Here is a 130,469-nt window from a genome sequence, read left to right on the forward strand (position 1 = left end):
AATTCTTTGGGTTTTATTGTGCTTGCCTAGATTGTGCTATTGTCCACTCCTGCAAATCTTAGGGCCTCCATAAGCTCATATTGGGATCAGTTCTGTTAACTCTGTCAGGCTAGATTTAAAGTTAGTGCCTCTCTGTCCAAGGAAGATCTATACAAGTGAAAACAAGCAAACAAACGTAGTTTTAAGCTAGGCAGTAGGCAAACATTCTCAAAAATCAGCCAGACTTGTTAGTTACTCCCTCACCATTCATCTCTGCCTGTGGCAAAGCCAACACAATTCCTCATGGCAGCTCCCTTAATCTATTCCAGGTAAATTACATTGGTGAGCAGTCTTGGACTGACCCTCCAGCAGCAGCAGCAGCCTGTGATCAGAAACTTCTGCCAGAGATGCTGGCAAAAGTGACCTTCTGCCCTGGGTCTCGAGGGTCTGTCTGTTTGGGAGCCAGGAGGAATACAAAATGCCATTTCTTAGCAGTTTGTTTAACCTGAGCATATGTAGTGAGTGCTAAAATATCAGGGAAGGTGAGGAAGCTGTGATTTCAACTTTACTCAAACACCTGAAGTGCAACCCTGTGGGAGGAACTGGATGTGTTTTATTCCAGTTAGAATTGTAAGTTAGCATGTTTTTAGGTGCTCAGTTAAGGTACCTGCTAATCTGAAAATAATATATTTTAAATGTAACTGGAAAGGTACACAAGTGCAGAAAGCTTCTAGTCTAGTAAAATAGTAGAGAATAGTAGAGAAATTCTGGGGGGTTTGGTACAGGTTTTGATCTTTCAGGTGGCAGCTGTGACCATGTTTACCAGCTAATCAATCAAACTGTTTTACTCAGATGAAATTCCCTGTTTTCCTTAAGGAGTTTTCATGCATCAGTATTTATAAGCCTGCATTATTTTTCAGAGGATAAATCTTTACTGGAAGGTGCCTGACAGTTTAGAAATTGTCAGATGAAGCTTTTACAAAAAACTTACTCAGAAGTAATTGCTGGTATCATCAGGAGCTGCTCCTTCTCTAAGTCAGTTAATGAGTTGTTGCTACTTGAATCATGTGTGAAAGGAGATTTTTGCCCTGTTGGGAAGTGGAAAACAACAGAGTTGTTAAAGATCATGAGGAGAGGGACATGGTCTGTATACTTAATTTAAGCCTCTGTAAATTGTAACTCTTGTCCTTAAAAACCTTAATCCTGTGTGATTTGTAATGTTTCCAGGAAAAGGGATTTTCTTGAAATACAGAGTATCTTGCTTTTGATATTGTGAATTAAGAGGGAAACACTGAGAGTGGAGGATTTTATCCACAAAGCCAAGACAACAATGCTAGAAAATATTAGACCTGTCAGAGTATGGAAGATGCCTCCATCCTTTGCCACAGCCAAGCAAACCTGCTAACTTAAGTTCTGATTTGGGTATAATGTGATAAGTTAAATATTGGGCATTGTGGCAATGTTGCTGTCTGTTTATCTTCATACCTACAAGTTATCTCCATAGGATAGGCCATTTGCAGGCCTTAGTGTCTTCCTAACAGGAAAAAGAAGAAAGAATCATAGAATCATAGAATTGGCTGGGTTGGAAGGGACCTCAGAGATCATCGAGTCCAACCCTTTTACCACCGTTGCGGTTACCAGACCATGGCACTGAGTGCCACATCCAGTCTCTTTTTAAATATCTCCAGGGACGGAGAATCCACTACTTCCCTGGGCAGCCCATTCCAATGCTTGATCACTCTCTCTGTAAAGAAATTCTTTCTAATATCCAACCTAAACTTCCCCTGGCACAACTTAAGACCGTGCCCTCTTGTCTTGTTGAAAGTCGTCTGGCAAAAGAGACCAATCCCCCCCAAGGAAAGGCAATACCTCCCCATGCCTGTGTCTCATAAGATGTGAAGTCAGCAAGACATTTACTCCTCAGCACCTTAAATTGCATCTTCAGAAGTAGGTTATGTGAGGATTATGTCTGCAGAGAAGTAAGTTGCAGAGCAGTAACACTGTGCAGTGGAGACTCAAGATTTAAAGGAGATAAATCCCATGAGGAAAGGAGCATTCTTCAGAATTCTTCCCAAAAAGCCAGATTGAGGTTTTTCCTAAACCAACGCTTGAGGCATTGGAAGCCATCAGGATTTATCCTTAACATGTGAAGTCAGCTCTCTGAGTGCCTCCTATCAAGGGGACACTGAAGCAAGTCAAGCACAGGGCCTAGTGCATATCTGATGTATCTCATTCCAGGGATCAGAAGTTGCTGTTGAAGTCCTTAATGTGCTCAGCACTATAGTGCCTGCCATTTGGATACCCTGGGATGTGTTCCCTTCTCTCTGTGCTCTTGCTGCACTAGGGTTTCTATTGCTATTTAGGAGGCATACCAAAAATATTTGTTTTTTCCCATTTCCCCTTTGTTTTTGCTGTCAGCCATTCTTCTCAAGAGTTCTTCTCCATCACAGAGAGAAGTATGGATAAATCCAAGAGTTCTTGCAGACCTTCAGCATTAAGCAGGCCTAAATTAGGACCACAGAATTGTACTTGGAAAAGGACCTCTGAGATCACCCAAGAAACCAGAATAAAGGTGGCAGGTGGCATGGAGAATAGGTGGGCATTGCTTATCCTTTACTGCACGAAACATGGCACATTACTCTGCAATGATTGCATATTTGGTGCCAGCTTCAGATGACCAGACACAGCAGCTGGACTGGGCTGCATCAATTCTTAATGAGCCAGGAGGTGTATGCTGAGAACTTGAAGTCAGTCTGGTGATGGATCACATGCAGAACTTCTTGCTCCTGATTGTTACCTGTCAGTGTCTGTGATCATTATAGAAGTGGAAATTCTGTTACCAATGTATACAGGAGACAGAGAAGTTGTCTGTTCAAAAGTGCCTACAAGGAAGGGCTAGAAATACTTCAACACCTTTCACACACATCTGTGATGGACTCAAACCCACCCAAGCAGATATCATTAGTAGCTCACTGTTACAGTGATTTAGGTGAACAGGATGTCATCAATGTCTGATTTAATAGGTGTTTTCATTCCAAAGTTAGCCTGCATTTGGCAGCAACTATTACACAACCAAGAAGAGTCCCAAGACCAAAAAGGACATGTCAAAATAGAACCACTCTCTCTTCTAAGCTCTGTTTTGGGGCTGAAGTGTGCAGGGATTGCTTCTGCATACATATAAACCTGTCTTTTGATTTTGAAACCAGCCTAGCATTCTAAGCGAAACTAAAAGTCATCACTGGACAGCAAAAACCTCCTTTAAATATTTTTTTTTTCAGAATATATACTGAATTTACATGGTAACTGAGTTTTTCTGTATGGTGCTGTCTTGTAGAATAATTTTCCCTTGCTAAAAACCAAAACCAAAGATGACATTCTACATATCTGACCAGTTATAATTCCAGTACTTAATGTCATTCACTTTTGTTCCCAGAAAGGTGATCAGAGAATGAACTGAGTAATCAGATCACTATAAAAAAGATGAGCAAGTTGAATTATGCCTTAGGAGACCTCATCATTTTAGATGCTGCTTATGGAAAAATCCAACAATTCAAGTTTTCAGGCATATGCTGAAGTACTTGGCTGCAGTGCAGACCTACCCATTAGCACAACATCAGCCTCCCCACCTTAAATTTCTGGTTGGAGTTTGCATGCCATACACAAGCCTTAGGGCAAGAGATGTTTTAAATAAATAATGTCTTGTTGTTTGTGTATACAGTTCTCCTTAGCTGACATCTGTTTTAGTACTTACTGAGTAGCTTATAAAGCAAGAAACAAAAATACCCCCTTGACAATAAACAAGGTAAAAAACTGGTCTTGTTTGTCCCCAAACTTGCAAGACTCTGGGACTACATACCTTGATGTCTAGAGGTTAGTCAAGGGTAGCAGGTGCAGGTGTGGGGAATATACAGTGCTTCATCAGGCAAAATACCAGAATTAAATATAACCTGGGAAGTTCATCCTGATATTAAAAACTCAGCTATACTGTACTTGGAGTTTTACCCATATTTCTATTTGCAACAGAGGCCAGGCAAAACACAAGGTTAAAGAGAATTAAAGAAATACTGATTTGATTTATTTATTGTAGTGTTTAATTTCAATTTGAATAATAACACCATTCCTACATGGTCTGGTACTTTCCATACAAGGAGCTCAATGCTTCTACAAACAGTAAGTCTCAAGCATCTTGTGACAATCCTTGAAGGGAAAAAAATGTGGCAATTTTTTTTCTTTCACATTGGTTTTGCATGAAAGTCCACAAGACTTGGTTCTGCTTTGCTTCTCTGCACCAGCAGGATCAGTGGTTACAGTGGGATAGATTGGTTTGTAGTGGTGACTTTTGTGGCCACACTCTTAAGTGTGAAATATTTTGCATTTCATGAGGGGCAGCAGTAACACAGGTCTTGAACCTCTGCCTTTATAAGAAAGGGGTACTCAGGAACTGATACCAGCACAGCCTTCATCATTTCACTCTCTGCTAGTAAACCTGTCACCCCCATCTCCTTGAGGCAGTAGCTTCTTGGATATAATCAATGACTCAGTTATTTGTAGTGCATTAAGCACAATACTGGATAAATGAAGTGAAGGTAAGGGACTGAATAGTGACAAGAGGGCACGGTCTTAAGTTGTGCCAGGGGAAGTTAAGGTTAGATACTAGAATTTCTTTACGTAAAGAGTGATCCGTCATTGGAATGGGCTGTCCAGGGAAGTAGTGGATTCTCCGTCCCTGGAGATATTTAAAAAGAGACTGGATGTGGCACTCAGTGCCATGGGCTGGTAACTGCAGTGGTGGTTCCAAGGGTTGGACTCGATGATCTCTGAGGTCCTTTCCAACCCAGCCAATTCTATGATTCTATGATTTGCTGCCATGCTTCTGTGCTTTGTTAGGGTCATGTGCTCAGTCGAGTCAAATCTTTGTTAACAGCTGGGCAGCCCAGTGACAGGGCTGGAACTGAAGAACCTTGGCCCGACAGCTCTTTCACAATCTGCTCAAAACCTATGGAGAAAACCCAGGCCAGTAGCAACTGATCTGCAACTGCTTGCCCGGGCTCCTCTGAGGGGGCTTTTTTTGAAGACAGCAAGATGTAAGAATGAATCTAGGACTCTGACATGTTGGGTTCATGTTGCTTAAAAATAGCAAAATGAATTCTTAAGAGGGCTGGTAAAAAAGACTGTGCTAAAGATGAAAGAGTGCAGATTTTTAGTAGGCATATTGTAGATGCCTCTGTGTGTGTGTGTGTGTGTACATGTGTATGTACATAAAGTAAAATAGGCTACTGCTTAGTCTGGGAATCTCAATTGCTTTTACTCACAAGTTCTAGACTTTATGCTGATCAAAACTGCAGTATTCCCACCTGCATTTTGAGAAACCAGTATCTGTCAAAAGCAGCAGGCTACTTCTGGGGAGCAGGGAAAGTGCCTGATATTGTAAAGCCACATGAGCTCTGTGGGATATGCACAGAGGAGGAGAGCTGGGCACTGGAAGCTCTTCAAATGAAGGAGAATCTGTGGTTTTACCCTTCATTTAACAGAAATCACATAGCAAAATAAATACCTACCCCTCTATGTGGTAATCTCATGTCAGCCCCAAGGGAAGATTGTGAGTGTAGTTCAAGGGATGTGTAGCCCTTTTCTTTGAGAATAATCACTGCAAAGAGAAGTGCTTCCAAATACAAAGTGCTGTAAACATTTGTCACCTCTGCTGGGGACAAAGTGGCTGGAAACAGTGATTTTGTTTTACGCCTTCCCAGTAGAGGGAGCAAACTGCACACCAGGATACATATTCTTTATCCACCGTCACAGAAAGCAAATTATTAAAAATGCATCACTGACCACCTGGACTCATGCAGCCCCTTCCATCTGCTAGGAAGGCTCCTGTTAAGAGTATGCAGTTACATGTAGACACCTAAGGGGAAAACCTAACTTTGAAAAGACTTCTTTAGAGGTCTCCCATCTGTGCTGGAGCAAAGATGAATCTGTGTACACACTCAGGGCAGTGTCACGACCGCCCTCCTTGAGGTACCTGAGTGCCCCGTGGAAGAGAATCTCCTGGAGTCCCTAAGCCAGCAGTCCCAGTTGCTGCTTTTCTGGATGGTGTCACATGTGGGTGTTTCTTTGTCTTTCTGTATTTACAGTTCCTCTTCTATCATTATTTTGACCTTCGCTTTTTGTTTGCGTTGTTTTATGGTGGTTAGGAACTGTAAATTAAAGGTGAATTGCCTCATGCTTTGAAAAAAAACAAAAAAACAAAAAAACCCAAACCAACCATGTTGTTGATTTTTTTTTTACTGCTACCTCTTGCTATCACTTTAATAAGAAATAATTCCTTTTTATTTTCCAGAGCCTTACTCTTTGATATTCTGATTTTCATAGTCTGAGTGGTGCCACAATATTGCAATATCTTTTTAAAATGTATTTTTAATTGAAAAAACTGCAAGGAATGAGCAATGTGTGCTCGTGTGGGGGCGGTATTTTTAAAACAAAGCCAAGGGAACTGCTATTTGTCAGTAGCCCTTCCTATTTCAAGCAGAATGGGTGCCCTCTGCAGGTAACTATTTTCAGATGGGGTTTTTCGTTACATGCACACTTTTAATTTCAGTGTTGAGGTCTCAACCGGATCGACCAGTACTATTTTGTGTGTTTTAAAGTAGACATTGCAATCCTGGCTGCAAATCCTGTTTGCAAACCCAGGCAAGCAAATAGCACTGAGATGAGAGCACAGCAAGCAGCTGGTTTGCAGCCAAGTACAAGTTTTCCCTTAATGTGTGTGAGAGATGGGGTGGGTGGGTGTTGGAATAAATATTTTCCCTGCAGTTTGACAGTGTTTTGGTTGGGTTTCTTAAAATATTTTTTTGGATGGCAAAAGGGCAACTATTTAAGCTGTACTCTGTAGTAGCCTGCCACTTGAACTTGTACATAGTGAACAGGCAAAAGCGGGTAACAGTCTAAATACAACTGAGAAGGCATCTTGCTTACCTTAAAGAGGTCATTGTATACGCCACCTTTTATCTTTTATTCATCAGGCAGTCATGACTGAGCAGATTATGGAGCCCAAGTACCCTGAGTGGGCTGTGCAAAGAGGGAGCTGTATGGCAGAAGAGCTACGAAATTCCTCTGGCTCTGTCACGCAGAGTTCTGCTCAGTGGCGCTCTGATAGAATGGAGGGAGGGGAGAAGATCAGCGGGGGTGCTGCCGAGATCTGATGTGCATTTGATTGTCACATCAGCCTGAAAGCAGCAAGCCTGGGGGGCAGCTAATAGCTGGGAGCAAGGGAAGGAGGTAGGGACCAGCCAAGGCTTCAGCTGCCCACATCCTCTGGAGAGGATGCCAGTGGCAAACTTGCTGGCAGCAGCTAAATATAAAGGTGTGAGAGGAACCCGACTGCAACTTTAATCTGAATGTGTTTTTCTCTTTCCTCTCTCCCTTCACTGCAGTGACCATCTCTTAGCTGAGCACAATGCTTCATCTCATCCCAAAATGCTTTTCTGGCACAGCCAGCCTGAACATTACCACCATCACCAGTATCCTGCCAGTAACAGCAGCTACCTGCGGTAAGAAATGAACTGGGCTAATCTGAACTATAATAATAATGACAATAACAATAATAAGAATAATATAACACACAAGAATGCAGACTGCACAGCCTTTGCTAATTGATAAGTTGCAGCTTTCAAATAGAGTTGGTGATCATAGACCCCCTGAGAAGTTTGAGCAGTAGGGACAGACGTGGTTTTTGGGTTTTTTTCTTTTTCAAATTACATCTGCAGTCTGTAGACAAAACTCTTTAGATGACGTAATACAGGCTTACAAATACCTTGAAGTTTCACCTCTGCTTTGGTTATCAGCTGAAGCTGAGCTGACCTGCAGGATGGGGACTATGGGCTGCTTGTCATATCACCCCAGAAGCACTGGCTAAACATTTTGCATTGAAATTCTGATGTAATATATAGCTTGTTGCATCAGCACACTCCAGAGAGCTATGAACTTACTTTACCTCTCCATGACTAAAATATTATTTGTGTACAGTATTCAAATTTTTTGTATAATTGAAAATTATTATGCTTTGACAAGAGCTAAGCTCATAGATCCCAGATAATCTTGATGTTAACTGAGTTTCAATTTATATTGTGGTTCCCTGTATTAAAATTTAGCTTTATTACCTGTTGGCTTAAATACAGTGTGGGCAAACATGGTGATGTTTAATCATCTCCCTCGATACAGCTTTTGTTGTTAGTCCCATACCTAGTGCTGTAGCATAACATCACTCCTGCTTTCGTAGAACTGCTAAGTAGCATGTTTTTATTAAAAACATATTAAGCTTTAGATTAAAAAAAAAAGAAAAAAAGCAAAGGAATTGATGGTCTATTTGAGTTCCCAAGTGTGAGACTGTGAATCTGCAGTGGGGTTTTATGAAATTAATCCATTTCAATACAAAGGTCAGGGTGATTGGCAATTTAGATTGGCTAACACAAGTATGTAAACAAACACAGTGCTGTTTCTGTTGACTCAAGCAGTATACCAGAAATTAAGAATGGGAGCTGGAATTCCCTGATGCAATCCTGTGTGTTCCACACAGTTCCCAGTGCAAAAGGAACCAAACAGCAAGGGAAAGTGAGGATATCCACTTGCACCACCAGTTCCCCCTTCTTCAGTCTCCTTTCAGCCAAGAGGGAGGTGTGCCCCCTCCCAGCTCTTCTCAGGGCCCGTTTTCACCACGTCTGTCTTTCCTCATTACTTCCCTGTATTTGCTTGTTTCCCCACCCTTATCTAAAAATCTGCCATTTGAGTCTCTGAAGTTATTCTTCCCACACATTTTTGAGCACCTGGCTTTAGGTTTGGGTGGCAGCAGGCATCTGTGTTTGGTATTGAAATATAGCGTGGAGAGGGGCACTGCCAGACATTAAGGGCTTTGTCCAGTTCTGGGCCCCTCAGTTTAGGAAGGAGATTGAGGTCCTGGAGCGGGTCCAAAGGAGGGCAACCAGGCTGGTGAAGGGAATCGAGCACAGATCCTATGAGGAGAGGCTGAGGGAGCTGGGGGTGTTCAGCCTGGAGAAGAGGAGGCTCAGGGGAGACCTCATCACTCTCTACAACTCCCTGAAAGGAGGTGGGAGCCAGGGGGGGGTTGGTCTCTTTTCCCAGGCAACTCTCAGCAAGACAAGAGGACATGGTCTTAAGTTGTGCTGGGGGAGGTTTAGGTTGGATATTAGAAAGAATTTCTTTATGGAGAGAGTGATCAGACCTTGGAATGGGCTGCCCAGGGAAGTAGTGGATTCTCCATCCCTGGAGATATTTAAAGAGACTGGATGTGGCACTCAGTGCCATGGGCTGGTAACCGCAGCAGTAGTGGATCAAGGGTTGGACTTGATGATCTCTGAGGTCCCTTCCAACCCGGCCAATTCTATGATTCTATGATTCTATGTGTGTGTGCAGAAGACAGCAAGGTTGGTCCCTGAGACTGAGCAGGAAGGATACAGACTGGTTGAGGCATGAGGCTTCAGGCTGGTCATAACCATGTCTCTTGTCCTCACCTTCAGTGCTTCACCCTTAGTGAAGCAGCACACACGTCAGCCCTGCATCTGGACCTCAGGGAGGCTCATACAGAACCAGCAGCTGGCTGCAGGGGAGGAGAAAGCAGTGTCCCAGGATCCCTTCTCCCACATGCCAGTAAAACTGTACTTGGAACTCATTTATCCAGACATATTTGCAAAACCAGGCTCCCTCCTGCTGCAGGCACTGCACACACTCCCTGTTACATCAAATCTCTGGCTCCAGGTAGTGGGACTGGAATTTCTGAAGGCATTTTCATTAGCTATTTGAGAATGCAAAGCATCCCCTTTCTGTTAAAATACAAATATTATGGGGCATAGCTTTTTCTTTGGCATTATCCTTATCCCTGGCCAATTCACAAGTTTTCTGCAGAGGTGACAAGGGGTATGCAGAAAGAGAATGGCAGGGCCACAGGGAATGTCATCTCCCACAAGTTAGGCTTCTGAATTTGACCTGCTCAGAGCGCTGGAGAAGTAATTTGAGATCTCAGAATGCTTCAGACCTGTTTCAAACCATTCCACCAGGAAGACAGAAGGTTCTGAAAGCTTTTCACATAGGCAAAGCTTGGGAGGGAGTCAGGAGGAAAGTGGTATCATCCTGTAAAGTCTTCCCTGTCCTGTAGCCTCTGCTTCCAGACTTACTGATGAGCAAATACTTAAAATTTAGGCACAAATTCTGCAATCTTATCCTCAAAAAAGGCTCGTGTGCCTGACATGTGGGACTCTGCATGGGGCTTAAATTGTCTACATTGCAGAACAGGAATTTTACCAGGAAAACAGAATTTAAAAATATACTGTATGTGGATTTTCAGTGGTTCTAATTTGGGGAAACCCACTTTAGTTTTCTGTAGGATACGGACAGCATCAAAAGTGCATAATTTTTCCTAGTTTATATTGTGTTGCTGGTAAAGAATAAGAACAACTATACCTCTGTAATAGAAACCAGCATTCTAGATTTGCTCTACTTTAAAATAGCTTCAACTTGACTCTACTTGCCCTCACTATAAGGCTAATATATAAGTTAAGGAACAAAACATCCTGAAAGATAATTATGGGAATACTAAGAGAAAAATTAGGATTTAAAATTTAAAGAAGCTATGGAAGCCACTACCATTCATACTACAATATTCAGAATGTTGGTGTGGGTATTTAAAAAAAAATCACAAGGCTGGTTTAAAAATGGAAAAATAGATTTGTTTGCTTGTTTGTTTTCAAGGTTTCTCTTTGTAATCACTGTCTGCCTAAAGATATATTTAAACATTTTTGACAAAATTTGAGAAAACTGCATCCTAATTACAAAACCTAGCAATTCATTTGAGTACTTGAGCTGATTTGCACCTAAGCTCCAACTCCATATGTTGGAGCTGGCTTAACCTGGCTGGAAAGCAGTGTTTGTCTGCACTGCTGATCCTCAGCAGGTGGTGCAAGACCACTGCTGCTCAAGGAACCTGCCCCAAAGAAAGCAAACCTGTCACAGGCCAGAAATTTAAAAACAACAAAAACCACACACCACAAACCTCTGCAGAAAACTTGTAAATTGGCCGGGGATAAGAATAATGCTAAAGAGAAAGATATGCCCCATACTGTTTGTATTTTAACAGAAAAGGGATGCTTTGCATTCTGAAATAGCTAATGAACACATCTTCAGGAATGCCAGCAGTCAGCTTGCTCATCACAGAGAAGCTTTACCCAACTTTTAAAGACTGAATTGCAAGAGGAAAGGTCTCACTGTATCCACTCAAGCCTCCCGTCAGCAGAGCCTGGAATTTACGACAGAGGAAAACAGTTCTCAGTGTAAAAATAATCAGTTTGTGATCTTGTAACTCCTAGGTAGCTATGTTAATATGAGTATAGTAAGCAGATAAACCAGTTTTGCTTATGCATAAGTCAAAGTGTATCAGGCCTCTCTGGTTTTGGATGCTGTCCTCCCACTGTCAGAGTAAAAATCTCACTACTTAGTTTCCCACAAACCACCCCTTTCTCTTGTATCACTGACAGAGGTGATTATTTTAGTGTTATTTATGATACCTTGTTTCCATAAAGTCCCCTCTAGCTCTACAAATGTCTGCTTTAGGGTAAGCTTTGAGTTCTCAACTACAAATCTGATTTTTCCATGACAGGAGTTTAAACTCCCCTTGTGGACTTGTATCCTGAAAACTGGCTGCAGTATCAACTCCCCCATAAACATCTCATCAGAGTCACTGGAATTAATTAATGCCACCATTCGCTAGCAGTCTTTGGAAGTGCTAACAAATATTGCAGTCGTAATAATTAATGACTTCAGTGCAATGTTGTTATCTTGTCAGGCTTAAAAAGAGCTGTTCTGCCTGTGGTAATCTCAGTTCTCAGTAAAAGCTGTGACTTGGTAGCTGGAGCCCATGCTAGTGACTTGTGCTCTTCAGAGATTTCCTTTCTTATTAATTTCTCTTATATGCAGATGAACTGATCATCTTGTCCACAGACAGGCAAAGAATTCTTGTATGAAGAATTATATTCTTATATAAGAATATATATTTTCTTATTTATATTTTATATTATTTATGTTATTATATTATATATTATATATCATTTATAGTATATTATATTATTTATATTTTATTATTATATTATTTATAGTATATTTTATATTATTTATATTTTAGTATCATATTCATATATATTCTTATATATTCTTATATGAATTACAGCAGCAAAAATACCAGTGCCATTTTCTGGGGAAGATGACAATCTCCTCTCAACCTAAAAATTGCCTTTAAAAATCATAAATCATGGTCCACGTGCTTCCCTTTACCTCTGAGGATGCTGTGTGCACACTGTGACCAACAGTTACCATTCTGTTAATCGTTAATGAAGTCAGGGCATTCCTGACTTGTACCTTCCAAAAAACCTGTGCAATTGTACTTAAAGCAGGCAGCTATATATGATCAAACTACCCATGGCAATATCAGTGCTTTTCTGTGGTTTGCTCACTGGGGATATCATTTTAATGATCAAACTATTTAACAACCCTCTGAATGGGTAACATTTGAGCTGCTTTATGTGAAGTTGTGGGTTCTTTGAGCACCTCCCCTCCCAAACTGGACTAAGTATTTTATGACCAGGGAGGACAGGATTAAAATCTAAACCCCTGGCAGTTTCAGTTCTTCCTTGCATCCCTGCCAGGTCATTATAATCAATAAGAATTACTTTTTAAAAGCTCAACGGCCTTTCCCATCTTTTCCTTGGAGAATATAAAATATGCACTTCAAAGAGCTGAATATTGCTTTGTACCAAGTATAAATTCCTTTCTCAGGAAGACAAAATGCTCCATGAACACACCTGGATTTCACTTGGCATTTTGAAGGAGAGAAGGGAAGCCTTAATGCATGTGAAAACCCATACCAAATGCTTTTTAAGGTGCTATGTAACAAGTCAAAGGCCAGACAGAAAAAGGGGAAATATTAAGCAAGGGAAATTCTTCATAGGTGCTGCACTTCTCACCTAGCCAGGGGTGGATGGAGTTGAACCTCAGGATGACACGAGCAGCACCTCCTTGCTGTGTGTCCATTTAAGAGCAGCTTCCTTCTAGCAATCAGGTGATAGAAGGGCTCTGAGCTCCTCTGACCTCCAGGCATTTCTGAGTTGGTCCTGCCTGCAGGTGCCACATCAGCCTTCACATCTTGAACACTTTGGTTTGAAGAAGGTGGAGGCCCTGCATACAGAAGGCAGAGAGGCTGAGGGCTTCACGTTAAGTGCTTTACATCAGATACTAAACTAGACAGCAATCAGGAGTAGCTTTCTGCCTTGCTTGGTTGGTATTTGTGGTTGGTTCCATCTTATCTATGTATCTTATCTAACTTATCTAGCTATCTTATCTATTTAACTTATCTATATTATCTAACTTATCTATCTTGTGGCATTCCAGTATCTTGAAGGGGCCTACAAGGAAGCTAGTGAGGAACTCTCTAGGATCATAGAATCATAGAATTGGCTGGGTTGGAAGGGACCTCAGAGATCATCAAGTCCAACCCTTGATCCACTACTGCTGCAGCTACCAGCCCATGGCACTGAGTGCCACATCCAGTCTCTTTTTAAATATCTCCAGGGATGGAGAATCCACTACTTCCCTGGGCAGCCCATTCCAATGTCTGATCACCCTCTCCGTAAAGAAATTCTTTCTAATATCTAACCTAAACTTCCCCTGGCACAACTTAAGACCGTGCCCTCTTGTCTTGCTGAGAGTTGCCTGGGAAAAGAGACCAACCCCCACCTGGCTACACCCTCCTTTCAGGGAGTTGTAGAGAGTGATGAGGTCTCCTCTGAGCTGCCTCTTTTCCAGACTGAACACCCCCAGCTCCCTCAGCCTCTCCTCATAGGGTTTGTGCTCGAGTCCCTTCACCAGCCTGGTTGCCCTCCTTTGGACCTGCTCCAGGACCTCAATCTCCTTCCTGAACTGAGGGGCCCAGAACTGGACACAGTACTCAAGGTGTGGCCTCACCAGTGCTGAGTACAGGGGCAGAATCCCTTCCTTGGACCTGCTACCCTGATCTTGGGTAGTGACAGGACCAGGAGAAATGGATACAAACTAGAGGTAGGGAGATTCAGAAAAGACATTAGGAAGAAGTTCTTCACCATGAGGGTGGTGAGACATTGGCACAGGTTGCCCAGAGAGGTGGTGGAAGCCCCATCCCTGGAAGTTTTCAGGGCCAGGCTGGATGGAGCTCTGAGCAACCTGATCTAGTGGGAGGTGTCCCTGCCCACGGCAGGGGGGTTGGAACTGGGTGATCTTAAAGGTCCCTTCCAACCCTGACAATTCTATGATTCTATCTTCCTATGGTATAGAAGATTATTAATTGGTCCTTTAGGCTGCAACAAGTTTGGGTTCGCTAGGGCAGACTCCTCAAGTCTTTTCTGAGGAGGCAAAATTAAAAATCTTCCTTTCTATCAGCCTTTTTTTTTTTTTTTTTTTTTCTTTTTCGGAGAATAAGAAGCTGACTTACTGCAATGAAAAAAAAAATTGCCTTATGAGTACGAGAGACCCCAGCGGGCCCAAGAGGCCCAGTCTGAAGAGCTTTTTGCCGCCTTCTCTGCTCAGGGCAGGGCGGGGACAGGAGCCCCTGCTCCCTGACACGGTTCCGGCTCCCGCGACTGCAGGCGAGAGGGCCGGGACCGCTGGGGCAGTCGCCCGGGACCGCCGTCACTGCCTCGGGGGGCGGAGGCGGCACCCCCCGGACCGGCACTCCCTGGACCGGCACCGACACCGTCGGGGCCCTGACGCCACTTCCGGCTTCCGCTCCCAGCGTGCCGCGCGGAGCGGGCCGGATCTCTGCGGGGCTGACGTCGGCAGGCGCGAAGGAGCCGCCGCCGATTGGCTGGGCTTCCCCCCCTCGCCCCTCCTCCCTTTCTTCTGATTGGTCCTTCCGGCCCAGGCCGCCCAATCGGCGGCCCCAGCGGCGGGAAGGGCCCCGCCCCGGCAGCCGCCATGTTGGCGTGAGCGGCGGCGGTGCGCGCGAGCGGGGCAGGCCGGAGCGGCGCGCGGGTGCCGGGGCGGCAGCGCCGGGGGGGGGCGGGGCGGGGCGGGGCGGGGCGGGGCCTCCGGTGAGGCGAGCGGCGGCGGTGCCGGCAGCGGCTCCTTCCCCCCCACAGCGGGGCCGCAGCCTCCCCCTTGTGAATGATGCGGCGGGAGGCGCCGCTGAGCTGGGTCGGAGCTCGGGCGGTGGCAGAGGCAGCGGCGGCTCCCGGCAGCGTCCGGTCGGAGGCAGCGGGGAAGGGCGCGGAGGAGGAGGAGGAGGCGGCGGCGGTGGCGGCGGCCGCCCGGTCCACGGCTCCCCGCTGCGGCCGGGCGAGCGCAGGATGCTGAGAGTGACCCCGCGCCCTGGTCGCGCCGCGGGGAAAGGGCCCCCCCGGGGCTGAACGCGGACTCAACCCTTCCCCTCCGCACCTTTGCGCGCTTCCCTCCCTCACTCTCTTCCCGGCGCCGCCTCCCGGCGGAGCGGCGGCGGCGGCGGCTCCGGGGCTGAGCGGCTCCTCCCCGTCCGGCTCCTCCCGCGGCGGCGCGGGAGCGCGGGGGACGGCGGAAGATGGCGTGGGTGCTGAAGATGGATGAAGTGATCGAGTCGGGACTGGTGCACGACTTCGACGCCAGCCTCTCCGGCATCGGGCAGGAGCTGGGAGCTGGGGCCTACAGCATGAGGTAACGCGGGGTCAGGCTGCGGGGGCCGCCTCGCCTCCCCACCGACCCTCTGGGGCCGCTGGGCAGAGAGAGGGCGGGAAGGAGCTGGGGCTTCGCCCCTCATTCCCTCCCTCACTCCCTCCCTCCCTTCCTCCCTCCCTTCCTTCCTGCCTTCCTTCCTTCCTTTGCTTTCTGTGTTTCTCCGGCTCCCAGAGGCTCTCCCCGGTCTCTCCCGGTGGTTTCCGCCGCCTCTTTCGCGGTACCGGGCCCCGGCGGGCCTCCCACCCTGCCCTGCCCTCCACCTCATCGGGCAGATGGCCGCCTAAAAGGTCGGGCTGCGCTTAGCCCGGGATGGTTTTGCTCTTTACGTTTATTCTGCACCCTAAAAATAACATTTTCCTGTCCCCCGGCTACGTAACTGGACCCGTGTTCCAGGAGATCAGATTTTTCTGCTCGAGTAGAATTCTGTGTCACAATAAAGAATAGCTGTTTTCTCTAGTGTTTAAAAAAAAAAAAACAACAAAATTGTTTCTGGAGCAAGTAGACGTTGTGGTAGTTAACAAGTTAGTAGTACAGCTAGACTTTAGGCAGTCTGCTTATTATTTTTTTTATTGCTCTGTAGTATGTGTCTTCAGTGACATTTTCATTTTTTTGTGTTTTGGTGGTTTTTTTTGTATTTTGGGGTTTTTTGGGGTTTTTTTTAAGGTTTTACAGTAAAAGTGTTTAAGTATCGTTTGGCTGTGCTTTTCCCAAGTTAAATAAAACTATATATGTTTCAAGTAAGTACAGTTTATCTCTATTGCAGTCAGAACGTGCAGATTCCTGAGTGGTTTGCTAGTGTGAAAAAGGGAAACTGCTCTGGGGACACTGGGCGACATTTTAAGTTTTCTGACAGGATTAGTCAGTGTTTTAGGAGTCTGGAGAAGTAAAATACCAGTTCTGATGGTCTCTGCCATATGCAAGACTCATTCTCTCTCTCAGGGTTACCTGAAACTTGGAGGTCCCCATGAGCTTCAGCTGTTATATATATTTTAAGGCAGTAGTTCTCAGGTGAAATGTTGGAACTGCAGCATCTTTGTCCGAAGTTATAAACAAGGGTTTCAGCTGAATAGGAATGAGTACCCTTTTGCTAGTGTTTGTGATTATGAGCTCAGCAGGTTTATGGTGGGACATGTATTTGATGGATTTGTTACTTTGAGTTAAATTTTTTTTTCTTTAATGAAAAATAAATTTGAGAACTTGACAGTTCAGAGAACAAAGTCACTCACGAATATTTGTGACAATACTCCTGATTTTATATTTAGCTTGTCTGGAGTTTGTTTAACTTCTGTCCTGTTTCTGTCTTTGTCAAGTGACCATTTGTCCCACAAACCAGTGTGCTGGTTTTTGTGGGCAACTGGGTGGCAGTTGTCTGGGTGGCTTCTTAGCAACCAATTTTTTGTTACCTTTTCCTCCTGCAGATGCCAGTGGATAATGCATGCACTCCTGTTCAGCTGTTTGCTCCATCATGATCCAGTTCTTTTTAGGATGTCTTGAGTTTGAACTGGGATTGCTTTTTAAAGACTTCCCTTTCTTTTTATAGCCTTCATTTTCCTCCTAGTAATGTTTAGTTTTTTGAAACAAAGGATTTTAATTTTTACTGTTCTTGCACAGATAGCTGCTTCTGCTTTAACATCCATTTATGTTAGACAGTAATCACAAGTGTTTTTTTTCAATTACCTGTATTTGTCTATTAGGATATCTTGAATTACCACAAAAAGAGCTGGGGCAGTTAAAAAACCTCTTAAGAAATAATACAGCACAAGATGAGCTATACATCAGCCTCAAATTTTGTTGCATGCTTGGTTTGTCATGAAATGCAAGTGTTTTTAGAACATGCACTGAGATTATTTGTAACTTCCATCTCTGAACACATAATTAAAGGCATCAGCTAGTTGCAGTTACCATTTGCTGGATTCAGAATGATTTCAGCAAGTATGTTGTGTATTGCTTAGATACCTGCTTTAGGGAAATCACAGGGTGTTAAGTGAGGTGAGGGGTGAAAACTTAGAGAAGAAGCACAGTGTGAAGATAATAGTCTGCCACTGTTCTGAAGGTAATTACCTGTCTCTTCTTAAAAAAGAAAAAAGAAAAATAAATACTCTGTAGAGAAGAATGCTAGGAGAGCAAGCTCTGCAGTTTGTTAAGACCTGCACAGAATCATAGAATTGGCTGGGTTGGAAGGGACCTCAGAGATCATCAAGTCCAACCCTCGAACCACCATTGCGGTTGCTAGACCATGGCACTGAGTGCCACATCCAGTCTCTTTTTAAATATCTCCAGGGATGGAGAATCCACTACTTCCCTGGGCAGCCCATTCCAATGCCTGATCACCCTCTCCGTAAAGAAATTCTAATATCCAACCTAAACTTCCTCTGGCACAACTTAAGACCATGCCCTCTTGTCTTGTTGAAAGTCATCTGGGAAAAGAGACCAACCCCCACCTGGCTACACCCTCCTTTCAGGGAGTTGTAGAGAGCGATGAGGTCTCCCCTGAGCCTCCTCTTCTCCAGGCTGAACAGCCCCAGCTCCCTCAGCCTCTCCTCATAGGGTCTGTGCTCGAGTCCCTTCACCAGCCTGGTTGCCCTCCTTTGGACCTGCTCCAGGACCTCGATATCCTTCCTGAACTGAGGGGCCCAGAACTGGACACAGTACTCGAGGTGTGGCCTCACCAGGGCTGAGTACAGGGGCAGAATCACTTCCTTGGACCTGCTGGCCACGCTGTTCCTGATACAGACCAGGATGCCATTGGCCTTCTTGGCCACCTGGGCACACTGCTGGCTCATGTTCAGCTTCCTGTCAATCCAGACTCCCAGGTCCCTTTCTGCCTGGCTGCTCTCAGCCACTCTGTGCCCAGCCTGGAGCTCCCCATGGGGTTGTTGTGGCCAAAGTGCAGGACCCGGCACTTGGCCGTGTTAAACCTCATCCCATAACCCTTTTACCTGTGAAGCTCTATACAATGTAGTGGATGCTTCCTCGAGTTGATTAGCCTGAAGAGGAGTAGGTAGCATTGCTCCTGTGTTTATTCGTTTTAAGAAACCACTCATGTCAGTTGGTCAGTAGCAGCAGTTCATGTGAAAGGAAGTTAAGTGGACAAAATTTGTTCACAGGTTCACATGGCTTTAAGTAGCTTTCAGGTTTTCATTAAAATCTTGAAACCCTGATTTTCTGATTGCTCTCTTAATGTCTTTTCAAGCAATAAGAAACTACTTAAACACAAAATTCTATTTAATTGACGATGATTATTGTCAGATATGTCAAACATGCCCCACACTCTGTTTAAAAATCTGGCACCCTTAGTGGTAACAAGTTTTGAGTACTGCTGTTTACTTCAGGTGGTGATCACAGATTTAAAACTCATAGTGATTTCTTACCAACTGGTAATAATATCCATCACAACATAGGAAGAACTGTGTATTTTGGACCCCTGATTATAGCTATGACCTGTTAAAAAAGGGAAGTTATTGCATTGGAAAAGTAAGATTGAGGAATTGCTTGCCATTTCTCAAGCAGAATTCCATTGCTCATGCGATTAATTTTTTTATTAATGATTTAATTCAAATCAAGTTAAATGAACATGAATAGAAGAACAAGTACCCTAATGACTGAATTCGTATGTGTCATTTGGAAGCTTAATATTTTTTAAATGTTTGCAATTCCAGTGGTATTTGCAGTGCTAAAATTGAAGCCTGTCATTGGGAAACTTGATTATTTCAGGGGCAGATATTTTGGTATATACTTTGAGATCAAAAGCTGAAGTTTATTAAACTAAACTGAGGAAGGTGACTCTTGGTTTTGAAAGGGGAAAGTCTAGTACTAAAGACAAAAATACTTTTTGTACCATGTACAAAAAATCCATTTGAGCAATCCTCCATTTTTGGAGGCAGTTTGACTCCGCTGCATCTCCCAAACACTTGGGAATTTCTCTGGAAAACGGAGCCAGCTGCTGCCCTGGTGGAAAGGAACAGAAACCTACTGCAGTCTCTGTTGTTTCCTTATGTTCCTGGGAAAGAGCCTTGGACAGTATGGGAGTTTTGTGTATCAGCTCTCCTCCAAAGTTTGGGCTAAAAAAGTAACTATTAAGGTGGTCTGTTGGGACTTGGGTGACGATTGTCTTACAACTTAGAGCTTCCAGGTGGAGGAGAGAAAGAGGGTGTTGTCTTCTAACAACTTTTGGGTTCCTGGCAATCTTTTTTTGGCTTCTGATGAATATCATTGGGTCATGACAGTTACTGTCTTAACTGCATTTTTTTTATTTTTGCACAGTGACTATAAAGTTATCTCATTCAGGCTGTGTTATCCTTGTGGTTGCTGTTACTTTCTGACAGAAAAAAATGACTTTATGTTTCTAATGTCTCCCACTCTTTTGAGACTGCTGCTGGTAATGTTGCATTTTAATATTTTTAGAGGAGTGCTTTCTTAAGGTAAGTTGCAGTGGTGTGCTCTGTTTTTGTATTAGACTCTAGAAAAAATAATTTTCACTGACATTGGCATTGAGTTGTTTTTTTCTTCCCAGTTCAACGTGTACGTTTCAAAAGATCAAGGAGGCCAATTAAATTCTGAAGGAAAAGAAAAGACTCTTCAGGCTACATAACTATCTTTTCTGTTCCCCTGTCTCCTCTCGAGAGCAGGGCAGAAAGTTTACCCTCATTTATGTTTTATGCATAATGTTTAAGAGGAATCTGTACTGTGGTGGCTGCAAAGTGAAGCAGCTGCCTGACCTCCCAGTGTTAAAAGGAGTGGGTGGAGAACTGTGGATTTGTAATTGTGAGCTAAAAACTGTTCTTCCAGCTTTTCCTTGGCACCTTCAAGAGCTTAGGAAGACACAGATTTTGGTGGTGAGGTTTTTACTCTTTCCTTGGTTGTTTTTTGCATTTTGTGCCAGACTATACGTTTTCTCATTCATGATGTATTCCTTGGCAACTGCTTCAAGGAAAGTTGTTTCCCAGCAGCTACTTCCAGGGGTTTCCTCTGACATCAGACTTGCTTTTGTGGACATAAAGAAAGTGTTACTAAGTATCAGTTCACCCATTCCCTTGCATTTTCCTATGGCTTCTTCAGATCTCTTAAGTAGTGAAGGGTTTAGCTGTGAGGCCATAACTCTTAATTCAAATACTGCTTGAGAAACATTCTTTCTCAAGGTATTTGGCCTTGTAAACCATGCTTTAAAGTTTCAAAAGACCTGCATGTTCCTGGATGCTTTAGGACTCACCCCCAAAAGCATACAATCCAGAAGACAGATAAGGGAGATGATTGATGCAACATCACTTTGAATTTTGATGACTCGAAAAGTTCATGTAAAGACAGGAGGTTCTGCATTTATTTTGCGACCCTGTTATTTTTAGCCATGGTTTTTGTTGCTTTTTTTGATGCTTCAGAAAAAGTGTTAAAAAGAGGGTTTAAAATTTAGAAGGATTTTGTGGCTGACAAACACAAGCTTGGGAGAGGGATAACATTTTTCTTGGCTTTTTAGTGCTATGCTGAGGTAGGCAGCATAACATAGGGTAGTTTACCTTGCATCCATCACACTGGATGCTTTGGTTCAAGTGTTAATATACAGCTTCCTTCCTCTTCCAAGCCTTCCTACTTCTATATGGGAAAGTTTCATTTATGTATTTATTCTGTAGAGTAGGTAGCTAGAATTGGGTATCAGAGATGTTTACTGCCTGCTTTTGGTTTTTAGTGAAGACTTTCTGTTTTTCTGTGAAAAAAAAATTCTCCTCCCTCTAGGAAGAAAGAATACTTTCAGTTGAATGCTTTAGATAACAAGTTGTGAGGGACCAAGATAAGACTCTTTTTCCTGGAGATAATAGTTTCAAAAATGTGGTCTCAGAGTTCCTTCCACTGGGAGAGTAAACTTTGACAGATCTGCATTTTCAGGAAGTCTAACAAAAGATGCTATTTTTTCAAAACATAGTTATTTGTTTATACCTCAGCTTGCTTGTAATAGTCCAAAGTTCACTTAGATGAGACAAGTGAACCAAATTTGTACTTTACCAGATCAAAAGTAATCAGTGGCAGGAAAAGAGAAGAACCCAGTCTCTTAAAGTTCTTTGAGCCTGAAATAATTTCAACACTAGCTGTATTGAAACACTTATTTTTCTTCCATCTGGGCAACTCTGGCATTGGGTGCTTCAGTTAAAGTAAGAGATACTTTGCCATGTTAAATAACCTAAGCAAAGCTGGCAGTAAAAGTGCCTCTCGCTGATCTGTGTTGTGCCAGCACAAATCAGATTTCACCTGGTGAGCAGGAAAATGACTAAAAGAGGCTGAAGTATACATAAATGTGGAGGCTGCTGGTGATTTATTGGAGGGGGGCAGATAATCTGCACTGCCAGGCCATTGGCTCCTTATATTTGCTGAAACAACATCTGAAGTTTGAGGAAGAAAAGTGAGAACTGAGAAGGCTGACCTGCTCTCCTTTTTTGGTTTGGTTTGGTTTTTTTTAGTCTTATAATAGAATCAGTATAAAATTAGAGGTGATAAAAAGACTGTCATTTAGGATCTCTCTAGTGTTTAGGAATGTGCTCTACATAACAGCAAATACTATATGCAGTTTACCACTTGCAAGATAATCTTCTTAAAGTGTAAGTCAAGATGACTATTAGAAATACTAAATTTCTGTTTTCTGTTAATTTCCCTCTCTGAATTGTGAGTATACCTGGCGTATTTACTTCAGCCATGCTGTGTATGCAGTTAATCTTATCTTGTACAAAATGCTTGTCACTGAAATTTAGCTGGTCCTTATTTGAACTAATATAGGAATAAACAGGAGAGTTTGTCCTCAGAAAACGGGGAGGAAATGCACTCCATATTCTTGTATTCTAAAAGCTGCATGTTCCTAATGATTTCCAAGGTAAACAGACATGAGCAATTTCTTCTTGATTCCTATATCCCAGTTACTGCCAATCACAAGGAAGGAGGTGGGCCTGACTTATTATGCCTACCCTCAAGTTATGTTTGGTAGGATGGGGGTTTTTCAACAGTTAAGATTTTTATCACCTGCTTTTACCACTCTCAGCTGCATAGCTGCATGCTGTGCTGTGGACTGATAGAGATCACAACATTGCCCAGAAAAATATTTTGTAGAGGGGAGGGGATAGGGAAGGAGTAGCAGCTCACATGGCAGAAATCCTTTATGCCAGTCCTGCCCAGAAGACCTTTTGTGTTGCTGAACCATGGGTTCGTGGGCATCAAGCAGTGCTGGTATCCTCTGCTGCTGTACGACAGAGGCTGAAGGACAGACCAGTTGCTTCACAGCAGCTTCTGTATTGAAAGTCAGAGAAGATGTCTCACTTTTTTAAAGAAGAATAAATAGTTGTTTCTAAGTCAGCATTTCTTTATCACTGATGCTTTAAAATCTTCATTTGAAATACTTTATTCCTACCACATTGACTCTCTTTAATTATCTGCAGCTTTTTCTCATTTTAGATAGGAACAAGTATATTTTAATGTGAAAACCTATTCCATTCTTTATGAACGGACAAATCAAAATGTTATTTAAATAGTACTTATTTAAAGATGGTCTAGGAAGGCGTTTTAATTGCATTGGCTTCTCTTCTCCTTTGGGATGTACTAGTACCTAGACTTTCTTTTATATGAAAAACATTTTTATCTTGGAAAATAAATGAAGATTCTCACATTTGCCTTCTGCCATTTATTGGAGCATGTTTTTGGAATGGTGGCATTTAAGAATGTGCATCGTGCTCTCTTTACAACTAAATTGTAGGGTCGAGGAATTGGATGTCTTTTATTTTTCTTCTGCAATGGCAGTTACTCATTACTCATTACCACAAGTAGTAGCAAAACCAAGGTTAAAGCTGGCTAAATTTGTCTTCCATTTGTATTTGTTGAATTTCAGTGTTATGTCTTTTAATTTAACTAGTTCATTAACCACAGCAGACATTCTTAAGCCAGATCAGCTGAATTTTTAGCTTTAAATTGTGGGTGGAAAATGAAGTCTTGAAAGGTATTTTTGATGAATACACAAAAGACTTCTCTTTTTGATCTGGTGTGAAAACCAAGTGCTGCAGACCTTAGTCAAGAACTACAGCTTGTTTGGTGAGCTACCTCCCATGCCACCTTTGTTGCACTTCGACTCCTATGAGTGTGTTTTAAATATTGTTATTGTTTCCGTGTTCTCTCAGTTTTAAAGTTCCTCTTCATAAAAACACTGACTATTGCTGTATGTGCCAAAGTGTGTGATGAGCATGGGTTCCCAGAGCAGGAGTCCTGTTCTGGGACCATGCTTCTCTTGTTTGTCCTGGTGCTCCCTCTTGTGTTGGGCTGCCTTTTGCTCATACTGCCTTCTGACTGATACTAAAGCACAAAACATCTCAGTTCTTCTGAGTCATTCTTAAGAAGCAGTCCACCAGTCTATGGAATTTTCTGTCTATCTCTGGATATTGCTGTTCCTTTTGTCTCTCTAAGTAAAGTGTTTCAAGAGCATCTGCTTTTCCTAAGTGGATATTTCACATTCTTTTCCTTTGTAACTAGTTCAGTAGTTTCTTCTGCACTCTGGTTTGGGGACGTAGCATCAGAAGTAGCTAAGGTATGGTTCAGCTGGCTTTTACTGCATATTTTGGCATTATCCTGCCTTGTCCTCCTTTCATGCCTGTAGCATCTCCTGTGGTTTCTTCCTAGTGTGAAGGAACCTGTATGCGTCTTTTTTGTTATTGTTTGGTTTTTTTGTTGTTTGTTTTAATTCTAGTTGCTATTTTGGGGAGAGGCTGTACAATCTCTACAAGGAATAGACAAACTTAAGCTTTTTCACTGTTGATAAATATTTCCTCTTTCAGGTCAGTATAGCTTCTTCCAGGTAGCCAGGGAAGTTGGAGTATGATGTGGCTGGCATTTACTTTACTGTATGTGGCATGTGCCCTGAAAGAAAAGTTGGGGTGTCCTTGCTGCACTCCTATGTCTGGTACTTACACAAACCAAGTCTGCACCTTCTGTGACACAAAAATGTTCACAGAAAGTTTAACAGATCTGTAGATAAGAATGTCATAATGAACAAAAATTATGTGCTGGAAAAACTATCTCTGAACAGAATTCATGGATATTTTTGAAGTTTTTTATATGAAGGACTATTTTGTACAAGGAGAGCAAATATATTGCTAATATAGAATATTTAATCATGTAGAAAGCAGATGATGTGTTTGCTGGTCAGTGCAGCATGTAGACAGCTTGGATTGCTGTTTACTCTTCAGAAACTTTGCAGTTCCAAAGATGGTCTTACATCTGTAAGTGAAATGTATCTTGATGTATACTTTCCTTACTTATGTTTGACTATCTGCTGCTTAATCATTTTTGTGCTATTCAGTGTGCAAAAGTCTACATAGCAATAAAATTCATAGGTTAGATGTAATGGCACTAAATGAGAGATTTTCATAGTATAGGTAACTTTAGGAATATTATTTTGAAGAAGAAAGTTCATGTATTCCTCTCAGCTGCATGTATATTAGGCAAGCTTGTCTGTCTTGATAGATAAAAAGTTCAGAGTAAACTGATATTTTTTCAGTAGAGACAAGAACTAAAGATTAAATTTTCAGAGGATCACCATATGTTTATTTTTGCTTAGGTCTCAGACCTTTGTTTATGTATCCTAGCCTAAAATTTTAGTGGAAAATCCTTGGGACACTGATCACATTGCTTTCACTAATAAACTGAGCAACTGAACAATGCTGCATGTATTACTGTGGTTCTTTAAGTTACAAATAACTTTTTTTTCTTCAGCTTCAGGCATAACAGGACCAACAATCTCACTAAGATTTTTGTTTGTTATTTTCAGCGATGTTTTGGCACTGCCTATTTTCAAACAGGAAGATTCCAGCCTTCCACAAGAAAATGAGACCAAACATCCACCCTTCCAGTATGTTATGTGTGCTGCAACATCTCCAGCAGTAAAATTATATGATGAAACCCTTACATACTTGAATCAAGGTTGGTATACATATGTTGCAGGCATAACTAGTGAATGCAGCTTTTGGTGCAAACTGGAATTGTATTTCATGTTTTGATACATGTAGATACATTCAAAATAAATGAACATCAGAAATGAGGTTGGGTAACTTCCTCATTGTGCTTCTCTTTCATTTATCTTCTGTTAGTGTTACCCCTCTCCACTCCCCACTGCAAAAAAAATCAAGGCAACAGAGCTCTTAAGAGACAAACTCAAAGTATTAATAGCTTGAAGTACAAGACTAATTTTGCATTCCTGTTTAAAGTTGACTGATAATAAGTTATTTGGATGATATTTGCATAAGGTCCTACAGACACACCCAAAAAGTAATAATAAATGTTGAAATGTTAAGCCTTAAACAAAGTGTTGCACAACAGAGGACACACTGACAAATTAACTGTACATATCTACCCAAAACAGTATTATGTTTCGAACATAAACTCAAGTGCAGCTGACTTTGTAGTTACCTTTGGAGTTTGTGTGTTGTTTGTCTTCATTTATCAGAAGTGAACTACATAAATACTTCAGATGAGTGCCTATGTTTTTTCCTCCTAGCCTGTGGTTGATTTCCATGAAAATGCAGTTTTTCTTCTAACAGAGGGCACTGACTGATGGGTGAAATATTTTGAGTGTCCTCATTGCCATGTGATCCCTCAAATTTATACTGAGTATGATCTGTATGGGATGGAATACTCTTATTTGGTCAATTTTGGCCATCTGTCTTGTCCGTTCCTCCCTAAGGGAAGACTGCAGGTGTGACCTCTTCACTCCTTTTCTCCTTCTGGAGGGCAAAATGTTCCTCAGCACTCAGCAGTGTCCTTGGCTCTGCACACCAGTCTCTGGCTGTAACTATAAACACCGAGTGTTATCAGTCCCAGAAGCAGACACTGACTCAGAACCTTGCTGTTAATTTCAGCAAGTGCAGCTCCTTACAAGAGACTCAGATGAAAGCAAAAGTACAAGACAGAAAATCACCTTTATCCTGGCCCAAACCAGGACACTGGTTGAACAGCTGGAGTTCCTGAAGCTCTGCTTAGGGATGGCTGATGAGCCAACTGAGAGCTTATGGATAAGCACTAAAGAGCAGAACAATGTGGGTAACATGGTAGTGGATTTCCACTACAGGACCATCTGTACAGGATGTCCTCCACTACAGACCAGAGAGGACAAACAGATGAGAACCTTGCAAAGAGCTAGAAGTAGCCTCACATTCACAGGCCATGGTACTCAGGAGGACTTCATCTACATTCATATCTACTGGAGGGACAACACAACAGAGCATGAACAATCCAGGAGGTTCCTGGAGAGCACTGATGACAATTTGCTGACCTAAGTGATAAGAGGAGCCCATGAGGAGAAGTGTGGTGTGTTCTACAACAAGGAAGGGCTCTTTGGGCGTGTGAATGTCAAAAGCAGCCTTGGATGCCATGACCATTGGTGGAGTTCAGGATCCTGGAAAGAGAAAGTAGGACAGAAAGCAGGACCACATCACTGGGCTTCAAGAGAACAGATTGGCCTCTTCAATGATCATCTTGTTAGTCTCATGGGGTAAGGTCTTGGAGGGAAGAGGGACCCAAGAAAGCTGATTAATATTAATGAGTTGTCTCCTCCAACTTCAAGAGCTGTAGATCACAATGAGCAGGAAGTCAGGCAAAACTGGCAGGAGGAATGCATGGGCGAGCAAGGAGCTTCTGGCAAAAATGCACACACAAAAAGTAGGCATACAAAAGGTGGAAGCAGGGACAAGTAGCCTGGTAGGAATACTGAGACACTGCCCAGGCATGCAGAGATAAAGTCAGGAAAGCAGTCAGGAATTAAATCTGGAGAGGAATGTCAAAGATGCCAAGATATGCTTCATTAAGTATGCAAGTGGCAAAAGGAAGATTATGGAAAACGTTCCCATCCTGCTTAACAGGGCAGGAGCCTTTGTGGCAAAGGACATGGAAGAGGCTGAGGTACTGAATGCCTTTTTTGCCTCAGTCTTTACTAGCATCACTGGCTTTCAGGAATCCCAGACCCTAGATACAAGAGCAAAAGTCTGAAACAAGGAATATGTACCTTTGGTGGAAGAACAACAGGTCAGGAAATAACCGAAGCAAACTGGACATCCATAAATCCATGGATTCTGATGGGGTTCACCCACAAGTGCTGAGGGAGCTGGCAGATCTAGTGGGGCCACTCTTGATAGTCTTTGATCAGGGTGACTAAGAGATGTATCTGAGGACTGTAGGAGAGCAAGTGTCTCTCCTGTCATCAAAAAGGAGGACCCAGGGAACTACAGGCTGGTCAGCCTGGGTTAGGGAAGGTTATGGGAGCCATTTCCAGGGTTATGAAGGACAAAATGGTCATCAGGAGTAGTCAGCATGGATTCACCAGGGGGAGTCACACTTGACTAACTTGATAAGCTTTTTGTGATAAACGGGCTGACTTGGTATACGAGTGGAGAGTAGTGGATATTGTCTACAAAACGTCTTCAATAAGATTTTCTTTCAGTTTTCTCTGGTAAGAGCCTCATAGAGAAGCTAATGAAGTGTGAGCTGGGTATGAGATACTCAGATGCAGCTTGGACTTGGTCCTGGGAAGCTGGCTCTAGGTGGCCCTGCTTGAGCAGCAGGGTTGGACAAGATGAGTTTCAGACATCCCTTTCAACCTCAACCATTCTGTAAAAGAGTTAAGCAGTGGTCAGTTGAGGTTCTTGTGCACCTTATGTTGCCTTGCTTGTGTGGCTGCTGTCCTACAGATCTGACTGCAATCAGTGCTGTGGTGAGGTTTACCCTTCCAGAGCAGCTACATGTCCAGAAATCCAGAATGAAACTTACCTGTCCCTTTGTTTCCAAAGCTCCTCATGCTACTGTTGTGGTTCTGAGCCTGGCGTTCTTTGATTTTTACTCTCATTGGATCAGTCTTAATACTATTTTGTACTGTAAAAGGCTAGCAACATTTGTTTAAAAAGCAATAAAAGTGTACTTTCTCTGCACCTGTCTTTCAAAATAATGGTGAAAGAGAACAGTGAAATATTTGCAAAAGTTTTATTGATAGTGAGTGCTTGATTAAAAAAACACCACAACCCTCATGCAGTCTGTAAATGAAGATTGACTTACATGTGTTGCAACAAAAAAATGCTATGGAGCAGTGAAAGGAGGTAAAGAAATATGCTTCTTCACTGGGGTGTGACAGCAGAATCTTTACCTTGTAGGTAAAGCTAATAAGTGTCTTCTGACCACTATTTTGTCTGTATTTTAAAAATACATTTTTGCAAATAAACATGTGCTGCTCATCTTGGAGGAAAAAAAAATATCTGCAGTTCAATTAAATTACTTGCTTTTCCCTTTTGAAAGATAACAGTTTGTCTTATTCACTAGAAAGATAGGTTCATTTATACCTGCTTGAAATAGCTAGTTCTTTTAAAAGCTTATTTCTGAAATAATACAAAGCCTACAAGTCATAGAAAGGCAACAGGTACCTGGGCAAAACTAAACATGTGAGAGTAGTATGTATGCTGCATGAAAAGTATAAAAACTCTTTGCAAGAGTATTTTTTGGAAGATTGGTCTATGGTTCTCAGTATGTACCCTCTCATTAGTTTCAAGAATAAAGGAATTCAGCTTTGAAAACTTTCATCCAAAGAAGAACACAGAGGAAAAAGTACTTGCACTTTGTTAAAAATTAAATACTTAAAACTACAGATACTTCCGAAGTTTAAGTGACCAAAAAGTAAAAAGTCTGTTCCATCAATTCCTGGGTGGTGAAGTGAACTTTGTTGTAAAAATTTCTCAAACAGAAGTTTCAGGTAATGATTCATGTGTGCTGTGTATGAACCAAGGCTTAATGCAGGTTTAAACAGCTTTGTGCTCTGACTCTTCCAATGATACAAACTTTTTTTCTCTTTGAAGGTCAGTCCTATGAAATACGGATGTTAGATAATCGGAAAGCTGGAGATATACCAGAGATCAATGGAAAACTGGTGAAGGTGAGCTTAACACCTAACTAGACAGTGTCACTAGCAAACCTCTGCTACTTGCACATGAAAGAGTAGTTTTACCCTTTTATTCTACTGTGATTCGTGGAGGTAGGTGGCCCAGCTGATCTGACCAGTAAAGAAGATAGGCACAGTGTAACCTAATGCCTGGGTTTATTGTTTTAGGTCAGGTTTACTACAAATTTAAATAATATATATGTGTGTATTTCCCAATTCATGAATGGGTTGATTTCATGGAATTTTTGATAATCAGAAATGAGCTAATTGCTTTATATACCTTTTATGGGGTCTGCAGTCTGAACTGTTTGAAGATATGCAAATGTCTTTCTGCTGAGATAAAAGGAGGCTATGGTAACAAATTTAGATCTCTGAATTTGATATCTAGCTGAATAAATTTGGTATCTAGCTGAATAAAGTTAGGAGACAGAAATTTAATCCAGAGGCTGTACCTTTTATAGATTTATTTTTTGTTTAGTGTCAACAGATACATGTTCAGAATGACTGTTGGCTGGTAATATTAAAAGATGAGCCCTAAAATGATATGAGAAAGTGAATGTGAAGACTATGAATGCCCCAATGCATTGAGTCATCCTGTATAATGAACACTCAATTATTTTATGCAGAAGATTCCTGGTTGTCTATAGATGAGTATCTGATGTCTTCTGAGTAATTTTGTTTTCCATTTCAAGTAATTAGGAGATGTGGAAGGAGGGTAGAGGGTAATTTTGAAAGAACTGGAGGCATTATGAGCGTGTTTCTTAATAGGCCTTAGAAGATGCAGTGAGCCAAGCTGTGTTTTTTGCAACAGTGCAATATTGACACATAAGAGATAGATTGATAGAAAACAGATCTCTCATTCTACTGCTTCTTGAGCAGTTTGTTCCATAGCTGAGCTCCTGTTCCTAATTCCCTATTGGTCTCCTTATACTTTAATGTTAGCAGAAGGTATTGTGGATCTGGGGTAATGCATGAAGTAAAAGAAGGAGGTAGACTGAAGAACGTCCAATTAATCCTACACAGTATTAAAATAGCTGCTGAACTGTGTGGAGGTGAACTTTTCTTAGAAGCATCTGACAGTTTTACTAAATTAAAAAAACAAAATTACTCATGTTTTGGGGAAGAAGGAAAAATCATTAAATCCATTTTGACAGTGGTGTTGATAAGTACACTGGAACAGTGTCTGTGGGAAGCTGAGTCAACTTGGGGCTATATAATTTGTGCACTTTGGCTGCTTTCATAGTCCTGTGCCTTGGTCTTATTTGTTTGAGGGATGGTTGTTCAGGGATGATTTCAGGAAGTGTTAAGCACAACTGTAAAACTGGGATTTACGAGTTCTGTAAGTAAACCTTTTACAACCTGGCATTTTGACTTGCTGTAATAATCATGTTGACAATTTTGCCCTCTTCAGAGCTGTTGCCTATTCAGTGCTATTTCCAGTGCTGTAACACTGGGAAATTTCTGCTGTGTATTGGCAGTGAGCCATTTGGTAGGTACATAAGACAAAGCAGTCTGAAAGCTTGAAAAAGTAAATTTTATCATAGCAAGGCATTGTAATGCTGCATCAATGGATTTTTTTCATTTTGGACACCTAGTAGTGGAATATCAGTACTTCACCAGCATGAAATGCCTACTTTGTTGAAGGCAGCTGCAGGTATTTCCAAGTTCCAAACTTGCCAGTTTGCAGCGAAAAAGGAGCAGTATGTTTGTGTGTGTGCATTCACATGTGCTGTTATCTTTGAAATAAAACCAAGGAAATGCAGTGTATCTGGAGGAGGCACTTAGTTTATAAGTTCTTGAGTTTTGGTTTGTTTTTTGGTTTTGTCTTTGTTTTTTAAATAAATTTTTGCCACTGTAAATACAAGTGAGACTGTAGACTAATAGGAAAAGAGACTTTAAAAAGTTTGTCTACAATTTGTTCAGTAGCAATCAATGTACAGAATTTTTTCCTTTCTGTATAACAAGTTGCTTTGTTGGTGCATTTATGCAGCAGAACAGAAACCTTTCTTTAATAGGACTGAGAGTAGAGTCATAGCAGAACTGGTCTCATAAATAGGGATTGTTGGCTAAGTGCTTCTAGTTGAATAAATTTAATCATATTGTAGTATTTTTAGGTTAACATTTCAGCTAGAATATCTGGATTAGTTTGGAAGTTCTTTATTACTTCTTACTATTAATTGAAACCATAAGACTTGTTGTAAATATCTTTAAATACCAGGAATGGGTTTTTCTATTACTTTTATTTTCTTAAAATTGTCAAAAAAAATTAAAAAATTACAAATTTATGAAAATGGTTAAAGTATATCCATTGCTTTTCAGAAGAAAGGAAGTCTTTTTTGTTTGTTTCCTAAAATAAGTTTGTTGCCTCTGCAATATTGATATTGTGCTGCCAGTGTTGCCAGTTCACTGTGTGTAATTCACAGTGACCTTTAGAATATGCAGTTAGGTGTAATTCTCTCTTGCATTTTTACCACGTTTTTACTACGTTTTCAAATATTTCTCACTGCTCAGTTCTTTTCCTGTGTTCTGGAATATTTTGGGGTACTGATGGCTGCCATATTACTTGCTCTAAATAAGTGTTTATTAGCACTGTGGTTATTTTGGAATGTTTGCAGTGCTTGATCTTCAGGCGCTTTCTGAACATGGAGTAACTTTGTGGCTCATCAGATGCTTGTTTTCTTCTTTATTAGAGTATTATAAGAGTTGTGTTCCATGACAGAAGGTTGCAGTATACAGAACACCAGCAGCTAGAAGGCTGGAAGTGGAACCGCCCTGGGGACAGACTTCTTGACCTAGGTATAATTGTTTCTATCTATTGCCACTGTATGAAATTCAGTTTCCAAATTCAAATTAATCATTGTCACATTTATGCTAGGGCTGGTGAAAAAACTCAGAGCAGTTTTCTGTGTGCTGCTTTGTCATAGTGTGTATTTTGAATATAAATGTTACTTTCAGTTTCTTTTAAAACTGAGTGCTACAACTCTGTAACCTTAGCATTTTGTTAGTAAATGTTGCAATAATTAGGTGAACACAGACAAAAGTAACTTTCTTCAGGAGACTGTGCAGATGACACCAGCATTTTTTTTTAGTTTGGCTTGACTTTATATTTGTTTCATAAGCTGGAGGCATCGGGGAGGTGGGATCAAATAACAACCCCAGCCCCTGAGCACTTCTTATGTTGAGTCTGCTAAATTGCTTTAGATTATTCCTGAGAAACTGTTTATGGTTAAGCCATCAAAGCCCACCTTCTTTTATCCTACCGGTGTTTGCTGATGGTAATCTTATATTAAAATCTGTTTCTAGTGTTTTCTGGGAATATGATTAATTTAAAATATATACTGCTTATTTTAATGTAGATATTCCAATGTCTGTTGGAGTCATTGATATCAAGACAAATCCAAGCCAGCTCAATGCAGTTGAATTTTTGTGGGATCCAACAAAATGTACATCTGCTTTTATTCAGGTTTGAAACTTTACTTGACTGGATGTTTGTGTTTGGTGCCTTTCAGGTCACAAACAGCTGTATACTTGCACTGTGAAGCTACTTGTTTTATTATCTGGGGGAAAGACATTAGATGCCAGATTTGTGAAAAACACAGGTTCATAGCAAATGTTACTTCTAGAAAGTTTCCTACTTAGGTTTTTCAACTTGAATTGAGTTTTTAAAAACAATTTTTAAGCACAACTTTAATAAAAGCCTTTCAGAAAGCTCGTTGCAGAAAGCTAAAAATTAATAAATAAATCTATATCCCTCTAAATTGTTGTGACTACTGTTTTTTTAGTTGAGAGGTCCACTCTTTAATTGGTGAGCTTTTGCAGACACTTGGCTTGAGGACAGAAAATGAGAATGAGTGTGAATCAAAGAATTAAATCACATGTTCAGATATGTTTCTTATGTCAGTAGGCTTCCTTGTAGTAGAATTTTAATTATTTATATATTTGATAATCGGGGCAATTAAATATGCTTTCTCTGCAAACTATTTAGATGGAATTTTGCACTTATTTTGCACTGGAATTTTTACCTTACTTTTGTCTGTTGATGGCCATAGAAAATACAAAGTTAGTGTTGGAGTCATTGAGAGTGCAGGGTCCATGTTACCTGGCCTGCTTAGAATTCCATAAGGAAGTGAAAAATTGGAGCACTGTCCAGTGAGATTTATTATAACTCTGTTACACTGATTTTCTCCTTTGATATCTTTTAGGTGTATTTCTAGCTTTTAAGCCCAGTCTTCAGGGAGATGTAGCACTAGAAGCTACTACATCCTGCTTGTAGAAGTCAGCAGACTATTTTTAACAAGTTGGGCATATCTGAAGATAAGCTACTTTCACATGAGATTACAAAGCTACTTTCACATGAGATTACAAACTCTTTCAGTCAGTGACCTTGTATAGCTATGGTAATACTTCATAAAAGTAGCTCTGAAGTTTATTCTAAAGGGTTTTTACTGTATTAATGATAGAGCTAGTTGTCATCCATGTCCATTTTTCTTAAGATCTGGGAAGTTCTCATTTAATAAGAGCTGAGAATGACTTAAGCTTTTTGGAGGGATTTTAGTGACACATTCGTTTCTTTACCCTCTCCCCTGTCAGCTCCAGTGTAATGTTTTTGGCTTCAATTACTTGAGGGTATGACACAGAGTGAAAGGTTAGTTAGCAGCTTGGTCTTCAGATAGAAGGGGTAATTTGCTACTTGCCCTTTGAAAATGTGCATGATGTGGGTAACATGTTAACATCTAAAATACTTCTGAAGGTCCTTTGTGTTTGGTGTTTTTTTCTTTTCAGGTACATTGTATCAGCACTGAATTTACCCCTCGTAAACATGGAGGAGAGAAAGGAGTTCCTTTTAGGATTCAGGTTGACACTTTTAAACAGACTGAAAATGGAGAATATACAGATCATCTGCATTCAGCCAGCTGTCAAATCAAAGTTTTTAAGGTAATGGCAGAAAACAGATTCTTAATAAGTCTCTCAGAAGCTCTCGTAAAGATGGGAGACATCTTTATATTACTGCTTGACTTCTGAGATCAGATTTCAACTATAAAACCCATTTTCCTCTTGCTTTCTCGCTCATATAACTTTCCTTTTTAGCCAAAAGGAGCAGACAGGAAACAGAAAACAGACAGAGAAAAGATGGAAAAGAGAACTGCACATGAAAAAGAAAAGTATCAGCCTTCATATGACACCACAGTTCTTACAGAGGTAACAAAATAGAATTGCAACTGCTTACTGAGGAGAAAATATATAGATACATCATGTAACATGGCTACAGTCTTGGAAGGGTTGGGGAGAAATTAATTCTACACAAAAATAAGGTTTTTATGTGACAAACTTGTCCAGTGAACAGCAACATCACATTTTAAGATTTTGTGTAGTAAACTTTCATTTTGATTCTTAGACTAAAACACACTAAGACTGACCACTATTTGCCTGACTGTACTGAACCTTAGCGCCAAGTCTTGGTACAGATCTAAAACCCTCGCTGCCAAAAACCCCAAAAAACCCCAAACCAAAGCCAAATAAAGGGGGGGAATCTGGAATTTAATTATCTGCCAAATTTGGGCTTCAAAAGAGTATGATTTGGAGAATCATTGGAGAAACATTTGGAGAATCATCACAGAATTTTAGGCCAGAGCCTCAGTAGGTTTTTGCATTTTCTTTTTATTTGAACATCAGTGAGTTCTATGCATTTTTATAAAGATTTCAGAACTTTTTAAAAGGCTTTTAGATCTTTCCTCACTGTATAATGAAAAGAAATTGATCCAAATCTTTGGTGTTTGTCCAGATGAGGCTTGAGCCTATAATTGAAGATGCAGTTGAACATGAGCAGAAAAAGTCCAGCAAGCGGACTTTGCCAGCAGACTACGGTGATTCTCTGGCAAAGCGAGGCAGTGTAAGGGACTTCTGCTTACCTTTTCATTGTGCAAGATACCTTGTGCAGTGTTAGATATAGGAGAAACTTCCATGATATAAAGTATAAAAATATTTTGATGCCTCTGTCTTAATTTTATTCACGTTTTACGTATACCAATTGCTCCATGTTTGCTTTCAGCAAAGGAATCCTTCCTAAATCTAACACTTAAACTGTTGCAGGGGGACTGTGTAACTTTGAAAAGTCAAGACCTTTCCATTTATGTGACTTGAAATGAAACAGCTTTTTGCTTTCCTGTATGTGTGCAAGTAGTGGAAGAAAGAACAGCAAAATGTAGTGTTCTGCCCCATATCTGTCCTGACATTCAATACAAGTTTCCACGTCCGTCGGTATTTTTAAACTGGTGTGTAGTGGTGGAGGGTCAATTGGTAGCTACTGATTTTTCCTTTACACACTGTGCTCCAAGCAGGTTTAGTGCAGTTCAGAAGAGTTAGCACATCTTCCCTGGCACGTGTGACACGTGTACACTAACCCCGTGTTTGCCTCCTGGAATGAACTTCACATACGTGCTGTGCACTCTTCCTGTCAAGGGTTTCCACTGTAGATTCCTTAAATACATTTCTCAGATGAGAAACAACCCTCCAGTTGGCAAGTTTCAATGTCAGTTCATGATGTGGCTGTGGAAGACAGTTATTTGACTGTCCTTTAAACAGGTGTCTTGTGCTGGCAGCTCTTTCCCAGCAGTGCTTGCACAGTCACTGTCTGTCTTTGGTCCCTCAGACCTTATATAGTTTGTATTTAAGATATTTGAAAGTGGTGTGTAAGGTTTAGGTTATAAAATACTTCAGTGCCTTGGTCTTGTTGTTTGCAAACTGTGTGACTGAGAGAGAGTGAACAAGCAATATTAAATGAGATGGATTCTTCAGAGGATTTTTTTTACCCAAAACTATTGTAGGTACTACTGTAAGCACTGTAAATTTACCTTCTTGGCTGTTAGTTTTTTTGTGGTTTTTTTTCTTTTAAGATGCACCTTTAGCATTACTTAGCAATGCAGATGTTATTTTTTTGTTCCTTACTGGGCTGTGAAGTCAGAAGGTGTAGACAAGAGAAAACAGGATTTTATCACTTTTACTTACAAAGCATCTCTGAAGAATATTTTGAATCTGGTCCTTGGAGGGATTTTTTATTTTTTAATTTTCTTTTTCTTTTATAAGTACTTCATAGAATGATTATTACTTGTAGGAAGAATAATAGATAAAGGCATTTTTAAAATAAATGGCAAATCTCTTGTCCAGACTAGGACACAGTGTAGCCAAATGATACCTGAAAGTTATCCAATCTGTTTTTAACTTAACAACCTCTTGGAATGCATAAATATTCTCTGTAAGTGACTTAAATTTAATTTAACATAAGACCCTGTAGAGTCTGTGAGCCATAAAGTGGAGCTGGAGCAAAAATAACATTTACTAATGTAAGCATACAGTATGTGCTCAATTAGTTTCACCTTACACCTATCTGTACTTCATTGTAGCAGAATCAGTAGCATACAGGATATGTAATGTGGGTATCCTCACATTTTGGGAGCAACTTCTTCATTCAGAATAATCAACCCTATGTGAGCAGAATGCTTTTGCTTTTGTCAACAACAACTGTAGTTATTTAGAGTAAGAACCCTGTATTTTATAGGTTCTTTGAAAAAGCTCTCTTCCATGTATAGTACAATTCTTGTCCTGTTCTCTAAAGATGATGTTGTGTGCCCAAGTATAACAAGCCTAATTTGGAGAACAGATGTTCTGTTCTTATGTTAATTTGGTATTTTAATATCTCGTGGAGTTTTTTGCCAAAATTCAGTTTCACTGTCTTGTAAAGCATGCATATGGGCAGATGCAGGTAGGCTGGAAGTAGGACGGTAAATGACTTTAAGCAGTGGCTTAGAATAGCTTGAGTTTTTGTAATTTTCCAGACATTCAGAACATTCTGAGTTTAAATGCTACGAATCCTGTACCTGAAAAAGCATACTTCAGTAAAACCATTGGTTAGTGCTTTATAACTTCATTCATATCATACATAGAAGAATGTTAAAGGTTTGAAACCAACATCATTTTCTCCTATTCAAGAATTAATCAGTGTCCAGAAATAAAGGCATAGTTTCTCAAGTATGGTTCCATCACTAGTATTCTATCGGTGTACTAGAAACAGAGGCCAGTTAGTCTTGAGACCTTAAAAACAACTTCTTTGGAAATTTATCAGCATATAAGTCTGTTGTTTGAATATACAATGCCTTTTTTTTTTTTTAATTTTCTGTTCTGTGATAGCTTTTTACAGAGCTGGATGCTTCCTTGTGACAGAGTGACATTTTCTTTTTAAATTTGTGTCCCATGACCAGGGTCTTCTGTTTATCTTTAGCTTGCTGAATGTCCTTTGTTTAACTCACTTTTGGTCTTAAGAATACAGGAAATAACCTGATTCATCAGACTAGGAGTCTGTAGAGTCTGTCACTGGCAAGTGCAGATGCTGTGCCTCAAACAAGGCAGCAGCCTTGCCACTGCCTGTGATCCATTCCCCTTGTACACCCACCAGTATCCAGAATCAACATGCAGGACAGCAGAAAAGCACATCCCTGCTTTGTTCTTGTACTGTGATGGATTTGATGCCCAGGGATTTTTCTAATTCTGTTTCTGAACATAATGGGTTAGTGAAGGGTGGGACAGTTGGGCATGTGAGTGATACTGAAGGCATAAAGATTGGGTTAATTGTGAGGAGATACTTAGAGAACATATGCAGTTGCCTTTTTTTTTTTTTTCTTTTTTTTAAGGCTAAATGTCTTTGTTTCTTGAACCTTTCAGAATTAAGTATCTCAGTACTCAGATACTCATTTTTCCCTCCACAATATGTAAGGTAGGTGAAAGGAGAGATGAACCAGCAGGCATGTCACATTAAAATTACTACTGCTACTACTGCTAGGATTTATTTATTTATTTTACCTGACTGATACTGTCTCAGTGGTTCGTTATTGGTGACATTTTTGCTGGAGGAGGAGATGAGGTAGGAAAGTCTGTTTGTAGAAAAGAAAGGCTGCTTGCTTTGGGCTGGGATTTTCTTTGACTAAATATTACAAATGTGCGTCTTCCAGCATTGAAACTCGGAGTTTTGTTGTGAACAACTTCATCTGGATTTGAAGGATGGGAACACTAACTGCAATATATACCTTGGGAATGGCTCAAAAACTGTTCTCAGACACCAGTGTGTTATTCTCTGCCCCTGAATTCAAATATATGTTGTACAAAAGCTTTTAATAGGGGCTGAGCTTGCATCTGTGTGTCCAGGTAACCTGGAGTAAAATTTAGGGAGAAAATGCTGGAAAATTAAAGAAAATTTATTATGCTTTCAAAATATTTCAGAACAAGGTTAATTTTGTTAAGTTTTTATTTTAAAATTTTGGCTTTGGACCACATAATTAGGGAATGAAGGCCTATTTTAACTACCTGTTCTAGTACAACATTGATGTCAGTAACATCAAAATGAGCTTGAGGAGAGAAACAACAGATGGGAATATATAGACTATAGAAGGAAGAGTGGGTAACACCAGAGCACATCACAGTTGTGTGGAGGGCACTGTTTGAAGTCTAAAGGATGGCTTTGACTATGGTAATTAAAGGCAGTGTGTACACTGTAACAAAATACTGATTTAATCTGATCTTGAATGAAGAATTTTCTGATTTTTAAGCTACTGTCACGCAAGATTTATTTATTTTTTAAAACTGTTTGTGCCATGCTGGGAGAACTTGCAATCTTGCTTTGATGAGTGAAGACTGGAGCCCAGCACAGAAGTGTTGTTAAATCTTTTACAGAAGATTACAGTTGGTATTGTGCTCATTTGCTGTTTCCCCCAGAGAGTGAAATGGTCTTGCAACACAAAATTGTTGAAACGTGTTTCCATTAATAGTAGGTTGTACTTATTCCCCTTCCTTCCCCCTCTTCCCTCATCCCCTGCCTTCTCCCAAGGCTATGCTGGAACTCTGGAAATTTCCTTACAGGGTATTTAAGGTGGTGCATAGGTATATGAGAAAGCTTTGTTGTTTTAACAGGCGTGGTCTTAGCTTTCTTTATCTTGGGCAACTTGCTTGTTTTAATCCTGTCAGTTTGTCTTTGAACATACCAAAATCTGTTTGGGTATTCTTTTAATTTTTTTTTCTTTAAATACTGGATCTGCAATGGCATTTAAAACGCTATAAGCTAGTCTCATTTTGAAGGGCTTTTATCATAGTGATTTGAAAAATACCCCCAAAAATATATCACTATACCAGTCTGTCCAGAAGTCAGCTGACTCAGAATATACTTTTTGATGACTTAAATTTGTGTATCAGAAGTCCAGTTTACCAAGCAGTTTAGAGAAAGCAGTACATACATTTTAGTCCTGCAGTAAAGGAATCAAAATTTTCAATTCACAGAATTCCTACTGAAAATTCCATTTGTATTTAATTGCTGTCAGTGCAGATACATCAGACTTATCTACAAGGTGAAATCAAGCTTCATAGTTTTACTTGTTAGGGAATACCTATTGTCAAGTCTTGCATACTGCATCTTAAACAGGTACCCTTTTATCCTAAAGGAGTTTTTGCAGCAGATGACTTGGGTTGATTGGTTGGTTTATTTTAAACTGAGTAATCTGTGCAGGTCTTCTGTCAGATCCACCACTGATACCTTCACTTTATTAACAGAAGACAGTATAAATAAGGAAATAAGGGGAGGAAATAAGATAAAAGGGATTTTCATCTGGAGTTTCTGCATGTAATGCGTGGGATGGAGGGACCTTTTGTTTTGAATTACAAATCAGAATTCTCTGTGGGAGGAAAAATCCCTTGGCTTTAAACGAAAGAACTGTGCATCAAAGTAAAAAAATTATTCTAAAGAGAAACTTAAGTTTTAATTTTTTGTCTTCAGTGTTCACCATGGCCTGATACTCCTACAACATTTGTGAACAACAGTCCTACTCCTGCACCGACATTTACCTCTGCTCAACATAATTCCTACAATGTCCCAGACAGGTAGGTTTCTTTCCTCTATCATAACTAAAGGTAATATTGTAAAATCAAGCCTAATAAAAAGTGTTTTCTCAATAATTCTAGGAGCTTTCAACTTTTCTGGTCCTCCTGATGAATGAGAGTTTATTGTGACCTATGCATTTATTTTACAGTTTGAGACTTGGATTGTGTGATTCATTTGTAACATAATTACCTCTGCTTCAATAGTTTTCTTCCTCACTGTATGTTGTTGGAAGCTGTTTCTTCTTGTTCTTTGCCACCCAGCAAATACTTTACTTTTTGACTATTCTAATTTAGTTTCTGCCTTTGGAAATTAGGTTTTTTTCAGTAAGAAGAGTCTTAGTTCCCCTCATGCACAGCTGATAAAATTTGCAAGAAGAAAACCCAGCAAAAATCTTTACAAGCTTTTCAACAGAAATTAGTAAAAGCATTTTGTATTTAGGCAATAATTAAACTACTGTAATTAAACTTTGGGTGATCAAGAAATGATTTACAGTGGGATAGCCTGGTCTATACACTTTTGTCTGCCTTGTATTTTGCTAACCTCCCATGAGTACTGGTAAAACTGCTTCTCCAGTTGGTGAAGGATAAAGAGAACAGGAACCAGCTGACTTGCATATAGAACTGTGATGATCATTCTCTTGAATTTAAACTGTTTCAAATGTCACATTTCAATGCCACATTTAAATTGTCTTTCAACAGAGACATGTATTGTTTTGACATTTTCAGGTTATTTTTCATGCAATGTTGTGAATATTTTGCTTAATGAAATTCTAATAATCCTTTGTTTTTTTTCCTTTTTAATCTGTAGCAATTCTTCCTCCCCAAATCATCAAGGAGATGGAACTTCTCAAGGCTCTGGAGATGTGAGTGTTTGCTTTCTGTTACTGATCATGTCTATATTTATGTCAGAGTATTTCATATTTTATTAGTATTATTATTATACATACCTTGATATTATTAGGTTCTGAGAGAGTGTCTAACTAGGGGAGATTTTTTTAATAGGTATGTTGTTATATTTTTTTAATATCAAGATTTTCCTATCTTCTTTTTACAGCAGCTTCATCCTTCAGCCACAATCCAGGAAACTCAGCAATGGTTGCTCAAGCATAGGTTCTCTACCTATACAAGGCTTTTTTCGAATTTCTCAGGTATCTGCATTTTACTTTTTTGCTCAGAGTCTTTCTTTGAGTTGGTGAGCAAGTTTTGTGGGGGGAAAATAATTCTCTAAAAGCAACAGGGCATTTATATTTATCATAATTCACTGATTTGCTTATTAAATGTTCAGTTTGCATTGGAAAGCTTTGTTTTGTAGTTGCATTTTGCATAAATTCACCCTAACCCCCCAAAGTGAATCTAGGTTCTTTTTTTCCAAAAAGAACACTTTTAACCTTGATTATAGTCCATCAAGAAAAATTAATCAATTGGGTGAGGCAGACCAGCGGGCCGGGCCATCTCTTTTGCTCTGCTGTTTCCTAATGGCAACCAAAATGTAGTAATCTCAAATGAAATCCAAGAAATTGCCAACATCTGCCCCACGTTAGATCTTTTCTTAGGAGTTAGTTTTAATTGTAGTGTATGAAGTTTTTATCCTTCCTAACTCTGGGAGTCATAGAAACGGCAAATTCTTTTTTTGTAGTGAACTCTTTTTTCAATGCCGTGCAACTGGAGAATACTTTTACCTATGTGTGTTTGCCTGGGTTTTGTTGTTTTTTTTTTTATTTTCCATAGAATTAGTGAAATCCTGTTGGTTGCAAACAGACCTTTTTAATATCATCAGGTCCAACCATTAACCTAACACTGCCAACTCCACCACTAAACCACGTCCCTAAGCACCGGATATTTCTTTATATTTTAATTTTGGCAAAATGTCTGGTTGATCTTCCTTAAATGTGTGCCAGTGTAGTGTCCACTTTATATATGGAAGCAAGAAATGGCAATAGATGCACCATCTGGGGCTGCATTTTGCTGTTTGCTTTTTTAATCCTCCATGTAATTATGCAAAGAGTGGGATGACACAGTGCACACTGCACATAAAATTGCAGCTGAGTTTTCTCTGGTGACACATGGTGGGGAGAATCTGATGGATAACTTCTGCTGTCTGCCTCTGCCCCCTTTGTACCAGGCATCTCTCTTGGTCAAGACTAAAAGTACAGATTCTCTAATGTGGTATTACTTAAAGCTGTAAGAGTTGGAAGTTTTGTTTTTTCTGTAAATTTTACTTCATGCTGCCTGATGTTTTCTACCTAAAATTTGTACTGTTTTCTGCCACTGTATCCAAGCTTTGAGAAATAAGCTCACAATTAGTTTTTCTGAACAAGCTCTAAAGGTGTCATCCCACCCTCAGAAAGGAAGTTCTGCAATCTCATTAATGAATGAGTCAGTATTTTGCAGTACATTTATCAGCAAACCATACGGAAACTTGACAAGTTCTGGCTCAGCAATAAGTAAAACTGTGTAAGCTGCTGCTAATAGTAAAATAGTTAAAATAACTAGAATTAAGACTCCAGGTGTCCACGATATTTTGCCATGCATAGGCAGTATGATTTCCCTAAATAAAAATTGACCAGACCTTGAGATGTTGGTGAAGTCACTGGAAAAAAACTGCATCTTTTGGCACATAGCAACGTGATTTCATTGAGGCAGCCCCCCCACAGATTAACATACACAATGTGTAAGAACCACATGGCACTGGTAGCTATCTCAGCAATAAATAGGTGCTGTCATGGGTTTCCCTCCTCAGTGTGGCTATAGCATCACAGAATCATAGAATGGTTTGGGTTGGAAGGGACTTAAAGCTCATCCAGTTCCAACCCCCCTGCCATAGGCAGGAGCACTTCCCACTAGATCAGGTTGCTCAAAACCCCATCCAGCCTGGCCTTGAACACTTCCATGGAGGGGGGGCATCCACAGCTTCCCTGTCTTACCACCCATGTGCTTTCTAGCAAAGCAACCTGGTTGTGTAGGTGAGTGGGCAGTACTGCTGCAAGCTTCAGAGAACCAACAGCATCTACCAGCTCATCAGGACTGACACCCTGAGGCTCCTTAGTTAAATCAGTGATGATTTTATTTGAAATATCATGGACCTAATGGAAAAGCACAATATTTTACCATCAACCCTTGCAGTGCTAGAAATTGACTGTTTAAGCTGCTGCTGCTGTTGGATAATTTTTGACCTTTGCTGCTTGCGTTGTGGTTGCTGAGCTCTCTTGGCAAGCTTTAGGTCTGACAGTGACCCTTGGGAAAACTTTGAGAGTGATTCTTCATTTCATTATTACCTTTATATGTTTATAGAAGTCAAATACTAGCTGGCTGCTGAATTTTCTTTGAAGCAAGAAGTGCAGTGTAGCTTTTAATTGTACTTCTGCAGGTGTGGTGGGTTTTTTTATTATAGCACTTAGAAGGTGTGATGACAAATTATTTTTGCTGGCTTTTACCAGAGTATCTGAATGAAGATCTTTTTTCCTTCCTGTCCTCCCACGTATCTATTAAGGGGACTGATTTTTCACACTGTTTTGTTTTTTATGTTGACACCCATGCTACTTCAAAGAAGTAATCTTTCTTTAGATCTGCTTAGTGTGTTTTATTGAATCTTCTTTTTTTAAAGTAAATGTTCTGGGAAGCAGGTTGGGTTTTTTCACAGATCATTTATTCCCAGGATCACTTCAAAAAACAAAACAAAACAACTACTTTTGGATGGAAGTATCCCACAGCCTGGATTCAGCCCAGAGGCTGATGATTTGACCACACTGATGGAGTTACACCAGCCTTAAGCAGCATCTCAATGAATGAATGCATTATAATACATGATAGAGGATACGATGCATTAGTTAAATGCTTGGGATGATTCATTGAGCTGAGAAACCATCAAATCCCTTTGCTTTGTATTTGGCATGTGTTTAAAATATACAAACCTGGGAGGTAAAACTTTTGAGGTATTTAAGCCCTTGACTGGCCATAGAGCAGTCTTCTGGCTCTACAGAAACTGCAAGCCTTGCAGCCTTGATGCCTTTTCATAGATGTGAATATCACCAAGTAAAACTAAACCACCTCTGGAAAATCAGTTGTGTTTTCCTAATGCTAGCTAATGCCTGTTCTAAATTTTACTTGCTTGTGTTTGCAGGATTCCACTTTTATAATGGTGGATGTTTTTGTATTCCTGGGTAAATGAATGTACAAAGAAATAATCTTTGTAAAAAATCCTCCTGGTTTTTTCCAGGTGCTGATTTATTAAAGCTGACAAGAGAAGATCTGGTACAAATCTGTGGTCCAGCTGATGGAATTCGGCTATATAATGCACTGAAATCCAGGTAATATGTTCAACATGAGGCTGAGTGGGTTTTCTTCTGTCATTTGCTAGAGTCCCCGGTCCTTAGAACTTGGAGATCTGGGAAATTAGTGTCAGGACTCAATGCCTGTGAGAACTGTCTTGGGAACTGGCAGCACTGTTCTTAAAAAGAGCTTCCTGGGTTCACCTTCAGGACAGACTCCAGATGAGATCACAGAATCACAGAACGTTTGGGGTTGGAAGGGACCTCGAGAGGTCATCGAGTCCAAACTCCCTGCCAGGGGGGATCACTTAAGGTGTAGGTCACACAGAGAAGGAGACTTTACAACCTCACTGGGGAGCCTGTTCCAGTGTTCTGTCACAGTGAAAAAGCTTTTTCTAATGTTTACATGGAACCTCCTATGTTCCGACTTGCACCCATTACCCCTAGTCCATCACTGGACCCTGACACCTGCCCTTTACATATTTATGCACATTATTGAGGTCACCCATCAGTCTCCTCCAAGCCCAAGAGACCCTCAGCCTTTCCTCACAAGGGAGATGTTCCACTCCCTTAATCATCTTTGTGGCTCTGCTCTCCACCCTTCAAGCAGTTCCCTGTCCTTGAACTGACGGTCCCAGAACTGGACACAGTATTCCAGATGTGGCCTCACCAGAGCAGAGTAGAGAGGGAGGAGAACCTCTCTCTACCTACCAGCCATCTCCCTTTTCATGCACCCCAGGATGCCAGTGGCCTTCTTGGCTACCAGGACACATTGCTGGCTCATGTATGCTAGGACTTCCAGGTCCCTTTCCTCTACACTGCTAAGAGGTCACTTCCCAACCTGTACTCATACTTGGAGTAAATGGTGTTGTTCTCTCCCAGATGCAAGACTCTCCACTTGCCCTTGCTGTATTTCGTTACATTTCTCCCCACCCAACCCTCCAGCCTCTCTAGGTTTCACTGAATGGCAGCACAGCTTTCTGGTGTGTCAGCCACTCCTCCCAGTTCTGTGTCATCAGCAGGCACTGAGGAGTGCAAAGCGAGGCTGTAAGGCTGGGACCAATGCAGCTGAGCACTGCTCATGTTTTGGAAACAGATGGATTTGTTGCCAAGACACAAAACTTCTTATTTAGGGACTCCAAGAACAACCCGAGGCCTTTTGAGGTTACACATGCTGTGTGCTAGGACGGACAGCATCCCAACTGATGGATCTGGTGGGGACTGAAATGGGACTTTGGTACCACTGACCTTTTTAACAACTGGAGTTGTTAACTCAGTAGCTGCATTCAGGATTCCAACAAGCAGTGTGGTGGTGAACTTAAATCGACCGAAATTTTGTCAAAATGCAGCAGAATCTGAGAGGCCACTTACCAGCATATTAATTTTGGTTGTTGTTGTTTTTAGTCAGTGAAGGAAAACCTTTCAAGCATGCCATTAGGCACGACAAATCCAGGTGGGTGGTGTCACAATTCCTGTGTTTCCAGGGCCCAGTAACCCCTTTCTCTGTAACTGTGCTTGGCCTGCAGGTCTGTCAGGCCCCGGTTAACAATCTATGTCTGCCAGGAGCCACTGCAGAGCATACAACTGGAACGACCAGAGGCAGGGAATGGTGACAGCAGCAACGGTGCAATATACGGTACGGTGCACGGGGGGCCTCTGGGCAGATGAATTCTGTGTCTTCAGAAGACTAAAACAATATAGATGGGAAAGGAAAAATAGGGAAGAGGCTGGATTTATGCTTGTGGTGTAAAAGAGAAACCATAGGAAGTGGTACTCAGAATGACATTGATGTGGGACAAGCAAAACCTTAAAACCTCTCAACATTAAACCATGGACTTATTTTATTTTCAGTCCATTGATAAAACTGTAGTTACATGGCAGTTAAATAAGGAGCTCTCAAATGAGCTGTGCTGTGTTGTTGCAGCCAAGGGATTAACCAGGTGAATGCAGCTACGTGAAAATAAAACACGTAATTCTTTTTATGGTTTGCTGTCACTTTCTGTGCAACTGAACTAAAGCTGGCAATGTTAGGGCAAGGAAAAACAGCCAGGCTATATCTGGGCATATAATTTTAGTAATCATAGAATCATAATCATAGAATTGACTGGGTTGGAAGGGAGCTCAGAGATCATCAAGTCCAACCCTTGATCCACTACCGCTGCAGTTACCAGCCCATGGCACTGAGTGCCACATCCAGGCTCTTTTGAAATATCTCCAGGGATCCACTCCTTCCCTGGGCAGCCCATTCCAATGCCTGATCATCCTCTCCGTAAAGAAATTCTTTCTAATATCCAACCTAAACTTCCCCTGGCACAACTTAAGACCGTGCCCTCTTGTCTTGGTGAGAGTTGCCTGGCAAAAGAGACCAACCCCCCCTGGCTACACCCTCCTTTCAGGGAGTTGTAGAGAGTGATGAGGTCTCCTCTGAGCCTCCTCTTCTCCAGGCTGAACAGCCCCAGCTCCCTCAGCCTCTCCTCATAGAATCTGTGCTTAAGTCCCTTCAACAGCTTAGTTGCCCAGTAGTACTTTTCTGTGAGATAGCTGCTGTTTCAACAGGGAAACTTAATATTTAATTGTAAATTCATGATAATATTACAATTAAGAGAATGGAGCTATTTGAAATTACTCTTTTCTTCTTTTTGGCTTTGACTGAAGAGACCTCCCTCCTCAACCACCTGAAATCTGGATAGGCTGCTGCTGTAATAGTAGCTGTGTATTTTCCATGCAAGAAACAGGTGGAGGAAGGATCTGTGAACAGGACACTGTTTCTGTCAAATGTGTATTTTTGCTTTGGTATTTTCAGTCTTTTGTTTGAGACAGAAAAATGTGCAAATTGTGGAGCTTGTAAGGGCTTCTACCACTATTGAATAAAGCTATAGAGCGGTAAATTCAGCATCAAATGCAACTGCTTATTGTTCTGTTTGTTTGTGGTGTTGTATTTCCCCTCCCCAACACCCTGCAGCTTGAGTCGATCTGTAGGAAATTTAATCGAGCAGTGGAACGTGGCTTTCTGGAAAAAAAAAATAAAATCTACATCCCTATTTAAAGGAACAGTGTAGTAGGATGAGTCAGGCTATTACCTCCTTCTTTTGAGATGGTCCAGAAGTACTTCCAAGGTCACCCTTAGGTGTCTCTAAAGATCAGTTTAAGTCTGTTTGACATGACTCTTGCCTTTTTTGTGCAGTATACAAGAAAAAATGTGGAAGTTGCTTTCAGTATCAGAGGCACCAGAAGCCTCCTCCTGGTCAGAGAGGTGTGCGTGGGACTTCACCTTGAAAGACAAATCATGGCAGTTCATGCTGCTTAGTGAGGACAGGGAGAGAGTTTAAAGCTGGTGTATAAACAGCTGGTGTACTCTAGGTGGCCCTGCTCTGGCAGGGGGGGTTGGACTAGATGATCTTTCGAGGTCCCATCCAACCCCTAGGATTCTATGATTCTATGATTCTATGAAATTCAGATTTTTTCCTTACAGTTGCTTGTTGTAAGTTAGTACTGTGCTTATTTAAATGTTTTGTTGTGGTTTTTTTACTTCTAGTTTATCATGCAATCTACTTAGAAGAAATGGTAGCCTCCGAAGTCACCCGCAAGCTTGCTTTGGCATTTAATATTCCTTTGCATCAGATCAACCAGGTTTACAGACAGGGTCCCACAGGTATCCACATTCTTGTTAGTGATCAGGTAATGGAAATTTTATTTACGAATTAACTAACATAGAGGATTTTGTTACTCTTATTTCTTTATTAGAGTTTATCCTGTTTGATAATGCAACCTGGTATTTTATGACATTTATTTTTCCTTTACATTAAAATGAGCAGAATGTTCCTTTAAATGTCACTGTTCCTCCATCTGAATAAACTCAAATTAAGAGAAAGGCACCTGGTGTATATAGTTCTGAGATGCTGCAGTAATTACATAGTATGTATTTATTTTGAACATGCCCAAAGGCAGGGAGTTCTGCTGTTGAACTCAGCTTATTCAAGCATCTGTGACACATATTTAGAGCTCCAAAACCACAGCCAGTGGTAACAGGCTTCCAACTAGTTGTCAGATGATTAACAAGCAGCATTTTGACAATAATGTGTTCCAATTTAATTTGGTATATGCTTTTCACTTGCTGAGTAAAACTAGTAATGCACAATTGTTTATAAAAAGCTGTGTTTAGTATCTGATGTTTAGTTTTTGCATTGGTTATAATCGGGGGGGTTTCAAAATTTTTTTTTTTTTTTTTTTTTTGTAGATGGTTCAAAATTTCCAAGATGAGAGTTGTTTCTTATTCACCGCAATAAAAGGTACAGTGTCTTTTCTGACTGGATTTTGGTTTTGTTTGTTTGTTTTTGCTGTGCTATAGCTGAGCTGTCGACTTCACTGTATCAGCATCCTAACTTGAAACTAATCGTTGTACGTAGTATAAAATCCCTCCACATGGTTGGTAATTGTTAGAGACCTCTCTCTCGAAGCTGTCTCAAACCCTTTGGAGAGACTGCCAGCTTTACAAGAAACACCCACAAGGTGGTTTGGTTTTTTAGCACAGTTTCCATTTGGCTTTCTAGTTTTAAGGCTGAGCATCACAAAACAAAGTTAAAAACATATATACACTAAGGGTTTATATTGGTCTTGTAGAAACTAACTTAATCCTGTGATACTACCTCTTCAAATCAGATGGGTTTAATATTTAGTAGGAAGAGTTCAGAAATAACTGCAAACCAAAGAAATGGTTTAAAGGTTCCTCAAGCATTTCATCCAAGTAGGTTACTGATACTTTGCATGTTTCAAGTTCAGTATTTGATAGTAGTAATGGGCCACTTCTACACAGTAAAAACCAAGTCTATACTTTGATGTTTTGGTAGCCAGGCTACTATAGTTATGTTGCTGTTTATGAAAGACTGACATTTTTTTTTCTTTTTCAGCTGAAAATGGTGAAGGCTTCCATATAATTCTGAAGTGATGCCACACAACTGCTAGACTGATACTCCAACGCAGAATGAAGTCCTGCCTATAAAGATTATGAAGATCATCCAAAACTTTAGGATCTAGCTTCACTGTATAAGATGTTTCATATTGAAAACACAAAATGACCTTTCTAATGAGCTGTTTGATAGGTGAACTTTCTTATCACTGCCATAGCTAAGTGTCCTCATGAGAGGTATAATGCCATGACAGCTTACGTACAGGCATGGAAGGCAATGTGAGCAAAGGTGCTTGCCCTTTACTGAAATAAGGCAAATTATGGCCAGTAGATACAGTTTCTAGAAGTGAAGCACTGCTGCTTTTCTGTGACCTGTATCCAGTTGGAGATGAATGTAAACTTATTTTGGGGCATTTACCTTTCTGTGCCAGTTTGTCTGTTACTTGCTTGTACCTTATGCTGGTTTTATTTTTTTTTTGATGTTAGCAGAGCACATGTTAATCTGTGTGGAGATGAATAGTTAAGCTGATAGTGATCAGGTTGTCGGGTCCTTGAGAGTACAGCTGTCAAAACAGCTTCCCGTGTAAATTGTGTATAAGAGTGTATGTAAGAAGTGTAAATGCCAGAACTGGGCTTTTAAGAAGCCCTAGACAGATGCAATATATGCATGCAGCAAACTGCATTATCAATAGTACCTTATTGGAGGGGTTAATATAAATCCTATGGGGTACCAAGTAATTGTGTTTTGCTTTAACAAACTTAATGGAAGAGAATTGCCTATGCATCTTTTATGTTTAGTTTCCTAGGTTCTCTGCGGAGCACTGCTGCAGTTTAACTCTTTGCTTGTAAAAAGCAAAAAAATTGTAAAAATGGTGGGTTCAAGAATACTTACTAGCAGTGAGAGGTGGATTTTTTTACAACTTAGTGGAATTATGTCGATGAGGGAAGATGACCCACTGGCACCACAGGGCTGGCATAGCTTTCAGCAACATCAAATAAATCGCTTAAGAAACACTAAATATACACTATTTAAGTCTCCTTCCCAGCAGGTAAATGCTGTAGCTGCTGTTATGGACAAGTATCTTACCTTTTCTGTTGACCTTTCTTTGCCCTCCAATCCATACTGTACAGCTGTTACAGTGCCTCTTCCATATGAGAAAATATTTACTTCTTGAGAAACAGGCAATCTGGTTTTTTTCAATATTTCGGGTATTTCTTGCAAAGAGATGGGCACAGCGTTTCCTACATTGATGTTAAGTTTCAACTGGTTAGGTACTTAGAGGGGACTGTTTCAAAAGGTTGTAAGTGACAGTGTCAGAGCTGTCATTTTTGTGCCTTTGAAAAGTTCCACCCTGATCTCTGGCTTAAAAGCTTGGGAATCGTTTGCTTTTTATGCTGCAGTGTTCAATGTAAACAACTACTACAGCATGATTTAAAAAAAAAAAAAAAAAAAAAAAGAAAAAAAAGAAAAAAAAAAAAGGCAACTTTGATTTTCTTGTCCCTCTTTCCTAACTGGCTAAAGTGCTTAGCAGAAAAGCTTCTTAAAGCTGTAGCATTTTGAAACATTAAAGTCATCAAAGCTAGAGTTCCTTTCCTGTTTTTATTTTTTCTGCACTGCAAGTAAAATTTTATGTACTTAAAACATTTCTGCCTATAAGTTGTCCATCTTTGGGTATTGTTTGGTCCTAGTATTTTCTTGAGCTGACACTTGTGTCTTTTCAGCTCACACCATATCCAAATTTAAATGTTTTATAAAAGTGGAAAAATCCCTGATTGGAAAGCGTCCAAGTATCTAATTTTAAAGCATACTGAAAAGTTGTACAGTAGTTTGTCCAGCTCACTTGAAATTGGAATTAAATTATGGCACCAGCAAATTGCTTTTGTTTTTTAATAAGATGTACACATTTCAATTTAAGTATAATAAATGTTTTTCAATAATTTTGTAAATGTGCTTTTCTTTTTGTTTACTTCCCCTCCCCCCCTGCACACACCAGAGAGACTTCTGTCCAGATTAACTGCAAGGCCACCCCTGGCAGGGGTCATAGCTACAGGTAAACAAGGGAAGCAAAGCAGCTCTGTAGTTTATTCTGCAGATCTTGTGCTTCTAATGGAAAACTTAAATTTGAAATAATTGAAACGAAATCATACCTGACATCAGCTGATTGTTTATTTATGTGTCCTCTATCAGAGTAGGTTCCATTTTTGTTGTACATCTTTAATGCAACAGACTTACAAGGTTCGTTACGTTCTTAGAAAAAAATGAGCCAACAAAAGGCAACACAGCTTGACATACTGGTTCTGAAGACTTTCCAGGTACAGTTGAAAATAAAAATCTACTTTAAACTCTCCATTTACAGCAGTATCTTAATGGAACCTCAAATATGATGGTAGCAACACTTCACTACTGTGCAAACCAGCTCTGATTGGCTTCTTTTGTAGCAGTGCAGAAATCCACGTTCTGCACTCTAATCTCTAATTTGTCCTCCAAGATGAGACCTTAATGTACTGTCCCCATCATCTGTGAAGCATAAACACAACACAGCCACTGTTGTCCACAGAAGTCTCTTATGTTTGCACTCTTTCAAAACGTAGATTAAAATTTGGGGGGGGGGGGAATTGTAGTACATTACAATAGCAGCTTCTCCAACTGCTTTTAAAACCAGTATTTCTACTAATTTTCAATAAACACACAGGCCCTGAACTCTTAATACATACATACACACAATCAGTCTTGCACAAAAAAGCTTTCTGAACTGTTGAGTAGTTTATCTCAGAAGTTGCTTAATATAAAAAAAAATTTATTTCTCTAACCCTCTAGCACTGAAAAACTAAAGATGAAAGCATGGCCTTAATACATAGATTTTATTATTATTATCATCATCACCACTCAGAAACTGACAGCTCCTTAAATAACCCGAATGGAAAGAATTTGACTTTCTACATTTTTGAAAACCACAGGTTTCATTTCGTTTGGTTCACCTCCTACCTACAGCTGTATTTATTCCCCCATCTGCTTCCTGTGTCCCCGCAGTGGCTGGGACCAACAGCTGGAACTCAATTCCATGCTCCATCATCATCATCATCATTATCATCATTATCATCCCTGGAACTGCACCTCGTTTCCAGTCCTCACCTGTAGAACTGAAGCATTCACACTACACCCTCCAGAACCGCTCCGCCCCCTTCCCGTACAACCCGAGGAGGTGAAACTGAGGACACAGAGGAGTGGGGGTGTTCCAGGGAGCACCAGGGATGAGTGTGGCAGCCGATGGCAGCAGAGTGCACAAGCTCTACCACAGTGGATTTCTTGCCCTTGTTCAAGGCCGATGGCACTGGGGGTAAAACGTGCTTCGAGTGACAGGCAAGCTTTATGCTAACACAGAGCTTGACTGAACCAAGTTCAAAAACTTGGGAAGTTTTTCCTATTTATACAGTTAGCTTGAGGTACTATCTTACCTTTTGACATTACCTATTATGTCCCGTTGTGTAATTAAATACGAAGCTGAATCATGAAACAGTATAAGCTGTTTTGCTGTAAGAGCTCATGATTGCCTTGCACTGGTTTTGGTCAACATCTGCTAAAGCTGATTTGTCCTTAAACCTGATATTTACTCTGGCGTGTACATGACAGGACAGCAGGTTCTTCAGTTCCTTGGTGGGACAGACCTGAGCCCCGCTTTTACAGTAGAACTTCACACCAAGTGGTGCTTACAAATGCAAATTAACTTCTGAGTTCTGTGATCTTTCACCAAGCAGCTGCTAGGCTGAAATGGCCCCACGTTTTACACGGTACTTCAGTTCTCATGCCAACAGAAGGAAGGAGTTACTACCAGAAACCAAAGCATCACCAACTTAACCCACAGCTGCACATCACGTTAAGATTTTTACCTGGAAAAAAAAACAAAACAACCAACCAAACAAAAAAACCAAAGGCTTCTCTTGTCACAAAACTGGATGACCAAACACCAGCGTTAGGACTGTCAGGAAACCGACTCCTTCCACTGACTTGCAGTCCCCTTCTCTTCTTCAACAACAACACCAAGAACAAACTTTTCTGTGTGGTTCCACTTACTGTCAAAGAATAATACAGCATCTGCAGAGGCGCTGTCCGCTCCCTCCCACCGAGGGAGGGGGAGTTACTGGAGCAAAGTAAGCATGAACTTTCACGTGAGGTAGATGAGCCTGTGGATGAAAAGGCTGCATTATAATAGCAGAGAAATAAGCACACCTTGTAAAAACAAAAGCAGCAGTGCACCCCAGTAACTGCCAGCAAGCAGCTGGATAGCTGAAAGGAAAGCAGCTATACACTTGATACTATCCCAGTTGGCTTCTGACATGCAGCTCTGGTGTCCCATCCTGATAAGGCACATCTGGGCTCTCACCAGCTCAGGGTTCCCACTTTCCTCCCTACAAAACACCCATCCACCCAGAGAGCCCTCAGTCATGAGGCACGTGAGCTGCCTACTGAAGTGAAGACTTTTCCCTGTCTTCTCCCCCACAGTCCCTGCTTCTCTCATCTTAGAAAGCAGCATAGAATAGAATAGGGCATCTGCCCCCAGTCTCTATCAGGGATGAGATTTCAAACTGCAGAAGTGTTAGGACATGGATTTGGGAGAGGAAGCTGCAAGAGAAGTTTACCAGGAAGTCTAAATGCTGACCCCCTGCCCCACCTCAAGGTGGTCAGTCCTTGACCTAAAGGGAGAGGGAAAAGGAGGAAGAAGTTTGTGGCTGGATTCCAGGGCTTAATGACCCTACTACCCTTTAACCCTTTAATCTCCATGCAGGTGTTTTACTATTGGCTCTGTATATTAATATATATTTTAGGAGAGTTATCAAACACCACTACACAATCCTAAAAACATAGGAGCCTGTACTTGAAAAATATGCAGAGAGCAGAAGCACTTACCATTCCAACAGCAAAAGTGTCATGAGTTATAAACAAAGTTAGACAATTATTAATGGTCACCAAAGAATTATGTTCAGTCCCTAGAGGTGGGGACCTAACAGAAAAATAGTCAGGCTCTGTTTTTTCATCCTCCTCCCCTTGGCTGGGACATTCTGCAGGATTCAGACAATCTCAAGCACTATCAATGACTCAAGCAAGGCAGCATACACGTACTCTGATGCGTTTGATTCCAGCTCGTGTGACTTGCTGACAGTCATACAGCTCAATTCTCTCCAAGTTGTGGCAGTTCTCCAGGTGTTCCAGAGTCACATCAGTGATGAGAAGACAGTTATCAAGCTCCAGAACCTGCAGCCTCTCGTGACCACATGTGCTGTTGCTCAGATGGAGAATCCCGTCATCAGTGATCAGTTCACAGTGAGATAAGCTCTAAAACAGAAAGGCAGATAAGGCTGTTAAGTTACTCCATCTTCTAAACCTCAGAAGTCCTCTTCAACCTCCTTCATTCTAGTGTTCCAACAGTTAAAGAGAGCACAAGCACACAGCTGAGATCCAGAAGAATAACAAAAGCAACATCTCCTCCTAACAAAAGGGCTGCACTTGAACTTTCCTGCAAAATAAATTCCCAAAACACACGTTACTGCCAAATTGCTCAGAATTTCCATGTTCATCTACAACCAAGGGGCCCATTCCAATTGCCACACACCTCTGTTACTGAGGGTGCCAGAACCAGAAAGCAACTTTAAAGGATGGTCAAGAATCTTACAGGGGTAGATGAGCATCTACTGTCAGGAATTACTATTTCACAGCTACCATGTTTTCATGAATACCATCAGGACCAAGCCCGTGCAAGCCCACAGAGATGAGTAACTATCAGACTGGCTTGATTTGCCAATTACAAATTTCAGAAAAATGGTGAGCACTAAGCACCCCAGGCTGTATGTACAAGGGGTAATAAACACATTGCCCAGCTGCAGAAGCAGCTCTTTTCTGTGACAATCAGCATAAGAAACTAAAAAATTCTGCTTCTTCACAGCATATTTTCTTACTCCCTTGAATTTCCAGAGCATGGAAAAACTTGCAGCGTCTTGGGCAGTAGCACCACATAAAGCAGCTTCCTGGTTCCTTTAGGGAATTCGTGACTTTTGGAGAAGCAGTGCTGATGACAACAGGAAACAGATTTCCCTCAGAGAAGGCTTAAAAACCACTCTCTGTCACCAGTGAAATGAATGCTCTCAAATCTGCCTCCCTATGAACTCTGCTCCTCTCACTGTGGGCTCTGAGCTAGCTCCTTGCTTTCTGCTCAGCCCTGTGTCCTTTACTTGTACCTGAGCCTAATGATGACTGGTTCTGAAGCAGCATTTCCTTGCTGCTATCAGTATTTTTCAGACACCAATTGATGAAGAAGCACTTGCAGCAATCCAAAAGCCCTTTTTAAACTCTCCACAAGCAAACAGCAGTGTTCAAAAGTGCCTCCTGCCAATCATCTAAATAAAATGTGTAATCTTCTCCTTCTCTCAATACAACATCTCCATCTTTTATTTCAGCCTGATAAGGAAGCCTGAGGACTACCAACCATGTCTGACCCTTATTTTACCCCAGCTGGAGTCACAAGACTTTCTTGCCTTCTACCAGACACAGGAGGTCTTGTCCTGCCCTTCAGAACAACTTGCCTCTCAATTCTTATTCTCCTTTGCTGAAAAGATGAACAAATAACCAGAGAACTGGCCCCATGGGAGACAGGTCTGCAACTCCCCTCAAGTCTGCTGGGACCCACCCCAGCACCTTCCCTTCAACTGGTCCAATTTTACTCATTCACCAAAGCGTGAGCAGCTGGCAGCAACTCCAAACAACACCACGACCAGTGCAAAAGGCAACAGAAATTTAACCCTTGTCCCCAACAACAAGGTTTTGCCATATGGCACGTTTACATTCTGCAACCTATTGGCTCCTTAAGTACTGAAACTTTTCTCCTCTACCTGCTTGCTTCACGTACGTGCTTCTGAGCATTTGATTTGGCTCACAGCCTGGAAACAATCAGCAGCTGCAGGGTTAAAGAACATTTATAGCAGACGTGCTGTTTCAAGGAAGGACAGGAGGTTATGTGAAGCTGTTGGCTACAGCAGCAGTCTGCTGGCTAATTAAGAGTTTTCCGTCCCAGAAGTAAGCAGCTTATAAAATTCAGCTTTCCTGAGACACTGTGCTTGGTGCTGGAAGGACAATACAGGATGTACAGCTGAGTTCACAGGCGTTTGTAAAACAAATCTGCCAAATAATATAAACTTTATATTAAACCACATGATTTTTCTGACTTCATAAGCATGACAGAAAGTGCTAGTGATGGGAATTTTACAACGACACTTGCTCAAAATCTGCAGAACAGAGAAATACGGCCGAATTCTTTTTTGTTCATATGTACTAAAGTCAAATATGGCATGGTATACTGTGACAGGAAGAAACAGGATGATCAACTTCACTGAAAAATTCAGTTTTCATCTTATCTCTGGGAATATCATGTGTATTTCAGTTTACCTCATAATTTGAATGTGCAGTTGTTAACTGCTTTCACCAGAAATTAATTCTTAAATCCAGGGAATAATAAAGCATTTAATTACTCTGATACTGATGAAGATCTAATGGTCCTAATTGGTCTAACAGTGCTTTTGCTTTTTTTTCACTGTGTCCTGAGTCTTCAGACATCAGGAAACAAATTCCAAGATGGTTTCTGCAACTCCAAAGTGTTTGTTTAAATATACCTAAACATATGCTAAAGCACAGCAACACAAGAGTTTACACAACCACCCAACAATACAACAATGTTACATTTTTTCAGGATTAGTTCATATACAGCATCTGGCACCTTCCAGTCTGGTTTTTCTTTCCCTGTAACTCTCAGCCATCACTGTCCCCTCACAATTTTCTAGTATGCACCCTTGCTACACACAGGATATACACATCAACAAACCCCTCAATTTTTCTGGTTCCCTTAGGAAAGGAATGTGATTTTATCAGTGCCACCCTTCCCTCTCAGTGGGCTAAAACAGAGAAGCCAGCAATCAGGAGCAGGTTCAGAAAAATACTTTAAAGATAGGAGGTTTTATGATATATCTGGTGAAGCACTGGCAGAACTGGTATAAAAGGTCTCTGGAAAGTACCAGTTATGGTTGGGATTACAATATCAAAAAACATTTGTTGTAAAAGAACAAAAAGTGCCCCACATGAATGGCTTCACATATCCTGTTTGGCTTAACATTAAGAATTATGGTACAGAAATCAGGTTGGACAATTAATGAGCAAAAATAAAAAACAACAACAAAAAAAGCCTTGAGAACAAGCTCCTTTTTAAAAGCCATCTCTCCTCATGTTGCTGCCTTAGTAACACTGAGTTACTAACCCATCATAAGACAATTTAATTAACGAAGCAGCAAACCTTCCTTTAATCCCATTTTAGAACAGATTATAAAGGTACTTGTTCTTCAGGTACATTTCAAGTAGTATTATAACATCTTCACTGATGGGACAAATGGCTCCAAATACAGGAGCATCTATTGTAAGGGAAGTCTAGTAATTATGTAGTACCTTGACTGAAAGAACATCCAAGTTTATTGTCACCTGTAATGGGTTTTGATTTTCTGAAAGATTTAAGCAACCATTGACTAAAATATTGACTATTTGAAATACACTGAGCAGGCTACTCCAGGCTACTCCACAAAAGGCATCTCAGTCATCTCCAGGTTCAAAAGTCTAGGTCAAAAACCTTTCCATAATTAAGTATGTAAATGTAGTCCTTAGGGAAAACTGCCAGCATGCAAAATAGATTACAGGGTGACTACATTTATCTTCACTGGGTGGTTTTGTTTATCCATTGTTTAACTTAAAACATCACACAAACATTAGTGAACACCTAACTGTATCTATAAAGGTCTGAATAATGTAAGTTCCCTATGAAAAGTTTTAATTTATCAAAGTAATCAAATTTAAATTATGTTAACCATAAAATAGAAGCTGTCTGATTACTATGATTTGCTAACACTTTTTATGAGACAAAGCAAGTAGATATTTTAGGAATAAACTGCTTCTTTCAGAACCCTTATGAAACTTGAATACATTTTGCACAGCATCATACTACATCACAAGCTTTTTCTAGATGCAGAGTAAACTCCTTACACTGAAAGAGTTGTGTATGGGTGTGGTTTTGGAGGTATGCACTAAAATTCACAGAGTTAAAACTTACCAATGCTTGTAGCTTAGGACAGTGTATAGAAAGTTGTATCAATGTGCTGTCAGTTATCTAGAAATAAAAGAAAACAAACAACCATAAGGAACAGAATTTAAGAGAGCCAACCCTCAAACAGGATCTCTCTTTCTCTAGCAGAGAAAGTTTCTGGAAAACACCCAACCACCTCTTCAAATATTCCTACACAAAAATTGTATAGAATTTCCAAATAATTATTTTTATTTACTATCACAAACACAGCATTATTAATAAACAACAAAGCACATTTAACTGAAAGTGCTAATGTTCTTGTTGGCACTGTGTTCTTACACTGGACATTCAGTATTCCTTTTCATATTAAATCTCACCAAAACACATTCTTCCAAGTCCATCTTCTCTAGCTCGTGGCAATTCTAAATGAAAAAAGAACAAAGAGGTAAACAAAAGATGAAATAAAATGACATACAGATATAAAAATCATGCACAGGTCTAGTAATAAGGGAAAGAGGGAAAAAAGAATCCACAAGAAACACACCACCTCGTCCTCAAACCTCTACATTTTCAAGTGTCTCTCGTACCAACTGAAGTTTCTCCTCCTCACCCTGTAAGGTTTGGAACAATATCTAAATGATCATTATTTACCTGCCTCTGCTTCCATTCCTCCTCTTGGGGTGAACTTCAATTCAAATTGAGAGTATTTCCATCCTGTGCACTAAGGCTAACTAACCTGTGTACAGATGAATCCACCCTCTGTGTACATCAACCTTCACCAAGCTAATTGGAAACACACCCCTGTGAAACATCTCTCTTCACCATCCTACTTCAGAAAGAAGCCTTAAAAACAATTTGCTTTGTCAATCATGAATGCTGAAAATATTAAAATTGGACACCCTTTGAGGCTGGGAGAAAGCTGTACTTCACAGTTTATACGTGCAATTTCCCCACTATTCTGAGAGATCCCTAGCAAGCTTTTAGAAGTGCTTTCAGGACCTGGAGATATTTAAAAAGAGACTGGATGTGGCACTCAGTGCCACGGGCTGGGAACTGCAGCGGGAGTGGATCAAGGAGCGGACCTGATGATCTCTGAGGTCCCTTCCAACCCAGTTGATTCTATGATTCTATGACCAATTTCAAGAAAATGATGCAATCTTGTGACCCTGCAGCAGACCACATGGGGCAGAGCTCAGCCCAAATCCCAGCCCCTGTTTCTGACAGGCACAGGAAAAAAATGGTTTAACTTGCAGCTCCTAAAAGCAGGCATGAGGTGACTACCAAGAGCCCAAGGCTGAATAGTCAGAAAACCACTGTTTAACCACTGTGGCTAGAAAAAAAACCCCTTTCATTCACACTATATATTACCAGTGTTAGTGAATCCCATTTACAAAGTATTAATTTGGGGTTCAGATTTTCTAAAATACCAGGCATACAAGTATAACTTGAAGCATTTGTTAGCACCAATATGCTTGTTTCCATATTTACAGCATGAACCAAGGCACAAATCCCTTGAGTCTATAAAGAATAATGTGAGTATTTTTGTACCTTAAAGCCATGTTCAGAATAATCTATTCCATGGTGATTTATTTGGATTAAATATCACAAAGTGTCACTTCATATGTAAAATTTGGCTAGGATACATTACACAATTTTAGAGTTATGTTAAGTATAATAAATTCAATTTAAATGTAAAAAAAAAAAGGGAGGGGGAAAGTGAAAAAATTAATGATAGGACAAAGTAGATCAAGCTGCAGTTCTAAATATAATAAAATCATTTTTTAGCGATTTCCCCTCCTCCACTGGTTCTTCCTACTTTATTTTTCTTCTTCTCATATTCCTTCCCAGCAGGACTGTAACAATTCTCAGCTGCTCAGCCACAATGAAAACAAGGCAAGCTCTAACCTTCTATAATGACTCTTACCCGCGCTAAAAGTGTAAAACCAGCATCTGTAAGATGTGAACATCTTGCAGCTTCCAAAATCCTGGAAAAGTTTTAAATGTTAAAGAAAACATTAACATAGTGAAAAGCAAATGCATTTGAGATACATATTTGTCTTCGGCAACTTGAAACTCTCAATAGCAACACTATATATATATATTTATATGCCTGTTTTCACTGTGATTTTTAATTAAAAAAGCACTAGGCAGACTTTTGACCCAGTGTACCAGAAGATTCTAATACTCACAGAAAACATTAAGTTCAATCCTCACATCTTCTCAACATTTAGTGGGAAAAATTATACATCATTACATGCATTTTAACCTCATTTCAGTAAGACAGCACAATACTCAGGTTTTCTCCTGCATTAGCTAAGGAAAGTTAGGGGAGAGTAAAACCTGAGGTAAGGAAAACACGAAGCCTGCATCTAAAATGTGTTCACTCAACAGGACCTTGAGAAGCCACAAAGCTCAGCAAGTGCTTACCAGAAATTCCCTCAGAGGAATTGCATGAAGCACAGCAACAAGAGTTACAGAAAGCAAGGAGCTTAAAATCTCTGAGACCACAGTAAAACCAATAAACTACACCAACACAACCTTAAAGAAAGTAACAGTGTTTTGGAAAGACAAACCTAACACTCTTTCAAGAGGCACTGGGGAAGCAGTACTGAGGAAAAAAAGATGAATTGTCCCAAACAGCACCACTAATATGCAGAACAGGCCTTCACAATGCTCAAAACATCACTACTGATGTTTTGCTATTTTTCTTTCTTTTGTTTTTTGTAATGAACAATTTTTTTTTTTTACTTTGCAAGTAGAGTAAGTATCAAGATGAGTAAGGGGAAAACCAAAGCTCTGTGTAATGAGCACCACAACCAGCTTACCCACTGACCACAGGAAACAATACTTCTATACTTGGGTGGGTGCAGAGGAGGCAGGGAAAAATGGGCAAAATAATCTCTTGCTGTGGTAATGCTCAGAGACATCTAGGATCCTTCCAATAGTTTTGGAAGTCTTTAGAAAGCTCTCCCTCTTTGAAACCATGCTGAAATGCCATGCTGTGTGCATTAGAAAAACAGAATCCCACCAGAGTACAGGACGTGGGGCTCTGATGGTGACTGTGCTGGTTGTCCTGGTTGGGCCAGGAGAGAGATAATTTTCTATCTTGTAATTTTGCTTTCAGCTAAGTCTCTTCTAAGTAGCTGTACTTGCAGAAATTAACAGCAAGTTTCTCAGCTTGCATTTTAGTTACATGCATTTTAGGACTGGTGAGGCTTCTAGGACTGATAACACTCAATACTTACAGTTACAGCTAAGAAATGCAGAACCAAGGCCACTGCTCAGTTCTGAGGAACATCTTGAGCTCCAGAAAGAAAAAAGGAGTAAAGAGGTCACACCTGCAGCCCTCCTTTAGGGGGAAGTGGACAAGATAAATGACCAAAATTGACCAGAGTATTCTATCCCATACCCATGCGTGTCATACTCAGTATAAATTTGAGGGATCATGAGGGTCAAACCCCTTCCTTTCTCTTTGCCCTTCTTCCCCTGTCCCTGTTTGCTTCAGCATCCTGGGAGGATTCCAGGCCTCAGTATCAAAATCAGCTGGGAAGGTGCTGGTCAGCATGAAAATAAACAAAGTTCTAATTTTTGCTTTGTTTTAATGATTGTACTTAATTACAGAGGGCTCTGTTTTTCCAGACACAGTCGACATTTATTTCCCATCTAATGATTTGTGACATTTAGCATAGAAACTGATAAGGCAAAACAATATCTGAGAGCAGATTTGCCTCACTAATTTTAAAGCAACATTCTCTTTGACAGACCTTACAGCTGCATTCATTGCCCACAGATGTCTTTTGTTTCTGAACACCACAACTCCCTACTCCTGTTGAATTAGCAAGAGGTAGGAGAGACATTGGTGGGGTTAAAGGCAATACAATACTATTTTCTACAGCCCCACTTAGACAAGGACACTAATGGTTCACAAGTGATTTTCTTAGTAAGCCTCATCAAAACACCTACCTGTATTTTAACACTAAAAGTGCAAAGGAAGAAAAACTGAGAAGGTATTAAGCACTGAAGTGAGCAGATACAAAAATAAATTAGGAGACAGCTGTACATCTTGATGTACAACTGCTGAAGGGAGCCAGTCAAGCTTAGGGGTTTGGATTTTTTTTTTTCCACACTCTTTTGTGAGTGGTAACAGCTGCAGAACACAGAAGGCAGCACAATAGGACATCCAGAACCCTGATGTGACACTACAGAAAATACTCAAAAGCTTCCTAAAAGGGCCAGCACGTGTAACAAAAGCAGAAGAGTTTTCTTTCATACTCAACACCAACGTATTCAGAAGGTACAAAAAACCCACAGAATTACACTTCCCTTTGATTTCCTACACAATTTATAGCAAATGCTTTCCATAGATAATCTCAAAAGTTTAGATGTAACGAGCTGTCCTTCCATCGTGAACTCCTCTGCAGTAATCACTGCAAAGACTCAGTTTTTTCCCTGATCCTGTTCCTCATTAGAGGAGAGAAGAACAGCAGACGCCTTCCCCCTCGTGGCACAGACAGGGCCTAACAGTGTACCTACCACAGCTGAAACTATTCCTGCTACAGCTGTACTGCCCTTGGAAAGAACTGCACAACTTAAGAGCACTTCAGACCTCCCTTTATTCCCAGTCTGAGCTGTCAGCTGAGGGAATGAGATACACTGTGGATAAAGACTAGTAATAACTGGTGACCATGAGCCAGCAATGTGCCCGTGGGGCTAAGAAAGCCACTGGCATCCTGGGGCACATTAGAAGGGGGGTGGCTATTAGGTAGAGAGAGGTTCTCCTCCCTCTCTATTCTGTTCTGGTGGGGCCACATCTGGAATACTGTGTCCAGTTCTGGGCCCCTCAGTTCAAGAAGGACAGGGAACTGCTTGGAAGAGTTCAGTGCAGAGCCTCCAAGATGATGAAGGGAGTGGAACATCTCCCTTTATCCTCACAGGCTGAGGGAGCTGGGGCTCTTCAGCTTGGAGAAGAGAATGAGAGGTGACCCCATAAATATTTATAAATACATAAGGGATGAGTGCCAGGAGGATGGAATAAAGCTTTTCTCAGGGGTGACTAACAATAGGACAAGGGGCAATGGTTATAAACTGGAGTCTAGGTGGTTATGTATAAATATTAGGAGGAATTTTTTCACTGTGAGGGTGACAGAGCACTGGCACAGGCTGCCCAGGGAGGCTGTGGAGTCTCCTTCCCTGGACACATTCAAAACCCACTGGGACACATTCCTGCGTGACCTCCTGTAGGTGGCTCTGCTCTGGCAGGGGGTTGGACCCAAAGATCTTTCAAGGTCCCTTCTAACCCCTAACTTACTATCATTCTATGATAACAGCACAGCTTCCTAAGGAACAAAAACGTGTCAGAAGACTCCTAAGCTCCAAACACGGGCACACATAAGCTCTTGTAAGTATGAAAGTTACATGAAAGGGACAAGCATCCTCAATTGCCAAGGAAAGGTTTTCTACAGTAGCAAAGCTCTTTTTCACTCAAGCAGCTAAAGGGAGACTGCCTGACAGTGTATCTCACGCTGGCATTTGAATTTGAATTTCCCTAATTTTTACACTCTACACTTCCCTAGATCTGTGACTGCAGTGTAGCAGGTTGTGACTTCTGCACGTTCCTGACAAAATGCCAGTTCAGTGCCACCAAAAAAATTTACATTAAAATTAGACCTTACAAGAAGTATGACACATCTATAAAACCAGAGAGCTGTTGCATGACTGAGCTTTGTTACTAAAGGTGAAGTTATCCCCACTTCTGAGAATACCACTATAACCTATATGTTAGCAGATTTTACACATGTAAAATTTATAATATTTTTAGCTGATGAGCTCCCACTACTCAAAACATATCCCCTAAATATCAGTCCTAGGTGTTTGCAGAGTTTGCGAACTCTGTATCAGAAATTAAGAATGCTATGATGTACTGTACTGCTGAGCATATTAATAACACTTCCATATTAAAATATGTAAATATAGTACTCAGGTATGATGTAGCTATCTTTTTTGCAACTGCATAAAACCGTATCAGAGCACAAACATCACAGAACACAACACAATGGAGGTTTTTACTTTTTTTTTAAAAATGGGCTTTTTATCTCCTTTTCTTCTGGCTTGTAATTAGTACCTGAGACATTTTGCTAAAAATACAAATTGAACTGCTAGGTTCAACATGATTTGTCATCTTTTAATGCTTGTTTTAATTCTTTTTCTAAGTGGACTACATTCATATGGTTGCTATAGAGAACCAGCCCTCAAATTTCAATTCAGCTGGTATTTCTAATTTAATATTGGTTGCAAAGGTAACAAAACCAACATAAAGCTAAAGCAAACCTGTGGATATCAGCTGATTATCTTCAGAAGTTAATTTCTTAGATCAGGCCATTAATAACATGACATACTCACAACATGCTCATGACATACTCACTTCAGCCTTGGACAGTTTAGACCAAGTGCTGTGAGAGAAGCATCTGTAAGGTTGCTACAGCCTGAAACACAGAGCGACTGAAGTCTATGACATCCTCTACAGATTTTTACAATGCCTTCATCTGAAATTTGCTGCAACACAGAAGAAGGTTGAAGTTACTTCATTATCAATTAATTAGCTAATTAAAAAAAAAAATTAAAAATCAAGTCACCGTACTAAACTATTAGTGTCACACTGTATATAACCTCATGGCAACCTGTGGATTTACAACCAAAACCCACTGTTGTGCAACCAGATTGCCTGGCATCACTAAAGATAACCAACACATGCAGTTCCTGCTTATCTATGTATTTTTCCACAGACCTCAAGTACTGCTCAAAGGCAGTCTGAAGCACAGAGAAGAGTAGTTGTTTTTTGTTACATTCCTTTTTCAATTTGCTTTTGCTCTATAATGTTTACTTTTTTTTTACTTTTTTTTAATATGCATTTAGTTGTCATTGTAAAGCAAAATAACTTGCTCCTTATATGTTTGTAGAGTTGAAGTCTTCTGCTCCAGTGACTGTGTAACATTGTGGAACTATGTAGAAGAGACCTTAAAGCTTGACAGCAGGAGAGGTAACTACTCATTTTGTACTGCAGCAGTAGAACCCAAGGGTAAAAATCTTTCACATCCAGATAATTTTCAAAACAAGAGTTACCAGTAATCCATTCATTACAGAAGATAAATGTAAAAGCCAGGTTTTCCCTACCCTATACAGTTGACTTCAGTTGTAAGCTGTAACTCAAAAAAAGTTTTTTTATTTCTCGAAGTTGTTTTGCAGTAGATACTCTGAAAAAAAGTAACTCTAAATCTGGAATATGAGAAGAGTTCTCTCTGAAACAGGAACTATAAGAAATAGCCCCAATGCAGGTGCACACAAAATAGCAACAGGAAGTTATTTGGTATGTGTGCAAATATTATTTTGTTTACAGGCCTTCTATTCTAGAGAAAGCATTCTTTCCTCCTCCCACTCCTGACTCCAAAACTTTAATTTTTCTGCTGAATGACTAATTCTTCATGGTGAAAGAGGGTATTTTATTTCCTAGCCTAAACTACTCTTCCCATGATAACAAAGACCTCTAGTTTGAATTGAAAATACACACTCCTTCTATAAGCCACTGACCTAGCTACACTAATGTTTCTTCAGCTTATTTCTAAGGCTATTAGGACAAGCATCTTTTATAGATGAAAACAGGATGACAAGTAGCAGAACAAAGGGCAATCACCTTATGCCCCTATACCCAACCCTGCACTTCTTAATATCAGTGAATCTGCAAATTGTTCTGCCAAATGAAACTAATTCCAGACAGAAAACCAGAAGCCTTGTCTTCTTTTTCTGGATCCAGAAGGATCTGCACCATCTACAGGTAAGAAGATATTTTCTGGAAATGTTTTGTATCCTTTGAGATACTCATGACAATCTTGCTGGAAAAGGAACTATTTTGAAGGTAAGAACTATGTAAATTTGATGCTGGAGACAGCCTGGTATTTTACAAGGTCCATAAAATAGAGCCACTAGAATTAAAGTGTGGATCACATAAAGCACAGACACCTGCTGTGTGAAAATCAGTGTTAGCCCTTTGATCATAAAGAGCCTCTCTGCTTTTGGTAACATGCTTCTAAGCCAAAGCAAGCAGAACATACCTCCAGTGAAATAAAGTTTTCAAGCACACATAATTATGTAGGACACACAGACTATCAACTCAAAAAATTCTTTCATTCATGAGGGGTTTTTTATTGGTAATTAATACCTACATGACAACAAACACATGGGCCAAGGAAAAACTATGGCAGTGCCTCTTTTAAGCAGGAGAGATCACAACTGATTATCATCTGACCTCTTCAGAGCTTTCCACAAAAGAAACCAAACAAATGGAAACAAAAAAGCCTAACATCTTCATTATTCAAATTTGCATGACTGAAATACTGAAATTCTGATTTCTTTAAATATTTCCTAAGGCTTATTTACAAAGAGTGTCTGAAACACATTTAAAAACTAAAACTAGATCTTTCCCATTTCTGCAAAGTCACATCAGAAACAAACAAAAAAAAGCAAAAATAAAATACAGCAAGTCCAATTTCTGTGTATTCTCTAAGCAGAATTAAAAGTACTGGAATGATTCCCAGTCATTTTGCTACAAATGAATGTGTTCTTCCATTACTATTGGAAAAGCAAACCCTTCTGCTAACCAAATGGTTCTGAATCATCCCCAGTTATGATGCCATTATATTTTACTCTCAATTATGTAGCCCAGGATATAGCTTCTGCTCAATTAGCAACCTTAATACTATGAATGGATCAATATGTTTAAACCTAGGGATAGGAGAACAAGAACTGCACATCTGTAAAACTTAATGGTTTAGTGCATACACAGTTCATGAGATTTGAATCAACACATTTAAGCCTTGCTCTAGAAGTTGCTACAGCTAAAAGATATTATGAGCAGAAAAAAATCCCCTAGCACTCCAAATCCACATTCAGCTGTAGGAACAGCCAGCTCCTTTACAACCTCTACAGAAACTTCTGTAAACTGCCAAGATGGACTATCTGAACTATTTAAGTGTGAAGCAGGCTCAATTCATTAGCATTCCAAAATGGAATGGATCTTTTGAAGCTTCAAATACTTACTGTACAGGACTGCAAATTCAGGATTACAAGTTCATGACAGTGATTTTGAATGTGTTTCAATGCTTCATCTTCTAACTGTATTAGCAATTAAGTTGGACATAGGAAAAGAAACAGGAAATTAACAGCACAGCAAAGCAGCCCAAGGAACGTACACATCTTGTAATATTGAACAAAAGACTATAACAAAAACAGTATTTTTTAATTCATGGCGATTTCAAAAACCCAAAATAAAAATTTTATTCCTAAAGGATCATCCAAGCAGTTATGTACCTGTGTGCAACCTCTAAGAAATAGAGCTTTTAGTCCACTACACCCTTTCACCAGTGCTTCAATACCATCCTTCGTAATCTGATCACACCAGGAAAGATTCAAATGTTCCAGATTTCTGCAACCCTCACTGGGAGAATTAAAAAAATACATAAAGTTAAATCCAGCCTTCAAATAGTCATAACAGTGGGAAACCCAAATTAAACACACTGTTAGAAATCAATGATAGCCAGTGGACTGTGCCAGGCCTCCACAAAAAATGTCATGAGAAAAGACCACATACAAACATCATATTCTACAGCCAAGAAGTGCTAGATATAGGATAGAGCCAGTGCTGATACACCATGGCATTAAGGTTCAGCACTGACTCATGAAACTGTATTCAATGTTGAACAGCTCTTTAACACTTTAACACAAAACACTGAATCTTCTTACCTTAAGCCTTTCAAAGAGTTGTTTGTGATGGCTACACAAGATGTCAGATCCAGATGTTTCAGCTTGGAACAGAATCTGCTAAGACTGTAACACGTGCTGCAAAACAGCAGACACACTAAAAATACCTTCAGCTACTTCTTTTTCCAAAACTCCCCATCAAACAGAAAACCTCTTTGACTTACCTGTCAGTGATTTTTGTGCACCCGTTTAGATTTAAATGCTCGATGTTTCTACAGTTCTGTGCAAAGGTCCTGAAACACCAACAAAAAGCTAGAGAATTAATATTTATCATCACAAGTTGAAATACAGTCACTAGAGTGCGCTCTCCCCCCTACCTCCTTCTATCTCTGTCAAAAAGCTTCAAGCCACAGAGTGATTAGGAAGTACATCTCAAATACGTTTGTTTCAGTGGTTCCCTTTTCCTTTTGTTATGGGAAGTTTCTATCTTAGGTAACTCCTGAAACCAAGAGTAGTTCCTCTCTCAAATGCTGCTTGAGCCAAGGTGTTTATTTCTATCATGTATAAGCCGGAACTGACTTGCTTCACATGCCTTAATTAAAATCATTAAGGGTATGATCAGAAAGATTGAAATACCATATCAATTAAATACTAAGCTGCTGGGGAGACTTTTCACACGTCTGATTAGTGCAGACTTTGTAGGTCCTACTAAGGAGCTCACTCCCACATCAAATGAAAAGGAAAGCACCTTGCGCAATACAGACGCGGGACCTAAGCCCACCAGATAAAATATGGAAATTAGTTGCAAATTAGTTTTTTATTATTTTATAAAACAAAATGCAAGTATGTGCGCTACTGGGTGTGAGCTCCAGGCATAACTGGAGCTATTATACTGCTAAAAGCCTGTGTGTGATCATACTCATTACCCAGAAGAAATACATAAACTTTCTTTTCACCTCCGTAGAGCAATCTTTACAGCTGCACTGGATTTCAGAACACTGCTTTTAGGCCCGTGGTTCCTTCAACTGCATGGATTTTATTGGCAGGGGTGGAGGAAACACACAAAAACAGTTTTGTCTGGAGGCTTGCCCTGGTTAACAGATCCGACTACACACTCAGCTGGTAACAACTTCCTGGCTCTCTAGTGTGGATTGAAAACAATGGAAAAAAAACCCAAACCAGCAAGCAGTTATACTGGTGAAGAGTTTCCACTTGAACTCTCAAAACAGCTATTCAAAAATTCACGTACTGGCAGGAGATTTACAATCGAGACGCTTTTCAGATCACTTGGAAAGATGCTACACTCTGGAGTGACCTGCAGGAACAGTAAACTTTGCCTCTGAGATTCAAGCATCGGGCACGTCCTGACACAGCTGTCACAAACATTCTGTACTCACACAGCCAATACCTCCTTCAGTAATTGGCTATTTTTAAGCAAAAGTTGATGTAGCAGAAGGATCAATAGAGAAATTAGTATCACCCAGAAAAATAATGGATCTGGAAACACCTCAACACAGAAAGCATGATAAGAAAAGTCACTTTCAGGACAAGTGCCACCTTTAATGCCACCTTTCTCATGCTAATGTTTTGAAAGTTTGAAAGCTCATGTGCTTATCCTTCATTTGTTAATTGCAGTATCACCTGCTCGTATTTCAGGGGTGAACCATCTTCCTTCTTAAAGTGCCTTAGACACCACTATCTGTGCCAGGTAGTTGTTATGGATGCTCACATGAATACTGGTAACATACTGGTAGCTGGTCTCAGCTAAGCCTGCCCTTACTGTAAGTATCTGCTAACTTAATATATCACTATTTTAAAACAAATAATTTCCAGCCCTCCCCTCATCTCACATGCCACTAATACCTGAACCCACTTAGAACTTTTGGTCCTGTTCACAACCCTCACTGCAGTCCCCTAGCCTTAGTGTCCTGAAAAGCACTGCTGGCAGCAAAAACCAAACATGAAACTGGAGATATAGGGGAGAAACCTGATACCTCTACTGTCCTGACCCTTCCTACGCACCCTTCTCAGTGTCTTCCTTACTACCTGCTCCTCATCTTCCTTACTACCTCATCCCAACCAAGAGGCCACCTGAATGCTCTGGGAACTTGGAGGAACACTGCAGAAAGTTAACTCTGGCTGGGGCTATCTACTTTTTGACAGCAGTAAACTGGGAGGTGGTAATAATATGCACTGAGAAGGCAAAACTGCATGATGGAGCAGTTTGGGAGGTGGTGTCCTAGAGGCAAGGAAAGCCTCTAGGCTGAAGCTAGGATGCTAATTTGGGTTACTATTGCCTAACTAGTGGCTGGATGAATTTACTTTAGAGACAAACAACAGTGAATTAGACTTAAAAATTATAGAGAAGAGCTACAGGCCCCAAGACAATAACTTAATGCCTACTGCCTAACAAATACTTTTGTGGGGTTTTTTCCCCACCTATGAATGGACACACCACATCAGAATGAACATCATCCAGTGCAGTCTCCTGTGACAGCAGTAGAATGCAAAACTACAAAAAGCCATACAGGAAGTCTTCCTCCAAACATGCTTTAAGCCCTGAAGTACTTGCAGCTTAGGGATAGAAGTAGGATCTTTGGGTTTAAATACTTAGAGAAACACCCAGAGAGGAACCTGGCTAAACAGTTTGCATGTAGAAAAAGCTTGTATGGATCCAAACTAACTTCTGGGAGCAAACTGAACAATTCAATGTATATACTGTAGAAAGAGCAGACACTGTCTCTTTTAACAGGCTCTCAAAATGCTTGTGTTGCTTGCCTGTTTATGTATTAAGAGTAAAAAACCAGCATCTCAGGCCTTCCCTATTTTGTAGGCACTCAATAGGATCAGTCTTTATTCTTCCTCCCATTAGCAGGGAGTCACCCCTTATCTAGACTAGAAGATAAAACGACTGACTCTCAATGAAATTGATGTTGTAGGATACCAGAGTATAGGTTTGAAGACATATTAACTGCTTGAAAATGGAGAGATATCAACATAATACTATTGAAAGAGAAAGATATTTCTGAAAATTTCTTACTTCATTTCCAGAAAATAGCAGTAGCCATACTGTGATCTCAAATTGACATCTCATCTAGTCATTATTAATTTACTTAGTACTTAAGTATCCCATTGTGATCATTAGTCAATACTGAGAAATCCAAACAAATGTAACAATAATTAGTTTTTGGTCCAGGCATTAGGAAATAATTGATGTCTCAATCTAGGAATTTACTTACTTTAAAGAGGAGTCTCCAACACCAAGACATCCTCTCAGACTAAGTTGTCTCAGGAACCCACCACACCTTTTCGATATATTTTCCACAACACGACCCTTAAACCAAATAAAAGGAAGATTTTGTAGACTTGTATTCTGACATAACATTCTAAACAAATTCAAAATATTAAAGACCAGCCCCAGCTATACCCCACCAGAACGACACCTCTTTGAAAATCTTTTTCTACTTTAAATAAAAAACAGCTCCTGGTGAGAATCTCCCCTTGCTGACACGCTTTTCAATCTAACTAAAATGCTAAAATGTTCCATGAGTTTGGCTAGATATGTAGAGAGCCTGAAGAACTGCCCCAGAGGGTATCACAGCTACCACTGCTGCAGCATGAAAGTTAAAATAGTCCTCAGTGTAGTGAAATGAGACAACCAGGTGCCCCTAATTGCCAGGGAGTGGCATGAGCTTGTGTTAAGCCCACCTGTGCCTGATTAGGGCGGGCCCCAACTGCGCATGAGCAGGACCAGGGGGCCAGTAAGAGGTAAGGCCTAAGACACAAGCTCAGCTCAGTCCTGGAACTCCCAATCTCGGCATGCTCGGCTTTAAGTGCTGCTTTCAGCACCGCACTACCTCTATTGCTCCGCTAGAGCTCATCACCGTCAGGGTAAGGCTTTGAGGAGTCTCAAACCCGCGGCCTCCAGCATTGCTCGGGCTGTGTTGTTACGTGCTTAGCTGGCCACGCCACTCAAGCCTCACCCTGCTGGCGATGAGCTCTAGCGGAGCAATAGAGGTAGTGCGGTGCTGAAAGCAGCACTTAAAGCCAAGCATGCCGAGATTGGGAGTTCCAGGACTGAGCTGAGTTTGTGTCTTAGGCCTTACCTCTTACTGGCCCCCTGGTCCTGCTCATGCGCAGTTGGGGCCCGCCCTAATCAGGCACAGGTGGGCTTGACACAAGCTCATGCTCACTCCCTGGCAATTAGAGGCACCTGGTTGCCTCATTTCACTACTCAGTGCTTACGCTCATCCCTCAGTCTGGGCTGCAGCCTCTCCAGGTCCCATTTTACAGTCCCTGCTTATAGGGGTGGTTCCCCCCTGCAGCTGGGGCTGGGAGCAGTCACATCAGCTGCCCCCAGGAGATTTGCTGGAGCTCACCTTGTGCCACTCTTCAATGTCACATATATTTAGGTGTCTGTGCCTAGAACTTGGGAACACCAAGAACTGCTCACACTGCAAAGCCGAAAGATTTTATGCCTTGCTTTTTGTCAAAAGCTGAGGTGCAGAGTACCTACAAAAATTCCTGAGCCCGCACTGGCTACAAAATGCTTTTTATTTACATCCTGTAAGTGTTTTGCTATATATTAGAAGTACAAGGAATGGGATAGTAGTTATAATATTCAATCATAAAATTGCATTATGGGAAAATGTTAGGTAAACTGTAATAAAAGTATAAGGGTTTAGTTTGTGGTTTGGTTTTTGTTTTTTTTGACTAGACATCACATTGTGTCTAATTTTAGGGAGGTAATGTAAAATAAAACAACATTGATCATTTCACAAGCTGGACTAATACTTAATAGCACTTTTTGTTTTCTTCTTTTTCTCTTTTTTTTTTTTAAAAAAAAGAGGAATACTTAAAAATATTACATTTTGGTGATTTCTCTCTCAAAGTCTATGCAGGATGGTGACAATTTCATTGCAACAGTCAAAGGTTTCTTATGTTTTGTTGTTTAGCTCTAATACCAAAGTCCTGGCTGACACAATGTGAAAATATTTTCTAATCAGAGTTTGTTTCTTAGTCCATATGTAACACTGTTTATCTTATCTCTCAGAAGTTACAGTAAAACAAACAAACAGAAAATCATTATATGAATAAAGTTATGTATTTTTAAAGCTTTCTAACTAGTCAGAACTACTTCTCAGTATAGGCCAAGTATCTTTACTATAAATATACACTCTTCAATTAATATATAATGCAAATTCATTCTACATTGCAGAAAAAAGTTTGGGAGTTCTCCAAAACCCATTTATTTTCTTAACCATGCAAAAAACCCCACCAAACAGCACATTCAAAAAAACATCTAAAGTGCATCCTAATGCATTTAGCTACTTCTATAATTCAATGTCATTTAAAAAGAAAAGTTCTTCAAATTACCCCAGCTTGCATTTGGTTCCACATACCAAGAAATCCTAGGGCAAAATTAACTTGTAGATTTTCACACATCTTTGTGATAGAAAAATAAACATTTTTTTCTTTCTATTTTTTCCCTTACTTTATTCTCTACCACATGAGGTCTTCAATATGGCAAATTTCACAACAGAACCTAATTTTCATTGTTTGATAGTCTCAGATCAAGTAATAGTTTATGCTATATAAAACATCACCAAACAGTGTAACCTCCAACTGAGTCAAATACAATTAAGCTTTTACCTGTCTTAAATCTGTAGGCAAAAAAAAAAAAGTTACTGGAACAGCTGAAGAAAAAACAGAGCTCTCAGACACCAAGTGTGAAAGTGTATCTCATTCAAAACTGGTTTATGTAATAATTGCTGGTTGAACATTCGAGTAATTTTAAGAGGATTATAGCAGCATGTGTACTGAGATACAATACACTGAAGTAATGAACTGCTCCAAACCACAACAGCTTCTGACAGCAAAAGATGATCATAACTTAATTTCATTCCTTCTCCTGAGTCCCATGCTACAAACATAGCATCTCAAAGGGCAACACCAGTAGGTACAATGCAAGGCAAACATACCAAAACCATAAAAAACCCATATTGTGTTTCTAAACAGACAGGCTTCAGACACAGACAAGGCTAACCAGCAGCACACAACTTCTTTTAAAAGCAACTGAAAAGATGACATTAAAGCTCCAAGTCTTAGATACATTTCGATACAGGCAGATGCCAAAAATCTTTCTCCTACTTCTGTAAGATCCTGATGTTTAATATCACTATAGCAGAGGAGTTGGCAATAAAATTTTATAAGAGCGGGGAAAATAAATTACCCTATATATTACTCTTAGGTTTGAGGAACAGTTTGAACCACGGTTAGCAAAATATACCAAATGAAACTCATCTGGATTTTATTCATGCAGCCAAGAACCTAAAACATAAAATTCAGAAGCAAATTCATTGTTGTATTCTAAATTAAATTTTTATCACCAAACAGCAAAGAAGAAACCAGTTTGGATTCAATTAAGGAACTGTATTTGCCTGGTGGAGCTGTGTCTTCATTTTCAGATGTCATATTTTATTTTGTTATGTTTATTTTTGATAGCATTAATGCCGACTTTTTTAATTAAATGCAGATTTAATTAATGCAGATGTTTTTCTTACAGAAGACAAAACTGCCATAATCCTTTCCTTGTATGCTGAAAATGCCTTTAATCCACATGTACCTGCAATTCAGGCAGGATTCAAACCTTATGAAACAGATGTACATAAAATGGAAATTGTATACACACAAAATCAAATCTAGGGAAGGCAGAGGTAAGAAAAACTATTCTGCATTTTATTGTTTCAATCTGAAAGTCCTAGAGCCAAGTGCCTAGAGAGCTTTCAGCACTAGATGGCACCCTCAGAGAGAGACTCGGGACTACCAACAACATTATCTTCTAGATCATGAAAGTGATTCAGAGGATCTAGCTAGTTATACCTTTACTTTCTGGAAATAAGCAGCTTTGAATTTCTATAGCCTTGTATGTATTGTATATGCAAATTATCTGATACATAGCTGGCAACCAAAATTGAAATGTTCATCCACTGTAAAAAAAAAAAAACAACAAAACCACCACAGTTCTTTTTCTATTTGTTCCTTTGAACTTTTATTATCTAAAACTTCAGTTTTTAAAATGTGTGAACACAAGGACGTTCTATGCGATATTCCAAATGTGCTATGCTCCTAAACATCTGCATATAATGAAAAAAAATCCAATGACACTAACCTCTATATCCGTTTGAAAGTTAAAGAGGTCTATTCTTTGCCAGTTGCTTCCATCCAGAGCTAAAACATTCCATGCCTACAAAAACCAAATACAGTTTGGTCATTACTGCCACTGCCTGCTCTCTGCATTTGCCTCTCAGCAATTCAAAATATAACAAGAGATACAATTTCAGGTAGCATTTAGGAAAAAAAGAAGAAAAAAAGTATTTGTAGCTACAAGTGGTCATACAATATCAACTAGTTAAAAATACAGAAGGTATGAAATGAATCTCAACTCATCTAAATGGATTACACTTCAAAAGTTAACTTAGGCCCATAAAACAGGAGGGAAAGCAAGAAATTAAATGTATAGCACGTGCATGGACACAGCAAAATTTATCCCTCCGCTTTTAGAAAAGCTTTTGTAAATTTGTCTAGTAAGTTACTTTTGCTAGACCTATATTGAGAAAAATTACTACAGATGAGATTCCTTCCAATAAAACCACAGCTCCTCAACCTCACTAGTTACTATTCTGAGAAGAACAGAAACCTTTCAGAAAACTGCTGACTTTCCACTGTGAAGATCAGGCCTTTCCTTTACACATGTTAAGTTACATGGACATATTTAACAGTTTGTCCTTCACTGTTGAAGCAATGTTTGTTCAAGGTAAAGCAAAATGAAGAAACCAGAAAAACATGAATATAAAAAAATAATAATACTGCATCCAACTGACAGACTTACTCAATGATTGTGGTTTTCTTCAACTGTATTCTAAGATTTAGCTGAAGGTTCTAAGAAAACCTGGCATTAGCTCACAAAACTTACTGAAGCTGCAGGCCAGGGTGATAAGGACATAGGAATGAAATGGTTACACAGTTTTTATTATGCACTAAATTCAATAAACAGAAAACCAAACAAAAAAAGAACCCAAAACCCAATCATCGTTGAAAGAATTCATGTTGTTCATTCATGTTGTATAAGGATACTTCATTGTACATACCTGAAGTAGGAAAAGTGTTTTTCATTTTAATTTAAAAAAAAAAATATCCAGACAAGCTAAACAGAAAAGCTTACTTAGCATGCTTTCTCCATTATCTTGTGTTTCTTTCCCCTACTAGTAGTCCATCTACTTAACACCTTTTGTACTTGGCAAGCAAACGATGGATGTACTGCTTGGACACATGGTGCACATTAACCCAACTACATGGAATTTTAAGCAGAAAATATGTCTGAAAAATAGTGTTACATAGCCACATGTTTTATGAAAAGCAAATGCCATTATGCCAAGCATGGCTTAATCCTTTCTCCAGATATAGGACATACACTACTGGATATCTTTTCCATAGGCTTTAAAAAGAAGTCCAGTACAATTTCACCTCTGAATGCAAACCTGGGCTCACTGTTTATTTGTTTTAAGAAACAAAGAAGATGAAAGAACTATTTGGTTTTTTTCTGACAGAAAGATTGCCCTAAAGCCAGTGATTTGCAAGTAATCAAAGCTTCCCAAAATACAAAGAACCACCACAACAGAAATACATACCTTGGAAACTTGTGCACACCGACACAAAGTAACTATGTCCAAGAAAGAAAATATTCTAGAAGAAAGGAAAAGAACAAATTAATTGCTTTATTATAAATTCATAGTTCACTAGTTCTATAGAAAGACATCAGTTACACAGGAAGCAAGTTAAAGGCAATATAAATATTTTTATCAAATTATTTTAATTAGAGACCTAAGGAATAATACCATAGCTATCAACTGAAGACAGTCAACACCAATATGTTAGAATTAGCAGATGCTTCCTCTGAAAATCTGTTCTGTTTCCTCCTCATTACCCAAAAACGTATGAATGATAGCAAATTCCAGGTCTTCTAAATTCAGATAAACTAGCTCATATACTTTTAATTGTGCTACAATTAGAGAAATAAACACAGCTAAAGACTTCAGTGGCTGGTGAAAAGTAAGAGATGGAAATAACACATCAATAAATACAGGTTCGTGAGTCTAACTAACACAAAGCACAATTATCTAGATTTTCACAGTGATTACCAAGGCTAATACAGTCAGTATCATTTTTTAATTCACTTTACAACAAACAACTACCATCCAAAAGTTAGTATTACTATTCTGATCATGGAACCAACTCTTCATGGCTGCCAACTCTTAATAGTTTTCTGAAATAAATTTTTCACTGTCAAAATTAATTTTGCTAAATATCATTTCAGGACAACAATGAAATGGGTTCAAAGGCTGTTTGCTGTGAAAAAACAAATCATTAGCATAAAAAGATCCTATTCCAAAATAACGTTCTGTTAGAGAGACCAAAAGATATGAGATACATAAAATATGTTACAGTAATTAATTTATATACTGTTACCTGTTTGCCAATGAACATTTTCAGATATCAAAATGATGAACAGTAATAATAATTTCACCTTACAGTGGGATGTTAAAACCAGGAGCAAACACAACTGCTAAGAGATCCTGAATTTAATCATGTGAAATTCTGATTACTGTTTTCCAAGTGGAAACCTGAAGCTGGAGCTTGAAATGGATGCCTACATCTTAAGGACTGTAATTTTTAGCTGCAGTAAGAGTAAAAAAAATGTAATGGAAGTTCATGGAAGTTACACAACAGTCTTCTGGATGTTTATTACAATCACTCCAGAGATTAGTTTTCAAATATTTCATTAACCCATGAAAAACCTTTTTTCATTGTACAGTAAGAAGACATTTTATCTAAGAACTACTAGCCATGCAAACAGAAGGACAGACATACTCAACCTATGAAACAATTTATAAAACCCTGTAGATAACATTTATTTTGACAGCATCTGTTTTGCCATTTGTAACACCAATTCTGAGGTCTGCCTACTTTAAGAAACTTAAGTGTTTCACACACAAAGTACCCAATGTGCTCGGCAAGATTGCTGGGCTGTTTAGCTGAGCACTGAAAGCCACCACTCTCTCTTAAGAGCAGCATTTATACCCAGGACTCAACATGAACCCTCTTTCTGAGGTCACTTTTCCCCCTGCCATGAGGCATATGACAGAAGATGAGGGTGTGGAGACTATGCTAGAGAGCTGCAAAAGCTGCTTGGCTTGTAGAAGCTTCCTCAAAGTACAAGTGTATGAAAGGAATCAAAGGGCTACCTTAGATTTAGAGAAGCTGAAGCACTAAAGACAGATTTCTACATTACTAGTAAACCAAGAGAGGAAGGGTTGTGACAAACCACCTCATGACACAATACTCTTGCCTAAATGAAGAGCATGACATGCTTCAGAAGTGATGTACCAAGTTCTAAGGAAGTAAGAAATAACAGAAGAAACTATAAGATGTTGAAGAGAGAATGTTTTCTACACCCCCACTACTCTGAACTGTCTGGCAATCTATCTTCTGTTTGATTGTTTCTTGCTGTTAAGAGGTTCATGTTGATGTGTAATTTCTACTAAAAGAGTAAATGAAAACCAAATGCAGGATGTAATGTATGTATTTTTGCTCCACTCTGTATAAAGAGATTGTTTAAAAGTCAAAAACTAATAGTAGTCAGTCTGTACTAAAAGGATAAATATTTTAGTAAGTGTAAACATTCATTATGCTTTTTGGCTTTTGGTTTTGTCCTAAATAGGAAACTTTCTTGCAAAGCAGCCCAGGCTTTCCCCATCAAAATAAACAATAGTAGGATGCATTACAAACCATCAGAATCAGAAGTATTATTATTCAGTTAAATACTATTATGGGCAAGAAATATTAAATTATCTTACAAGTCTTAAGAACAATTTTTCTAACTTTCTTGAAAACATTTTTTCCACATTTTTTACTCTATAGTACAGTCCTCCATGCAAACCACTAACATACACTTGGTTCTCTACTTGCAGTCCCATAGAGCTACTAGCAAATACTTGCTAGCCAGGGAAACTCCCCAACAAGACACAAGACTCTAAAGTTTAAAGTCATTTAAAGTTTTTAAACATGTTAAAGCTCTAAGGGACTAAAAAAAACAAGCAGCAAACTGAGAGGCAGATGGCAACACTGACATTGTCAGTCATCTGTCAGTGTCAAGATGCTGACATTTCTGGTGCTTTGGGTGAAGGACTATGTTAGGAGTCGTTTGCAATTTTAAGAAATGGAAAAAAATATTTAAATAGGGCAGCTGATGGCTGTATAGCACTTCTGTCCTCTTTGACCATAGCTACCTGGATGGAAGCTAATGCAGCCAGCAGCAGGATTAATTTCCACTGAAGTCTTTGGCATGGATTAGTACAGAGAAACTGGAAATTAAGTTAATAGAGCCACAGTATAGTTTAAAATCATCTATTCTGACTTCCTATATCCTAGGCTATTAGATTTTCCATAGTCATTCTGCTTTGAGTTCAAGAAGGAGAATCAACTTATCTATAATCAGAGCTCTTCAAGATTTCTTATCCCTGGGCACATCCACTCTGGGCATGTGCCTGGAGATCTTTTCGTGTTAACACTACCTGCAGCATACATGAGCTTCATGCAAAATGCACACAGGGTTGTACAGGCTCACACAGTTCCTCTGCTCCTTTATGGTAAACTTCTATTTGGCTAAAGCTTCCAGAAAACGATCTGTTCTTGATTTGAAAGTCTTCAAGAGATAGAAAAGCATTGCCTTCTTTAGTAGCTTACTCCACTGGTTACTCACTCTGTTAAAATGTTTGCCTTATTTCCAAGGTGAATGTCTGACATTCAGCTTTATGCTTTTTCTTCACCAAATTTATATTTTATACTTTTCTTCACCAAATTAAAGAGCTCTTTAGCAGTTAGTACTTTCTCCTCATTGAGTTTTAAAGCTACTTATCATGTAATCCTTAATTCTTCCTTTAATAATCTTATTACTTTATTACTTAAAACTCTGCACATTCATTTTCCCAAGAACATTTCTTCAAATGTAGACATCAGAAACCTGCAGCTTAAAAAACTTTATCAGTACCAACAAAGCTGCAGACAGACAAAGCAGGATTTCATTACTCCCATCTTCAGAGCCATTTCAGGCTACTGTAGCAGCTTTACTGACACAGCATCAGCAAAGAAACAAACAGAGTATCTTACTCGTTTGAGCCTCACATCCTCTTCTGGGACTACATATTCCAGGCATTACCTCTTTCTACAGCATTTAGTCCTGTCTATTTAGCCAAATGAAGTTTATCTGTAAAATAACCTTGTTTGAGCACACCACAATTTATTATGTTACTTAGGCTTCCTTGGGAGACTGCCTTGTCTTCCCAGTAGTTTATAATTACAGTTCTTTTGTGTCATCTGTAACTTTTCAGTGACTTCTGAAGCAGTGATTTCCAAAACATTGTATTAAAAAAAGAAATTAAAAAATTAGGTCCACTTCATTGCTGCAACACTGTTAATAAAAACCTGAATCCCTTTAATATGCACAAGTACAGTGCCAATTTTTAAACAAAGGGATAAAATGTTGAAGTCACATGTCAGAACAGATGTGTCATTTTGGTTGGTAATGCAAAGTGCATTTCCAAGAATGATTCTGTCCAATCACTTACTTTCCACAAAACAACAACTGTGTCAGTTATATTTCTCTGTCCATTTTCTAGCAAACAAATCCATGGTGAGATGTTTTTCCACTGCATACCATGAAGCTAAGAATGCTGGTCACTTATCCTTTGCCTAGATAAAAAGTGTTGCAGTCAGGATTCATATTCTTCTAGTCTTCTGGAATTTTCTTGATACCCAAAACTCACCATAAGAGAGCCCCAGACCTCCTAGGTCTCCTTTTTAAGGCACTTTCAGTGCAGTTTACATGGTAGCATCAAGTGCAAGAAGTGATGATCTACAACCTCAAACACCTTCCCATGGACTTCCATACATGCTTCATTATTCCTATAAGCTATAAACAGACTGTCCTGTGTCTTCCCAAATACAGAAATGGCTCCTGCTGTTTTGTTTCCCTCCCTGTGGAGCCACAGAAAAACCCAGCAAATTCTCAAAACCCCAACACTGTGACTGTGCCAACTACAGAGTGAGCCATCAAACTGTGCAGGAGTCAAACTTCTGTGTCACCTTTGTAAGGCCCTTCCCAATTTAATCACATAAGGAATAAGCTTGTGCAGTGACAGCCTCTCAGTTACTCATTTCCCACAGCATCCTCCTGAAAAAACTGTCAGCCCGCAGCTTGGACAGGAGCACCCTGTGCTGGGTTAGGAACTGGCTGGAGGGCCGGGCCCAGAGAGTGGTGCTGAACGGGGCTGCATCCAGTTGGCGGCCGGTCACTAGTGGTGTCCCCCAGGGATCAGTGTTGGGCCCAGTTCTGTTCAATATCTTCATTGATGATTTAGATGAGGGGATTGAGTCCATCATCAGCAAATTCGCAGACGACACTAAGCTGGGGGAGAGTGTTGATCAACTAGAAGGCAGGAGGGCTCTGCAGAGGGACCTGGACAGACTGGAGAGTTGGGCTGATTCCAACAGGATGAGGTTTAACACGGCCAAGTGCCGGGTCCTGCACTTTGGCCACAACAACCCCATGCAGCGCTACAGGCTGGGGACAGAGTGGCTGGAGAGCAGCCAGGCAGAAAAGGACCTGGGAGTCTGGATCGACAAGAAGCTGAACATGAGCCAGCAGTGTGCCCAGGTGGCCAAGAAAGCCAATGGCATCCTGGCCTGTATCCGGAACAGCATTGCCAGCAGGTCCAAGGAAGTGATTCTGCCCCTGTACTCAGCCCTGGTGAGGCCACACCTTGAGTACTGTGTCCAGTTCTGGGCCCCCCAGTTCAGGAAGGATATCGAGGTTCTGGAGCAGGTCCAAAGGAGGGCAACCAGGCTGGTGAAGGGACTCGAGCATAGACCCTACGAGGAGAGGCTGAGAGAACTGGGGTTGTTCAGCCTAAAGAAGAGGCGGCTCAGGGGAGACCTCATCGCTCTCTACAACTACCTGAAAGGAGGGTGTAGCCAGGGGGGGGTTGGGCTCTTTTACCAAACAACTTTCAACAAGACAAGAGGGCATGGACTTAAGTTGTGCCAGGGGAAGTTTAGGTTAGATATTAGAAAGAATTTCTTTACGGAAAGAGTGATCCGTCATTGGAATGGGCTGCCCACTGAAGTGGTGGATTCTCCGTCCCTGGAGATATTTAAAAAAAGACTGGATGTGGCACTCAGTGCCATGGTCTAGCAACCGCAACGGTGGTTCAAGGGTTGGACTTGATGATCTCTGAGGTCCCTTCCAACCCAGCCAATTCTATGATTCTATGATTCTATGATTTTCAGTACTCTGACACAATACTATGTGGATTGATACAAAGTGGGTAACAAAATGCTAACAGTAAGTACCACATGCCCATACTGTCACCTCCTTCACACAGCTTTTCACTCATTTGATTTTCCTCTTTTTGGCAGGTTTTGCTCAGAATTTTCTGGAAGAATGACCAAGTATATACCCTGTTAAGGAGCAATGGTGAGAAGAGCATCAGCCACTCTCAGTTCACCACTAACCGTGTTCAAACACACTCACAAGGTCTCACAACCACCACAGAAGTTGTCTTGTTGTTCTCCTAAAATGGCATATTCAATAAATACCAAAGATTATTAGATTTATATATATGTGTATATATATACACACTATTAAAATTATTTATATAACTATATGTTTATTTATAGGTTTATCTCCTCCCTTCATCCCCTCTTTTTACTTAACAACCTACTGAGATAGGAGGCATGTCAGCAGTATCCAAAGCCCAGCAGTAAATATAAACACCATAATGAAAATATGCAGGCTAGAAAGAACACACATAAGCTGAATAATTTATAGCCATAATCAGCAAAAGTGGAATTTTGCATGCAGAAATTTATACCTGTATGATTAGATTAGCAATGTAAGTGTTGGTGGTGTTCTAACCTTTACCAGCTTTGGAGATAGGAAACAGCTTCATTGGTAAATGCCAGTAACATCTTATCCAACAAAACTCCATTAATATTATTTGTCCTGGAAATGTAATGGTGGGGGATATTAAAAGCTTGAGGAGCCTGGCTATTTTCTATTACAAAAAAATAAATACATCTTTTATATCATTTCTGTAAGACTTGTTTTCAGTAGCATGTCACAGAAGGCAGAAAAACACAAATTTCTACATGAAGCACACATCCATTCACTTCACCTTTTGGATCAATTTTTAAAACAAATCCCTTTTTACTAGGGATGTGCTACTGTAAAGCACTTAAATAGAACCTGTGTGAGGTTCAGGAACTTTTATCTCCACAATTTCCACTTGTAAATGTGGAAATTTAACCATATTTTGTTTTGCATACAAGGAGAATTAGGTGTTTTTTAACTTCCTTTTTAAACTACTCCACTTTTAAACTACTCATGCCTTTCTTAGCTATCTACACAGCAAAACCTTGAATAATGAACAGGACACCCAAAAAACCATTTATTTACAACCCAAATCTTTTCTTTTTCCAAGATGATTATTGCTACGCAGTATCAGTATCCTTCTATCAGTACTAGCAATAGAGGAGGCTGTCTATAGGATGCCTAACACCTATTTTCACCTGAAACAGAAGTCAGATTTTTCTACAAATCTGCCAGACTCATTTTATTGTTACAAAGCAGCACCTAACTTTTTATGGCCTATGGATACTTGCAAGCAAGTGCATCATATTACTCATATTACTCTTGTATCATATTACTCATTCCTTAAAAAAATAAACACTTTTATTCATAAAGTACGGTGAAACCATATGTAGAAACCACTGTAACATTTTCAGTACCTAATTCTCCTTGTATGCAAAACAAAATGCTGAACGATAAAGGGGACAATTCTGTTTTAATTTAACATCAAATACACAGAGAACAGCAACTTCATTACATAGTAATTTCTTTTCCAGGGTCAGTTATTTAGCTATTACATACAACTACATTATTCAACTCAGAGTAACTTTAGCCTGAAAACGAAACATAGAAGAAAGCACACAAATGCATCACTCTTCCATCTTCAACTTATATTTACTTGAATATTGCAGATGAGTAATCAACCTAAAAGGTCACATTTTTGTAACCTTTTAGAAGTCAAGTTAAAGACCGACACACAAAACTCACATATAGGAAGCACCGACAAAAAGCTCAATTAATGATACAGATTTTATCTTTATTCAAACTTGATTTAGACTTGATTCAACCTGAAGCTTTGCTACTGCTATGAAGGATGACTTTGAACAACAGATTTCTCTTTCTGATGCCTGTTGTCTGCCTCAGAAAGACACAAACAAAAAAGCTCACATCTCCTGTAAATAAAGAATTAAAAATAAAAAAAAGATGTGTGTATGGTATTGTTACTTACACTGTCTAGCATCAAGATTTTACAAATTATGGGGATTTTTTATGGAGGTACAGTATCTTTTGAACTGCCTTATGGTTTGATGGCACTTTTAGCATAGAAATGCCAAAGAACAAGACTTTCTCCTCTGCCCCCCAAGGCACCATGTCGAAAGTGTGACTTCTTTATATCACTGATAGTTATTAATGTTTGGCTTTAATAGTTTGCTAAGCAAGAGACTGAGTTTAAATAAGACCCTAGTTTCAAGATAATTAAATCTCTAGATGGAATTAAGTCTCAATTAAAGAATAGGTTATAATTAGGCACTTAATAACAAATAAAAGAAAAAAATGAAACAAAGTAAAAGGTAACCTATGATTTCAAGAGTGGTGTTAAGTCCTCATTATATCCCCTTTTTTAGCTCTTACTCCTGTTTCAAATGCTTGTTGGTTACTTTTGTTTGTTTGACTAATCCTTTGCCACAAACATATTCTTATTGAGAGATGTTTGTATTTGACCCAGGTAAGCTGAAACACTCCATTTATACGAAACGACTTTTCAAGCAGAAAAAAATATTTCCTCTTCAAAGTTCACAAATCTTACTCAGCACCTTGACAAAAAAAAGTTTGAAATCTCTTTGATTCCCAGATCTACTCTCCTGCATTAACACAGTAAACAAGAGCACTGATGTTAAGTTTTCCATTTGTGTTCTTAGAGCATCTCACACACACTTTTAAAGGAATGCAATCTGAAACATCTTTACATTTGTTTGTGAACAAAACCAAATCAATTAAACATTAAATATGAAGATGGCAGCTACCTACTGCAATCTCAAAGGCCAAACTTAATTGATTATGTAATCAAGTTGCAAGTGGGCAGCATCTCGTACCAAGAGTCCAGAAAACGCATACAAAGCACCAACTGCTCAGGCAAAGAACTGAAAAATCTAAACCTGCATCTGGAATTGATCTTGGTAAGAATTTCATAAGCAGACAAACAATACATGAAGCAGCATAAAAAAAAAGGCCAACACAAGACCTTTTCCATATTCTGAAGGAGGTACACTGACCACCAAGCTATTGATTTAGTATTTTGCTTTCTCTGAGACAAGCACACAAGTTCTCTCCTGATTTTGTGGTAAACCACTGAGAAGTATGAAAACCTACTCTCACTTCAGAATAATTGCAAAATTTTCTACCAAAAGGTGATTAATCAAAAAAAGTGCAAGTTGTTGCATTCTCAACTTACACTTGAGGATAGACATGCTGCACCTTGAAGACTGAAGGTACAGAGAAACTAGGCTATTCATTTTGACCTTGGATAATTCATGCTATAACAAACAAACCCAGGACTGGTAGCATGATATTATTTATCAATTGCTGCTAAAGCAGACAAGAATTCTGAAAACATCCAATAAGTCTTAAAGAGTCCCAAAGATTTACAGATCTATTGTTACTCTGGCTCAAGATCAAGATATATAACTGCTTTCCAGAGGCTTTATCTTACCCATGACCCTGGCCTGTTTTTCATTTTGATAACTTGCTCAGTCAGTTTTGCTGATCACTTTTTTGGTGGTAAGGACCACTGGAAATGAGTATGATTCTATAGGAGTGAGTCTGAATTTGATATTATATTGTGATGAATCTCACTGTTCTTGCTTGCTTTCCTGTCCATGTCTAGTTGCTTCCCTGACCCTTATCTTAAGGAATTTCTCTATTGGGTAGTTAGCGTGAGACTGGAGTGTTGTAGCTACTCTGCAGTAATTCCTTGGACAAATCTATTTAAGGAATGCTAAATCAAAGGACTTACTTTAGTTAATGAAAGTTACTTGTACAAGGAAGGCACTATTAAACTTCCCTTAACAAAAAATAGAGATTTGTGCAAATATACAGAGAGGAAACAAGTTTCACTTTCATAAGCAACTCCTATTTACAAGCAATTCAGTTCATAAACTGTATAAATGCAGTTTTACTTCATTTTATTAACTTGGTTGTTTCTGATTCTAAATAGCTATATTCTATTTGTTTGGCAAGCAACTACAGAGGACTTCAAAGTAACGCAAAACATGGTCTAAAATCAGAACAGTAGACTGCATGTGCATTATAGCACTGGGATGTTTTACTGAGATTGTCAAACACTGAACAGCAGTCTTTCTTACTCAGGGTAAAATATTGCCCTAATTAATCATACAAATCCTTGAAGGGGGAAAATGAATCATGTTTGAGATGATAGATTCCCCCCCCTTCAAAATACATACTGTTTGTCCGCTTACAAAATTCTTACCAACTGAAATCAGGTCCAGATACAAGTTCATATTTTTCAGATCCTTGACTCACCAACTGATAGTTAGCACACTAAGATACAGCAGCCAAATTTAACAGTGATTGTGGTAACTTAAGTTCCTATAGTACCTAGCTAAGAAATACCAATGGCATTATAACAACTTCTAGTTGAAACCTTTGCTATTGTCGTTTTGATTTCTCTCACAGTTCAGCACAGCAAATCTAGTCACTGAAAAAAAAAAAAAAATCACTGCAAATTTACTAAATACTGAGTTTGACTTCACTAATTTTAAGCTTCTTGTTATTGGTCTTTACAGTGATGAAAACACTAAGTGTTGACTGAAAAGCTGTGTGCAGAAATAAAAACAAAGAGCAGAAACATGAAACCATATATAATATGCATACAACAATACAATTTTAAAATGTATTGTAGCATAAGCATAAACTAGTTTAGGTGTTGAAAGACACCTAAGGGTGTGTAAAGGCTTGGAATTACAAAAGCATTTATATGAAGGAGCAAACTTCACACAGACAATCCTTTGGAAAGCCAGGTTTGTGCCCCTAAATCTTGCTAGGTATCTACATCCCACAGGGATCAGAACTCAGACCCATGTCCCATCATAACGCTCCCACTAACACATTCTGCTTCTTGCCCTGTGAGAGTTTGTCTCAGCAGCAGCACAATTTCAAAAGCAGGTCTACAGAGCACCTCTCTCACCCATCCCCTTCCTCTCCATTCCAAAGCTGTGATGCTCAGCACAATATTACAGATGCTACCAAATGTGGACTTTATATCTCTCTGGCTACAGGGAGATCATCACCCAAATCATTGCAAGCTTTCAGCATGAGACCATAATGATCTTTACTGAGAAAACTGACTGTCCCAATTAAGTTCCTCAGATCACAACTCTTCTGGCTAGAGCTGCAATGCTACTTTGGTACATCCCTGTGAAACTGGAAACGGGGCATACCTGCACAAAAACCAGAGAGCAGGCCATGCAAAAGGCTTCTTCAAACATTGCCACCATAGATAGTGTAGTGGCAGTGACTAGCTGCACCACTTCCTCACTTGGTCAAATCCAAGCTAAGTCTGTATATCCTCTGAATTACTCTTAAAATAAAGTTATCTTGTGTACAAGAGCCAACAGCAAAGCCACTGATGCTGTCCAACTACTTGCACATGGGGTTTTTTTCTGCTGAGTTATTTAAAATGTCCTGTATAGTTAGATATAGGTTGGGATAAACATATTGCTCAATGAAACAAAAAAGTTGCTTCCTACATGCTATTCTAAAGAAGTTACCAAATTCAGTGCTGGAATAATGAATTCAAGAAACTGGCACCTAGGAGTTAGAAGCAGGGATTCTCATAGTAAACCTGAATACCTGATTTTATCGATGTTTCACTCACATAACTGGAATAAACACAGTAATTTAGGAATTTAATGTGTATATAGTTTCAGTGTTTCTTTTTATCCTTCAATGTATTCTTCAGCAGTGAAAAGAACAGTCACTTCCACAGATGGCCTACTGCTAGGAAAGTGCTTGCAGATTATGACTCTTTGGATAAGGAGGCAGCATATTAAATTGACTTTTATCTTGTGGTTCTTGTGTGACAGTGAATGCAACACGGCAAAATCATTAGAATTTCTGTGCAGGGCATAATTCAGTGACATGTCTCTTTTAATCACACAGTTCTACGAGTCTATTTTACAAATCTGTCACCATAGAAAATGAGTATTTTCAACAAAAGTGAATATCCTTTTAAAATTCAATTCCTTTAGCAACAGACTGATTCTTTAATACCATCAAGAGAGCAGTGCGATAGCACAGACACTAAAAAAAGTCATAATGGTTTAAAAGCACTTTCTTCAGACACAAGATGCAAAATTCTATTACTTGAGACGTTCTCCCACTTTAAAGCAAACAGGAAGCAATGAACATATGTACAAGCTAAACCAAACATCTCTTTAGTGTATGAAAAATAGATTATCTGCTCAGTTTTAATAACACAATCGCTAAAAACTGTAATTGCACCATTATAAGTGAAAACCTTCCCCCTCCTCCTTCAAAGACTGGGCTGGAACAAAACCAATATGCAGGTACAGAAGATATTGCTGAGCTAGTTCAGTTCCAGCTATGAAGTGATCGTATCACCCAGATAAGAGTTTACACTTTGCTTGAAATGAACTTTCAACAAGATGAGAGCATGAAGAGATCCATCAGTGTCTCATCCCTGGACAGAACTTACTGATCTTGATGTTGTAACTAACTCTTGCAAAGGTGATATACTCAGACACCATCAAGTTGATGAAATGTATGACTACCTGAATGACTACAGTAAGAAAAATCCTCCTCTTGGTTCTCACTCCTACAATAGAGCCTGACAGTAATGGTAACCATCAGAGTTTTTCCCTAGTGACTTTTTGAATTTAGATTTTATTTTGTTATAATAAAGTTCAAGACACGAGTGTGAGCTAAATTAGAGAAAGGATGATAGGCTTCTTCATACAGATTAACCATTATGCAGCATGGAAAAGTTGACTACTCAATAGACCAAAGCTTTATGGAAATTTTATTTTGATTCTTTTTCTGACACATAAGGAAAATTTCACTATTACATTACATATTTCACAGTATAGTATTATTTGAACATATTCAAACAAATCAAGACTAAAAAAAAGACAAGTTTAAATCAGATACATTGATATTTATTTCAAAACTGATTGGAAAGAATGAATAGCACTCAATAGTTTGTAAGCCAAATAAGCAATACACAGCCCACAGTTTTTTATTCATTTACATAATAAATAGCATTACCTTAACAGGAGTTCTTTGGGTAGTTTTTTGTTTATGAGGGCTTCATCATTACTTGAGAAAACCTGGGAACAGAAAGAAAAGTCAAAATTTAAAACAACCAACATGAAAAAGTGTTTTAGAGAGTCTTTTCACCATCTACTTGGGTACTTTATTCTTTTAAGTTACTGTTAATGTCAAGTTTTCAACATGTTATTTGGTAACACAATAGAACTATTTCAATACATAGAAGAGTTCCTCACTCTCGCACACCTTCTTTTCCCTAGTGCTAAGACTTAACACAAAAGTTGTGGAACTATTTAATAATCATTAAATAAGCCAACAGAAGTCACACTTATACCCCATAAAGAAGTATTTTAGCCAATACTAAAACTTCTAGCATTAGTACAACACATAGAAACATAAACTAGTTACAGGGTCCTAAATCTGTCCCATCACAGAAAAAAACCTGGATACTTTCTAGTTACTCACATCCCTCCTTCCCTGTCTACAGCATACATTCTTTGACCCACATTATGTGAAGACAGATACACTGAAAAAATCTAAATATTCAAAGAAATTACTGCTACAGATGGGATGGTACGATAGCAATTGCTATAGAAGCAAGAGGAGCTCCTCAAGAAATGACAGAAGAAAACCAGAATATGCCTCTTACCTAGAACTTCATATTACTAACATATCTCTAAAGATATAGAAGGTGGAGACATGAAAAGAAAGCGCCCAAGCAAGACAAAACTATATAGGTAAAAGTTTCTGCAAGAGGAGAAAAGCATCAGTCAACAGCTAAGTAGAAATACTAGACAAAAGAAATACTGACCAGTCTTGCAAATTATTGTAAATATTTAGTTTTGAGAAAAACAAAGAAGAGGGTGATTCAGAATTTAAGGAACTGCTGCCACAAGCTATCACTTCCCCTGTAAAGAGAAGACCTTTATGAAATCCCTTTGGTGTCCACATTACTGGAAAAAAAAGCTAGAAAGAGGCATTCAGAATAGCCTGGAGTTTTCTGAAGTTTAACAGGTAAATTTGAAAACCACATAAAACAGAAACATGAAAAATAATTTGAAGAAATCTTTTCCCTGTCCTTCACTAAGAATATCCTGAGTTAACCATCAGGGTATTACTTCTTGCCTATCCTGTCATCAACAAATATATAATATTTGGGGATTATTTGCTTTGCTTCCTGGTTAGAAAACAAAAAGGTTGTTCTGAAAAAAGAGGTACATCAATCAAAGAATGAAAAAACTGACTATAAGTTTGGCTGTTTTCACCAAAAAAATAAAGCCAGAAGAAAATACACATTTGGAAATTCTGAAAATATCTCCCTAAATACTGTAAGATAAAAAAATTAATTTTGTAACATCAAGAACCCTTTTTCTCTTACAATACATCCTAGGCTGACTTCAGGTCTACACTGCATACTATTGTTTCTCAACTCTGACACAACAGCAAAAGCCACTTTTTGAACCTACGATCTCTACACACAATTAGCCACGCATCTAAGAACAATCAAGCTGTCAACTCTCAACAGGATCAAGAAGTTTAAACAAGCTTATTTTTCCTGCAACTGGAGCAGCACAATTATCCACAGACTGGTAACTGTAGACATTCTAATTGTGAAACACCTATGGATATATATTTCAACAGGACAACTCTAGTTCCTTCAAAAGAGAGATGTACTTGGCTTTAAGCAGTTCCACATGTCTGACCACAGGTTCTGCTTTACATCCAGTACCCATTGCTCTAATTCTTTTTAGTCCATGCTAAATATACTATGAACATCAACACTGGTTTTAGAACCAACTGACTGCTTCTGAGCTTGGCAACTCAGAGTTGTGAACCATCTGTATGTCATTTTAATATTACATGCTACTCACAGTCTGCAGCTCATAGCCTGAAAACTAGAGTATATCTTTTTAGACAGTCAAAACATAGGCCTAATTGTGCTCATTGGAGCACTCATTCAGAAAAAGGAGACACATTCCATCCTCATAGAATTTAAGACCACTGAGGAGTGAGTGAAGCAGAGAAATATTCTTGTGCATTGCAATTAATTAAAAAAAAAGAGTTGCAAAAGAGGAAGTTACCTCTGTGAGAGCACACAAGGTCTGCAGCAAACAAGTGAACTTAGATTCTCATCCAGAATATGAACATTTGGCATCACAGAACACTGAAAATTCTTTCAACTTAATTATTCTATGGGTGCAGACAGTTCCTCAGGAGTTCAATAACCTAGCACAGACTTCCCACTTGTATGCACAAGTATGTATTTTAAAATAAACTTTGCAGACTGCTGCTGGTCTACACACGTGTGCCATTATTTTGCCAGTACAGCAACTACTATCCATTTTTTTTCTACACCTTAAGTTCCCAGATATACCTTGATATACCTAGATGCAACATGGATACACGCTGACTGTGTGAAGGTGACACAGCATTTAAGTCAGTAAGATATAAGGAAGTTACTATTTAATACAGGTACAATGCATGCTGAAGCTTCTGAGTATTTCAGACTATTTATCAACTCCTGTACTGAAAAGCTAAATCACAACAAATCGTAGTCCAGACTTTTGGGAATAATAAGCATTTTTCAAGTGATGCCAAGCTGAAAATCTAAACCTATAACCAAACTGGCAAGTCATGTCAGAAAGTGATTTATAATCTCTCCGTGTTTACATGAGGTATTTTTAGGCTTTTAACTGAAAGTTGGACAGAAAAACTCAAAGAGTACCTGACAGCAGATATGACCAATATGGTTGCATTTAGGAATCTCAGTTGAGTGTGGTCTTAACTGTATAAAACACTGAAATGCAACAGACAAATCTATGCACAAGGAAACAGGACAGTGAGATTTAACATATGTGATAATATTAATCTAAAACCAGCTCTAAATTTCCTGCAAATATTCTTAAATAAATTGTGAGAACAAACAAAACAAAACTCACAAGAGACAACTGTAATTGCTTATTACTTTAATCTTGAGCCATTTCTTACATTCTTTAACTGACCTCTCTTGGTGGTATCTTCACTGTACTTTTTCAAGACTGGTTATAGTGAACTAAAAAGTGAGCATTTCCTTTAAAAATTACCTTACACTTGCTTACACTAAGTTCCTTCAGCAACTACCACTTTATTTGTTTTTTATTCTCTGTATTGTTTAAAGCACCATTGTGTAAACCTGTCAAATCAATAATCTCCCGGTTTTGCTTCCCCTTCCATTTTATTAAACACATCAATTGTCACTAGCCCTAGAATATAACTTGGCTTGCCACAATCAGAAGCACCACACGTTACTGTTTTCTGGTCTAACCGTTAGTGATAAAGTTCTCCTATTTTCACCAGAATTACAGAGTTGAAGAAATCCTTTCTGATGGAGTTTCACATTTGCTGTTTTGTTCCCAGACTGGCAAATATGTGTAATGTGCTCAAAATGTTCGTTTATCTCCACAAAGAAACAAAGCAAAATTCATCTTGTTTTACCATGATTATCTAAAACATTTAGAAATTCCCTTCAACTAGTATTTCAGGATCAAAATTGTTTATGCTACTACTTTTGTTGGTAGTCCTTGAGGGGGTTTTTTTAATTCTGCAATTTTGGTTGCCATTCAGTCCATTGAAAAGGACTATTTTCTCTACAGATTAAAAAGTTTTTTTAGAAGCTCATCCATGATGGCTTGGTTCCACAGAGATATTTACATATCTAATTTCCATTGAAATCAGAGGGCTTTAAACCTGTCAACTTTTCCAATCAGAAGTTACTGAAAAACAGATTGTGAAAAACAGCCTTGCTTACTAGTGTGTTAAAGAGAGTAATTATGGGCAAATTTAGATTTGGGAATGAGGGACAAGGAAATCTGAGAGACACCAAAATACATCAGGCAAAAAAAAGAAAAAACATATCTTGACAACAAGGATGAATTATTTATCAGATCAGGAATAAAACCCAACACTAGGATATTGTCACCAAAGGAGGCAGCAGTTTAGAATTAAATCCATACATTTCCCTTCTCCTACGGCTGACAGAGCAAACATAGTAAACTTGTAAATATTGCCATATGTTAAAAGCATCAGGTCCTTCAGGTTTTCACTGGCAAGAACAGTATTTATTTAGTATTATTTATGCGCTAATAGGCACTTTAGGAGCAAGATATTTTAAAGGAAAATCCTGCCAAAATAAAACAAAAATTTTATTCAGTTCCCCTGATGTGCAGATTATTGTTACGAAACGCAAAAGCCACCAGCTTGCTGAATGTCTCTTCCTCAGCAGACACCTAATTGTTGCCTGTGCAATTTCCCCTTCACCAAGCTACTGAAATTGCCTCTTCCTATACTGGCAGGCAGTTCAGCAGAGCAGTTCATGAGCACACTGAAGAATGGCACCATAAAAATCTCCACATTTCAATACAGCAGAAAAATGGAGAAGGAAGAAGAAAACGGAAAACAATCTTCTTTTATTATAAATTTTGGATTATCTCATTTGTTACACTACAGAGTTCTCTCTAATGGTCAAAGAATTGCTGCTAGCAGGTGTTTCCTTCAGAAATGTACAACTACTGTATTAGACTTAGGCAGACGGGTAAAACCATTTAACAAGATGCAAGTAGCAAAATGTAACCGTATCTAAGCAACAAAAGGAGTGTCAGGCAAATGGGTAAGCCTTGCCAACAGAACAGAAATAAGTGATATGGAAGACACAACAGCTGATGCCACAGGGCTGGTGTTAAACTAGAACCCATGGTAAAGCTTTCTGTAAAAATCAATAAAATTATGATTTATCAAAGCAAACCTTGGAAGGTGATGCCATTTTAAACCAAAATCATCTAACACAGAGACAGACTGGCAACATCTTTTATTTCAACACACAGACTCTCACTCCTATCTGCCCTCCAGGCTCTCACTATGATGCTCCAGCTGACCACCATTCTCCATCTCAGACTTTGACTTTGTGTACTTTAAAATCCCAGCCATCCTGGCCTGTTGTGGTCACTAACCTCTTTTTGCCTAGGACACACTCTACCACAGTCTAGCCTATTGTCTTCAGTAGGCTTGGAGCTTCCTCCTTGATGCCAAATACCCACTGGATCTTCTGCACTGATCATTTCCCCTTCAGCACTGTGACAAGCTGACCAAAACCAGCACCTCATATGAAAGCCTTTTGCTTTTACCCTGTTGGTCATCTTAGAACAGTTAAAGCTCACCTTCCGAGAACAACATCAAATACCACCAGGAACATCTCTCTTTCTATAATAATCTCTCTTTCTCTGACTTAGGGCTGCCTATATAGGCCATACTGCTTTCAAGTTTCCCCAGAGTAAATGCTGTATAATACAACCAAACCTGCCAGGCAGAAGCAGCTGGCCACGCTGCCCACGCTGCCCACTTTGCTGCTTGGTTTTCTTCCAGTAAAGCCATCATTCTTGTTTTGCCAGCTCTGGTATTCATATCGCATCATTCAAATTTTACTGGAGGGCATCATTATACCTCTGCAAGGCTCTGTTCTCACTGGGTGACAGATCAAGCTCATTTGAGAACTTCAGAGCTGATGTCTGTAGCTGTGCAACTCTCTCGTGAGGCCTTTTGCTGTCACACCTCACCTGCCTCTTAACACAGAGCAGGAGGTGCTTCAGGTTGTCTTGTCTGCTATGTCAAGGGCACCAGCTCAGTCTCAGTTAACCAAATAGCTCACATCACCCCTTTCTGTGTATATTTCAGAGGGGCGGTCACCTATTGCCAGCAGCATACTTGGAAATTACCAAGGCTCAGTCTCTACCAGCATCCAAGGTATTTAATGTATTACTTTAATAATAAGGTATTAACAGATTAGCCTGACCTGCTAGCTGAGCTGACCATCCTCTGATGCAAAACTTAACTCCTTTCCTATAAAGTCACTGGAGAGACAGCGATTTTCTGAACCTGCCCCACTCATGAAGCACACATCCACATAGTGCTGTCTTACCAGCACTATTATTTAAGCATCTGTGACCCAGATTTATTTAAACATTTAGTTCATTGAAAATTCTGACACAAACCAAAGAGGCACAGAACAAATATAATGTTGGATACATTTTTCTGTACCATGTCAACAGTTCAGACTGACTTGATTATGCCAGTCCCTATTTTACCTTGTCAAAAATTAGGAAGGGGAAATCCAGTGGTTTGCAGAATTAGCAACTGACCTGATTACTTTTAGGCCTAAAATTCAGCTGAAAGATAGCATTTTATCAATACTTGCTATCACGTAACCAATGTTTAGTAGTCAGCATGACAGCAAGCATTAGGTTCAATCCAATACCTAATCAAAAGAAATGGGAATTACACTACTCACACAAAACAGGCTTGCAAGTTCTGCTTCCTCCATGTTACTGAGATAGGAGCTACATGGAAGACTAGTCCTTCATTGAGGTTATGATCCACCTAGTTGACACTTTGTCTTTTAAAGCATCATTCTAACCACTACCAGAGATAGCAAAGCAAACCTGAACTACATGGAAAAATACAACTACCCCCGACCTAATCTTTCATGACTAGAGACTGGATCAGCATAGGAAAAAACAAAACAAAAACAAATAGACAAAAAAATCCAGTAACTACAGTTTAAACACTAAGAAATCTGGAAAAAGCTGTTAATCGCATCCCTGTACATTCTATAAACATACATAAAGAGACAGTTGAAAAAACAGGGTTGACAATTTTGATTCTCATCATTCATTACTCATATACTGACTGGGAAATCTTTTCTTCAGTTTGTTTTCTTTTTAAATAACAGAAGACAGAATGATTCCACCTTCAGATATTTATCCAATTTTAAGATTATTCACTTCCAAATAAAAACGGTACATGATGAAGCATCTAGACATAATTTCTGAAAAAAAAAGCAAAAAAGCATTCAAACAATGAAATCCACAAATCACTTGAAGTGGAACACTGGGAAGCCTGTATCAGGCTTAGAGATAAACAGACTAAGGGTAGAAAATTAAAAGCAGACAGATGAAGCAGTTGTGTACTACAGCCCATCACAAGGGTAGATTATCCATCATACAGATCCTGTGCTTGCTACTTGAACAGGTTAACAACAAATCCCTCCTTAAGCATTAGAGACTCAAATGCAATTTGCAAACGCCTAAGTTAAAACACCTGAGAAAAGTACTTTCCTTTAGCCACTCAAATAACAGAGATTTTAAACTGAGCTACTGGAAGGCAGCTTCCATCACAACATTCATAGGGACTGTGCTCAAATTCCAATTTGTTTCATCACAAAAACAATCCATTTGATTTCATTCAGCCTTGTAGAACCATGCTTTATAATACATGTTCTCAGACATGCAAAGCATGATTAGTTTCTGAAAAAACAGACTGAGAGAAAAGGTGGTGTCCGTTTGTTTCAATGCAGCAATATTTGGTTAGAGACAGCTGCTCCATCTCAGTCATCCATATTTAATCCACATTACAGATTCATCAGAGCCCTTCAGAGTACACTTTTCAAAACTCCTCCTCTGAATCACCATTTCTTCATACAGTTGTTTTTACTGTCACACATACTGCTAAGTTTTATTCCCAGCACAGCATCAGCATACAAAGACACTGATGGCATAGCAGTGAAGACTTGAAATCTTCCTGGAGTGTGCACACGGAAACTCTTCTTCAAATCCATTTCCCCAGGAGTCTGCACCATTCTCATTTGGGCTGACACATCCTCCCTCCAGTCACGCAACCTCACATCCAGAAAGGCATTTATTTTTTCTTATTGTACTTAGCTCTAACTGTAAATGAAATTACAGCCTAAGTCCTGACTGCATGGTTGAAGCAGAATCCCTTCTTTGAAGTACCTGTGAAACAAAGTTTGAATACTAATATTTTCCCCACCAACATAACTACTCTTCAAAAATACTCTTAAAAATATAAGATTTAAAACATATTTACGACAGAAATTATTCTATTGCTTTTACAAAGCCATTTCAAAGCAGTGCTTGATCTGCATCATAAACACTATGTCAGAACTGATGTTTTTCCTAGTACTGAGTGTGAAATCTTTATTACAAGCAAAACTTCCCTGCAAGGTAATCTCCCTGAAGTATGAACCTCAAAAAGATGACATAAAAACTGTGTTGCAGATGCAGATGCCAAATGTGTAGTGTATAATTAAAGCTTTCAGTTATAAGAGACAAAATTAGAGACCTCTTCATGATTACAAGCAGCAATTATAACTGACTTGCTCCAAGATAGGCAAGAGGTTAAGATCTAGAGGAGAAACTGGACACTCACATAATTGCTAGCATTTGACAAAATGTGTAGCTCTTCAATGTCTGCAGAAATAAAATAAACATGATACTTTTGCTTAAGAAGTAGATTATAGACCCTTTTCAGAACTACAGCACGCTCAGACATCTTGCTGCATAATGTTTAGGTAACTATTTCATAATATCAAGTCATGATATGGAAATTTCTTTCCTCTGTGAAGCTCTGACCTCAATTTCAACTTCTGAAGACCGACAAACTTGACATACTGGTAAGACTTTCACATTTCTGCAGCTTTGATGATGTCTTGTCTCCTTGTTAGTTTAAATTTACAGATCATACTGGTTAACCCACTGAATGGCAATAAAATCTAATGAAAACAGGGTTTACTACTTCCTTCTGCCTGAAGGAGAACACAAGAAAACACATAAAGTATGGACAGTATTTTTAAGGGTAGCAGCCTGACACCAATTTTTAAGTACTTTCCTGTGGGCTACACAGCAATAGCTTGTAGTTCCCAGCAGTCACAAACATGCAAGCCCAGAAAAGGGCACATTTCCAGTTCTAGTTTTCCTCTAGCATGAGTGCAGTGGTTCCTCCAAGGCAAAGATAACCCACAGGGAATTACTCTAGCCAAAGAGATTGGCTATAGTTGATTTTATCAGCTGAGGTGCCCTTTTATTTTAAACAATACAAGTATTGTTGTATTTCCATTATCTCTGTGTACCCTACAGAAATTATTTTAGTCCATTTAAAGGCTTAAGCTCATACTGCTGTATTGTTTGTGTGTTAGGTTAGGGTTTAGCTTTTTTGGGAGGGGCTTAGGACAGGGGACCAGGTAGGAGGTCATTGAAGCAAAAAATATGCATCTTACAGATTCCATCTTTTCTTTTTCTTGACCAGGCAAGTAACAAATTCCTCCATAGGTATCAGACACTCGAATGCAATGTGCAAAATCTATGTTCAAGAGACTTGAGAAAGGCATTTCCCTTTGGCCATTCAAATAACTTTTGAGACTCTACACAGAAATGCTGCTACAGATCCTAAGACAGCATCTATCACAAGATCGTTCACAGGAATTGTACTCAAGCTAAAATTCATCTCATCGTTTGGTTTCACACAATCTTGTAGTATCACACTACACATACAGTTTTTTAAACATTCATAGCACAATACATTTTTGTAAAGTTAATCTGAGAGAAAAGTTTGATCCTTACAAACTACTAGTAAAAATATATATTTAAGCTCAAGAACAACTAGTTTAATCTTTCATGGAGGCAGGTAACATATTGACTCTGAAAAATAAACATTGAATTGACAGAGGAGATACCAGTATGTTGTGAATTCTAAGTCCCTCATTATACTCTTCTAATGTCTTAAGGCTACCTTTTTCGGTTGGAACAACGAATAACAATTTACTGCATTTTCAAGAATGCAAATCTGACTTTCACCATTTAGAAGGTACTCTGTGTTTACAATCTTCCTTCTCAGACACTTTACAAACAATTAGAATATCCTTCCCCATGTTATAAGCTCAGGTGGGAAAAACGCTTTGTGAAAACTTGGACGGTCAGGGGGACTCCAGCCCTGGCACATATTCAAATCAAGTCACCCCAAATACGTATGTTCAGATATGATCAGGAACTTTAACTGCTTTTTGCATTGTGCCAAAACATAAAGAGAAAAAAAAATAAAGAGGACATCTATCGAGTATGCAGATCATCTTCCTAAAAAAGTTATTAGGGTTATTAGAAAGAATGCAAGTGAATGTTGTGGCCATTGTCTAAACTAGCTCCAGGCTACTGTCTGAACTGTGAGGGAGAACCCCTTTGGTTTCACAATTTCATCTGGTTTTGTTCTACTTAGCCTATGCCATCTATGTGTATTTCTGACTCAGTAGAAACACAACCAGAACTATTATACAAGTTGATAAAATTTATATGAAATTCGTGCAGTTATTCTGATTTCTAATTGACAAAACAGCTGAAGTACTGCTAATGTGTAGCCTTCTGCTGGCATTCAGATCAATATTGTCATAGTGCCAAGATTAGTAGTACTTTTCTACACTAATCTAAAAATAGTTGCCATGCTTCAGTGAAAAAATCTGATTTTTATTTTAAATTTTCCACATCTGCCAGCCCCATGTTATCCCTAATTTTAACCAAGGTGAGTGCAAATATTCCAGTCTACTGTCAAAATAAGAAAACAATAAGCTAAAAGGCCTTCTGACTTACAGGAACACTGATATTCCCTAAACTAAAAGGTCTGGTGTTAACTGGTCAAAATTAATTTCTTCCTCGCCTTTCTTAAATTTTAAACTACGCAGCTATGAATAATTTAGAGGGAAAGAACAACCTAAGCAGGACTAAACCTATAACAGAGAGCAAATAAGGTATGAGCACTCATTAAATAAAATATCTCAAAACAAAAAGCAAACATAGAAAGAACAATAATTTGAAAAAGATGCTATTTCACTATTTCCCACCAACTCTTTTGCACAGCTAAGGAGCTGGCCAATACAACAGTAAAGCTTATTTTCTGAGATGTCACCTTTGCAGTCACAGCAACAATTCAGTGCTTCTTTGCAGATTATCTTATCTGCTAAATTTAAACTGTTAAAGATACCTCATCAGGAATGTCAAAATGGACCATGAAGAAAAACTCTACACCTGGAGTTTGGTAATGGAAACGGTAAATGGAAAATATTTACTCGTACTGTGAAACAGTTTATAAACAATTTTGTTCACTGATTTTCAGAGAGGAAAATTTTCAGTTTAAAACATGAGATAAATGCATTATATTCAATTTGCTTTTAATATACTTAATATGAGAGAAGATACAGTTAAGATGTGTAATAGAATACTGATGTGATATAGGATATGTCATCAAGTCACATCATCATGATTTCACCGATACTACACCATCAACAGCCATATTGACAGGCATTTACTCCTCCTTGTAGCAACAAATACATCCTAAAAGCTATGAAAACCAGCATGATTCTATACAGAAGCACACTGCAATCCCAAAGAGTCTATTTATATTTTTATTCCATCTCACATTTTAATTTTCAAGGTTATTTTGCTGACATTCAAAATATACAGACTAGAATCAGAGAAGAGAGGACAAAGTGCAAGCGAAGTAAGACAAGGAGCGCAAACAAACCTCCATGCAAAGGAAGGAAGGAAGGAAGGAAAGAAAGAGAAGTTACAACACCACAGGGATTTGCTCCTTCCCTTTGTAAGTCTGAGCACTCCCCCACCCTCTTCAAGACTTGCTACAGCAAACCTACTATCACTACACACACATAAACATACACATAATCTGATTTTCTGCTGTAACACTCGGTGCATTTCCCTGCATGTGAAAGACAGTATAAAACTATCACTGCAAAGCAATAATGCATCAGACACTTAAGTTGCAATTGAAAACAGAGATCATAACCAATACCCTTTCCAAACATGCTTTGCTGGTCCCTACTCACCCCCCTCACACCCTTGTCACTTTGCTTTCACAAGCACGATGCTCCTCTCCCCCTTACTGCCTTTAAGTACCAGATCACATCCCCACATACTTTTCCCATATAGAGCAAGCCTCAACCAATCTTCCTCCTTTGCTGCACCCTCCACAGACATGCTCCATGACACACCATCTTCTACATACAGATGCAACAAACCCCACGCCCACCACATACATACCACAAATCTATAGTACACATACCACAAATTTCTTGTATTTATAAATACACTTGTGCGTTCACATAAACCATCACAGCTATGCATACTTGAACACGTAAGTGCCACTCCATTCAACACAAAACACCATACCCTCTATCTGCTACATACATATACAAAGTAGATAATCCTTGCCACACCCATAGCATACATGCCTATAAAAATATTCATACTATTATGCCACGCCAAGTGTTCACTATATATATAGAGATGCAAGCCCATACCAGGCAGCAGTATACAGACACAGCCACATACACACATTGCCATGTCATGTCCCTGCACATCATGTCACGTCTCTGCTACAACACAAATACACAACACATGCACACAGCCAAAAACGCAGCAGACACACGCAGATGCTGTCACGGAGGTGTGTTACTACCCTCATATCCTACCCTGTATCTGTTTTACGCACACATCCCAGGCCACACCCTGGCTTATTGCACAGGCATAAGCATCCAGCACCGTGCCCCACCCCAGCATCCACACCGTAACACCCACCATCTGCTTTGTGGGCTGACACACAGGTTACCTTCATCCCTACTTTATAGAGGGGGGGTGACACACCCCTGTGTCACACCCCAGCCGCTTGACACGCTCACACACACACGCACGATCCCTCCCGTGTTAGACAGGGGGACAGCACACCCCTGCCACACCTGACCTGATCTACACACAGGCAGGCTCCGACCATGGCAGCTCCGGCGTTGGACAGGGAGGCGAGACACCCGTCACACCTCGCCCACAGACACGCAGGCATGTCCTCTCCTCGACGGTGCTATAGCGAGGGACAAAGAAGCCCCACCTGCTCTGGACAGACGGACAGACACACTTCCTCCTCCCCGCTCTTACGGCGGGGGACGGCACAGCCTAGCACAGCCCCTCACAGACACAGACACATCCCCGCTCCCCGCAGGGCCGCGCACCCAGCACCGCATCCGCACCGCCACCGTGCACGCCCGACAACCCCAGGCGTTGCGCCTGCTCCGCCCGCCCGCCCACCCCCCGGTTCCGCCGCCGCTCCACACGGCCCGACCACCGCCCGCTCCCCACCGCAGCGACGACGACGGCGGCGCCGCCCGCCCCACCACATGCACGCTCCGCTTCGCCTCGCCTCGCCGCCGTTCCCCCGCTCTGGGCCCCAAGCGGCCGAGCCGGATGGCGGAGGACGACGCGGGGCAGCGGGCCGGGCCGAGGTCTCACCATGGCAGAGGCGCGGCGGCGAGGCCGGTTGTCCTGGCGACGGGGAGCCCCGAGGAGGGCGCCAGGTGCAACGCCTGCGCGAACACCGCCGCCGCCGCCGTTACCAGAGCCGGGGCGGGGCGGGGCCGCCACCGGCCCATGTGACCGGCACCGCCCCTGCGCCGTGGGTCCGGTCCGGCCCCGCCACCGCCGCCGGCCCCGCCCTCCCGTTCGCCTCAGGTGGCGGTATGGCGGCTTCGGTGGGGGACGGAGGGGTGATCGCCAGGGGCTGCCGGCGGAGGGAGGAAGAGCAAGAGCCGGCCCCGGGCAGGCCTGACCTGGTGGGAGTCCAGGCGGGTCCTGAGCCTGTCAGCTGGACGAGGGAGGGAGGGAGGGAGGGAGGGAGGGCTGTCGCACTGTCCCGGTTCCTCCCGACCCGAAGGCAGCGGTACCTCCCGGCCCTTGGGATTGGGAGCAGCCTGCGTGCTTGTGGGGGAGAGAAGGAGGCAGCTGCGTGCGCTGCTGGAGCTTTGCAGGGGGCTGGTAGTGCAGGTGGAGCTGCCCGTGCTCCTCCACTTGGCAGCCCGGTGTGGGAGGCGAAAGGTTGGCTTTTGGGTGGGAAATGCTGCCCTGTAAACTGGAGGGGATGCGACTGGAGCGCCTGGTTGCTCCTCTTGCAACCGGGGGATGATAACATCCAAAATTGCTACGGAAAAATCCACAAAAGCTTTGTCTGTCAGGGAGCCAGGCGCTTGAAAGTGATGCGTGCTGTCAGTAAGGGCAGGGCTTTTCTGCCAACTCTCTCTGTATAAAACCACTGCCAAAGCCAAATACAATATTGTTAACAGCACACTCACAGGTTACATCTGTTCTGCAGTCACAATACCACATGCGAAACAGGAGATAGGGAAAACCGGGGAGGAGGGGGGGAAATTTATCCCAGCAGGTACTGATTTCTGTTGACTCAGTCCTTCATATTTCTCAGAAATGCAAGTGGCTATTGTAGAATAACAGGAGTTTGCTATTTGGAACAGGCTGTCTTCATTCCTTTAAGGAATGAAACATTCTGGTTTGATTAACAGTAAAAAATAGTTTCTTACAAAAGTGTCCTTGTTCAGAACCCGCATGGAAATAGTTGGTACATGCACATACCATTTGTTGGCGCATCTCTAAATCTGCTGTCTTATACCCTCCAGATTTTGGAGAACAACCCAGTTCATACAGTTGGTCTGGTTTGTATAGGAGGGAAGAAAGCCTCAGAAATGTGAAATATGTATAAACAATTTGGACATGTTCAGCTGAATTGCAGAAGGCCCAGACTTGGCAGTTCCTAAATTCTATTGGTTCACATTAAAAATAAACAAACAAACAAACAAAAAACAACCAAAGATTTTTCTATCACATTATTTTATCACATAGTATTTTTTTTTTTAGTTCAATGCACATCTCTGGGCTGTATTATAGAGATAATGACAATTTTTCCTACCCCTACAGCAAAAAGAAAGAAACTTAAGGAGCTAGAATCAGTTTGAATTGCAACAATGTGAAGAACCAGAAAATTAAAAAGTTAATTTTGCACAAGGAAGGGGCATTGCAAAATAATAACTGTGTTTGAAGAGGATTTCAGGCTAAGTAAGCCAATCAGGATTTGTTTGTTCAAGGGATGCAAGAAAGGAGGCAAGTGTGCAAGTAGACTCTCCGTGGCCTAACATTAGGTCTCATTTGATTGAAAACTATCAGAAGGAGTGGAATATTATAGAACCAACATTTTATGTATGAAAAGACTAGGAAAGCCCTTGTTTCCTCCCCTAAGAAGGAAAAGACAGCCATGTATGTTCCACACCTGTATTTGCTTAGGATGTGCGAGGCTGAAACCTGAATCTTTGCAGCTGGACCAGTTGCTGATCTCGTAGTGACAGGTTACCTATTTTCTGGACTCCTTGTTCTCTATTTTGTGGTATCACTTGAAAAGTCAGCAAAAGCTTACCCCAAAATATCCTCGATATTGACTTGAATTTTGTCAAATAAACAATTAGTTGTGGAAATGAGACTTCAGAAATGTGTGTACTCATGTGTCCTGGTCTGTCTTCTCCATTTCTTGTCCATGGAATGTCTCACTCACATTTGAAGTGTTAAGAGAATATATCAATATTTAGCGTCCTACTTTCAACCATTCCACGGGAGTATTGTGTGGTGTAAAAATTTTCATCCACAAATTCACAGCCAGCTCTAATTTCAGCATTCTTTTAAAATCATTAGGTTTCTATTGAACACCTTTGCACTGGTCATTTTAGATGAACTGTTATTACTGATGTCTTTTTGTAGTTTGTAAGCTGCAGAGCTGTATTCAAGAGCTTGACCTTCAAACTTGACTGTCTGAAGTTCCTCCAAATTGTTCTAGACTCTTGTTGAATGCTGACCAAGTTCCCTTCTTACTTACTTTTTACCAAACTTAAATTAAAATTTGTTTAAATACTTGCCAGAGAAAATTAACAAGTGCCACCTATGAGAGGGTGAGTTAGTAATGTGATTTTGGAGGTCTTTGCTCTTGCTAACCAGCAGCTTCAGAGCCTCTGGGCCATTGGGTCCCACAGCTCAGAAGAGACTTTGAGATTCCAGGAAGCCCATTGCAGAGACTGAGTAGCCCAGTCTTGCAAAAGGAGCTTTCTTCCTTGAGTCCACCCATTCCTGCTTTTCCCAGCTTCATTCTGTAGCCAGGGAAGATTTCCCCATCTGTGTTGTTACCAAACGATGCCAGGCTGCAGTAACTGAACCTTTTCAGTGCAGCAAGACACTTGCCATGTAGTAGCTTCTTGTACAGTGGTCCTTTGATTGTTGGACTCCCTTGAGCCCAACACTCTCCAAATTGAGAAATAGGACAGTATTCTTAGCAATGGAAATGTGCTTATAAAACTACATGTAAATTTTTCCAGGAATTTCCCTCACTGGCTGAAGGAATTTGGCTTGAAACAAGATAATTGTTCAACTTTTCCTTTCCTTTTCCCCATCTGCCTGTATCTGTCAAATGAAATTACATCCCAGAGAATGGTCACAATAAATTTAGGATGCTATAGTTCCCAGCTGTTCATTAAAGCTCTTGCTTCCACAGGATAGCAGAGGCTCATAAAGCTCACTTAGTAGTGCTTCCAGCTAACTTGTACCAAGATTGACAAAGAGCTCACTTAGGATCATTTTAACACAACTCAGCTGTGAAGGATTTAACCTACAGGTGTGTAGGAAAATGGTTATTGGCAGTTGACTCTCTAAACAACTACATTGGGTCTGAAGGGGCTTGTCTTTCCTGAAGATAAGTGATTGTGACAAGAAGGTCTACATCTGTTAATCATCATTATGGGTAAAAAGTGGTGAATCAGTAGAACACAAGTAGTTGATGTTTTAATGTCTGACATGGCTTTTTCATGTGCTACCCTGTGAGAGCTGATAGATCAAGACTCCCCAAACTCTTTTCTTCCCTAAGCATGGCAGTAGCACGTGCTAGCTTTGTGCTAGGATTTATACTTCTGTGGTGCTGCTGTCTTTTCAAAAGTGGCTTTTATACTGCTAGTAATGCACACACCATAGGCTTGGAATATCCTGACCTACCCAGATATTTGGGCCAGCAACCTGACCAAGTCTCATGGTACATCCTCAGCCACATGATTTGTGGATCATGAGAAGCATGTAACTTGCTGGCATGCTGGGCAGCCATGCAGAGAGACCTTGGCAAGCTGCAGAAACAGGCTAAGGGGAATCTCAGGACACTTTGCACAAAGTGCTGCATCTGGGATGCAGTATTCCACACACACCCCCTAAACAGCACAGGCTGGGGACTGGCTAGAAAGCTCTGTAGAAAAGGACCTGGGAGTCCTGGTGGACAAGGAGCTGAACGTGAGTAAGAAGTGCACTCTGGAAGCTGCATTGACAAGGGAGTAGCTTGAAGCTTTGGGGAAAGTGACTGTAACCCTCCATTCAACACCTATGAGATTGCATCTGAAGTACGGTTAGCATCTGAAGTATGGCCCTGATCATCAGAGAGAGATGATGAAAAAATGAAGAGTCCAGCAGAGGAGCACTACAGTGTTTGAGGGCTGCAGCATATGCCAAACAAGGAAAACCTGAGTGTTTGTTTAGTCTGGAGAAGATCAGTGGGACCTAATTGTAGTCTTCTACTACCTAAAAGAGAGGCTGTAAAGAAAATTAAGCCAGACTTTCCTTGAAGGTGTCTCGTGAAAGAATAACAGACAGTAGTCATGAGCTGCAAAAAGGGAAATTCCAGTCAGATATAAGGAGAGATTCAAGGCAACGAGAGTAGCTGAGCACTAGAACAGGGCTCAGAGAGGCAGTGTGGTCTCCGCTGTTGGAAATTTTCAAAATGTGGCTGGAGAAGACTATAAGTAAACTAGTCTTACTTGAAGGTAGCTCTGCCTTGAAATGAAAAAAGTTGGACTAGAAGACCTTTGGAAGTTACCTTCAGATTGTGTTATTCTGTCACTTTGAAGGTATAAAGTTGGCACAAATAGATATATGGTGAATTTCAGATGAAGCCAGTGGAAGTGCAGGAGAAGAATTGGCCTCTTTCAAGTTCAGAAAGTAGGGAATAATTGCAAGTCTGGAGATGCCCGAGCAGCCAAGAAATAGACTGTCATGTCTGTTCAGCCAGTCCAGTGCTTTCCAAAAATCACCAGCTAATGTGCATACCCAGATCTCTGGGTATGTCCCAGCTCATCTTAACACATTGGTGGTCTGGTTGTAGTTCCTGTGCAGTGGCACTGATCATGCTGCTATAGATCTGGAAACCCCAGACAAATAAGGAAACCTTCTGAATCAGACAGAACAATCTGAACCAGACAATATTTGCAGTCAGAGAAAGAAGATGAGTGGCGGCTTTTTGTTTAAGACATTCCCATTACACCCTTTTTCATTTCTTTGAGAGGACAATGTTGGTCTTATCTGTACATTCCCATTGTTTCAGAAAAAAAAAAATTGAAGAAGCATTTTTAAACTGCATTCCATGTCAGTGAATCTTTGCAGCAGGGAATTAATTTACACAAACAAAGATTTAAGCAGATAAAATCTTTGAATTTCACCACAGTCACTCAAATAATTACTTGCCAGTGCTTAACAATTATCTGTGTCTGTGACGTTAGTTCACTAAGCACAAAGCCAGAGAGCTGCTATGGAAGTTCCTCCATATCCAACTCCAGAATTTTCTTTATATGTACTTCTTCTAACATGATACATTTAAAGAACATGCTTTCATTTGCCATTCAGAAGGATCTAATGTTTTTAATTTAATTTCTAGATTAAGTAAGAACTGTTGAAATTTCTATCACATTTGCACTTAGATTTATTTGTAAAATCAGTAGGAAAGTTGACTTGTCTTCCTGACAAGAACATAGTACATATGTTTAACTGCTGTCGCATATATCTATCAACAGTATGCTGATGGAGAGTAACTTTCCATGCAGCATAGACTTGTGGTAGCAGTCTGACCATGTATGGTTTCCCCAGTAGCATAGTATATTTGTCTTAGAGCTATGTTAAAAAAAAAACAAACCAAAGTCAAAATTAGAGAAATAAAAAAATCACTGTAGTAAGATTTGTGTGGTTGCAAATAAAAACAAAACTTAGGTTCACAAGCAGTGTGGTATTTTATGGCATTTCCTAATCTTCTGTGTCAAAATAAATGTCAATAAAACTTACTGTTTAATACTTCTTTGAAATAGTGCCCAGTTGTTGCATTCATGTGAAATATATTACGATGACAGAAACAGTGATGGGATAGGATACCCTTTACAAAGTGCAATAAAATCCTTTGCTCATAAACTGTGCTACTGTGCTTTTTGCCTTTTTTCTTTTTAATTTGCATACATTTGTAAGCCACTCATGAAAGATACAGATGTGACCTCTTGAAGGTATTTTGCAAAGATTTTTGCTTGAGCTTTGTGTTTTCAGAGTTTTGTATTTTTATTTTTTATTTTTTTGCATAAAAGTGCCAGCCAAACATTTTTGGATTGGTGCACTCAAGTTACTGAGTTTAGTAGACCTCATTTGAGTTTAGTTTAAGTGTGTGTTAGCATCCAATTCTGCAGTTTGAAAATGATGTTTGGTAAATCTGTTCTATGCTGTATGGTATGTCTTGGACTTCTCTAATAACATTAGTTTGCAACTGTGAAACCAAAACCTTTTAATGTAGTCAGTTGTTGGTCAGGTAAACTAAAAATCATTGCACCTGTGTTGTCTTAGCAGGGAGAAAACTGAGTGGACTTTTATTGAATAAAAGCAGAAGAGAAGACAAATACTAAAATTTTAAATGGAGAATGAAAATGACTGTGGTCAAATGCCTTGGCAGCATGGTTGCTTTCTCTAAACTTGGAATACACGCTGTTGCTTTAGCAGAACAGCTATTTCATGTCTCTGCCATTTCCATTGTCATATCTTTCTTATTCATGGTTTCTTAAATGTAAAAAATATGCTTGATTTCTTGGAAAAGGAAACATTGTGAAACACTGGACTTTGGATTAGTCTTAAGTGCAGAGAGGTCCTTCTCATCTTGCTCAGCAACAAAAGGTTGGAGCACAATAGGAAATTGAGATGAAGAGATAGCATAGATACCTATTTTCTCAAGTCATCTGGATGGTTTAGAGCTGTTGCTCCTTTCCGTGATGATTCCTTCTGAAATTACCTTTTTGAACTGGATGCCTGAGGCTTTTTATTTGTTTTCATAGAATCTCAGAATGGTTTTGGTTGGAAGGGACCTTTAAGATCATCTAGTTCTAACCCCCAGAATGGGCAGGGACACCTCCCACTAGTTCAGGTTGCTCAAAGCCCCACCCAACCTTATTTGTGTTCAATTGTTTGAATGCAGAGTTTTGGAAGTTTTAGACATCTAAATTAGTTGCTTAATTAAGAAGAGTAGATGCCCTTTATAATTACCTGCATAGGTATTGACTGCATAGGGAACCTGAAATTAGGTGCCTCAAGATGTAAACACTGTTACACAGACAAAGTGAAGTATAAATATTAATGTTACAAGGATGTTCTTTTTTAGTGTTTAGTATATGGGACCACTAGATAATGCTGCTGCAGAAACAGTAAGTGGGAATCACAGGTGTGATTCCTGCATAGAAATGAAGGGTAGGGTAAGATCTTTTTGGAAATTTTGCTTGTCATGGACTTTTCTGAAACAGGCATTTCTACTGAAGTCCTCAGTGTACTTCTGTCACTATCTCAGTTCTCAGATTACCTATGAAACATTGTGTTCCTAAGTGCCATGGGACATTTTTTGTCTTGTTTCTTAATCCATGGCCTATGTTCAGGTAGATACAGCTGGTCAGAAGCAGTGATAGAAACAGAAAGCAGGAGTTACAGAACACGTAGTGTGAAACATGGGTTGCCTGGATGTCTTCCCAAAATTTAGCATACATTTGAAGCCTAAGCACCTGTCCTTCCAGCTCCCATTACTAGGTAGACTACTTGCTAATTCAGCTTCACAAGGACTATCAATGGGAGCAAAAACTGCTCTGGATAGCAGTGTTTGCAAATGGATGTCTAAATTGGCTTCTATGGAAAAAGAAATGAGAATAAAAATGTTGAGGGAAGTTGAAGCAACTGCTAAACCTATTACTAATGGTTGATTGGAAATACTGGAACATATCCAAAAAAGTTTGCAATAACAGAAAAGCATGTAAAAATAAGGCCTAGACCATATTTCCATTCAATTTCCATAGTATCTGCATTTTTATGTAGGAAATATATTTTAAATATTGAAGACAGGTTCTAAAAATAACTTACAGTTTGGTTTACATCAGTGACAAAATCCTAATGGCAGCCCTTCAACTGTTGTACATTATAAAGAGAATAATAAATTATGAAGGGTGAATCATACTTACCTCAGATTGGATATGTTATTAAGACAATATATAGATCCATAAACAAAGTACTGCCGTGTCCTTTCATTACCAAAAGTTGTACCAAAAAAATCCATAACTTTCATTTAACAGCTTTTTTCCTTGACAATTACAGAACTAAGTTTATCTCCACTGTAATTCTACTGACAAGAATTAGACTAGTTCACAAATTCATACTGTGAATTTCACTTATGATTTTTTTTCCTTTTAATTATACTTTATGTGGAAAATAGAAACAGCCAAGCAATCCCAAGGGATTTCTGGAAATTATCAGTGAAATGCCATCTACTTTCATAGAGGTTATCCACTGCAAAACCTAATTTTTTGCTATATGTGTTATGATTTTGTTTTAGTCTTCTGGAGGACCAGCTCTCTACGGGAGTAAAGATTTTTCAGAATTCCAACAAATACATACATAGTGTACCCCAAAAGGAGCCAATCTTTCAAAGACCTAGAACAGGACAAGAACTCAAATTAGTCAAAGGGCACAGTACTGATTTCTTTAAGTCCATTGGAAAGTTGACACTGATACCAGTAGCTCAAGATTTGGCATGGTTTAAGATTCCCTCTGAAGTCCATGAAGATCTTCCATTGATTGCTAGGCAGTATAAAAGCAGGTACCTTGTGCATCAATAAAAATGTGAAACAGAAATGGTCCCAACACTGAGCCCTGAGGAACACTACTTACAACCAGCTGCCATCTGGGTTTAACTCCACTGATCACCACTCTTAGGGCCCTTGCACCCAGCCAGTGCTTGATCCAGCAGATTGTAGGCTCATCCACTTTGACATACCAATTAAACTACTTCACTTGCCAGTTCTCCATTTATAACATTCTGCAGTATTTTCCCTTCCTGATGCTTTTCCACTGTGATTTTACATGGTTGCCCTGGGGTTATCCGTGGTCATCATTGTGCTGTATTCCTGGCATTCAGTGACTGCTGCAGAGGTATAGGGCTGAGGTGTGGATTTAGGAGCTGGGATGCTAGAAGAATCAACATTTCTCAAGAGTCACCCCTATAGAGCTTATCAATAGGGCCCTTAGCCATGATTTTAGACACACCTTGAAATCTTTCAGACTGCATCACAATATTTATTTGCCTGCAGAATTTCAGGTGGGTGAAACCAACATGTAAGAGGTAACTGAAGCTGCCTTTTCCAGCAGCTGTTTTCCTGAACAGCACATTTAATGGTTTACAATCATGGAATTACAGAATAATTCAGCTTGGAAAGGATCGAGCAGTCATCCTATCTAACTTGCTGCTCCAAGTAGGATTGGCTTTGAGATCAGAGCAGGTGGCTCATGGCTTTAGCCAGTTTGTTCTTTAAAGTCTCCAAGAATGGAAATGGCGCAGTCTTTCTGGGCAACCTGTTCCACTTCCTAATTATCCTAATGGAGAAAAAGGTTTTCCCAATATCCAGTAAAAATCTCTCTTTCGTCTCATGTCTGTTGTCAGTTGTCCTCCCATCAAACACTACAGTGTGCAAAGCCTAGCTCCATCTTCTCTACAGCCTCCAAGCAGGAGGATTTTTTCAGGTCTACCTAATCTTCCCTTCTCCAGGCTGAACAATCTGTGTTCCCTCAGCTTCTCCCCAGAGGGAATCTTCACTCCAGCCCTCTCTAACCATCTTGGTGGCAAGCTCACTCCAATTTATCATGTGCTGGGGATCCATAACTGTACACAGCTTTTCACGTGTGGTCTTATGAGTACTGAACAGAGGGAGATAACTTCTTGTAGTGAAATAAGGCAACCAGGTGCCACTAATTGCCATGTAGTGGGCATGAGCTTGTGTTAAGCCCACCTGTGCCTGATTAGGGGGAGCCCTCACTGCACATGAGCAGGATTAGGGGGCCAATAAAAGGCCCTTTTTAAAATTTTATTTATTATTACTATACAACTTCTCTGGAACTAATGGCTATGTTACTTTTCATATAACCCAGGATACACCTTTGTTGCTGCCAGGGCTGATGTTCTTTGCTGCTGGCTGATGCTTGGCTTGCTGACCCCCTGGACCACCAGAGTTTTTTCCACCAAGCCATGCCTCAGCCAAGGGGGTGCAACTTTGTTCTGGCCTTACCTCTTTACTGACCATTACCTCTTCTGATGACACAGTCCTGGAGCCTGAATGTTCCAGATGTCCTGCAGGTGGATGGAATAGAGGGGGTTTCTTCTCAGAAAGGGTAGGAACGTCTGGGGCTGCAGATACTGCAAGATTAGCTGCAGCCTTTGCATAATGGATAAAGTAGAAGTATATGCGTGGTGTGTGTTAGGTCTAGAAACAAGGTAACTGTTCCCCTTGTAGGAAATGAAGAGTGATGGGCTCCTTTTCCAGTGAGACAGGCGAGAGGCAGTGACTATCCTAACAATTTCTTCCAGCTATCACTTTGCTCATAGATTTTGCTTTTCCTCAGCTGAGCAAAAGCCTAAAGAATCTTAATTTCACATCCTCGTTGCATGCCGTGGAATATGTAATCACTGAAAAATGAACATTTATTGGTTCCAGTTGCTTTATACATCTTTGGTTTTGTAAAGTTGTTTTCCTTTGCTTGTCTTTTTTCCCTTTCCAAATGAAAATGACACTTGACAGCCAGAGTGACCGCTCCATGCTACACAATTGAACTAGAAAATGATACTGAGAAGTAAGACATTTGCATGAGCAGATTTGTAGGGGATTAGGCTTTGGGTGGGTGGAATGTGCCTGTTGCAAAGGTTCTGTGGTAAAATTTACTGGAGCATAACACTGGGGATTTGAAAGACATGGATAAGCCAAACCAACATATGTGTTTGCACTGTGTAGAGTGGCATTTACAACACCGGGTGGTAAACCAACCTCATTTCAAAACAAACCAATTCTCCAGGCACCATGTAGATCAGCAGGAAATTAAAGCCTGTGCTCAGAAGGCCAGTAGAGAAACTAATACCAATTGTTGAACAATGCAGCACTGCACGAGGAGAATGACAGGAGGTGATGAGGTGGGAAAAGCTGGAAGAAATGCAATGTATTTAAAGATCAGAGAAAGAAATACATTGCAATTGCCTTTAGATCCCATGGTAAATTTTTTCACTTACGAAAGACGTATTTTTCAGTAGTATTACACAGAAAACAGTAAGTTATTGTGGTTACAAAAAATTTCTTTCCTTTACTCAAGTTATTTCCTGATAAAAATAAGGTGTTTTCTGACAATTTTATAGCAACCGGAGACTAAATCAGCTCTGGACTGGTACTTAACCTAGGCTGATGTCAGAATGTGACACATTTCAGCTTAGAATCAGGAGTAGCTGTAATATATTTAATTGAAATTCACCAATTTAGGCTGATATAACTTGGAATCATACATTGGCATCACAGTAGCTGTTTAATAGCAGTGTTATTAAAAAATTCTGTAGTCATTCAGTATGCCATAGCTGTATACCATGCATTCATATTCTCAGGGACACTATTAAATTTAACAGTTGTTAATTTCCCTGAAATATTTCAGTTAGTCCAGACTTCTGCTACATATTATAGGTGCAATTACCTGTACCTGTCATTCAAATACCTTTTCAAACATCCGCAAACCCAAGAGTTGTATCCAACCTGTGCCCAGCCTGAGGGCATGTGTACTTTCCCATAAAATTGCATGTGCAGCATCTGGCCATGGAGATGTAGGATTAAAGTTTTAAAGCAGAAGAAACTTCAAAAGATGCTGAGCCCTCTGCACTTTGGAAACAAGGCTAGGAGGTGACGGAATAAGTACTGACTTGTGACCAACCTTCTGACACCTCCTGTGTGTTGCTAGAAAACTCTTTGTTGCTGGTGTTTCAATAGCAATGAACTGTATTGAATTTCAAAGTGCAACAGAACATGCAGGCACACAAAAAGAGTTCATTTTGCAATGGTACATAAAGTGAACAGCTTCTTCACACTGGTAATTCCGTGGCACTGTGAGCCTAGGAGGATAAAAGGTTGACTTCCCAGTACCATTATTTTCTTTCAGAACCACAATTTTCTTTCTCTTTTTCATTCTTTCTAATCTCCCAAATTGTTTTTTTTTAATGACACAGCTTACGTGCATGTAATCCTTTTCATCCAGAACAATGCCAAAGTGCCATACAGACTCTGTATTGTATTAGTGAAGCTTCCCAACAATTGCATTTTTCTGTATTAGCACTCTCTAGAAAGCAAAGGACCCTGTGTACATGACAGAAAGTACGTCAAGAAGATGAGAGCATGTATACCCACGTATAAAAATTTGCTGGACTGAGAGTGAAGATTAATGTAGAACCTCCAACACTCTCTGCATTCACTTTCCTTGTAGTATTTCAAATATTTTGATGGTATATTAATTAAGGTTTCGGGTAGGTATTGCAGTCTTCTGTAAGTTATGGAAGTGACTGAGGCAGGAAACATAAAATATACCATAAAAAATGAAAAATGTAGTTTAAATTTTATTTCACTGTATAAATGGAGGTTTACATTTTTCTTCTTTTGTTTTTTGATATATAGATGTCTACAGCATTCTTACTTTTTCTGTTGTGGAAAAAAAGCATGGACTTTTTGATGATTGTTTTGTAAGTGTAACTATTATTGAATACTTTTTGTTTTGCATTTAATGCATGTACGTTGTAGTATTTTAAAAGCATGGGGTATTACACATAAATAAGGCTTGCATTTGAGATAAACATTACCTACATTTTCTCGTAATTAGTAATGAACCTTGCCCTTCTTAAGTCCTCTGGGATACAAACCAGCTGAACTCTGCAGGTATTTATTGTCTCTACGAGGGTTTAAATAAAAATTCTGTGTAACAGCCTCTCAATTTGAGGGAATTTTAGTTCTAACATTGACCCTAACATTTCAGAAGGTCTAAACTGGATTCATTATATATCTACATAATTACAGTATTAAAAATGCAGCTCCACTGCCCTGTCATCATTCAAAACTCTTTTTTCTTTGCTTGATAACAGATTTTTTCATATAAACTATGCTTTGATAGAAACCACTGAATGGACCTGCCTTTTCCAGGGATCATAGAATCATAGAATTGGCTGGGTTGGAAGGGACCTCAGAGATCATCAAGTCCAACCCTTGAACCACCGTTGCGGTTACCATACCATGGCACTGAGTGCCACATCCAGTCTCTTTTTAAATATCTCCAGGGATGGAGAATCCACTACTTCCCTGGGCAGCCCATTCCAATGCCTGATCACCCTCTCGGTAAAGAAATTCTTTCTAATGTCCGACCTAAACCTCCCCTGGCACAACTTGAGACCATGCCCTCTTGTCTTGCTGAGAGTTGCCTGGGAAAAGAGACCGACCCCCACCTGGCTACACCCTCCTTTCAGGGAGTTGCAGAGAGTGATGAGGTCTCCCCTGAGCCTCCTCTTCTCCAGGCTGAACAGCCCCAGCTCCCTCAGCCTCTTCTCATAGGATCTGTGCTCGAGTCCCTTCACCAGCCTGGCTGCCCTCCTTTGGACCTGCTCCAGTACCTCAATCTCCTTCCTGAACTGAGGGGCCCAGAACTGGACACAGGACTCGAGGTGTGGCCTCACCACTGCTGAGTACAGGGGCAGAATCCCTTCCTTGAACCTGCTGGCCACGCAGTTCCTGACACAGGCCAGGATGCCATTGGCCTTCTTGGCTACCTGGGCACACTGCTGGCTCATGTTCAGCTTCCTGTCAATCCAGACTCCCAAGTCCCTACAGTATAGCCCCTCTTCACTTTCCATTTCAACATGCACCTAAAACATGGAGCACATTGTATCTCAGTTTCCTCTTCGAAAGAAATCCTGAGCTCTGGGTCTGTCTGTGCCTCAAGCCTGATAGTTATTACAGACCTCTGGTGTCTCTCTGTGTGCCTGTGAGCATTGGTCAGTGCGTAGGGAATACACTCCCACACACTCACTGGGACACAGCACAGATTTCAGTGGGACCTTAAGAGCAGCCCTGTCATGCTGGAATGCATTTTCCCAGCAGTGTCCATTGCTGGGCAAAACTCTAAGCTCCTTATGGATAACTCTAGACCTACTGACACAGACACAAGGTCAGGCATGCACCGTGTTTTTCCCTCCTCAGCAGTATAAGTTTAAATTCCCTGTCACAAGTGTGACAAATCTGTGTTGACTGTACTGTTCTCTGCCTTGTGGGGTTGATTGTTTGCTGGAAACTTTGGCGACCTTTGCCAGAGCAAGAAGGTGACACAATGGCAGCCATCACCATCGTCCCGCTTAGTGGTTTGCCTGGAAATTGCTTGCAGTTTAGAAAAGGTCTCCTTTTAATTTGGTGCATATGTGAAATAAATTATGGTATGGAATGGTGCTGTCAAATATTTATTTAGTATCTCAGTACTTGAGCTCACTTGCCAATCAGATAAAATTGGTTTTGAATTCTTTCATACTGACATCATTTTCCTAACTCACAAATTCACCCCCAGACACAGAAGTAATGAATGTTTGCATTGGCCTGTTGTGAATAGCAGCAATGTTTAGGAATTTTAATGTACACTTTAGTGTTTTCATAATGTCACTGTGAATCAGTGCTTAATTTTAGCTAGAGACAACTTTGTCCTTAAACTACTTACTTCTTGTATTTTCCTATTTTCTAATTCAACCTGAGTGTTAACCTTGGCTCCTTTAAGACAATTTGCATAGAATTTAAAAGGCACAGGATTTCCCGAGACATTACTAAGCAGGAACAGTGGCTGCAAAGCCAAGTGTACATTGCTGGGTCAACAAGATTGGCTTTTAACAATCAAATAGAAAACATAATTGAAAATAATGACTAGTATTTTGAGAATTATTTTACTAGATGTGTTACTTTGCCGATGCCTTTCCACATAATCCTGGTGATTCTCTCTCATAAAAATAGCATATTAACTTGAGAGGTTTATGAAAATAAGGCCTGCTCTAAAATATGTCCAAATCAGTGCAACTAGTTTAAAAATAGCTTCTCTTCTCTGATATTTGTTTCATGTAGGATAAGTTGTGTTGTGCTTTAGGTACTTGGCTGAAATTTTGTACAGAATGAAGTTAACCATGTAGTATACAGAAGTAGCATCTTATTTGAATGGTCAAATCCCCCAAACTACTGAAAAATTAAAATAAATCTGTATGGGTTTGCTGAATTTTCTTGATGAAATGAATTAAATCCTGAAAACATTAAAGCTGTAATGACATTGCATTCCCAGCGTCCCATTGTGCATTTACCTTTTCTCCAAGTGTTTTGCATGACTGAGCATTTTATCACTGTCAATCCTCAGAGAATATAACATATTTGAATAATCTGAGCATAGCCACTGTGAAAAAAACCAAACAACCCAAACTAACCAACATTCATAAAATGACAGGAAGCAATTAATTTTGAGTCTGCAGTTTTTCAGGTTTCTGGTTGGATTTTGTTCTTTTTTTGTTCTTGTCTGTGTGGCTGCTTCATTGATGTCTGCATCACTCATGGGGCCTCATCAAAGTATCCAGGTTCTTGGGAGCACTGGTGGGAATATTGCTGAAGGCATTAGAGGGGAACAGTAGAAACACAGGAAGGTGAAAATGTCTCTGCCCCTGGACTGACAGGAGAGAAAGAGAATATCTCTGTATATATGTTCACTGCCAAGGATGAAACTTGAAGAATTAGGCTAATTGGGCAGCTAGGAAAAAAAAAAAAAAAAAAAAAAAAAAAAAGCTACTTTCTTAAGAAGTCATTTTTAGGAAGAGGCATTGCAACAAATCTGCAATTCTAGTGGTTGTTTTACTCCTTACTGATGGGGGAAAAGCCCTGACTGCTTTTATAAGGAGAGAGCTTCTGTTTAACTGAGCCATACCAGCTTTTTACTAGAAGTTATAATGGAAACAGCAATTGGGTATAACCATACACAGTCTAACTTGGTAATAGAGTCCAACTTTTCTGGGGCCATTTACATCTGTGATCATCAAGAACAGCTTGTTACAGGATTGTCCAAGAACAGTGTGAGCTCAGGCTGAAGAAATCCGGAATAGTTTTGCACTCAGAATTTCTCAGTCATAACCAACTATGCAGCTTTTGTTTTTTTACATCGTGTTATGCATAACCAGACCATAGAAAGTATTCCTTCCACCCCTTACGGTGAAGAAGGCCAAGAAAAAAAAAGGTTGAGGAATCAAGGATTTGGAACTGTGTTGTGTGGATGGACTGCAAATCTCTTTCTTGTGGTTCATTGAAAAAAAAAACCCAACATTTTAGAACCGTAACATAGTAGATTAAACTACTGGTACTGGAAGGGAATGGGGTCTGCAAGTAGATATTTTCCTTAAAAAGTGGTCTGCTGACTGAAAATCTGGAACACCATCAGAGTTTAACTAATTGAGCCAGACAGCTTGTTAGACTGTCTTATGAAAGCTGCATGTCTGGCTAGATAGCTTTTGGCACTTTGAAGGATAGAGAGGCAGATTTATGAACTGGACAAGTGAGCATTACAGTCAGGAATTTTTGTAACACTTTGGCTCTATCTCGAAGACCCTTCGACTTTCAAGAAGATGCTGCTTCAGAAGGCAGTTTCTGCCAGCTCCTAGAGGCACCACTCAGCCTCGGATATTACTGTTGATTTTAAGCACCTTATCTTCTTGTGGGGTTCACCAAAGAGCCAGGCTAAGTTTAGAGTGTGTTCTATATCCATTTAGTAATAGCACAGCATCTTCAAAATGACAAAGAGGTTCAGGCAAGAGACAGGTGTGTGTAGGGAAGGAACAAGGTGATGTTAAAATGCAGAAAGAGGACGATGAACTTCTGGAAAGGTGAACTGAAATCAGAGTTTCTCCTTTTATCACCAGGACTTTAGAAACATTCAGCTTCCTCATGACATATGTACATTTATAGCAGGCTCACATCTCTGTGACACAATCATGAAACTCTTGTCTGAGGTTCAGTCTGAACAGGAATTGCTGAGTCCCTTCCATGGCTCTCTCTCCCCAGTTAAACCTTTACTTACCGTGTCCTGAAATTCACTATCGATTTAGTCTACATATCCTCACCACCAGCAAACAGCAGCTCTGCCAAGCTTCCTGCCTCTTCTGTGTTGAACATCATTCATTCCAATCCAGATCCATCACACCATCCACCACAGAAACTGAAACAGCGTGGGCAGAGGAATACACAAAATCAGAATTTCTTGGAAAAAAAAGCCAGTCACTGTAATTGTAAATAGCTGTTTTTCTTCTTTCTATGCTACTTCCTTTATGGGTTCCACAGTTTCTCATTTCTGAGCTTTAGATCAGCTTAGAGTGGAATAGATGGATTCATGCCTGAAAATTACTAGGAAATAAGGTAGCAGCGGCACAGAGGGGAGCATGTCCTGTGGTATTTACAGTATGACTTGTGTTAAACCCAAAATTTTGTGATGCCCACCAGAGTGCCAATTTAGCTACCTAAACAGGAGGAAACAGCTGAGAACACAGAACACTGTGGCACTTTTTTCATTTTTTGATGATGATGATACTCCCTCTCCTTACAAAACAAAATAAAAAATGCAAAACCCCTGAGAGTTAAACACCTTTTCATCCATCACAAAGATCTGGTCAAGTCTGGAGAAGTTTCTTATTTAAGCTGAGCTGTTACTGAGACATCATTAAAGATATTTCAAGAAAAACAGGATAACTGGAGGAAAGCACATGCCACCCAAACCCAAGAGGAAGAAGATGCTGTGGCTTAGCATTATGTTCTCTTCTCAGCACTGGGAACCTGAGGACAAATAATGCTCACCACTTCCCTGCACTGTCACACTACCACTCATTTTTGTCATTATTTGCTATCTGTGGTCACAAGGGGACACATGGCCTGGTGGACCAATCCTGGAAATGAGGCAGAAGAGTGAATTGGTTTCAGAGCCAGACTCAGAGCCTATCCTCACATGGGAATTGAGAAAAGAGGGAGCTCAGCTGTCACAACATTCCCCTATTCCCTGTTTCAATCACTGACGCTTCTTCTCACCAGCTTTCAGGGTGCACACTGCTGGTTTGCCAGTTTGCAGGTGACAGGTTCTAGCAGTCAGTCTTTAAAGTGCTGCATTAAAGAGTAGAAGAGGAAGCAAATGTATGGAGGAAGCTCAGACTGATTTTTGGCAAATCCTGCATTTGATCCAAGTTGCAGTGTTGCCAGAACTATGCGTTCCAAAATCATACGTGATGAGGGTGGCTTAAAATAATCAATTTGGAGTTCCTTTCTATTTGCCTTCTGGCTTAAAAATAATCAATTTGAGGTTCCTTTTATTTGCCTTTGGTTTCTTAGCCTTCAGGGTATGCTCAGATAATGTTTTTTCAGAAACCACGTGTGCTAGAAAGCTGCCTTCTCTTTTCCAAATGAAAATTACTATTTCTCATGTCAAGCTCCAGCCCTGTTCTAAAGTACCAAGTAACACAAGATGTGCAAAAGCTTACTAGGGTTGCAATCCTTCATCTTGCTCCCCCCATTTTTAATATTTTTTTGTTTTTTTGAGAACATAGAGGTAGGGACAGAGAGGGAGCAACTTAATAGATGAAATAAAAAACAGAGAAAGGAAAGCAAGGGTGGAAACAGACAAAGCTTCTCCAATTCACAATGGGGAAGATTTAGGAGGAGAAAACAAAGCAAACAAACAGGAAATATTATTCAGCATATACCTATCCTTTAAAGGTGGCAGCCACTTTGGGGCTCTGGAAGTGATCATCATGGCTATAAATAGCTATCTATTTCTAATTAGTGTTCTGAAACTATGCCAATATTTAACCAAGGATTATCTCTGCCAAAGCAAATGGGCAGCAGCACATGGACCCATTTGGAGACCAGGATTTTTCAGGCCTTTAAATGATGCATGCTCATTTGTATTATTGTTTTGTATATATGTGTCTTCTGAAGGGCAAACTTGACCTGAAGTTCAGAGATCTTTAAGAGTGTTGGGTTAAGGAGATAGCCCTAAAATTCTTAGGTTTGAAATTAAATTTGCAAATTTTGTTTCCTTTAGAGGGCATGTAAATCTTCTGAGGGCTGTCACAGTCTGCTTTTCCAGAGCTGAAGCATTCGTGATGACTTTCAGAAGGCTTGAAGGACTAACTCAGCAAAACACACTGGAGTCTGGTTATTTTTTTTTTTTAAGTGGAAGGTTGTTCTCATTTTTGGACTTTCTTCCCCTTTTACTTAGAGTGTCTCCTGAAGCATTTCTATCCCTTTCATTTCCCGAATAATTGTCTACAGTTCTCTGGAGAGAAATTTTCTCTTTTTATTACACTGTTTAATGTTTCTGTCTCTGCCCCAAAAGACATCCTATTTGATGTACATTGAGCTGCCTCCCATCCACTTTTAAATCTGTCATTAAATTTACAAGACTTCTAGCTATAACATGCTCTCTTTGTATCCATCTACTCTTTATTACAGCTTGTAAAATAGCTGTGTCAGGTTTAGTCCCTGTTTAGCCACTCCATATATCCTGTGTGCCTACGGAACAAAGAACAGTTAATAAGTTATGTAGCCCAGGAGGCTGGATTTGCCTTTTTTGTAGGTGGTGAGCCATATTACATCTAGGGAAAATGTCAGAAATTTTTTTTCCACATACTTCAAATGCAAAGCCCAAATTAAAATAAGGTTCCTTGTACGATCGACCTGGTTGGAAGTGTTTTCACTGTGGGCTGATCAGAAAACCAGAGAAGCCTAAGGATAACCATGGAAGCCCTTATACCATGACTTGGATGGGAGGCTAAAATTGCTCTTGTGGTACAACTCTGACTGTAAAGAAGGTTGAAACGGTGAAAAAATAAACCTCTCTCTGTTGCATTCAGAGGCACAGACTATTTGCACTTGCCCTCATGTGCCAAGCTCTCAGGCACTCATCTCTCCTCCCCTAAGGCTGCTTGTCTTGCTAATAAGTATTGGTTGTACTCCAAAGGGCTGCAAATAGACTGAGACCAAAAAAGGTCAGTCAGATGAAGGGAAAAGATGGATTGATAAATAAACTGTGACTGCAGGTATTATTTTAGGCATTATCTATTGGTCAATAATTCATTGCTGATATAAAATTGTCTTTTAATAAAGTAACTTGGTCAGCAATGCCTCAGCTTCTGAAATTAGATACTATTTATTGTACAATTAAATAGTAGCTTATTGATTAAAATATTATTTTACCAGATACCTTACTAATTAATCTTCCTATTCTATAACTACTTTTTTTTTTTTTTTTTTCAAACACTGAGCTTTAAATCTAGGTCCATTTCATGCTTCAGAGCATCTTTTTTTATACATTTACTGAAACCTATCACACATTCATGAGACACACACAAAAAATATCAAAGTTTTCCAAGTGGGAAGCTTTAGCCACAAGGTTTCAGCATATGATGAGGTCTGCAACATTGGATCTGTGTCTGGAAATCACCCATTGCCAGGTCCTGAGTTGCAAAAATAATGAAGCAAGGAAAATCTTTCTCCATTTTTCTCCTTCCCTCTTTCTCCTACACCCGCATGAGCACACCCACCCACACATGTGCCTGTGCATGCACCCATGCACGTCCACACAAAAAGCTTCTGTTTAGATTCAGCTCTCACAGTTTCTTTGTACAATTACAAATTGCAGATGTGGCAAACTAAAGGGCAGGGTTCAATTTCATTTGCAAATGAAATATATGATTTATATATTAAAAAAAAGAAGAAAATTAGTCACTTCCTCAATAGTGATATTCAACCCCTGGCCTGGCCTGGGAATACAGAGTTATTACAAATTTCCTTCTGCTTATAGAGCTAAAATGATCAATTCTTTGAGGACAGACAGTGTTGATTTTCCTTTTACCAAATGAGAGAGAATATTAATTTTCTTTTTTAAATAAATATTTTAACATCAAAAATATCCTGGCTACTTCCTCTGCTAAGAGCGTGTGTTTTATTGACAGTTTAAATTTAACGTAACAGCATAATTATATTTTCAGCATTTTAAAAACTAATAATAATCCACTGCTATTTTTGTAATGGGTAATAAAAATCAGTGGTTGCAATATTAGTAGTCTTGCGTTTGTGGATACATTGATTACAATTCCTCCCATTATTCAACTCAAACATATTTGCAAGACCTGACCAGTCCAAGGGACTGATGTTAATTCATAAGCTGTTAAGCCTGGTTACTGCTTTTGGTGCATAAATTATGTTGTTGCTCAACCCTAGTTGTTCTTATGGCTCACAGGGGTACTTAAAGAGCTCTTTAAATGTCACCTTCTAATGACTGGATTTACTCTGTAGTGAACATTACATGTGGTGGATGCTATTCGATGGGTAGTGAGAAAATGGTTTGAATTTTGTGCGTCCACTCTCCCTGCCAGGATCTCAATACAAATCCTGACTTCTATGGAAAGGGAGAAGGTGCTAGATGATGTTCCCAAAGTGTAACATAGCCATTGTAAAACTGATGGCAGGTAGGTCAGCTGCTGTTTTTTAGGTATTTGGTCCTCTTTGAAACAATATTCTCAATACTATCATAAAGCCCAACTAAGCTGCCCCTGGCTCATACCTCTGAACCCCTGGTAACCATCACCTTGCACAGGACTTGCACTGACTCTGGCTTCGAATCAGCTGCACTTTTCTTGGTCCTATGTCTGTTAAGAAAATTTGTAGCTCCTTCTTCAGCCTGTTCTGCCCTGGGAGAGCCAAGTGTAAGTGTGAGGCTCACAAGCTGAAAAGGGGGAAAAGATGCAGAAAAGATGCAGGAGAAGAGATTGAGAGGAACACAATAAATATATTTTCTGAGAAGATGAAAGATCACACTGTGAGCAGGGATGTAGGTGGGGGATTGAGAAAACAGAAATTACTCTTGACCAAGCTAAAGAGCTTGTTCTTTTTCTTCCTATGATTCTCTCCATGCTTCAGTGCCCCAGATTCCCACAGTAGCAGATGCGGGAATCTGCACAGCTCCCCACAGATCTGCATCTGCATTAGCTTTTCCAGTCTACCCTCTATAATGCTGATTTCTCCAAAGATCTTTGAATAAAACCCAACCTGGGTCAGCTTTACAATCCCAGTTGCTCAGTTCTAGTTTCCTCAGGTACCCCCATATCCTGGAGAGATCATGGAGAGGTGTGAAAAGAGGTTGGACTATGAGAACTGAGCATGCTAACTGGAGAAAGGGAAGATGGGAGTGTGGAAGGGTATTTCCTTCCCAAGTTTGAATGAACATCTATGACAAGAAAGACTCAAAGCTTCTTCAGCATTTGCCTTTCTTGTATTATCTGTTGTCTTACCAAAAAGCTAGAGTGACCTTAGCAATGGCATGCTTGGCTTTGCCTGCAAAGAGGGAGGGCATCTCCAAGCTTGACATTAACAGCTATGCCTTCTCCTTCCTGCACGTGATTCTGCTGGGTTAGGAATCATTATCCTGACTGCTTCAGTGTGTTTGATCAGTGCTGTTTTCCCCAGTTGGAATTAGGAAAACAGAGCACTTTAGGTTTTGTATAAAACTCTACTTAAAAAGTCTGCTCCTTAGATCCAGATTGCTATCAGGAGTTCTTGTGTCTGCTTTGCAAACTTCAAAGCATCCAGGCTGAAACTCACGTTTCATGACTGTACCACATGTGGTTACTGTGTCATGCTGCCATATAACCCTTTTGCTTCAGCACAGCCTGGTGCTCTCTTTGGCTCAGCTCTTTGTTCCACCTTGACCTCAAACTCCAGATGCTGAGGTGAAGAAACTTGCTCAGTTGTGCTTCACTCGGAGCAGCACTCGGTGACATCCTGAGCAGCTGAGAACCTGTGGGGTTGAGCAGAGCCACAGGCTGAGCACCAAAAGCATGATATAACGAAATTTCACTTAAGTTGGTTGGTATTGTAAAATGTTGGGGTTTAGGTGGGCTGTATTTCAGAGGACTCTTGTTTAAATGGACTGGTAATCCACTCCCAGGAGCCACAAGAAATGTCAAGTCAGTTTTGTCAACACGCAGATTTCTGACCATTTAGCATTTAAGCAGTCAGTTTTTAAACACCAGCTGGGCTTTCTTCTATGGCAAAGCCACGGATCTGTAACACAACACCCAGTTCCCCTGTCACATGCAGCACTAGAGGGCAGAGCTAACAGCTAATGAAAAAATTAGGGATGCCTTAAGATCTAGAGACTGTACATTATAAGACAGTTAAATAAATTTTTAGGAAATAGCTGGAGAAGGAGGCTGAGACACAAAAGCCAAAATATTAGGTGACTGGTAAAATAAAAGACAAATTAATTACAGTGCTGGAAGCATGACAACCACTACAACCATGGCCTTGTGTATTGCCCCCAGCCCCAGCTGCGAGTGTTTGCAGCTCTGAGAGATGTCATTTCCAGCTTTCTACATGCCTGCTTCTCCCATATTTGCAAGGGTGTGTTTTGCAAATGGGAGGACTAGACGTGTTCCTTTGAAAACCAAAGCTGAGATGCTGGAGCACAATTCTGCTACAGGAAGCCAATTCCATGCCAAGTGTCTTGTGCCAGAGATGTGGCACATCATAAATTTGCTGAGGCCAGAATTCCTGCCACGGACACTCTGGCCCTGTAGTATTCCTGAAACTCCATGCAATGGAACTTACAGAGGATTGAAGGGATTCAAGGTAGGAGTGGAAGGAGAAGGTGTGGGGATCTGTGGTAAGTACTGAAGTTCACCTGCTGCTCGTTGTTCATCTTGACCCCATGGGTGCAGGTGAAACAGATCTCAGGGCAATTCCTGCAGCATGGCACCGTGCTGATGGAGGTAAGGGTGCTGATATGGGCACCCTGCTTCACAGGAGCCTCCCAGCATCAGTGACATCCCTAAAAAAAGGGACTTTCTTTTCTCTGGTTGTTGCCCAGGGCCTACAAGAAGATGAGTCACATCCCATGCTTGCTCATGCTGTGTGGACATCCTCAATGTGAGGCAGTCAGCAGCTATTGACTAGGAAGATGCAGCCTTGAATTTAATTTCATTGGTCTCTGTCATGTCACTAAAGACCATGGCTGGTGAAGGTTAAAAGGTTTGAGAAAAGGAGAGTGAAAGTGTAAAATGTTAGCAGTTTGTCTGCAGGCTGAAGATGGAAAGCCAGGCAAGGTATTAGATTCTGTCTCTACCCAGACTTTAATAGATGCCCACAGAAACCAAAGAGAAACCATTTGGCTAAACCTGAGTACCGTTTTTGTACTGCTACATAATTTTCACCCATTAAACTGCTGGGAGGTTTTAGAAAAAGAAGAAAGGAAAAAAAGTAAGAATCGCCTTCTCCTCAGCCAAGTAACAGCAACCAAAACCAGCCAGATGTTTGGTTTACCTCTGTTTGTCAGGAAAAAAATGGAGTTAATTTTGTAGATCACTAAAATAGCGGCTGCTGTGTAATGGCCACATGTCTTCATTCTTTTCTTGAGAGTGCTCAGTCTTCAAGAAATGAAGTGTGATTTTTACAGTTTACATGGCAATGATTTATATGAGGGTCATGGCCTGTCATATGATGACGCCTGACCCCACATAACATGATGTAAGTGTAAAAATCACACTCTTTCCCAGGGTCAGCAGCACCATGACACAGGTCCCTGTGTTTGACAAACCACCCACAAAGTGGGGCATATACCTTTACCCTTTTTTTTGGTTGTTGTTTTTTTTTTGTCAGCTCCCTGAATTACTTTCAGGTAGTTCTGCACATTTCTACTTTTCCATTTAATTAGGTGCAAACACTCTGTATAAATAAAATAAAAAGTTCCCTGCAGCTAGTATACTGTTGCAGACTGCCAGACACTGAAAAATGTTTGTCTCTGTTAATGTTGCTTAATAATTCACATTTTATAAACAAAGAAATCTTTCTCTCCCTCTTTTTTTCTTTCCCTTTTCCAGTTGCTTTTGGGGGTTAGAAGCTTGGACACAGCTGCAGAATAAGTTTGGATCCCAATATACAGTAGGTATACTATCTGTGAATACAATAAGTGTACAGTACTACCAAGGTTTCCTGCCTGCCTTTCAGTCCCACAGACTCCATATCCGTTAGGAGATGTCAGTCATTGCAGTGCTTGTATGTAAATGCTATATTGTTTATGAGGTATTTCAGCCCCCCTTACATGGTGCTTTGCAAGCTGAGCCATAATTCTTTATGTCCTCTTTCAAGCAGCAGCTTCAGGAAAGCAATATCCCCCATAATAATGATAATGATACTACAGAAGTACCTGAAAAAGAGATTTATGTTTGTTTACTAGGAGTATATCAGAATGCTGTACAAACTTGGTTATCTCCTTTTATATGTGAGGAGAAAGAGTTTTGAAAGATTGTGTAGAGTTACAAGTTGTGTTAGTAAATGTTAGTAAGCTACAGAACCCAAATCTTCTGTTTTCCACAGTTCTTACCCCTGTATCATCACCAACATGCCTGGCCTGTAGGAAACCAGCTGTTTCACAATATTTATATATATCAACTGGGATCTAAAAGTCTGGGTGTACCTCATACCTGGGCATGGATCTCCATAGATGATGACAAAGTTTCCAGTAGTGCCATCGTTTTGTGCAGGCTCTGAATGAAAAATTCTAATTATCATGCTAGCTAGAGCTATTTAGTCACCACCTTCCTCATGTATTAATGTAGATTTCTGTCTTTTAAAAATAATAAATTAAAATTAAGCATGATAAGTAAACCTGAAGCCTATATTCCTTTGAGTATATTCAGTTCTTCAATCTAAATCATACAGACTGTCAACATGTGAAGCAATTATGCAGAGAAACAAGCTAAACAGAGTCTTGTGCTTTAGTGACAGAGGTATCTTTTTCTGAACGGAAACTTTATTTCTATTGTGCTTTATTCTTATATGAAAAGTGACCTTTCCTATGACTTTCCAGCATTCTTCAAAGACCTGATTCTTTGCCGGCTGCAGCACTTTAGCAAATCTGCCAACATCTGCCCAGCTTGGCTTGAGATAGCAAATGTTTCTGAGAATGTCTATTTGCTCAAGGCCTTAGATTCCCAGGTCCTTATCTTGCAAAGGCTTAAGATCATGTGTTAGAATTTGCAGAATTGGAGCCTTTATATCTATAATGTTTATATTATATAAATTTTTAATGGCAGAAAGTAAATATTCCCAGTAGTAGATATGAAGAGACCAAATACAATAATCTCTATTGTAAATACACACGTTCCTGTTTTCAAATGTGTCTTTGTTCACTTCAGTTTTCTTTAGGTGTTTTATTTAGCATTAAAAATCCACTCTGACTTGAATGACATATTCCAGATTTAAATGCATGGAGGTGCTCTTCAGGTATGTGGTACCCAAACCCTTGCTGTGCACTTTAAAGCTCAAGAGTGTTTGGTGTGTGTCCCTTCATACGTGGATCTACATCCTTTATGGCCCACTGCCTTCATGTGTCTTAATCCCTGTGTAAAAGTTTGCATGTAGTGTAGCATTGTTTTATAAAGTATCACCCTTGGAACCCTTGCTACTCCCAAGGAAGTCAGGATGTGTAAAACCTCACATACAATTGTAATTGTGTCATAATAATACATTGTATGTGAATAGTTTGATCAGTGCCTTCCTGTAGTTATGGAAATGCAAGAGGTTCTGAGCAAAAGGTTGGATCTATTTCCTTAACTTGCAGATATCATTTGGAGGGGTTTTTTTGTTCCAAGAAGCCCAGAGTCTAGAGGCAGGATTTTTGCCTGATTACTGTTGATATCAATGCAAAATAATGCATGCATCATTTCAGTACGAAACCTAGTCTGCTCATCTTTATGTAAATCTCCCAAAATAGAGTAGGAGCAGGAATTTCTGCTGATAGAAATATTAGATTGGAAGGACAACTCTTTGGCAGTGAGCTTCTTACATTCCAGGAGTTAATAAGTGGTAAGCATCCTTACCTTTCCACACTTCCAGAGTTACTTTACAGATGAGATGGGATGACAAGAAGAAGCCAAGTCATTCTGTGAATCGTTCGTGCCTTCAAAAAGGAACGGATCCTGTGGTCTGTTGTAATTCTTTAAAATCAGTAGTATGTTCTACTCAAGAATACAAGCTGAGATTTTCCAAGACAGGAGCCAGAGTGGCAACATGCCTTTACATATATCAACACAAGGAAATGATCCAGTTATAGCAAAACTAATCCAACAGACCTTTGGAATTTTAGATGGAAATCCGGAAGATATTGTTGTCTCCTCCAACTGCTTTGGCCAAACTCACGAGGACAGCAAAGGGCCAACAAAGTCATCAGCCCTAGGACATGGAGCAGTCCTAAGTCAAGGAAAACTGGAGCTACTGTTGTCGCATCAAGTCTCTGTTAATATCTGTGAGTTTTGCTGTAATTACTCAGTTTCATGAAATTTCTTTGCTATCTCA

At 39.9% G+C, this 130,469-nt stretch overlaps 2 protein-coding genes across 5 annotated transcripts; one reads left to right on the forward strand and one right to left on the reverse strand.

Annotated features, from left to right (window-relative positions):
• The first annotated feature begins 15,508 nt into the window (after nucleotides 1-15,508).
• UBP1 (upstream binding protein 1) lies at nucleotides 15,509-51,679 on the forward strand. 3 transcript variants are annotated; one of them, XM_030444477.1, is made up of 16 exons: nucleotides 15,509-15,696; nucleotides 25,505-25,656; nucleotides 29,568-29,644; nucleotides 32,341-32,446; nucleotides 33,007-33,113; nucleotides 34,433-34,585; nucleotides 34,739-34,849; nucleotides 35,433-35,540; nucleotides 40,464-40,567; nucleotides 41,376-41,430; nucleotides 41,622-41,715; nucleotides 44,784-44,874; nucleotides 46,362-46,471; nucleotides 48,371-48,513; nucleotides 49,073-49,124; nucleotides 49,743-51,679. In XM_030444477.1, exons 1-16 carry the CDS (start codon nucleotides 15,584-15,586, stop codon nucleotides 49,778-49,780), a joined length of 1,614 nt encoding a protein of 537 aa, XP_030300337.1. In that variant the 5' UTR covers nucleotides 15,509-15,583; the 3' UTR covers nucleotides 49,781-51,679. The 3 variants fall into 3 exon arrangements, with proteins under 3 accessions (XP_030300337.1, XP_030300338.1, XP_030300339.1); XM_030444478.1 differs by having other exon boundaries at nucleotides 41,625-41,715; XM_030444479.1 differs by lacking the exon at nucleotides 35,433-35,540 and having other exon boundaries at nucleotides 15,510-15,696.
• Nucleotides 51,680-51,890: 211 nt separating this feature from the next.
• FBXL2 (F-box and leucine rich repeat protein 2) lies at nucleotides 51,891-103,454 on the reverse strand. 2 transcript variants are annotated; one of them, XM_030445088.1, is made up of 16 exons: nucleotides 103,321-103,441; nucleotides 90,152-90,213; nucleotides 77,292-77,346; nucleotides 75,773-75,847; nucleotides 71,841-71,935; nucleotides 68,826-68,894; nucleotides 68,644-68,739; nucleotides 68,212-68,338; nucleotides 67,942-68,016; nucleotides 65,273-65,403; nucleotides 60,776-60,836; nucleotides 59,229-59,273; nucleotides 58,879-58,935; nucleotides 54,861-55,073; nucleotides 53,814-53,923; nucleotides 51,891-53,629 (listed from the first exon to the last, which is right to left on the reverse strand). In XM_030445088.1, exons 1-15 carry the CDS (start codon nucleotides 103,321-103,323, stop codon nucleotides 53,816-53,818), a joined length of 1,272 nt encoding a protein of 423 aa, XP_030300948.1. In that variant the 5' UTR covers nucleotides 103,324-103,441; the 3' UTR covers nucleotides 51,891-53,629; nucleotides 53,814-53,815. The 2 variants fall into 2 exon arrangements, with proteins under 2 accessions (XP_030300948.1, XP_030300947.1); XM_030445087.1 differs by having other exon boundaries at nucleotides 51,891-53,923; nucleotides 103,321-103,454.
• Between the last annotated feature and the right edge of the window lie 27,015 nt (nucleotides 103,455-130,469).

Source organism: Calypte anna, chromosome 2 (assembly GCF_003957555.1).
Source record: "Calypte anna isolate BGI_N300 chromosome 2, bCalAnn1_v1.p, whole genome shotgun sequence".
Lineage (NCBI taxonomy): Eukaryota > Metazoa > Chordata > Aves > Apodiformes > Trochilidae > Calypte > Calypte anna.

What these genes read in the sequence shown, in the direction of transcription:
- UBP1 (XM_030444477.1), top strand. Translation starts at nt 15,584, where the DNA reads ATGGCGTGGGTGCTGAAGATGGATGAAGTGATCGAGTCGGGACTGGTG. An exon ending in TCCTACAATGTCCCAGACAG is followed by an intron (nt 40,568 to 41,375) that starts GTAGGTTTCTTT and finishes TTTAATCTGTAG; the next exon opens with CAATTCTTCCTCCCCAAATC. An exon ending in CTTATTCACCGCAATAAAAG is followed by an intron (nt 49,125 to 49,742) that starts GTACAGTGTCTT and finishes TTTCTTTTTCAG; the next exon opens with CTGAAAATGGTGAAGGCTTC.
- FBXL2 (XM_030445087.1), bottom strand. An exon ending in AACTCTTTGAAAGGCTTAAG is followed by an intron (nt 68,339 to 68,643) that starts GTAAGAAGATTC and finishes TAATTCTCCCAG; the next exon opens with TGAGGGTTGCAGAAATCTGG. An exon ending in CTAAACTGTCCAAGGCTGAA is followed by an intron (nt 60,837 to 65,272) that starts GTGAGTATGTCA and finishes AAACTTTTCCAG; the next exon opens with GATTTTGGAAGCTGCAAGAT.